The 124,072-nt window shown below is 46.2% G+C and overlaps 6 protein-coding genes and 2 long non-coding RNA genes across 11 annotated transcripts; 5 read left to right on the top strand and 3 right to left on the bottom strand.

The window, feature by feature from the left end:
- The first annotated feature begins 7,696 nt into the window (after positions 1–7,696).
- Positions 7,697–9,684, top strand: LOC117866574 (dolabradiene monooxygenase). Its single transcript, XM_034750815.2, has 2 exons — positions 7,697–8,660; positions 8,756–9,684. The coding sequence occupies exons 1-2, from the start codon at positions 7,755–7,757 to the stop codon at positions 9,377–9,379; spliced, it is 1,530 nt and encodes a 509-aa protein (XP_034606706.1). The 5' UTR covers positions 7,697–7,754; the 3' UTR covers positions 9,380–9,684.
- A 15,206-nt stretch (positions 9,685–24,890) lies between these two features.
- LOC140223661 (uncharacterized) lies at positions 24,891–25,538 on the bottom strand. Its single transcript, XR_011899033.1, has 2 exons — positions 25,365–25,538; positions 24,891–25,249 (listed from the first exon to the last, which is right to left on the bottom strand). It is a non-coding gene; the product is annotated as an uncharacterized lncRNA (long non-coding RNA).
- Positions 25,539–34,449: 8,911 nt separating this feature from the next.
- On the top strand, positions 34,450–36,141 carry LOC117866707 (zealexin A1 synthase). Its single transcript, XM_034750976.2, has 2 exons — positions 34,450–35,409; positions 35,499–36,141. The coding sequence occupies exons 1-2, from the start codon at positions 34,507–34,509 to the stop codon at positions 36,123–36,125; spliced, it is 1,530 nt and encodes a 509-aa protein (XP_034606867.1). The 5' UTR covers positions 34,450–34,506; the 3' UTR covers positions 36,126–36,141.
- A 5,145-nt stretch (positions 36,142–41,286) lies between these two features.
- On the top strand, positions 41,287–43,726 carry LOC117834246 (uncharacterized). The gene is made up of 5 exons (XM_034713865.2): positions 41,287–41,335; positions 41,456–41,857; positions 41,947–42,339; positions 42,415–42,485; positions 42,563–43,726. The coding sequence occupies exons 1-5, from the start codon at positions 41,287–41,289 to the stop codon at positions 42,689–42,691; spliced, it is 1,044 nt and encodes a 347-aa protein (XP_034569756.1). The 3' UTR covers positions 42,692–43,726.
- A 2,176-nt stretch (positions 43,727–45,902) lies between these two features.
- On the bottom strand, positions 45,903–47,801 carry LOC117833603 (dolabradiene monooxygenase). The gene is made up of 2 exons (XM_034713167.1): positions 46,836–47,801; positions 45,903–46,736 (listed from the first exon to the last, which is right to left on the bottom strand). Exons 1-2 carry the CDS (start codon positions 47,736–47,738, stop codon positions 46,113–46,115), a joined length of 1,527 nt encoding a protein of 508 aa, XP_034569058.1. The 5' UTR covers positions 47,739–47,801; the 3' UTR covers positions 45,903–46,112.
- A 26,733-nt stretch (positions 47,802–74,534) lies between these two features.
- LOC117866350 (uncharacterized) lies at positions 74,535–79,364 on the bottom strand. 4 transcript variants are annotated; one of them, XR_004642851.2, is made up of 4 exons: positions 78,186–79,364; positions 77,529–77,684; positions 77,270–77,444; positions 74,535–74,865 (listed from the first exon to the last, which is right to left on the bottom strand). It is a non-coding gene; the product is annotated as an uncharacterized lncRNA (long non-coding RNA). The 4 variants fall into 4 exon arrangements; XR_011899044.1 differs by having other exon boundaries at positions 78,875–79,363; XR_011899045.1 differs by having other exon boundaries at positions 75,183–77,444; positions 77,529–79,364.
- Positions 79,365–91,805: 12,441 nt separating this feature from the next.
- Positions 91,806–97,454, top strand: LOC117833361 (TOM1-like protein 3). The gene is made up of 10 exons (XM_034712822.2): positions 91,806–92,088; positions 92,200–92,353; positions 93,225–93,303; positions 93,613–93,711; positions 93,804–93,917; positions 94,090–94,259; positions 94,839–94,920; positions 95,651–95,736; positions 95,822–96,058; positions 96,359–97,454. Exons 2-10 carry the CDS (start codon positions 92,247–92,249, stop codon positions 97,134–97,136), a joined length of 1,752 nt encoding a protein of 583 aa, XP_034568713.1. The 5' UTR covers positions 91,806–92,088; positions 92,200–92,246; the 3' UTR covers positions 97,137–97,454.
- A 6,713-nt stretch (positions 97,455–104,167) lies between these two features.
- On the top strand, positions 104,168–107,876 carry LOC117833431 (protein disulfide-isomerase). The gene is made up of 10 exons (XM_034712907.2): positions 104,168–104,406; positions 105,060–105,090; positions 105,189–105,476; positions 105,558–105,746; positions 105,887–106,012; positions 106,426–106,563; positions 106,652–106,771; positions 106,862–106,979; positions 107,138–107,250; positions 107,352–107,876. The coding sequence occupies exons 1-10, from the start codon at positions 104,225–104,227 to the stop codon at positions 107,580–107,582; spliced, it is 1,536 nt and encodes a 511-aa protein (XP_034568798.1). The 5' UTR covers positions 104,168–104,224; the 3' UTR covers positions 107,583–107,876.
- Positions 107,877–124,072: the final 16,196 nt, after the last annotated feature.

Genomic DNA, 124,072 nt, shown 5'->3' with positions numbered 1-124,072 from the left:
ATAAATTTAACCTGATTGGTCAAGGCAAAGGTAAAGAAATCTAGGACATCCTTAATTTAACATAGAGAAGTGGTCAAGGACACAACTTGCCTTCTTGACCTTGCTTTTACTGTTCGTACTCCTCGAAAGCTTGCTCTTCGAATCTCTCGAACTGCTGACCGTCTACACGCGTAACACGAGCATATACAAGCAAACAAATACAATACATAAAAAACAGTACACCAATCATAATTAAATAGAGAAAATAAGTTTGAAAAGCTATTCTACGCATTAAAATGAACACACGGGTATAAAGAACGTTAAAAACGGAGCTATAAAGGAAAAGATATGCTTAAAACAAGATGCAGGGGCATAACTGTGAGAAACCTAAACTTTCAGGGTTTAAAATAGAAGAAAAAGGACCGAATTTAAATAATTTTGAACTGCAGGAAGCTGCGGGTTGACTAGCGAAAAGCGCAGGGGCTTTTTCGCAAAAGCGGCGCGACACGCAGCCGTTGACCGGCGCGATCGGATCTGGACCGTTCGATCTGGATTGAACGGCCGGCGGCAAAAGAGCGTGCTGCGCGGCGGTGGCCGACCGGTGAGGCGCTCCGGGGCTCGATTTTGTGCGCGCGAGGCACAGGAAACACGAGGAGAAAGCGGCGAGCGGGAACGAGCGGTCGTCGGCGGCTCAACACGTGATGGAGCGGTGCGTCACGCGCGGCGGTGACGGCGGCTCCTGCGAAGTCGTACGCGCCAGAGGAAACCGCGGAATCGAACGAGGACAAGGTTGACAGGATCCCCCACTCCTCGCTGGGCTCCGGGCGCAGCTTGAGGCGGCGGAGGCGCAGATCGATGGTGCACGAACGGCGGCGCAAGTGCGAGCTGTAGATACGAAAGGGCTTGTGGTTTTGGGGAGAAAGAGATAGCGGCGGCCTTTTATACGCCCTGGCAAGCGGGCCCAGGAGCTAGGCGGAGTCGGACGCACAGTTATTGGGACCGGACCGGACCGGCGGTCCGACCAGTAAAAGACCGAACTAGAGCCTCGGCCGGTTCGGTCCTTCTAAAAGATCAGATAAGCAACCGAACCGGGGAAAACCGGTTGAACCGGCAGTTTTTAGCAAGAAACCGGTATAAAACCGGACAAGAAACCGGTACAGACCGGAGAAAACCGAGCGCAAGGAGAAAAATCAGCGCGCGGGGAAGAAAATTGGAGGAAAAATGGCGTGGCTGGGGTTCGAACCGGTTTTCCATCAAGCTGCAGCTGTGTTTGTGATTTTAGCTGATAAGTTACCATATTTGAACCGTGTTGAACCGGTGGTTCAACCGGTTGAACCAATCAAACTGCGAACCGAGAGCTTGACCGGTTCATTGTCCGGTCCGGTCCTAATAACTATGGTCGGACGGGGCGCACGCAAGCGGCTCGAACTCGAGTCCGATCCGGTGCGAGCTGCGCGCGAGAGAGGAAAAAGGAGGCGCGGTGAGGAAGACGACTGCGGGCCCCAGGGGCCAGAGAGAAAAGCTGGGGTGAGGAAAAAGGAGGCCTGCTGCTTCGGAAGGAGTTGGGCTGCTAGGGGGGAGGGGGAAAGCTGCTGCGCTAGCTGGGCCACTGCGGTGCTTGCCAGCTGGGCCACTGCGGGGGAGAAAAGGAAACAGAGCTGGGCTCCCAGGAAGTTGCGATGGGCTGCAAAGAAAAAGAGCTGGCGCGAAGGAAACAAAACAAAAAAAAAACAGGCCGAAGCCCAGAATCTGCTGCTGCCAGGCGCTTGAACCAAAAGCAAGAATCGGCCCAGGAAAATGGTCTGCCGCTGGCTGCTGTCGCAAAACTGAAGACAGCCAAAAACAGAACGGCGAGCAACATAACTCTGAAACTCAGAAACTGAAAAACAGATTGCTATCTGACAGAAGAAAGAAAAATAGCCTCCAAAGCAAAACACAAACTCGAAACCAAGCAAACATGATGAAAACTATGCAACGGGCACAAATAAAATCCTATATTGCATTAATTAATTAGAAAAATACTTAAATGCCTAGAAAAATGCAAAAATGACCTTATATACCCTAAACAAGCAAAATTGGTTTCTAGGAATTTTAACAAAAAGCAAAGTTGGAGATTTTGAGTATTACAGATCCAAACTTTGCCAGCCCTACTCAACGCCTTGGGAGCAGCTGTGCTTCTACAGGGCTCCCCAATCCGCAGACGCCAAGATTACCCATGGACGAGCAACGGTTTGCTGTGGATGCCATCACACAACGCACCTCATTTGAGCTGCATACACCGGTCGGCAATCTCACCATTAAGGTATACTTATACATAATATTTATGCAATCTTCTCAATCGATCCACGCTTCGGGATTGGAGTTTAATAACTTCTTTATTTCTGCTATATGTACAGGTGGCGTACGAGAGTGCCTTACCAATCCTTGCAGGGCAGACAAGTCATGGCATAGAGATTCCACCTGGCTACGCCAGCGTCAGCCTAGAGCAGCTCGCTGATAGCCAATATGAAGGTCTAGAGCTTAACCTCCCGGGAGGCGACAGGGAAAGGACACTAGGAGATGCGCTTCACGGGATCATTCTACGGCACAAACGCTACATCATCATCCCCGGCACGGAGACATCTCCTCAGAGCTCAAGACTGCTCCCCGCAGATCCCCAGCAGCGAGCATCTCCTCAAAGCTCAAGATCGTCATCTCCAGCACAACCTGCTCCAGGACCGTCGCTTCTTGCTCGATCAAGGTCTCCATCTCCACCACATCCTGGTGGTAGGAGCGACGATGACGACAACAACACCTCTCCCCGATGACCGTCGTCAGGACTAAGAGCAACACCGAGCAAGGAACCTGCAGCACCACCTAAGAAGTCGCGACCACCGCCTCCCAAGCCAAGACAGAGAAAGAAGAAAATAAAAGAGCCTGAAGTGACTCATGAGGAACGCTGGGAGGCAATGACTCATGTGGAACGCTGGACCAAAATTCAAGCAGAGGCAAGAGAGTGATTCGAGAAATAGGCTGAAGAAAAAAAAAGCAAGAGAGATGGAACCACCGCCAGTAGGTCGAAGAGAATTAAATTTTTTTTATTAGGATGCAAGAAGGAGCCAAGAAGAGGATACCACTACCATCAAACTACGAACGAGCCTTAGTCAAGGCTGATGAGAGGAAAAAAAGGAAAGGAAAGTCATCTTCCAGTGGTGTTGTCCCCGACCTTGGGCATTTACCAGAAAAAGACGCTAAAAAGATAGTAGCAATGCCCTTGGATCAACAAGCACAAGTATTGCAATTCATGGAAGAAACAGATATGGGACTTGATGAATGTCTAGGGCAAGTTAAGCTGTCAGTTGACCGACATGGACCTTTGAGCTAGGCAAGTCTCTGATAAGGCCTGAGTTGAAACGGAAGCTATCAACAAAGATGTACGAATTCCATCAATGGTATATGAAGGTGTCCGCCGACTCGAGGGAGATGTTTGGCTTTAAGGTAAAACTGATAGATTTTTACAGTGAAGGCGAGAAAGTCTTGTGGCTAGAATTTAAGGATATATACGAAGTGTAACATCATGATGCTCTGGACGTCTCTCTAATCAGCGTCTGGCTTCTGTAAGTGTCCGTTTATCTACATGTAAATTTTGGCTGATATTATTATTTTTTGTGTGCGTGACCATACTAATTTTGTCTTCCATTTTATGTAGGATGCTAATTCAGACGTGTCGACGAGAAGCGTACCTCCATGTTGGCTTCATGGATCCATCCGTAGTTAATCAAAAACAGATACAGGATGCGCCAGACAAAACTTTGGTGGAAGTATACAAGTTCCTAGAAAAACAAAAATTCAAGGATTTCATACTACTTTCATACAACTTCAAGTAAGTGTGTGTATACCGTCTACTTTTATTTTCTTTTTCCTTACCTGATTAATGTTAGTTATCTCTAATATATATATGAACATTTACGTACGCAGCTTCCACTGGATTCTCATTATAATTGAGCATGAAAGAAGCCACGTCACTGTCTTCGATTCGTTGAGGAAGGATCCGATGGAGTACCAAGACATGCAAGACATGCTAGGCTTGTAATAATTCTGGACCTTTATCTCTATGCAAATGTTTGCTTCCTAAATTTTTACCTAACACTATATCATTTATTATTTTAATCCGCAGCGTATGGAGATAATTCATCAGGACACACAAAGGTCCATGCAAAGAAAAACTTACATGGAACACAGACTTCCCGGTACGTATGAAGTCTGCACATTTTGTACATTCTATAACACGAATATTTCATAACTTATTTTTCCCCCACTGAAGTGCTTAAGATAAGGACTCGGGAATAATCTATGTGGCTACTACGTTTGTGAGCACATGCACAGTTTTGTGGGACCCAAGGAAAAGACGCCGCCGCACAACTATAAAGTACGTAAAATAAAACTATAAATAGTTAATTATTTTCTACCTCCTTATATTTATTTATTCGTGTAAAATTCACATGTTTCCAAATTATAGACGTTAAATATTCAACATGGATTCTTGAAGAAGGAAAGAGCAGTGGCAATATGTGAAGGTCTTATTGGATTCCTGGTGGATGAGGTGGTAAGTCCACAAGGAGAATTTTATTACGATGGATGAAGTTTAGACGCTCCAAGCAACACCTCGACCGGAAGATTATAGATAGTTTGATTTGTATAATACGCTAAGATTTGTATAGTATGCTAAGAATTGTATATATATACTAAAAATTGTATATATAGTAATGGTATAAATACTAGTTTGATTCGTTTAAATACTAGTTTGATTTTATTATAAAAAAATCTTAACTACTAAAGGTTGTCTAAAAGGTTATGCATGAAATTACAGGCGCCATGCAAGCGCTTGCATGGCGCGCGCCTGAAATTTCAAGCAGGACTTTACTCCTTGTTGGAAAACCCGATCGGGACTAAAGAGGGTCCCCTTTAGTCCCGGTTGGTTTTACCGGGAGCAAAGGGTCCTGTCCCGCGCCTGGCCTGGCAGGCCCTTAAAACCAACCGGAACTAAAGGGGGACTTTACTCCCAATTGAAAGCCCTAGGACTAAAGACCCCTTGTCTCAATTAGTTTATCCCGGATAGATTTTCGGAAGATTTACTCCCTACCAACCGAGACTAAAACCTACTTTTCTACTGGTGGGCGAGCCCCACTGCTAAGGTGAGGGAGCTTCGCCTCCGCGTCAAGCCTCACCGGCGGAGGGTGTTTGCCAGCGCGGGCCATCGCCATCGATCTAGATCGGGAGAGAAGTAGAGAACGGAAGGAAAGAGAGAAAGCAGTGAAAAGAAAATGAACGGGGAGACAAGTGCGGCTGACGAGGGGGATAAGGTTCCTGGTGCCCACAATGTGCTGATTGTTGGCGAGTCGGAAAAGGAGCAGAGATCGACCGTAAGAATTGAAGCTTACGCTCAACCGTAAAATCGATCAGCATTGGGCCAGCACATGTCCAAATCCATAATTTCTTGCACGTGTCCAGATATTTTGTTTGACGGCTTTGTATAATTTTCTTCAGTGTAAAAAACTGTATTCTCTGAGTAAGAAACCTCTTCAAGATGTTCAAAGCTCTTCTTCAACGGGTATATAAATATAGTTCTAGTTGAATGGTTGCCACTTCACGCCGCACCCAAGTAGTACGTATTTACTTCTTCCGTCCTAAATTACTATTTATTTTAGCTTTTCTAGATACATACTCCCTCTATTCTAAATTGTAGATTGTTTTAAGTTTTTTATATTCATAGATATTATTATGCATCTAGATATAGTGTATGTCTAGGTGCATAATAATATCTATAAACGTATAAAAGCTAAAATGACCTACAATTTGCAACGGAGGGATTAGATTTTGTTACGCATGTAGATATATATTATGTCTAGATACGTAGCAAAAGCTATGTATATGTAGAAAAGCTAAAATGAATAGTAACACTGCTGGGGAATGCGCCTTCAGTACCGGGTCCAAACCCCCATTTAGTACCGGTTGTGCAACCGGTATTGCTATGTCAGTACTAAGGGGGACCTTTAGTACCGGGTCAAATAAAGGTACCCCTTTAGTACCGGTTGTATATTAAAAAAATAAATAGAAATCTGGCTATCGGAGCTCCGGCCGCACCCCGCCGTCGTCCGCCGAAGCACCAGAGGCACAGTACATGAGCCCTGCACCGAAGAGAGAGAAGAGAGAGGGAGAGAGGAGGGAGGGAGGAAGACGACGTACTTACGTTGCTCAGCCACCGTTGATGGTTGCCGCCGGTGCTACTCCTCCGCCCGCCGGTTGCCGCCGTTGCCGGATCTAAGCGAGAGGTGACCGCTACTCAAGGATCAACACGCTGCTGCAACTCTAAGATCCAGGCGCAGCTCCGCCATGCCCTACCGACGCTCCGCTGCCGCGCCCTCCCATCGAAGCTCCGCTGCTCCTTGCTCCGCCACGCCGCGCCCTCCCTTCTTGCCTTTGCCACTCCTTGCCCCGCCGCCGCTCCTCGCCACATGTAAGAGGTGAGGGGCGAGTGGAGTGGGGAGGAGAGGGGCGGTGATGGGATCTGTGGGGGAGAGGGAGGGGATTCAGCAAGGGAGATAGAGGGGATTCGGGGGGAGAAAAGAGAGGTGCGGATTAGAGGATGAGGGGACGAGCGGATAAGTGTGGGGATGAGGGTGAGCATGGGATGAGAGAGAGAAGGAGGCTGACGCGTGAGGGGAGGTTGCCATTTAGTACTAGGTGAAGCCTCCACCCGCTACAAAAGGCTCTCAGTCATATTAGTACCGGTTGGAGGCTCCAACCAGTACTAGTTGGTAACCTTTTAGTATCGGGTAAGCTACCATCCAGTACTAAAGGCCCTCATGGGAGGCTTTTAGGGGACTAGCCGTTAGGCCCGGTACAAATACTCATATTAGTATTGGGTCAAAACGCAATCGGTACCGAGCCTTAGGACTAATGCTGCATTTTCCAGTAGTGTAATTTGGGACGGAGCGAGGGAGTAGCTCATAATAACACCATTGACTCGGGAACAAGAGACACGCAAGCTGGTTCTTCAAATGCTTTGCATATAATTATAAAAGATCATTAACGATGGGGCATGTCATCCAAGAAGAAAGTTGGGTGCGTACGGGTTGCAAATTTCCTCCGATCCCATGCCGCCCCGGGCTGGATGAGCGCCGTGTGAACAACGTCGCCGTCGGACGCCCCCTCTTGTCGCTCGTTGATTAATTAGAAGAGAGGGAGGGCGCCCTTTTCTCTGCTACTGTTAAAGAGCTCAACACCGTCAACATGCTACAGGCATATGTAACTGTTTCCACACACATGGGCAGAAATGCGTGAACTAGCACGTGTCTTTAACTCAGTAACGGTCTGCGGCTGCTTCTGATCGACTGCGCAAGACTATCTCACATATATGAATATATGAATACGTGCACGCAAATCCTACCTCTATAAGAGCCTTCAAGAGACCGAAGCTGTCAGATCTTGAGATTCACGAAGTCAACGTAAACACGTCGGCCTATGCTCGTTTTCTCATCCACATCAAATTAGTCCTCATTACATTTATGGAAGACTAATTTAGCAAGATATACGAAGACCGAACGGTTGGTCAAGCCATGTTTTAACGAAAAGAAGTAAAAAACCAATATCTGATACAAAATGTCAAGCCACGATGCTTTGACATCTTTCTCTGCTTCCCGCCATCGATACTATAAAGTTGCCATGGACTCGACAAGTTAGTTATCTTATCTAGCAGTGAACTTGCCAAGTAAAGTAGTAGATATATAGCCACTATGGAGGACAAGGCGCTCCTCGCCGCCGTGTCCGTGTTCGCTCTTCTCGTCGTCCTGTCCAAGCTCAAGTCCCTGCTCGTCACGAAGCCAAAGCTTAACCTGCCACCGGGGCCATGGACGCTGCCGGTGATCGGCAGCCTGCACCACCTCGTCACCAGCCCAAACTTCTACCGCGCGATGCGCAGGCTGGCGCAGAAGCACGGGCCGGTCATGATGCTCCGGCTCGGCGAGATCCCGATGCTGGTGGCGTCGTCGCCGGAGGCCGCGATGGAGGTCATGAAGACGCACGACATCATATTCGCCGACAGGTACAGGAACCCCACCATCAACGCGCTCGCCTTCGACGGGGACGAGATCACGTTCGCGCCCTACGGCGAGCGGTGGCGCCAGCTCCGCAAGATCTGCACGCTGGAGCTTCTGAGCACCGCCCGGGTGCAATCGCTCGGGCACATCCGCGAGGACGAGGTGGCGCGATTCATGGAGAACATCGCCGCGTCTGCGGGCGCCGGCGCCGCCGTCGACGTGACCAAGATGATTTCAAGGTTCATTAACGACACCATCGTGAGGGAGTCGGTCGGCAGCCGGTCCAAGTACCAAGACGAGTTCATCGACGCCATGCACACGGCCTTGCACCAGACATCAGGACTGGCCGTCGCTGACCTCTTCCCGTCCTCGAGGCTCATGAGGTTTCTCGACACGGCGCCGCGTAAGGTCCTCGCGTGCCGGAAAAGGATGGAGCGCATCGTCGAGCAGGTCATAGAGGAGAAGAAGGAAGCCATGGACCGCGGCGACGACGGCCAGGCGGTGGCCGGGCACGACGGCTTCCTCAATGTCCTGCTAAGGCTCCAGAAGGAGCGCAGCACGCCCATCCCTGTCACCAACGACATCATCGTGAAGTTGGTCTTTGTAAGTCGTCCCAGTAGTCTACCTTCTCCATCTCCTGAGATCGTGAATTAAGAACATTGATATAAAATAAAAGGACTTCGTGATTGTTCCTCCAGGACATGGTTGGTGCCGGCACTGACACCTCGTCGACCATGCTGAACTGGTGCATGACGGAGCTTGTCCGGTCACCGGCGGTGATGGCGAAAGCGCAGGCCGAGGTTCGGAAGGTCTTCAAGGGGAAGAGTGCCATCACCGAGGACGACCTCAAAGGGCTCAGCTACCTCAAGCTGGTGATGAAGGAAGCCCTCCGGCTGCGCACCCCGGGTCCCCTTCTAGTTCCGAGGCTTTGCCGCGAGACATGCAAGGTCATGGGCTATGACATTCCCAAGGGCACGGTTGTATTCACCAATGTGTGGGCGATTTGCAGGGACCCCAAGTATTGGGACGATCCGGAGGAGTTCAAGCCGGAGCGTTTCGAAAATAGTCATTTGGACTATAAGGGAACGTGTTATGAGTTCCTTCCATTTGGAGCTGGCCGTCGGATTTGCCCGGGGATAAACCTCGGGGTGGCTAACGTTGAGCTCGCGCTTGCGAGCCTTATATACCACTTTGATTGGAAGCTGCCTGCTGGAATGAAGCCCGAGGACATAGATGTAATGGAAGTTCCAGGGTTAGTCGCGCGTAAGAAAACAAGCCTGATCTTGCACCCTGTTACTCGCATTCATCCAGTTAATGCGTAAATAAGCCGGTCATAATGTGGTGCATGAACAAGTATGGCACTGGTCATGACTGATAATTGCACTAGATCAGCAGATACATGGAAAAATAAGTGCTAGGCATGGATTATATGTGTATCCAACTCTTCCAGCCTCTATTTTGTAGCATCTGGTACATGACCTCTATTTGATGCAAAAGGCCAAAATATATAGGAACAGAGGAGTTACAATATACCATATTAATGATTTTTAGCAATAAAATAATAGGGTACAACTAGCTAAAGGGCACCGGGTGTTTCAGCCTCCCTCAGCACATGATTTTCTGATCATCTGATCGCTGTGTCTGTTCGCTATCTGTCTGATCCCTCCCAATTTGTCAATGGTTTTTATTTTGTTTTTGAGTGAATTTCATTGTAGTTTAGGCCCGTATATCCGAGGTCTCATTTAGATCCATGAACTTCTAAAGTGGTCATCTAGATTCACGATCTAATAAATAGCGATTGCGGAGGTCCACGAGCGTCCTAGCAGGCACCTTTTGCCAACGTGTGGTGATGACAGCATGGTAAACCAGTTGCAAAAAGATCCCATTCCATCTTTATTTCTTACTCTCTCTCGTCCTCATCCTCGCACCGTCCCTCTCGCGACGAAGAGCTCGCCGCCGGTCGGCTCTCAGCTCTATGACCGTGCTGCCTCCAGCTTCCTCTCTCTACCGTCTGCTCCTCGCCGCACCTGCCGACCCAACCTCCGTCCCTCCATCTCCTTGTCCCGCACCATCGCTGCCGCAGTGCCGCCACCGCCACGTCCAGCATCCTCCGTTTCTTCCCTCCGCCGCTTCTTCCCAGTCCCCTGAAATCCCAATCCAATCCTCCCAGGAACCGATCGGAATCAGCTGGCATTTTCTCTCACATTTTCTATCCTTCTTGATTTTTTGGCATTTTGTGCTGCATCTATAGGTTGGCCTAGATGCATACTCCCGGGCGACAGGAGCAGCGGCGAGCAGGCAGTGTTCGGCGCGCCAGCCGTACGTGTCCAGCGCCGCCGACGAGTGGTACATCTGCGGCGTCGCCGAAGGCGCCAGCACCACGAAGGCACGAACCACGCTCCGTCGTCTTGTCGAGCAACGGGAAGAAGGTGAGCGCTGCCGCCGTGCGGGAAGAACTCGAACACCACCACGGCATCTCTCATGGCGGGCCGCTTGCCGGGCGCCATGGCGCAGCAGGCGAAGGCGAGCCGGAAGCATGCGAGCAGCGCGTCCTCACTGCCGTCGGCCTCGCCGGGGAGCATGGGGTCGGCCATCCGGAGGCGACAAGCCCCACGTGCCACTGGCAGAACTCCACCTCTGAGTAGACCCGCCCGGAGAGGAGTTCCAGGAGCACCATGCTGAAGGCGTACATGCCGTTCTTCTCGTGGATGTACGCCAACCCGCACGCCACGCAGCGCGCGATCCGCAGGCGTGCCTGCAAGCTCAGGTGCAGCGGCGGCGAGAAGGTGGAGGGTGGAATCGAGGCGAGAAGGTGGAGGGTGGAATCGAGGGGTTGTTTTGCAATTTGTCGCCAGGCTGGCATCGCCCCGTAGGCGAAAAGTGCTTTCGTGGACATCCATGGATCTAAATGACCACACTTCAATAGATTATGGATCCATGTGATGAGTTTGAGAGTACATGGACCTCGGATAAGTTCATGGACCTACAGTGGAATTCACTCTTTATTTTGGGTTGTTTGGATATTAGGGGCTAGAGTTTAGTCCTGTCACATCGGATATTTGGATGTTAATTACGAGGACTAAATATGAGCTAATTATAAAACTAATTGCAGAATCCCTGACTAATCCACGAGACGAATCTATTAATCTTAATTAATCCATCATTAGCAAATATTTACTGTAGCACCACATTATCAAATTATGGACTAATTAAGCTTAATAGATTCGTCTCACGAATTAGTCTCCATCTGTGTAATTAGTTTTATAATTAAACTATATTTAATACTTCTAATTAGTATCTAAATATCTGATGTGACAGGGTTAAAGTTTAATCCCCTGAAACCAAACACGCCTTTATGGCTTGCAAACTATCCTCACATGTGAGCAGATCGATTGGTAAATCCGCTATGTTCCCGTGGGCGCTTTCATGACTTCCCACGTAGTGCTGTTTTGTCTTCTCGGAAAGTGTACCTTGCGCTTGAAAACAAGAATCATTCCTTGTGTTATCCAACTAGTCGCCATGGAGATCTGTCACGTGGGCTTGGAAACAGCCATGCTTTGCATAATAGCTCATTGGTCTAGCTCCATGGCTACGGTATGCATCTAGCACTTGGGAAGCTAATCCGTCTAGAGGGAGCATTCCTTTGGCAGAGTTCTAGCTTAGAGCAGGTCATCTGAACACATGACGAGCTTCTAATTGGGCAGCATATTCTGCCACCGCTTGTAGGTGATCTTCCTATCAAAAGCAGGCTAGCAGAATGGGAAACCTTGAATGGGCAAGCACATTATCTACTCTTCAGTGTTGGAAGAGGATGATGACCAGATATATATACTTTGTTGTCATGGAGAAGTACCATCGAGTTGTGTCTTCTACCCTCCTGCTTTTTTACATTGACGGCCATCGGGGAGGGAGAATGAGATCATCCAATTCATGGGACGTAGCAAGTGTAGTCATTGCAAGAAATCTTCCTACCTATGACGAACAAAAAGTGTCATAAACACATTTTTTGTGTCATAAACCGTGATTTATGACGCGGGAGTGACAAAAACCCATCATTATTAGTCGAGTGTCATAAACCGCGACCAGTGACGTTCCTTATTTTGGTGCATCACTAAGATAATGACGAATGAAAATCCGTCCCACATGTCGTCATAAAACTGTTTCGGAGGTTGCACCACGTTGGACAAGAATCCAATGTGGCTCCGATGTGGCAGGGGTGTTATGATGATTTCGGTTCGACGCAAATTGAAGCCCGGTCCATGTAAGAGCCTTTGTGAGCCCAATTTTGTCGGGTCATTTTTAGCCCATTTTAGGTTTTCGCTCTATTTTTTGGGCTGAAAAATGTTTGTTGCACGCTATATTGGGCCGTTTTTTTCGAGCCTTAGCCAATCTAATAAAGAGCCATTATTGCATTTTGTAGTACCATATTGGGCCGTTTTCTTTCTGGGGCCTAGCCCATTATTGCATTTCACGGTGCCATATATTCAATTTTGGCTACTGATCACCATCACAATCACATACATAAAAACAACTCATTTTCAACTTCTATATTGTTGACATCACTATCAATAAATAGTTCACCAGCAACAATAATGCAACATACAACAAGTTAAGCATCATCAATACAACATACAACAAAAGTTCATCAGCAATAAACAACAAGTTCACTAGCAACACAATTCAGTTGAGGGAAGGATTCACCTAGCTCTGACTGATGCTGAAGTTTATTAGGCTAGAAATAAGAGAATGCAACTGCTTTGTGTTGTTCTTCAAAGCTTTGAGCTCTTCTACTTGAGGCTTCAATGTTGTTTCTTGTGTTTCAACCCTCAATCTCAGTGCACCCATCTTAGACTCCTGTTCAGCAATCTTTTGCCGAAGTTGTGCCCCCCTTGTTTCTCACTCTCAAGATCAGCTTGTATTCTTCTACCTGCAGTGCAGTGACAACCCTAGTCTGTTTCTTCGAGGGTGGGTGAATGCTAACAACCTCCCAAAATATCCTAGATTGGATGACTTCAGCCACTGCTTCAGCAGCAGTCTTTTGTTGGTCGTCTCCAGGTTGGGTGATAATTTGTTCCATCCGAGCCTAATAAAAAAAAGAAAATGAAAGGTCTCACAAAAGTACTCACAAATGTTTCTAGTAGTGTTGTTGCAAAGAAGAATGCAAAGTAAATAAGTACTTACAATAGCTGCCTGTACTGGAGCGGTGTAGCTATTTTTGCTGCAATGGAAGTTCTTGAAAAGATCTATTGAAGTTGGGTCTCATTCAGCACGCTTCTTCCTATAATATGATGTGAAAACACACATAAATTGTTAGCTTGGAATAAGGAGCATGAACAGGTTCATGAAATGAAGTACACAGCAAAAATATGACTTGTTTAGTTGCTTACCACAACATGAGCCTGCGCAACATAACTTCTAGATCCTGTACGTTGAGGAAACCTGACCACCCCACGACTACCAGTGTTTGCAGTACACCTATCCTTTACAATAATGAACACTCATGTAAGATCCATGAATAAGAGGAACATATCAGTACATGCAAATGTGCTAGTGGCAAGTTGAAGTTCTATCATACTCTGTGAGGTTGACTGCACCACATCGTAACTAGATTGTTCCACTAGTCATCATTCAATGTGGTCATAGGAGATTTGGTTGGGACTTCATTTGCTGGAATATCATTGAGAACTTTTTCTTGAGCTAGTACCTCCCATGTCTCTGTTGCGACTTGAGCATGTCAATGCATGCCTCTATGACATGTTGACTGGTGGTGTAAATGTCAAATTGTCCCTATGTCAAGCACAACACAAGAGTAGTCAAAAAATGGATGAAAAGAAAGGATGCAAAGAACTATGGTATTAGATGAGTCGATATATACACACTGCTAGTTCGCCAATGTAGTTCTTGGGATATTTTTCATTATCGATCTTATAGTCCTTCTAGCGAGTAAGGATCGGTATATGCCCACGCAGTATGATCCCAACCTCTGATGCAAACTTCGCAGCTTGCATTGGTACCTCTAGCTATTTGAGCCCTTCTAGAACATGGATCGAAAGTTTGGTTGTAACCCTCTCCTTATCCTGTTTAGATCTCTGCCAACCTTCTTGAATCCCGTGGCACTTGTGCTCTTCTGGAAGGGCGTGCATCACCTAACAATTTTGTTACAGTCATACAAGTGGTGTGTGTTAATAATGATTTGGTTGCTAATTGCAACATTCCAATTTTTTGGCTTTGGAAAAAAGAGATCAAATGACTTTCCTTCGCCTGTCATCATGTCGATGATGTCCTCAGTGTGGGTGGCTGTTACTTGGCCTTCGGCTGGCAATTCTTGTGAATCAGGAGTCGTCCCATCCAAAACTCCTACCTGAGCTAAAGCAAATTCCTTTGCCTTGGTCCTAGTCGCTCTAGGAGGCATACTTGTAGAGGCATAAGGTGTTCAAATTCTCTTGGACAACCTTCTTCCCTCGCTGACAGGTATGCTATCACTGATCTGATTGGACAAATTGCATAAACAAAAATAATGAGAAGAAATCCTGCATAACTGATACAAGAAATTTGGTAGGAAACAACAACAAATACCTCATGTTGCCTGTCTCTTGGTCAGATTTAGGCCATTCCTGAGACGGGTCATACTCCAGATCTGGATTTTCACTTCTTCTTTCACTTCTTCTTTCATTGGTATCCCTTCTTTGTACTTTTCTAGCCTAGTTAAGGATTCTTGTGACTTTTCCAACGCTGAGGGAAGCCAATATGCCCTTGTTCCTTATGATACATGCAGCCCTCACCCGCTCGTATGGATGGAGCTCTGGTTCTTTATCTTAGGAAAAAAAAGAAACTTCTGTAAAGTTATCCAACCACTACAAACGAAATAAAGTATTGTACAAGAAACAAACTGCTGTAAAATCTAAAGGTAGAGCACACCAAAACAAGATCCAAGATAGGATGTTCCTAGCTAAAACAAGATCCAGGAAAGGATGTTCCTACCCAACCTTATACGAGCCGAAAGGGCAAACTACTGTAAAAGAAATAAATTAATGTAAAACCATAGAGGTACTGCCCCCTAAAACAAGATCCAAGATAGGACATTCCTACCCAAACTTGTACTAGCCCAAAGGACAAACTAGTAAAAGAAACAAACTAGTGTATACATAGAAACTACCAGATCTGTAAACAAACAACAAAGTAAAAGCAGTAACAAAACCAAACAAGGAAACACTCTACTTGCATCACCGGGGACGCTTAACTGGGGAGGAAAATATTGTACCTGGTTGTTGATGTTTCCTTCGTACGACCTTCCTGCCTGGTGCCATTGTGTCGCCACTAGTCCTACGGAGGGAGATGGGAAATGGGCGGCAGCTATGAGGGGAAGATAGTGGATGGTGGTGAGCAGGTGAAGATTTGGGATGGCGGCGAGGAGGAGGCATAGATTTGGGTTGAGGGCAAGGAGGAGGTGAAGATTTCGGATGGGGGTGAGGAGGTGAAGGCGAACTAATGGCAGAAAGTTTTTGGATGTGGAAGATTTGGGCGGTGGGAGGAAAGGGATGGGGTATTTGGCCAATTGGGTGGATGGCCCTATCACATTACCAATATACCCTTTTACTATGGTAGTGGATGAAACGGGGTACTGTTGGGAAGGGGGGAGGAAAATTGACATTTCACATCTGTCACACAACTTGGCCCGGGCGTTCAAATATTTGAATAACACGCCGGAAATATTTTAGGGCTGGTCAGCGCCAGGTAATGGTGACCAAAGGATGTTCCGCTTAGTAGAATATGCCCAACAAAAATTCGAATAGTGGAATGTCTAGTAGTCTATTCATGGACGTTTCTTATTCTTGGTATAATCAGTGTAACCTATACCAAAACTTTATTGCTAGAATCAAGAGAATTTAGGCCCAGATTCAACAAATTATCATTCGAAATCATTGGTATATCATGAGAACACCTTCAAAAAGCTGGATATTCCATTATTTAGTACCGCTCCATCCGTTTATGTGTTGCTCCGCTTATATTGAAGTACGTTGTTAGGTACTACTCCCTCCGTTTATAAGGTGTATGCACATAAGTGTAACAAGGGAGACAGTGTCATATCATATCACATCTTATAAACAAGAACAGAGGGAGTATTTAGGATGGAGAATTACTATATATATTGAGTTTTACATTGGGAAACCAAAGAAAGCTCCCGTCTATTCGGTGTGCTTACTACGATTGCAAATCCTTGTACCATCCCAGCAACATTGGAAATCCTTGTACCATGCCTTCCATAGGATGTATTTACTACTTAATCATGTGCACATTGGAAATCAAATAACCCTCCCTTTGGTTGCATGTGCTTACTTACATGTCAACATTGGAAACCAAAGAAATCTTCGTTCGATTGGGTGTGCTACTTATTCGTGTGCACATTGGCAATCAAACATCATTTTTCCCGATTGGATTTGTGAACTACTCAATCATGTGCACATCGGAGATCAAACATCCCTCCCTCCAATTAAATGGCTCTCTTGGATTAAGTAGCTCCGGACATAGTTTTGGGATAGTTTTGGGTTACATTGAAGATTACAAACAAAAATACTAAGAAGGTAGTTTTGGGTTCCTTGTATCGATAGCATCACTCATTACATGATGGTGAGGTCGGAAAAGTCTTCTTTTTGGGTGACCTTGCCACACTTGTATTCCCGCATGTATCCATAATCTTAATCCACTCCGTCAACTCAAACACTTGGAAATTCGAGTCTTCAATGCCCCTAGAGTAGTTAGATGATCTAGCTTCATCCGCAACTTGAAGATGACATGCCAGCCTATCCGCTTGGTCATTCTCCACCCCATTGGTGCCAGACCAGTTATAAGACTCGTCCGACTTTGGTACAAACTCCACCAGATCACCAATAGTTAAAACCGGAGCACAAAGCCCAAGAAAATATTATTACAAGGCTCAACAAAGTAGTTGGTTCATACATGACATTGAAAAATTTATTGTTCAAATTGAATACAACAATCAATGGCAACAAAAGAATTGTTTAACATTCTACCTCTTTGTCATTGGGGTTCGAAGAAGGTGCCGACGTAGCAGGTTTGGTTGACAGAAGAGGGTCATCCGGAGCTCGAGATACATGATTATTTGGAGGAGGAACAATAGCAGTAGCAGGTGTAGCAGAGCCTTTCGATGTAGTTGGAGCAGGAGCCGGTGCAACAGAGCCTTCTGATGTAGTTGGAGCAAAAGCAGGTGCAGTAGAGCTTTTCGACGTAGCAAGAACAGGAGCATGTGTAGGAGAGCCTTTCGATGTAGTGAGACCAAGAGTAGGTGCAGGAGAGCCTTCTAACGTAGCGAGACTAGGAGCAGGAGCCACGGCAGGATGTTCCTAAGCTTGCAAAGTAGTGAGACGAGGATCATCCTTAGCTTGTGAAGTAGTGAGACCAGGATCATCTAGAGTAGCAGCAATAGACACTTCACGATCATCTGGATCTGTAGCTATTTCCACCACAGTAGTGAGAAGAGCAACATATGCTTCTGCAATGGATCCTTCAGGCCTAGCCAAGTTTCTCATGGAACGCTTCAATGTGCATAGCCTTCTTTCGATGGGATACATCCATCCATATTGTACTAGGCTTCTTAAGATTGCTTCCTCAGGCAAATGGACATCCAAGTGCACCATAACATCAAAGAAGGCAGGAGGGAAAAAATTTTCAAGCTTGCACAAAATTATTGGGATATCTGTTTTTAGTTTCTTCAAAACATCCAACTTCAGAGTTTTGCAACATAGTTGCCAAAAGAAGTTTCCCAATTCTGAAACAGCTGAGTATGTCTCTTTATCAATTAAACCTCAAAGGGAAGCAGGAAAAATCCTTTGGAGTAGGATATGACAATCATGAGTTTTCAATCTTTGGAGTTTGCATCCATTAGCGGCAATACATTTTGATAAGTTAGAAGCATAAGTTATAACACCTTCTATTTCTTTTTACCCATTGTATATGGAGAATCTGACATTTTGCATGACTCTCCTTTCATAGTATTCAGCATGTGTAGATGTTGCCTAATGCCCATCTCTTCCAAATCAACCCTAGCATTGATCGTGTCCTTTGTCTTCCCAGCAATTTTAAGCAATGTTCCAATAAGGTTTTCACATATGTTTTTCTCAATGTGCATAACATTAAGATTATATGGCAGCTTTAGACTTGTCTAACACGGCAAGTCAAACAAACAAACCCTTCAGCTCCAACACTGTCCGGGTTCCCGCTTTATTTTTTGACCTTGAGGAGGCTTTTCTGGTTTAATATCTTTAACCTTCTGTAGTTGCTGCTGAAGCTTATCAGCAGTAAATTGCTCTAGCCTCTCTCGATTTTCAGTATTACCATCAAAATATATTTTCTTTCTTCTCCATGGATGGTCAGTTGGAAGGAAACAACGATGGCCAATATAACATATCTTGTTCTTCAATCTCCTTGAGCAAGGATCCTTGTCACAATGCACACAGGCATAATAACCTTTCGTGACTCACCCCATCAATGTGCTCAGTGCTGGATAATCATGTATGCACTAAATAACCGCAGCATGCAGTTTAAAGGATTGTTGACTACAAGTGCTGGATAATCATGTATGCACCAAGTAACTGCATCATGCAATTTAAAGGATTGTTGACTACAAGCATCGTATGCATCAACACCCTTCGAAAGGTCCAACAGCTCATCTACGAGGGGTTGCAAGAAGACATCAAAAATCCTTCGATGGAGAACTCGGCCCAAGGATCAATAATGCCATCATGAAGTTTGATTTTTCCATGCATATCCATGGTGGCATGTTATACGGCACAACAAATACTGGTCGATCTTTCCATGCCTCACCATTAGCTGGATGCTAAGCTCATTGTCCACCGTTTTTTGCTTCAATTCGTGCCATTGTGGATCCTTTGCGGTTTTTGATGAAAGAAACATCCTCTTCAGTGTTGAAACCAGCAAAAAATGCCTCAATACCTTCTGAGAATGCGTTTCTTGTTGTCTGCATCTTTCCATCTTGAATCCGCTTCACAACACACTGGGCACTCATCATGTTCGACTAGCATCTTGCGAAGCAATACGCAATTATTCTTGCAAATATGGATAGATGCATAGCCGAGTCCCATAGCAAGTATGTACTTAATTGCATCATCGTAAGATGTTAGAACACATGCTCCTGGGAAAGCAAGGGATAACACCTTCAAAAGCGCATTGAATGCAACATTGCTGATCTGATCGAATGACTTGATATGAAGTAACTTCACCACAAATGTAAAGTGTGTATATTTAGATCCTGGTGACACTTTACATTTTATGTGTTCCTTTATACATTCTAACATTTTCCCTTCAAGCTCTTTAGCGTGGCACATGTCGGCTATCATTTTAGAAAGTCCATCTTCAGTGTTCCTTTTTCTTAACCATTTTCTTATCACCATCTTCCTACGAGAACAACATTATCCACAACCCTCTCATCCTACATAATTGCAATTTCCTCAACCTCATCATCCCGCAGAATTGCATTTTCCTGAACCCCATTATCCTACGGATTTTCATTTTCCTAAACCCTATCCTTGAATGTTTCTCCATGATGAATCCACCTAGTTTAGGTGCTTGCCATCCCATTCATAAATAAGTGCAGGTTCACCACATCTACAGTACATCTAGACTGATTCAGGCATCCACAACACGGGCATATTATTTGTTCATCGTCAGAGTATCTACTCTTAACAAATTCCATGAAATCATTAACCCCTTTCTCATGCTCGGGGATAAATAGTTGAGAACCGTGTATCCAACGTCTATCCATCGGGAAATTTTGGCGAATTCAACTCAAAATTACTGACTAGATTGAAAGACCTCAATGCGAAATGAAATTTTGGTGAATTCAACTCAAAATTACTGACCAGATTGATGCGCACAGTAAGAAGCACTAGATTTGTGCTGCCGTAGCACTAAGCCGCTGCGGGGAGGTGCAGATCTCCGCCGGAGTACTCTGTCCTGGCCGCCTTCTCTCTGTTCTTCCTTTTTTCCCTATTACGGGAGCGCGGCAGCAGGTAAACTATTTTTTGGCTGCAACGCGGGCTTTTCTGCCGCCAATTACCACACTCACCTCAAACTTACCTTACATGTGGGATCCGGTCGAGGTAAAGATTTCCCATTCGATCAGTAATAGGTTCGATCCATGGAGGAGCATGTTTTCCATTTTATTTTACCGTCCTATTTATCAGCATGTGGGACCCTCGTTGGTTTATGACGTTTTCGTGGAGCTTATCGTCACAAAACCACCATGTCACAGTGCGTGACAATTTCTTTTTGGCTACAGTGGCAACTTTTATGACATTCTGTAACTTTGTTACTAAATTTGCTCGGATGTGAAACTTTATGATATTTTCAGCTAGAAACATCATAGATCCAGAACAAATGTGTTATGAAATTTTCATCATAGATGAACACATTTTTTGTAGTAAGTGTTTTACCACTCGAGCATGTCCATGCATGTCCTGGTCAATGATCTAAGGGATGATCACATATACTTCCGAAGTAGGGACTGGGAGGACGCATACAAACGATCGTACTGGGTTTATTACTAGGCATGAAGAAGCAGTGTGGCAGTTGAAAATGGTCTCATGATTCAAATTCCCCAGGTTCCCGTGAACTCAAATTTGAGAGACTACACTACTACATAATAGGTTTTTTATGCCACCTTATCACCGCCGGTAATAATTTATCACCACCTATTTCATAGTGGATCAGCTCAATGGCCGTTGGAGCTGGCGGCGAAAACTATTTTCACGGCCGGTTCAAGTTACAAACCGGCGGTGAAAATGTTGGATATATAAGCACTTTTAGTTTTAATTTAATCCAGAAATAAATCATGAATACGATGAACAAACAGCAGATTAAACTAGACATGTCTACGCAAGATCTAGACAAGTCTATCATTGCAAATAGAATCAGACATTCTACCATACTATCCAGTGCTATCAGACTGCAACAGATCATAATAGCTAGTATGGAAGACATAATGTGAGTTAAGAGATCGTACGTTTCTTTCTTGATGAAAACCGGCTCCTGGACGACTACCGGATATAGCAGGCGACGACGATCAGCAGCCTGACGTTGTTCGCGACGACGAGTGAGACCCAAGCGACGAAGAGGTAGATGAGCCGTGGTGAAGGAGTCGACGAAGAACTTGACGAATAGATCTATTTTTTGGTAGAGGCCGGTAGGTCGCATATATAGGAGAGCCCACGATTCTCACGTCGCGATCGTGATCTAAACCGGTTAGGATTCCATATATCTCGCTGACTTAACAACCAAGTAACCAAAAAATAAAACGGCAAAAGGAAGCCGCGCCCCCGCAAGGCGAGGGGCCGGATTTCGGCGGACCATTCACGCAGGTGCTGCGCGCCCGCGCCCTTCGCCCGGCCCGGCCCGGCCCGGCCCGGCGAGGCGAGGCGAGGCGTGGCGAGGCGAGCGAGCGCGCGCGTGTGGAGCTCTCCTTCCCTCCCCACACACATAGCTTAGAGGAGTGGAGACAACTTCCATATTTAAGTTGGTCATCCCTCCCCTCCACTAGCAATATGGGACTAAAGACTTGCACCACTCCACCTCTTGCCCACATGGGCCTTTGAGATTTATTTGAAATTCTGAAATTACTTATGGGCTAGGCCCATTATTTCAACAATCCCCCACCAGATCTCAAATGCCCATTAGAGATTTTGCCTGTTTCTCACTGCTGTTTATATACTAGTGTTTCGGCGAGGACTGTTAAGTTGAACTCTCACCTAGAGCTTCAAGCTACATTCATGCACAACTTGAACAATGGACAAAGCCTTGAATTGCAAGTTTTGTGCGGACAAGTTTCACTCAAAGTCGGGACTAGTACCTGGCTGCCTGTAGCCTACCCCGCGGGTGGGGCATATAGGTCGTACCCCCATGGTCTCTTCATGAGCTTAATAGAGATCACCCAAGTCTCACAGACTGCGACCTTACAACAGTCGGGCTCATATAGGTATATTTTTCCAAGATGTTCTGCAGGGCAACATCTTTGCTAATTAAAGCCAACAAAATATATTAAGGTAGTAGCCAGCCTGCCATGCAGTGGTTTGAGAGTGTTGCATCATTTCTCGAGTGGGTTAGTAGGATACTCTCATGCTATCCCATGGCTTGTTCTTCCCAGATCCTACTTCACGGGATCTCCGATCACATAGGTTGGGTTACTACCATGGTGTAGCTCATATGGGTCTCATACCCATCTCCTTTGATGCATTGTCTATCACATTACGTGACAGCCCCTTAGTGAACTGATCTGCCAAGTTCTTATCAGTTGAGATGTAATCTATTGATATTACTCCGGAGTTTCTCATTTTTCTGACAGATTTCAGACGTCTCTTAACGTGTCTTGATAACTTCATATTGTCCTTAGAATTGTTCACTTTGACAATCACCGTTTGATTGTCACAATTCATAAGTATTGCCGGCATAGGTTTCTCGACAATAGGCAAGTCCATCAAGAGTTCACGTAGCCAATCAGCCTCAACTGTGGCTGTATCTAATGCTGCAAGTTCTGCTTCCATGGTAGACCTCGTTAAGATAGTCTGTTTGGATGACCTCCATGAAGCAGCACCACCACCAAGAGTGAAGACGTATCCACTTGTGGCATACAGTTCATCAGCATCAGATATCCAATTTGAATCACTATACCCTTCCAGCACCGCAGGATACCCAGAGTAGTGAATTCCGTAATCCATAGTACCAACTAAATAGCGCATGACTCGCTCAAGCGCACGCCAATGATCATCTCCCGGATTAGAGGTAAACCGGCTCAGTTTGCAAACAGCATATGAGATGTCAGGCCTAGTAGCACTGGCTAAATACATAAGTGATCCAATAATCTGAGAGTATCTTAATTGGTCTCTACCAATTCTCTTATTTTTCCGAAGTATCAAGCTCGGATCATAAGGTGTGGGAGAAGGCTTACTGTCCTTAAAGCCAAACCGGCTCAAGACCTTTTCCACATAATGAGATTGCGTGAGAGTAATCCCATTCTCTCCTTTGATCAACTTGATATTCAGAATTACATCAGCCTCTCCCAGATCTTTCATGTCGAAATTTTGGCACAGAAATAACTTGACCTCTTTGATCACGTCAAGATTTGTACCAAAGATCAGTATGTCATCGACATACAAGCACAATATAACTCCCTCACCCCCACCATGGTGGTAGTACACACATCTATCAGCCTCATTGACAGAAAAGCCTGCTGATATGAGTGTAGTATCAAATTTCTCATGCCACTGCTTAGGTGCTTGTTTCAGGCCATACAAAGATTTCAGCAATTTACACACCTTGTTCTCTTGACCCTTTATTACAAATCCATCAGGCTGATTCATATAAATTTCCTCATCCAACTCTCCATTAAGGAAAGCTGTCTTAACATCCATCTGATGGACGAGAAGACCATGTGAGGCAGCAAGGGAAAGTAATACTCGAATACTGGTCAATCTCGCAACAGGTGAGTAAGTGTCGAAGAAATCTTCGCCTTCTTTCTGGGTATATCCCTTAGCCACAAGTCGAGCCTTGTACTTATCAATAGTACCATCAGGCCTAAGCTTCTTCTTGAACACCCACTTGCAACCCACAGGTTTACAACCATACGGTCGATCAACAACCTCCCAAGTTCCATTAGAAAGAATAGAGTCCATCTCACTATGGATAGCTTCTTTCCAATCATCTGCATCTGGAGATGCAAATGCCTCTGAAATGGTCTTAGGAGTATCATCTACGAGATAGACAGTGAAATCATCACCAAAGGACTTTGCGGTTCTTTGTCTCTTGCTCCTCTTAGGAGCTTCACTGTTAACCTCCTCATGAACTGGCTCAAGTGTTTGTTCAGCATGATCAGGAAGCACAATAGGTTCAAGAGTTGTCTCAGCAATCATATCAGAAGATAGTCTAGACATACTATGCAATTGTTTCATAGGAAATATATTCTCAAAGAAAGTAACATCACAAGACTCCATCAAGGTATTAACATGAATGTCAGGCACCTCTGATTTAACCACTAAAAATCTATAGGCTATGCTATGATGAGCATATCCCAAAAAGACACAATCCACAGTTTTAGGTCCCAACTTACGTTTCTTGTTGATTGGCACACTAACTTTGGCCAAGCAACCCCAAGTGCGTAAGTATGAAAGTGATGGTTTTCTTCCAATCCATTCTTCATAGGGAGTTTTCTCCTTATTCTTCATGGGTACTTTATTCAGGACATGACATGAAGTCAATACAGCCTCCCCCCACCATGCCTTAGATAATCCACTGGTGTCTAACATGGCGTTCACCAAGTCAGTCAAAGTGCGATTCTTTCTTTCGGCAACCCCGTTTGATTGGGGCGAATAGGGAGGCGTCCTCTCATGTACAATACCATGTTCTTCACAGAACAAGTCGAAATTATTAGAGAAATACTCGCCACCACGATCAGACCTAATTCTCTTGATCTTTTTCTCAAGCTGATTCTCAACTTCAGCCTTATAGATTTTAAAGTAGTTAAGAGCCTCATCTTTCGTTTTCAATAAATATACATAGCAATATCTAGACGCATCATCTATCAAAGTCATGAAATATCTTTTTCCACCTTTGGTCAACACACCATTCATCTCGCATATATCAGAATGAATGAGTTCAAGTGGTGCCAAGTGTCTCTCCTCGGCTACCTTGTGAGGTTTTCGAGGTTGTTTAGATTGCACACAACTATGGCACTTAGAACCTTTGACAATGGAAAAATTCGAAATTAAACACAGGCTGGAAAGTCGAGACATAGAACCAAAATTCAGATGACATAAACGTGAATGCCAAACACTAGCATCACTCTCATTAATACCATCACAAATATAGTTCACTGACTTATTGCAATAATCTGTAAGGGAAAAGCGGAACAAGCCTCCGCACTCATAGCCTTTACCAATAAATTGTCCACTCTTAGACACGACAATTTTATTAGACTCAAGCACTACCTTAAAGCCATCCCTACACAAAAGGGAGCCACTAACTAGATTCTTCCTGATAGAAGGGACATGCTGCACGTTCTTCAGTTGCACGATCTTTCCCGAAGTAAACTTCAGATCTACCGTACCAACACCATGAACAGAAGCATGTGACCCATTCCCCATTAGGACGGAGGAATCCCGAGCGACCTGGTAAGATGAAAACAAGGAGGCATCAGCACACACATGAACATTAGCACCAGTATCAAGCCACCAAGTATTGGTAGAATGAAACACTGAAAAAACAGAAGGTAAATTACCATACCCACTATTTCCATCTCCAGCGCTGGTCACCATGCTTACAGACTTCTGCTGTGGAGGTTTTCTTCCTTTGCGGTTTGGGCACTTCTTTGCCCAATGGTCAGTAGAACCGCACACGAAGCATCCCTCGTTCTCCTTGTTCTTCTTCTTCTTGAAGGTAGTGGACTGCTTAGGCTTATTGTTCTTGCCCTTGCCCTCACCACCATTGCCATTGTGATGTGATTGGTGCACCATATTGGCACTGGTCTGACCCTCAACAGCTTTAGATCGTCCATCTTTAGCTCGAGCTTTCTCCTCAACATCAAGAGACGCAATCAAGTCTGAAACAGAAATTTCTGTCCTCTTGTGTTTGAAAGAAGTGGCGAAATCCCTCCAGGATGGAGGTAACTTGGCAATAATGCCCCCAGCCACAAACTTGTCGGACACGACAATCTTTAGCAGATCGAGTTCCTTCACCATGCACTGTAATTCATGAGCCTGAGCGACTACAGATTTTCCGTCAACCATCTTGTAGTCATGATACTGCTCAATGATGTACAGTTCAGTGCCAGTATCTGAGCCACCGTAGTTGGCAGTCAGATCATCCCACAACTCCTTTGTGACCGTGTGATGAAGGTACACATCGTGCAGATGTTCTGCAAGTGCACCAATCACAGCGCCCAAGAAGTGTTGGCTTCCGAATATTCTTTCTCCTTTTCAGGAGAGAGAACCCCTTCCGGTTTGCCATTGGACACCCAGAACACCTTCATGGCAGTAAGCCACAGCGTGGCTTTCACCTGCCACCTCTTGAAGTGCACGCCAGCAAACGGTGCTGGCCTCAGTGCATCAAGAAATCCAGCCATAAAACTAAAGTGCCTACAATAAGGTTTTTGGATTGTTGGATATATAAGCACTTTTAGTTTTAATTTAATCCAGAAATAAATCATGAATACGATGAACAAACAGCAGATTAAACTAGACATGTCTATGCAAGATCTAGACAAGTCTATCATTGCAAATAGAATCAGACATTCTACCATACTATCCAGTGCTATCAGACTGCAACAGATCATAATAGCTAGTATGGAAGACATAATGTGAGTTAAGAGATCATACGTTTCTTTCTTGATGAAAACCTGCTCCTGGACGACTACCGGATACAGCAGGCGACGACGATCAGCAGCCTGACGTTGTTCGCGACGACGAGTGAGACCCAAGCGACGAAGAGGTAGACGAGCCGTGGTGAAGGAGTCGACGAAGAACTTGACGAAGCGGAGGAAGCGATCGAGCAGTCGCGCAGAGCGCTTCCCAAAAACCTTATTCGCCCTCTCCCGATGCAGGATCGCTGAAGACGACGGTTCCGGAGACCTGCTCTCCCAATCGCCGGTGCACGCCGACAATCGGGATGGAGTAGACTACGGTGGCGGCGCAGCAGCGAGAGGAGGCAAAAACCCTAGGAAGCCGCGCCCCCGCAAGGCGAGGGGCCGGATTTCGGCGGACCATTCACGCAGGTGCCGCGCGCCCGCGCCCTTCGCCCCGCCCCGCCCGGCCCGGCGAGGCGTGGCGAGCGCGCGTGTGGAGCTCTCCTTCCCTCCCCACACTCATAGCTTAGAGGAGTGGAGACAACTTCCATATTTAAGTTGGTCATCCCTCCCCTCCACTAGCAATATGGGACTAAAGACTTGCACCACTCCACCTCTTGCCCACATGGGCCTTTGAGATTTATTTGAAATTCTGAAATTACTTATGGGCTAGGCCCATTATTTCAACAGAAAATAGCCACAATTTAGATGTATAATATGCATGTAGATGTTAGTAGTGTGTGTATAGTGATCTCAAAGATGTATAAATATTTTTTTTCGAAACTAACTAACGATAATTGAGGACTTCAACCTTGCCGCAATTATGAGCACATCTCATGAATTAACAAATATCAGTTAGAACTGCCCATAGGTATGATATGGAAACTTATTTTATTTCACTTCAACATGTAGATTATTAAATGTGCATTGAGGATCCGTGAAGCTAAAATGAATATCTTCGATATTAAAGGGTACCTCTACAGATCTATTCATAAATTAACGATACTATATCTAGGCCTCACCATATGGTATCTATCTTTCCCAATTGTTCAGTCAAAGATTACTCAAGCATCACAAGCATTAATTAAGCTCGTGTATATACTAGCGCATGATTTCCATCCTATATATAGGGGTCTATGCTGGAGTTGAAGACATAACATTGGGTTTCACAAAGTTGGTCAGCAACTTCTAAATTAGCATTCAGATGTTACCTGGCAAAGTAGCCGCTCTCCTCCTTGTCTTGGCAATAATTTCTATCGAGCCTGTGAGTGGTGGATGTTGCTCTGGTCATATATGTACAAAGGAACAGAAGAACGACATCGTGAAAATGTGCAAGCCCTACTTCCTGAAATCGATTAGCCGTACCACCCCAACGAAAACAGGTGCCTGTTGTCAGGAGGTGAGAAAGTTCCAAGGCATCGACGGAGGGATGATGCAGTGTGTCTTTGACCGACTTACAGGTGCCGAGAAGAAGACATACAATGAAAAATCACTGACAAAATATCTTAAATCATATTGCACAACACAGGCTTCATCTCTTGCTCATCCTCGTCCTCGTGAGGTAAATATCATGAGTTGCTGATCCTTTTGATACAAGTCTTGAACAACATGCGATTGTCGGATAAACTAAGAAATCATTAATCATTTTGTCCTTCTTCCAGGTCATTGTTTAAATTCCATGTGAAGTGGAAGAGACGGTCTCCAGTTCATTAATAAGCTCGATCAAACCATGATCCATGTAACGTTCTGTATCTTTCATTGAAGAAAAGGGTGCCAAGAAGATTGCCAGTAGCTGCCAACCTTTCATCACTATGTTGACATCATTCTGCTTCAATCCTCCCGTCGCCGAATTTAACATTAACATCTTAAAATTAATTTGGTACCCACTGAAAATTGTATATTCTCTCCGTCCGAATAAGAATATAATCCATGAAATCTCATAAAGGTTAGTCTTCAAGCAAAATGACTTAGTTGCCCGTAAGGCCAATCCCAAAGCATAGTATCATATGCGTTCAATAAGTGACACATAAGTTCTTTCTTCAAATGTGGCACGAGATGTTAGGAGAGAAGAAAGTAGTATCATCCTAGAGACTTTGAAGATCATCCACATTTACAAATGGCTACATGGACGAGAAATAATCCAATGGAGAAATTTGGGATTCATTGCTCACTTAGCCATCTCCATTATGCGAATAGATCAAACGAGATGAGCTGACACTACGACAAAGAAGGTCTGTAGAACCAGGTAAAAGCACATTGGTAAGGGTGGACTCAAGACCCGCACGCTAGAAATAGCAGTTTGCAGAGGCAGTCCTCAAGCTGCCCCTTCAAATCAGTTTCCAGGGGCGGACGGTGTCACCCACGACTAGTAATAAATTTGCAAAAAATAAAAAATTCAGAAAAAAATTGAAAAAAGCAAAAAAAAAATCCCATCCAACCAGCCACCACAGCTAGTGCTACGGTGGTACAATTTTTGAATGAAATATGCACACTTGCATTAACCGGGGTTCAAACTGCTTACCTTAGACCTCATGCATACCATCCTCTCCACCACACAGTCACTTGTGACGCTAAAACGTGTGTCATTCTTTTGTATTAACTCTGAAAAGAATTTCTAGGAGCGGGTGACACCATCACCCGCCCCTACAATCATTTCTCCATTTATTTAATTTTTTTCTTTTAAAGCACAGTGATGTTTTATCAGTTGCATGTTTCTCAATTGCTGTGATTGGAATTTCTGCCTTCCAAACACCCCTTTCTATCTGTATCCTGTGTTTTTTCCTATTTTCTTTTTTCCTACTATTCTCTCATCTCATTCATGTGTTTTTTTTATTTCTTTTCATTCCTCTTTTATATTGCTTTGTCTCAAATATAGTACACTTGCCTTGGCCCCGCTACTAATCTTCATGCACCGACTAGTCCGGTGCAACATATGTAATGACCGATTTAGTTGGTGATCCAACTTCAGCAGTATTCACTTCATGTATTCGCAACTTTGCCTCGACCTTCGCTTCATGTATTCGCAACTTTGCCTCGACCTCTAAGCCATAAGCCATTATTTGGATGATTTAGAATAAAAATTCTCTAGACTTTTACTATCATTTGGATGGCTTTGGATTTCATTCTTAGGATCTATCACTACCGGGAACGGGAGCTTTGCCGTGTGCCCAGGGCATACGGCAAAGCCACTAAAACACTCGGCAAAGGGCACACGGCAAAAATTTTAACGGCAAACTAACTTTGCCGAGTGCCAAAAAACACTCAGTAAAAAATAAGAAAACAATGCAGGAGGTCCGGGCCTCCATCTTCCCCTCCACCAACAGGGCCGCAGCCATCGCCGGCGAGTTCATTGCCTCCGCGATGAACACCACCACGCGATGCACAAGATTGGCGAGTTCCTCGACGACCCCGATGATTTCAACCTCAAGGTCCTCAAGGAGTTCACCGAGACCTTCGACTTCACCGGCACCATCCTCGACACTGCCCTGCGCACCTATCTCGAGATCTTCCGGGTCCCCGGCGAGTCCCAGAAGATCCAGCGCATCCTCGAGGCCTTCTCGGAGCGCTTCTTCGAGAGTAGACGACCGGGGTCTTCACCACCAAGGACGCCGCCTTCATCCTCTGCTACTCGCTCATCATGCTCAACACTGACCTGCACAACCCGCAAGTGAAGAACAAGATGTCAGAGGAGGATTTCATCCAGAACAACCGCGCCATCAACGACAAGAAGGACATCCCCAGGGAGAGGGTGGGAGCTGGGAGAGGTGTGCGTGGGAGGGAGCGAGCTGGGAGTGGCGGCTGGATTTTTTTAGTGCGTGCGTGGGGCTTTGCCGAGATTCCCCTTGTCGCAGGCGTGGATTGGCCAAACTGCGGAGCTCAATTTGTCCCATTGGCATGGCGAGAGGCGAAGCGCGGGAGCCGATGAGCAGGGGCAGCGTGGCGTGTGCGTGCGGCGAGGAGCGTCGCGCGTATTGGGCGGCCAAGATGCGGAGCGGAGGGCGGATACGAGCTCGCATGGTCACTGGGCAGCTGCGGCGCTCGACTAGTCACATCGTGGCGGGGGTTGGGTGTGGAGCTACACGGGTGCAGCAGCGCCACGCGGCGAACGGCGTCGGGGGCAATGCGGTGATCGCGTACCGAGCATCGAGGTGGAACGCGGTGGTGCGCGAACGGGCTATGTTTGGCCACATTTTTCTCAAAAATTTCAAAAAGATTTGAAAATATCCCAATCTAGGAATTGTAGTCCTGTCTTCAAACTACAAAACCTAGAAAGATGATGTGTGCAATATTAATTTCATTCTCAAATTGAAGTTATACGAGTTCAAAATACTCGGGAACGCGGGTTTCAGAGACAGCAGGATTTGAAATGGAGCTGTTTTTAATATTTTAGCTGAACTTTAACTCAAGTTTTCAAATGGCTCAGATCCGATTTAGACCAGGGTCAAATGGGAAATATTGTAGTACACACTTCATACTAAAACTCTTGTAAAAGGTTTAGATCCAGTTTAGTTTTGAATTTTGTAGAAATTCACATGCCAAAAATGGAAGGCATTCACTGTTTTTGAAACTTAGAGCTGTGTGCTGCATTTAGGGCCTGTTTGGCGTGGCTCCACTCCACAACTCCAGCAACTCCAATAAAAAATTCAGCCAAACACCCTAACTCCAAAACTCCATGGAGTTGCCAACTCCATGGAGCTGTAGTGCAAATGGAGGTGGAGTTTTGGAGCACCTCTTTTGCTGCTCCAAAACTCTCTCTTTCGAACCTCCTCGTAGAGTTGGTGGGTAATTACCCACCAATGCCACTGGTTACAAAAAAACGGTTCGATTCTATTTCTCCTAAGCCTCCCACGCCGACAGCCCCATCCTCACCGCTCGTGCCCTGCCTCCCATCCCTCGCATGGTCTGCCGTCGTGGGCACCCTTGACGGAGGCGTCGCCGCGCGCGTTGTCACTACTCGTTGGGGGCGCCGCCGCACCGCAACTTGAGGGCCGCCGCCCGCGGGCTCCTTCGACGGGAAGCCCGCCGCCGCGCGCACCATCGCCGGGAGCGCCGCTGCGCCACTCCTAGGGACCGCCGCTCGCCGGGGGCGCCGCCGCCCGCGGGCTCCTTCGACGGGAAGCCCGCCGCCGCGCGCACCGTCGCCGGGGTCGCCGCTGCGCCACTCCTAGGGACCGCCGCTCGCCGGGGGCGCCGCCGCCCGCGGGCTCCTTCGACAGGAAGCCCGCCGCCGCGCGCACCGTCGCCGGGGGTGCCGCTGCGCCACTCCTAGGGACCGCCGCTCGCCGGGGGCGCCGCCGCGCCGCTCCTTGGGGCCGCCGCTCGCCGAGGACTGCCACTTGCCAGGGGAATCGCCGCGCCGCCGGGGCCTCCGCAGGCACCCTCGACGGGATCCCCGCCACCGCGCCGCTCCGTCACATGGGTCCCTCCTAGCGTACGGCGTGCGGAAGCTCGATGTGATAGAAAGGATGACAAGTGGGGCTTGAATTGGGGGGCAACAAGGGCAATCCACACTGAAATCGGTCTTTTTTGGAGCTGAGAGCACCCATCTAGCCCAACACCCCATTTTATTTCTGGAGTTTTAGAGTGGAGCTGGCTCCATCTGGAGTTCTGGAGTGGAGCAGCTCCACCCAGAGCTGGAGCCATGCCAAACAGGGCCTTAAGCTGGTGCTTACTTTGAGCTCGAATTTGAAAATGTTCCAGGGTGAATTGTCCCAAACTCAAATTAACAAAGTTGTGGTCTAAAGTTTACTCTACAACTCCTATAAAGGCTTCTGCTTCAAACCAGGTATATAAATAAAGCAGAAGTTTGAGTTATGTTATCTTTATTTATATTTGTTCCATATTTGATAACTATATATCTTTCATTTTAGTTGTAGTAGTTTTTGACATATTAACTTTATCTATTTCTTATAATTTCATAGATAATATATTGTATACAACTTATTTGGTGGAACCATGATGAACCAAGCCAAGTTGGAGATGAACGAAAACAGGATCAGACATTCAATATGTTGTCTAAAGTTTAGATCAACTATCAATGTATCTTAATGACTTTAAATAAAAAAACTCAAAACTACAAAGTTGTAGATCTCGTCGAGAGCTATTTTCATATAAAAATCATCTTCATCCAAGTTCGTATGAAAAAGTTATGATTTTTTTAAAGTCATGCCTTGTCACGCCACTCCGGGTGGCGTGACAAGAGTGTGTTGTCACGCCGGTAGGAGTGGCGTGACAAGCTTTCCACATGGATTATGCGCTGGCAGACCCCTTCCACGCTCTCCGACGTGGCACACCTTGTCACGTCATTGCATGTGGTGTGACAGAGTGTTCTTGTTGCGCCACGCGAACCGGCGCGACCAAAAGGGTCAGATCTGCAAATATGTGTTTGGGTGAGTTATTTTTAAAATATTAGTTAAAAAGGGTTAAAAATAAAAAAAATTCTCGTTTCCCATCACCCGCCCTTAAAAATTAAAAAATGTTTACAGGGTGGACCGTTAACCCACTCGTGGAAAAATAGGTATTTCTAGCTGTGAAAGCTTGGAGCGGTTATCGGTCCTTAGAAAATGGTGTTTCAACCGTTCCTGTTTACCTATTCTTGAAAAAACATATATTTCTAGCCGTGAAAGCTTGGAGCGCGTACCCGCCCCTTCAAACGGTGTTTCAACTGCTTCTGAAAATCATTTTTTATAGTATTTTAAAATATTGTTGGACAAAACTGAAAGGGTTGGACTCTAAAAAAATTCAACCATAACTACTTATTACGATGGATGGAGTATAAACTAAACCGTCGACTCACACAAGTTAATTATTCTAACAGTGAAATTGCTTGTTGTACTGTCCAAGCTCAAGGCTGGCGCAGAAGCACGGACTGCTCACACTAGTACCGGATCAAAACGCAACCGGTACCCAGTCTCGGGACCAACACTACGTTTTTCAGTAGTATAATTTGGATGGAGGGAGTAACTCGTAATAACACCATTGAATCGGGAACTTTCAAATGCTTTGCATATAATTATAAAAGATCATTAACGATGGGGCCTGGCACCCAAGAAGAAAATTGGGTGCAGACGGTTGCAAATTGCCTCCGATCCCATGCCGCTTTCCGGGCTGGATGAGCGCGGTGTGGACAACGTCGCCATCGGATCGACGCCCCCTCTTGTCGCTCGTTGATTAATTAGAAGAGAGGGAGGGTTTCTCGTTCCTTGACGTTACAGTTCCACTGAGTTATCGGTATCCTAGTACACGTATAGGTTTCTCGTTGGCCGGCGCCCTTTTGTCTGCTACTGTTAAAGAGCTCAACACCGTCAACATGCTACAGGCATCAAGTACACTCTCTGTAACTGTTTTCACACACATGGGCAGAAATGCGTGAACTAGCACGTGTAACGTCAGTACGTGCGTTTCTCCAGGCATTTTTTTCCGGGCTAGCCTCTACGTACAGGACACGAAGGTCAAGATGCATGCGCCGTGGATAGGGGTAGGGCGACGGCGACGGTTGCCCGGAGAACACCGCGAACGGAGGACCTTACGTACACGCTTTGTCGTGTCAGAAAATTCTCGAAAATATCCTGGTGACTGACGGTGACAATCGTCTTTAGCTCTGTAACGGTCTGCGGCTGCTGCTGATCGACTGCACAACATATTTATTTTTAATCGTAGTATAAACTATCTCACATATACGTGCGCACGCACGCAAATCCTAAAGATCGAACTGACGGATATTGAGATTCACGAAGTCAATATAAACACATCGTTGTCGACCGATTCGTCGCTTAGCTACCGCTAAAACGATACCTATGCTGCAGCAAGGCTTATGCTCGTTTTCTCATCCACATCAAATTAGTCTTCATTACATTTATCGAAGACTAATTTAGCAAGATATACGAAGACCGAACGGTTGGTCAAGCCATGTTTTAACGAAAAGAAGTAAAAAACCAATATCTGATACAAAATGTCAAGCCACGATGCTTTGACATCTTTCTCTGCTTCCCGCCATCGATACTATAAAGTTGCCATGGACTCGACAAGTTAGTTATCTTATCTAGCAGTGAACTTGCCAAGTAAAGTAGTAGATATATAGCCACTATGGAGGACAAGGCGCTTCTCGCCGCCGTGTCCGTGTTCGCTCTTCTCGTCGTCCTGTCCAAGCTCAAGTCCCTGCTCGTCATCACGAAGCCAAAGCATAACCTGCCACCGGGGCCATGGACGCTGCCGGTGATTGGCAGCCTCCACCACCTCGGCACCAGCCCCAGCATCCACCGCGCGATGCGCAGGCTGGCGCAGAAGCACGGACCGCTCATGACGCTCCGGCTGGGCGAGGTGCCAGCGTTGGTGGTGTCATCGCCGGAGGCCACAAAGGAGATCATGAAGACGCACGACATCATGTTCGGCGACCGGCACATGAACGCCACGATCGCCACGCTCACCTTCAACGGCAACGACATCGCGTTCGCGCCCTACGGCGAGCGGTGGCGCCACCTCCGCAAGATCTGCGTGCTGGAGATGCTCAGCGCCGCCCGGGTGCAGTCCTTCCGGCACATCCGCGAGGAGGAGGTGGCACGGATGATGCAGAACCTTGCCGCGTCCGCCGGCTCCGGCGCCGCCGTCAACCTGACCAAGATGATTGCTCGGTTCATCAACGACACCTTCGTGAGGGAGTCAGTCGGCAGCCGGAGCAAGTATCAAGACGAGTACCTCGACGCCCTGGATGCGGTCATGCGCCTGACGTCAGGACTCAACGTCTCTGACCTCTTCCCGTCTTCGAGGCTCATGCAGGTTCTTAGCACGGCACCGCGCAAGGCGCTCGCGTGCCGCAACAGGATCCAGCACATCCTCGAGCAGGTCATACAGGACACAAAGGAATCCATGGACCACGGCGACGAGGTGGCGACCGGGAGCGAGGGCTTCGTCGGCGTCCTGCTAAGGCTCCAGAAGGAAAGCAGCATGGCGATCCCACTCGACGACAACACCATCGTTGCAGTGATGCTTGTATATCTCTCAGTCTGGCCTTCTCCAACTTATCTTACTGCCCGTGCTGGTTGGACAAGCTAAAAAACTGCGTGCTTGTTTGTCTCCAGGACATGTTTTCAGCAGGCAGCGAGACCTCATCCACCACGCTGAACTGGTGCATGACAGAGCTGGTCCGGAACCCAGAGGCCATGGCGAAAGCGCAGGCCGAGGTAAGGGAGGCCTTCAAGGGGAACAGCACGATCGGTGAAGGCGACCTCAAGGAGCTCAGCTACCTAAATATGGTGATCAAGGAAGCCCTCAGGCTGCACATACCAGCTCCACTCCTGATTCCTCGGAAGTGCCGCGAGACATGCCAGGTCATGGGCTACGACGTTCCCAAGGGCATGGTCGTGTTCGTAAACATGTGGGCGATTTGCAGGAACCCCAAGTATTGGGACAATCCAGAGGAGTTCAAGCCAGAGCGGTTCGAAAACAGCAACCTGGACTACAAGGGAACAGACTATGAGTTTCTCCCATTTGGAGCTGGCCGTCGGATTTGCCCGGGAATCAATCTAGGGGTGGGAAACATTGAGCTTGCACTGGCGAGCTCTCTATACCACTTTGACTGGAAGCTGCCTGACGGAATAGAGCCCAAGGATGTTGATGTATGCGAGGCTGCAGGATTAGTCGGAAGTAAGAAAATAAGCCTCGTCTTGCACCCTGTTACTCGCATTCCTCCTGCTAATGTGGACTGATTATATTATTTTTTTACATGCACAAGTGGAAAACTGGGCTTTAGTCCCGGTTGGAGAGCTCGAAAATCCAACCGGAACTAATCATTCGGGACTAAAGGTCCTCCTCTTTAGCCACGGGTATTTCACCCGGGATAAAGACCTCCTTTAGTCCTGATTGGTAACACCAACCGGTCCTAAAAAAGTTCCAAAAAAATATAAAAAGTGGGCAACGCGGCCCCAACCGCTCATGCCCCCCACCGTCGCGCTCCTACCGCATGCCGCGCACCGCTCCATGGCCTTGGCCACGGCCACCGGCGCCCCGCCACCCCTAGCACGCCAGCCGCGGGAGGCGATCCTGGCCACTGCGTGCCCTGCCGGCCTGTGCGCTCCCACGTCAACAGCGCGGCCCTGGCCACTCGTGCCCCCCACCGTTGCGCTCCTGCTGCCGGTCACGCGTCGCAAGGAGCCGTGCCCCCACTGGCCGAATGGCATGCTTTGGGGAGCCATGCGCCGCTCCATGGCCTTGGCCACAGCCACCGGCGCCCCGCCACCCCTAGCAGGCCGGCCGCGGGAGGTGGTTTTGGCTGCCGCGTGCCCTGCCGACTCGTGCGCTCCCACGCCAGCTGTGCGGCCCCGGTCGCTCGTGCCCCCCTCCGCCGCCGGTTGGGCGCCGTGGGGAGCCGCGCCCCCGCTAGCCGAACAGCATGCGCGGGGAGCCGCACCCCTACTTGAGGCTAGGCTGCGCCGGCCGCCGTGCCCCCAAGCCGCGCGCCGCTCCATGGCCTTGGCCACGGCAGCCGATGCCCCATCGCCCCTAGCAGGCCGACCACGGGAGGCGGTCCCAGCCACCGCGTGCCCTACCGACCCGTGCACTCCCGTGCCCCAGCCGCTCGTGGCTCCCTCCGTGCGCTTCGCCTGGAGATAACGCCTGTGCCTGGAGATAAGGGAGAAAAGGAGAGGAGATAAGGGAGAAAGGGAGAGGAGGAGAGAAGATAATGTTGTTGGGGGGAGATATTAACGACCTCCTAATGCCCCTTAAGACAACAACCATGAAGGCCCAGGCCCACCTGCGGTAATGACAATCGCTGCTGACCCGATATAGGCAGGGAGCATCCCACTCCGTCTCGCCCGACCCAGGGCCTCGAGGTCGGACACTCCCGACCCCTTGATGGCAGAACTCCACCTCGCCCGACCCGTGGTCCCAGGGTCTGGAGCGCCCAACCCCTCGCCGCAAGACTCCACCTTGCCCGACCCCGAGCGTAGGGGGTCAGACTCATCCGGGCCCACAAGATAAGTATCCGCCTCGGGCGCATATCGGCGGACGAGGGCGCGGATGTCGTGGGCCCCCAACTGATCTCACTATAAATGCACCGCGGCTCTGGCGTGCAAAAAGGTGCCCGCGCCCCTCGACGTGACCCGCCACAAGTACCCGAGCGGAACACTGTAGCCACGACCGCACAGGCTACAGTGGCCGCGGCTCCCCCTGATTCATCGTAAGGCATGTTGGAGGTATGCCCTAGAGGCAATCATAGAGATGATGATATTCTATTTGTATCCATGATTTGTATATTGTGTTCATTGAATGTCCATTAAAGGCTACTTGAATTGATTTGCAATTATGTGAATTGTATGTGAAACTCTTTACTTGTATGGTTATTCTAAAGTTGTCCCTAGTCAGAGTTAATGTGAGGACACACATGAATATTAGACTAGCACATGTATCAGTTTGATGACTATGTTTCACAAGTCATGGACATGGATATGTTAAACTAATAATGTGGGCACATGTGGAGACATGTGCTAGGACTGACCCAACACGAGAAGTAGTTCTCTCTTTACATAACATGTACGCTTTGTCCTTAGACCTGAGATTGTCGCATGTACTCAAGATGTGGATCGACTTAATTAGGGGCTATCAAACGCTACACCGTGACAGGGTAGTTAAAAGGGTAGCTTTCGGGTTTGTCAAGAAGCATGCTGTGAGACATGGTCAGTCAAGATGGGATTTGCCCCTCTTTGATTGAGAGTGATATCTCTGGGCCCCTCGAGTGATCGGATCCGAAAATGCATGGCCATGCTACGTACGGTTAAGAGTTAACCTACAAAGGGATTCCGAATCACAGGATCGAGAAAGAGCGCTCGGCTTGGAGCTAGACCAAATATCGTGAGGCAAAAGGATTAGCATGTACATAATGTTGTGACGGTTCATCTGATATGATCTTCGTGTGCGTATAGGAGTTGGCACGTCTTGCTAGAGGCCACCACCGACTATTGGGCCGAGTAGGAGTACTAGGGCCATGTCTATACGTATCCGAACCCATAGGGTCACACACTTAAGGGGCTGGAAGCCCAATTCGGATGTGATCCGAGTTGGATTAGGTTTAGAAGTACTAATGGGCCTCGGACCCAGAGACCCGTCAGAAACCTCTATAAATAGAGGGGTGGGGGCGCCCTAGGGTTTACACCTTTTTGGCGAAACACATCTGCCGCGCCTCCCACGCCCTCGCCTCTTGCAACTTGCGGATCTAGCAGTCCGGCTTGCGACGCTTCCTCCCTGCACGTGTGGATACCTTGGAGGTGTTGCGCCTGCAGCACTTGGACGAGCCACCGACGAGCTACGACGAGCCGCCAACGAGTGGACGACGAGCCGCGGCACGAGGGCGATCTTGCTACACGTGGACGAGCTGCTAAGGAGCTGCTGGACGTTGACGTGATCGACTACGTGTTCGACTACGCTGATCGACTTCGCTGCATCGACGCGAAGCTACATCTTCCGCACCAGTGCGTCGAGTGGTAATCTAGTGATCCATACACAGCAGTTTTCCTAGTTTACGCGGTAAAAAAAATTTGATTTGCGCTAGCGTAGCCTACCTCGTATTCCAACAAGGCACTCATGGCAAGCACCGTCCGTTCTCGCGCCCCGCGTATCCGGCGATAGGGACGCGACGTCCGTGTCCCACGGGCCATAAGCAGGACAACAGGGTCAGCCGTCTCCCTCCAACGTGCACAGTTGCCACAACCAAACACCATCATCATGCTTGGTGGCAGCAGTCGCCAGGAAGATCGTCAACAGGATCCAAAGACAGCCACCCTCCTCCAGTGGACGCGCTGATAGGAGCCGAAGGCTGGAGCAGGAGGCGGTGACCCGGGGACTTGGTCCTTCTCCTTGTATTTTACTTTACTTAGCTTATCTCTTTTACTTCTCCTCACGCCTGGCTCATCTGTAACCCCGAGCTCTCCTTGCGCTATAAAAGGAGAACCGGGGGCCCTGAGACAGGAGGACTCTCAAGCCAACAGAACCCACACACTCACCTCTAGAGCATCAGTGCACACCCAAGAGACTTGGGACTGGCTCCCTCTCTCTCCCGTTTGTAACCCCTACTACAGACCCCGCGTGGGCAATACGAGCAGCTCCTGATACTGGACGTAGGGCCTTCCTTGCCCGAACTAGTCTAACCCCATGTCTTCCCACGCCACCATCCGAAGCCTTACGCGCATAAAAGAAATTTACTAGCCGTAGTCTTGATCCGCTAATCTTGACAATGACAAACGTGGAGAGAGAGGGGCCACCTGCGGTAAAATTATTTAGTCCCAGTTGATGGCTCCAACCGGGATTAAAATGGGTCTTTTAGTCTCGGTTGGAACCACCAGCTGGGACTAATGGGTTATGTGCTCATTTATCTAGGTTAGTGGCTCGAACCAGAACTAAAAGCTCCACTTTTGTCTCGGTTAGAACCACCAACCGTGATTAAAAGGGCTCCGAGAGACTATAAAATTTAGACTCGGGACTAAAACTCCTTTAGTCCCAGGTCAAAAATGATCGGGACTAAAAACGCTCGATGGAATGTCTATTCTCTACTAGTGATGGGGCGAAGTGGGATGCCCCCGTCCGCTCGTTTTGGTGGGATGGGGGCATCCCGCATCTGGAGGGTATATTCCCTCGTAGGGATGTCCCCGTCCCACCTGTCTCCAAACCAAACACAGGACGAAGTGGGATCATCCCGTCCCGTCCCACTTCGTCCCTCAAACCAAACGCACCCTAGAAGAACAAGCGAGGCAACGTGCAGACGCTTCTGAGGGTTCTCAACAGCAGGGTGTTTCTTCCAGTTCAGACAGGGAAGGAAAGGACTTGTCCAATGTCGAAGTTGATCCATCAGAGCTCATGGCTGGCAAGGAAACCTTTTAACCTACGCTTCGCTTTGGTCGTTCGCTTGTTTCTCAGAATACTATAGATTTCAGCAAGGGCTACTTCCCTAAGGATGTGGCGAGACCTCCAGGTGAGGAACTTGTGCTGAAACAATAACATGACGAGGCTGTTGTTTTCAGAGATTTTTTTCACAGCTAGATTGCGGTTTCCGTGTGATAGGATGCTGCCACAGATTCTGGACAGGTACGGGGCCAAGCTTCACCAACTTACACCTAATGCCTTCGTGCAACTTTCAATATTTTTTTGGGTTGAAGGCACCATTGGTGGGGTAGTTGATGTTGATGGCTTTGCGAGGTTTCACGAGCTTCATATTCATAAAAAAAAGTTCAATTTGATGATGGTGATGAGGTTTTTGGAACCCAATTTGGCTGTTGCACATTTACAACTCTAAGAAAGAATGAAAGTAAGAAGATTGCTAGAGTTGAGCTTTCTACGGCTCAAAAGAATAGATGGGATGATGAGTGGCTTGCTTATTGGTTTTACGTTAAGATTGATATGTGAGAAGCTTCTGGTGGTGAACCGTTTTACCCGTTCTACTGTTCGATGGCTCCACTGAACATTGTCACGGTTCCCACTTTTGGGAGAACAAAAAGTTTTAGGTCTTGCGAGGATGCTTTCGTCCTCGCGTGCTCAGCTATTGCTGGATGGGACTTGGTTGAGAAATTTCTCGCTGCGGAAGTCTAGCCTTTTTCTGATGGGTGGGCTCCAAAGGAGATAAAGATGGAGACTATTATATGGTACCACAAGCCGATTCCTTTCCCTTGCTTTGGCATTAGGTTACCAGAAGGGACGAGTGCTGGTCCTATTGTGGAAGAGGTTGAAAGGCGCACAGTTGACATTCTCGGACCGTTTCATGAGAATGAGTATTTGTCTGCGCAGAAGATTGTAACGCACGGTCGTCGTATTAACCATGTGTTTTTTTAGATGGGTGTAGAAATTGAGCCTCGGGCTAAGCCTTGCAAGCCTTCTAAGCGGATGAGCGAGCCCGGCGTGGCTGGCTCTGTGGAAATTGGTGGAAATAGCGGCAAAGGGAAAAAGAGGAAAACCATTGAAGATGTGACCGTTCTGCCAATTGTCGAGGTTGGAAAGAGATCCAAGACCCCAAGCTTCGAAGCTGTTAAAAGAAAGAGTCTTCTTGGGTAAGGTTCTTCTGGTGTTCAAAAATCGAGTCTTGCCGGTAAGAAGCTGAATACTGCCAAGGATTCTGAGTCTTCATCCCGGAGATCCGAGGCTAAAGCTATCAAAAAGTTGGAGCTCAAAGCTGCTGGTGCTTTGGCTGGTTTGAAACTAAAAAAGGCTGGTAAGAAATTTGCCGTGAGAATTGTGGATGCTCTATACGATGATGATGACGAGGTTGGTTTCTTGGATGATGGTTTGTCTTTGGTCTCGCCTTTGCGAGGCTTGCTCGAAAACAAGGATTGTGGTGCTTTTGCTGAGAAGGAAACAAGCCCCGAGGCTGCAGGAACCTCGGAAACAGTTGTTGCTGTCTTGCCTGTTGCACCCGACGCCAAGGATGCCACGGAGCAGCTGCTGCCTACTGAGACAGGTAACGTTGCCAATGAATTTCCAACTGAACCTATCTTCAGGGGGTTTAGCGTGTCTCAACTAAGTTTCTGATGGACTTGCAAAATACAGTTGGCACGACAGAAGAGCCTTATCGTGAACCCTCATTTCTCTTGAGGGTGGACCCTTTGCCCGAGGATTCTGATCTTCCCCAATACGTGCTAGATTATAATAAAGCCTTCAGTACCGATTTAAAGGAGAAGTTGTTGGCCATTCATGTGCCCGGGGCAGGTGAGGATGATGATCTTTTCAATCCTCCGCTGTTATGGAGTTCGCAAGACTCACTTCGGATTGTAGGTGAGGCAGCGGAGGCAGTTTTGGTGGACAAGTCTAAGGCTGATGCTCCCTCCGAGGTTCTTGAGGAGGGAAAACTTGCTAAAGAGAAAGAAATTGTTCCTAAAGAGACTCGGAGGATTAAGGTTCCGGCTTCAACTGAGACTCAGGATAGCTTCATTGATCCCGAGGGTTAGTCTCTTATCATTACAGTTGCATTCTTGGTTTTCTTACAATGCCTGCTTATACTTTTCCATAACTCTACAGAATATGAGTCATCTCTTCGTTGTTATGGCCCCGATCACTTGGCGAGGATCACTGCTACTCTAGGCTACAAGGTAAAGTTTTCATCTCTCTCTTTCCTCTTTCTTAAAGTTGTGAGGTTTCTTGCGAATTCTAAGAGATCTTTTCGCAGGCTGTTATAGCTGGGAAAGTTGCTGTTGACAAACTCCAGGATAAGGAAAAAGCCATGCTTGAACGAAGTACTAAAATCTTGAGCTCGAGACCGAGGTTGCTCTCTTATGGAAGGAAAACTCCACGCTGAATGGGCTAAACTCTCTGTTGTCGGAGGAAAATGCTGAATTGAAGAAGAACAAAAGTCTTTGGGTGACGGCGTGTAGCGATCTTGCCGCAAAGGTTGAGTACTTAGAGAAAAAATCTGGTGACAACCTCGGGGTTTTGGAAAAGCTTCGTGGCACAGTGGAAAAGGATTCTTTGACCATTAACTCTTTGAAGAAAAAGAATGAAGAACTCTCGAGGGCTTGTTCTGAAAAGATGCAATGATCCATACGCTAGGGAAAAAACTTGAGGATCAAAAAGGTTTTATAGATGGTGCAGAGCAAGTGCTGAAAGCCCGATTTTCACATATTTACGATGGACGTAGACTTGCTTTGGCTGAGTTTGGGATGGAGCCTCTTCCCTTTCCCGCTGATTAAGGTGCTAAAGAGATGTTTGACTTGATGGACAAAGAGTTCGAGTCCTTGCCCTTTGTTATAGTGGGTGCTAGCGACTATGCTGCCTCCTTATGTTGCGAGGGTGTTGATCAGGCGCAGGACGGGCGTCGACTTCCATAGGCGCGCCATCGGCGGGCCAGCGCGCACGTCCGAACGGCCTCGTCCGCCGGAAGGAAGGAGAGCACGTCGTGGAGAAGCGCGTCCGGGGGCGCGCTGATGCTGTCCTCGCCGGTGTAGCGGCTCTCCGCAGCGACCTCGTTGGCCATACCGTCCTGGCACTGCGGAAGCATTTCGTCGAGCAGGTGTCGTGCTCCGGTGGTGCTGCGGGCAGGGCGATGTAGAAGGCCTATGAAAATCAGCGAAAGAGAAGAGAGACGAGAAGTTCTCGATGCTTCACCTCACCACTCCCCGTTGGGAGCTTCACCCTTTACTCGCCTCGCCGGTGGCCGCCGCCGCCGAGGACAGCAATCAAGAAGAGCGCATGGTCGTTTGATCATACGTTCGCATCCAAGGAAGCGTTAAATGCTGAGTTAATTGGGCTAATGGGCTTGCAAACAATAAAAAGTTAAATGGGCCCTATTGATTGGAAGTTAGGCCCACGATGAAGAATAACTTAAAATGTACTGTATGGCAATATAGGGATTTAAATCTTCCTTCCTCCTTATAAAAAAATATTCCTTCCTCTGATTCCAAGTCATTGAGGTCATTCGCACAGTCACTTTTTGAACCGAGACCTTTTGAAAAAAAATTATTGCTTTCAACAGAGAAAGCTATACTATGAAGATATTTTTCACAAGGAATCTAGTAATATCAACCATGTATGGTTAATCCTTATGATTTTTTTATATATTGATGATCGAAGTCAAAGAAGTTTAACCAATCAGAATCCCAAAACGAACTATATTTGGAATCACGGAGATTATATAATATATCGTTGCTAACTTTAACAAAAAAGATTCAAAGTCAATCATAGGTACAAAGACAAGAAGGTTGTCAGGGTTAAGTTGGGCCCAACCACTACTACTGATTACAACATCACCGTCGGTCCCAAACTGTGCATCACCACTGGTTTTGGGGTCGGTAGTGAACGGTTAGCGCTGATGGAGAGGGGCATCACCGTCGGATGGGGAACCGGCGGTGATGCCCATTTTTGAAAAAAAATTGCCACCCCCCTGCCCCGCCGGACGCCCCCACGACGCAGCCAGCCGCGGTTTGCCAGGTGCCCTCGCGCTGCCACAGGCCGCCGTCGCAGTTGGCCTTGCGCCACTGCCGAGGGCGCCCTACCCCGCTGGCTGAGAGAGAAAGGGAGAGGGAGGTAGGGAGGGAGGGAGAGAGGGCTCACCGCTGCCGCCGCCGCTGGGCTCGCCACCACCACCGAATCTGCTCCCACCAGCCGTGCTCCGCCATGCGCTGCTCCCACCGCCACTCCCTCCATGCGCCGTTGGATCTGCTCCCGCCGGTTGCGCCCCGCATGCGCCGCCATGCGCTGCTCCCACCAGCCGCGCCCCTCCATGCATCGCCGCCAACCTCACCCAGCTACTGCTCCTCACATCACTAGTGAGGGGTGAGCGGAGGGGGGAGGGAAGCGGAGGACCTGGAGAGGGGAGCAAGAGTGGATGGGAGGTGAAGAGGCTGAAGGAGTGGAGAGGGAGAGGAGGGAGAGGGAGGGTCGAGCGGAGAGAGGGAGGGGAAAGGAGAGAGGGGCTGGCGGCGGAGGGACAGGTGGAGGGAGGGGCCGGCGGATGGACAGAGGGAGCGGAAGAGAGAGGTTGTTTGTGTCCGGACTCCAATAAGTGAGTTCAACTTCAGCTGATGAAAATTTTGGGTCCCCTCCCCCTCCCCGATGGGTTGTGGTTGGGACCGACTGTAAAACGTATCACCTCAGGTTCGTTGTTGAAACCAGCGGTGATATAAACTTTCACCACTGGTTTAGTATTCCTAGTGCCCTTCCCCTCAATAACCGGCGGTGAATATGTGTCACCGCTGGTTCTATTAAAACCGCAGTGATAGGCTGTCTAGGAAAGCCTCTTGTGTAGTAGTGAAAGATAGGCAAAGGGTGGAGAAGCACCTGTGTTATTTCATGAATTTTGATCTGTCTTATGGGTATTGATGACCACAACAACTAATAGTAGATAGGCATGCGTTCCTTGTCATCTTTAATTTTTCAACGTTTTGAGAACTCTGATGTTTGTTAATTTGACCAGGACAAAAACATCACGGTGCATCCTAATAGGGCACTATTGAAATTAAGGCAGCACACCATGGTGTCCGAGCACAAACGAATGCCCTACTGCTATCTTCTCTTCCAAAAGGGTCTCCCCATCACACTAAAATTAACCATTCCCGCCATGATCCCGACCTATTCTATATGTATATGCAACATATCCATTTTAACCATATATTCCTTTATCATATGTATTTTGAATATGTACGAACTTTAAATCGTTTAAGAAAAGCTTATAGAACATATGGCTACACTATGGATGTTAGTTTCCTTTATTGACCTTTGCATTACTGGGTAGAAAAAATGTAGATCCATGGAGCTGCATGATCGACAAATCACTAGCCAATGCACGAAGCAGTGAAACGTTTTACTGGATTCTTAGGCAAACATTATAGACAAAACTCACATATCCCATAGATTTGTTCAATTGGAACTCAAGGTGAATCAAGGCTGATCTCAATTCACAAAGTTATCATTTGCAGAACATTTTTATTAACAAAATTATAGAACAAATAATACCTGACTTTTATTAGAAGTTTACATGATAGAGAAACAATTATAGTAATCAAAGCAGTCAATGGCACATTGTGAAACTGTAATTTTTATTATAACCCACATACATACACTAATAAGATTTACTGCATAAGATAAATTTTACAACATAAGGACCTATAAAATGTCATATACAAAATCCAAAGCCTGACTTTTATTTCCCATCTAAGCACACAATCAATGATGGCTAGTGCCATACTGTTAGATCCACACGATACTACATAAGTCCACCTTATTTACACATTTGCTGGAGGAATGCGAGTAACAGGGTGCAAGATCAGGCTTGTTTTCTTACTTGCAACTAATCCTGCCGCCTCACTTACATCAACATCCTTTGGATCGATTCCGTCAGGCAGCTTCCAGTCAAAGTGGTATAGAAGGCTCGCCAATGCAAGTTCCATGTTTCCCACCCCTAGGTTGATCCCCGGGCAAATCCGACGGCCAGCTCCAAATGGAAGGAATTCAAAGTTTGTTCCCTTGTAGTCTAGGTTGCTGTTTTCAAACCGCTCCGGCTTGAATTCCTCCGGATCGTCCCAATACTTGGGGTCCCTGCAAATCGCCCACATGTTAACGAACACGACCGTGCCCTTGGGGACGTCGTAGCCCATGACCCTGCACGTCTCACGGCACTTCCGAGGGACCAGGAGTGGAACTGGTGTGTGCAGCCTGAGGGCCTCCTTGATCACCAGCTTGAGGTAGCTGAGCCCCTTGAGGTCGTCTTCGCCGACCGTGCTCTTCCCCTTGAAGGCCGCCCGCACCTCGGCCTGCGCTTTCGCCATGGCATCCGGGGTCCGGACTAGCTCCGTCATGCACCAGTTCAGCGTGGTCGACGAGGTCTCGCTACCGGCAGCAAACATGTCCTAGAAGGGGCAAAAAAAACATGCAGCCATTTTAGCTCGCAGACCGGACCAGCGGCGCTGCCGGTCGGATGAGTTGGAGAAGGCTGGTTTGAGACTTACAAAGAGCACCGCGACGATGGTGTCGTCGTCGAGCGGGATCGGCGTGCTGCGTTCCTTCTGGAGCCTTAGCAGGACGCCGACGAAGTCCTCTCTGCCGGTCCCGGCTGCCACCGCCTCGCCGCCGCGGTCCATGTCTTCCTTTGTGTCCTGTTTGATCTGCTCGAGGATGCGCTGCATCCTGTCCCGGCACGCGAGCACCTTACGCAGCGCCGTGTCAAGAACCTGCACGAGCCTCGAAGACGGGAAGAGGTCGGCGACGGCGAGCCCTGACGTCTGCAGCAACGCCGTGCCGAGTGCGTCGAGGTACTCGTCTTGGTACTTGCACCGGCTGCCCACCGACTCCCTCGCGAAGGTGTCGTTGATGAAGCTAGAGATCATCTTGGACAGGTTGACGGCGCCGGCGCCGGCGGACGCGGCGAGGTTCTCTATGAACCGCGCCGCCTCGTCCTCGCGGATCCGCCGGAACGACTGCACCCGGGCGGCGCTGAGCAGCTCCAGCACGCAGATCTTGCGGAGCTGGCGCCACCGCTCGCCGTAGGGCGCGAACGCGAGGTCCTTGCCGTCGAAGGAGAGCGCGCTGAGCGTGGCGTTCACGTGCCGGTCGGAGAACGTGACGTCGTGCGTCTTCATGACCTCCTCCGCGGCCTGTGGCGACGACACCACCAGTGCCGACACCTCGCCGAGCCGGAGCGTCATGAGCGGCCCGTGCTTCTGCGCCAGCCTGCGCATGGCGCGGTGGATGTTGGTGCCGGCGACGAGGTGGTGGAGGCTACCGATCACCGGAAGCGTCCACGGCCCTGGGGGCAGGTTATGCTTTGGTTTCGCGACGAGCCGGGACTTGAGCTTGGAGAGGACGACGAGAAGCACGAACACGGACAAGACGAGGAGCACTATGCCTTCCATAGTGGCTAGCTACTTTTTTGGCACGTTTGGTTGCTAGTAGATTAAATTGTGGGTGGCATGATATATGCCAGCCATTGCTATTTATAGTATGGATGGCGGGATGCAGCAACAAGAAGTAAAAAATCACGCCTTGACATTTCAACAAGAAGTTTGGAGAACAGTGCCCGTTTCTATTTGGTGTAACATGATCGAAAGCTGACTTGTTTTTTTTCAAAAAAATTATTTAGAAAAGTTAATTTTATATGGAAAACTGCAAAGCTTAGTTTCGTAGCTCTATGAGGACAGAAAGCTAAAAATATCACATGGGTCCCCACCGACAAGAATACTGGCCAGACCTAAGTGGGTTCGCCCCACTAGGGCGTGTGGGTCAAGGACATGAAGTTACTTGGAGTACACGCTAAGGAAGTCGGGCAATTTGAATCAGCCCGGATATTGCGGAACATGTGTTGTAGTCCGACTCAGATTATCTTCTATGTAACTACCAAGTAGATTAGATTCAAACCGACTTGTAACCCTAGATCGCCAGCCTATATAAGACGGCCAAGGGAGCCTGCCGAGGGCACGAAATCTCTCAAGCAATACAAGCCACCAAGTATACATGACGTAGGGTATTACTCTTCGGAGATCCAAACCTATCTAAAACCCTCGTGTCCCTTGTGTTCTCGCAATCACCTTCGAGTTCTTGGTCTCGCGATCGCCTCCACCTACAAATCAACCACTTGGATAATCCCCTGGTGGACTACCGGGCTTATAAATCCAACAGTTGGCACACCAAGTAGGGGTGATTGTGAGATCCTCCCTAGCGAGCTTGATGGTATCCCGCCCCGGTGTTGTCTTCCCCAAGAGCATGAAGGACTACCTCGCCAACCCGATTCAGCTTCATTTCGGGACCATGCGGGTGGATTCCAATCCCGCCACTTCTTTCATCGACTTGGCATCTTCCGCCCACTCGGCGTCCACTGCCAGCTCAACTTCCGTCGGATCTGCTCCAACGGGACAAGTTCTCCACCCAAGGATATAATCACACCACTTGCCCAGCAGGTCGGCGATATCTCTCTCTCTGAGAGGATTCCAAGCATCCTAGCTACTACCCACCCACCCAAGCCCTCCGACCTGATTGCGGGGCTAGACCTCATCAGCAACACTATTGCTGAGTGCATAGATCTCTCTAAGGTGGCACTACACTCAACCAGGTCGGCACAGGATCCTTCCCTCATCCCCTTTGGTTTGAGGAACTCGGTTGCTGCGTTCTCCACAAATCTCGCGCAGTCCTTCCAGATCCATTCTGAAAACCCACCCGAACCCGCCCAGTTTCAGGACTGTGATGAGTTCCAGGTCCCTCGCATCATCCTGACACCAAATTCCTACGGAAGCAACGATGAGAGCAACTCCTCCATGCCAGATCGTGAAGTTTTCGTGGTCTCCGCCGACGAGCCACCTAGGGATGGCGTAATCTCTTCTCAGGAAGCAAGCCGCAACGCCAGAAACCAGAACCGTGCGGCACGGTGCCAATGACCAGCAACAACCTAATGCCAATATGGAGGCAGCAGGCGATCAGCACCAACCACCGCACGACCACGGCGGCAACGTAGACCGGGACGGTGGCCGGGGCAGACGTAGGTGCCCTGCGCGCGCCTGCAATCTACTAGCCGACCTCGAGTAGGTCAGTCACAATGTCTTCACCACACCCCAAGCTAACCATGGGGCTGCCTTCGCTAACCTGGAAAACCTTCCAGACTCAGAGCCAATCCGGTGGATCCGGACACATCTTCAAGTCAACAAGAAGATGAGATGCGCCGAGTATGACCGCGACTACGACGCTCCTGGACTCAACCACGACGCAGAACGCGAGGACCGCCGGTGCCAAGAAGATGAGATGCGTCACCACGCCGACTACGACCGCATGTATGGCGCCCCCGAAGACGCTTACAACCCGCCCAGGCGCGACAACAGCAGACGCCCCAGGGCTCTACCCATCGAGTACAATCTCGACGATGGTGATGATACGGCGATCAATGGCTTCGCCGCCTTCACTCCACGCCTCAGGGCTGTCGATTGGCTGGCCACATTCAAGCCAGCCATCAACGAAAAGTACGATGGTCGCTCTGACCCCACCATCTGGCTCAAGCCGTACAGTACCGCGGTGAAAGCAGCTCACAGCACCTATGACCAGATGGCCGCCTACTTCCCGGTGGTAACGGTCCCCGCCCCGCTTCTATGGCTAGAGAACCTTCCACCGAACAGCATCAACAGTTGGGGTCAGCTCAGCTCTCTAGAGCTTTCACCCAGAATTACCAAGCGACCTATAACCGACCTAGTAACATGGAGAAACTTGGTCAAGTCCGCTAAAGGACGGGCGAAACTATTCGAGAATTCGCCAACCGTTTCTTCGAGAACCGCAATAGGATGACTGGCATCGAAGATATATGTACGTTGGTTCGTGTTACCAGCCGACTTGTCTTAGGCTCTACATACTACGGTACATATTTTTCGATAATGATGTGTGTTTTTAGTAGTGTATATCAAATCACGAACTTTGAGAAAACTCCAATGTTAATTATAGGAAAAGAAAAATATATGGTCCTAATATCTACTGGATGACAACCAAATTATAACGCCTTAGACAAAAAAAGAAAAGAAAAACACCACGGAGTGGCTGGTAGGGGCCACGGCTCCCCTGTGCTCAAACCTTTTCCACTATATTTCATTTGGTTTAGATCAAAATTTTATTTAAATTTGTTAATTTAGCCCTTATTTCTAATAAACTTGTATGATATAATTTGCATAGTCCCCCTCTTATTTCAGTCCTAGCTCCGTTCCTGAAAAACACAATATATGAGAGAGTTATAAAGAATACTAATAACATACTAATCTGAAGTGGTCCAATACATTATAGATCGGACTCTATTTCTCTACGTAATTAATTACTACTCTATATCTCGACGTAATGAATTCTCTGGCTTCCCTGCGTGCATGGCCGCACAATCCTGCACCTTTGTGTCGAGGAAATCATGCAGGCAAAGCAAGAGAGGCAAAATCTACCTACCGTTGGATCAAATTATAATGGTTGAGATTAATTAAGAAAGTAAAACTCCCACATGCAATAGAGTTGAGTGTTTCAACGTACAGTTGTTCACGGCTGAGATTCTAAGCGCAAAGTCAGACACGTACAGCGTTACGTCGACTGACTCCATTTCTTGACGTAATTAACATGTGACTCGAGCTAATAAACATAATCTGCACTACTAGATGAATGGTCTGGATTCCATGCATGCAGGCCTGGCCCCAATCTACGTTGGAAATCTAACGGTGGTACACGCACGTAAGCAATGCAAGATTTGTAAGATGCAAAGGGCAAAATGATGTACGGTACTGAAGAGTGTTTGTTCCGTGCCCTTTTTACATAGCAGGCGAGGTGCTGAGCTCGTCGTTATCTGGAGCTAGCTCTTGGCAGAGGCGTCGACACGATTAGAGGAAATCAGGAAAACAGATCGAGGAGTAAACAGAAGAGGAGGAAGACGAGTTCGTGCCCTCGCCGGGTGTCGTTTCCGTCGAAGCTTCTGTATTCAGAGTTTTCAGCAATTGACGGCGGGGCATCTGCCGTGCACGTCGCTGATGAGAGCCACAAACAGAACGCGTCTTTCTCTTTCTCCCTCCATCTTCTTCCTTCATCTCTGGCGAGCTTCCCCACTACAGTGCTTCGTCTCTGTCCTTCTCTTGATCTCCTCCTCCCACATTTGACGGCTCACGTACCTCTGCATCCCGCAACGGCTATCAGAACAAGGAAGGGATAGATGTGAGGGAACGAGGAACTTCATCAGTATCCCTTCCTTTCCTCCTGAAAGGGTTAGACCGACGATTAAGGTTGTTACTTCTCTAGATGCAATTGTACTCCCATTCTGACACAGATCGTGGAAATTAATCGAAATAGATGCCAAAACAAAAGATGGAGCATGAATCGATACAAGGGACGCCTAGACCCTGCAAATATATGTATCGCTTCAAGAGAATTGCACAAGTAGCTAGTGCACTAAGGCTACCAAGTCGGATCAGCATAGAACAGGATATATAAGCAACCAAGTTAAAGATCACGCGAAAGTTGTAGTCAGCGATACATCCAATAAGGTACGCAGAAACTGAGATGAGTTTGAGAGCTCTACACAGGCTCCTTACTCCCGATCGAGACATTAGAAGAAAGCAAATGCAATGCATTCAGCGAAGTGATGATCAGACCGAAAGCAATTGCCGCAAAGCTGTAGGTAAACTGGACCCAATTATGCCCTTCAACTCCTTATTATATTACTGTCTTTTGAACTTTCAGAAAAGGCAACCAGGAAACCTTATCCTCTAAAATCACAAACCTTATATGTATTCTTCACAAGGCACGTGTGAGGCTGTCTGTAGATCTCTATCCATCAAAGGCACAACTCTTTGCACCAATCAGCATGGAAACAAATGTCCCAGAAAGTAGATGTCGTCGTCGTTGTCATCTACGTAGCTGTTGGTTGGATAGACCAGGCTGGGCCTATCTTCTTCTTTGTCAATATAATTGTCTGCTCTCCAGCCTGTTTGTTTCAACCAAAAAAAAAATGTCTCAGTAAGTTGTCAGGTCTCCCAACTGAACGAAATGGATATTTTCAAGTGCTTGGCAATGCACATTCAGCATCATCTACAGAGCTTATCTCAAAGAAGGGCATGGTCAAGCTGTAGCAAACTTGGATATTGCAAGTGCTCACATCAAGATTAGAAATGTAAATGCAATAGAAACAGGGAACTATCCCGAAATGCAGCTCTAAGATGAAACATACTATTACTATCAGTCAACCCCTCCCCAGCCCAAAAACCAATTGGAAATACAGAAGATTGAGTGCCCTCAGCTGGACCTTCTTAGCCGCATCAAGGTAACAGGCAGCAACCTCAGAAAACAGAGCATACATGGAGTGGATTTGGTACTTTGGAGATCGGAACACAAGCTACTTTAATTATACAACAGTAACCTGTAGGAAGAGGAACATTCAAACAGCAACGGTTGAGAACGGAAAAAATCAACTTCACAGGCACAATGACAATGATTAAGTGAACACTTTGTTATCGGAGTGCATGAGCAATTACAAACAACAGTAACATGTTATAATATTTTCTTGCTTTTTCATAATGTTTTACAATCCTAAATTATATATTTACCTAATTACCTTCAGTCCTGTCACACTATGAGCTTTAGATTATTGTAGAGCGGGCAAACAAGAGCACCAACTCCTACCCAAAACGACAATGATGCATTTGGTGTGTTATATACATATTACAAAAGATTACCAAAGCCAGGCAACTTTAATATGCATTTGGTAAAAATTACTACTAAGACAGTGAATAAAAAGCTGAATGCAGTACCAAGAAACAGCAATAAAACAACTATAACCAGTCAGTTGTCACTAATGCAATTTAATTATGAGATGTGAATTATAAGGATGGCACAAGATATGTTTCTATAGAATGCATGTATCTTCCCCAGTTTTTACACTTCTCTTCTCGGCATTATAAAAGTGTATTAAATTTTTGGATCTCAGAAAACATATTAGATATTCATTCAAAGTATAATAAAAATTGAATTTGATAAACCCCACATAACTGGTGGATGATATATTTTTATTAGCTGTGCTTCATAAGATATCTGCGAATCTCTAAATAGAATAACAGAAAAAATATGTAGAACTTTTGTATGACATATAATAGCAGACCGTGCCAGTATCCAAGTCGATTTGTATTTGAGCTCGGTGGTAGTATATAAAAATTGGCAACATAGAATCAGATGTTACAAGTGCAGTACATATTCTTTTCTATTTTCTCTTGATGATATCAAAATCCGTCGCGTTACTTTCTCAATGACCATGGAAAATAATTGCAATAAGTGCCACAAGTCAAATAATGATAGTGACTTTGAAAAGTCTAAGTAATCAGTAAATGCCCATTGTATTAATGGTACATTGAAATTCAACACAACTATAACACATCTATGCAGCTATGGGCATGGAGGAGAGTCCTGCTCGTCGGACTCAAAATGATGAGCCCTTGCTGATAGGTAAATCGGTAGTTATCTCATATTTGCTTTCTAAAAAATTTGATTTTCCCATCATTTGATTTTTTCCATTGCTTATTTGATTTTTCTCGACCCTCTTTTGCATGCTGGAATCTTTCTAGCCAATTTCCCATTTTTATAAAAATTCTAAAATTGGGTCTGAGTTTAAAATTTCTTTGAAAATCCTTTGGGCATATTTTTGAGCACAACTTTGGTCGAGGCACTCAGGCATGACATCATATAGCCGTTGAGGAGCTATGGGCCAAAGATGGTATCGGATGGGAATGCGACATTGTAGTAATTCTTGATCAACCAACCTAAGTCTTAGCATTTGCTCGGGACGAGCAAAGGGCTAGCTTGGGGGGAGTTGTTGACAATTGTTAAGTTCCTAAAGTGACCATCAATATTCTCAAAAATAAAGGAGAATTGGCATTTTTTACACGCACAATTGGTTTTGAATTATGTAGTTCCAAATGTCCTTGGAGATTATTTGAGTGCATGTGAAATATTACAAAAGGAAGAAGAAAACACACTCCCATGACGAAGAAACACAACTCCGACCAATGAGAGGTCACCACGGGGGCAGCACACGGATCCATGGGCCTACAAACCGCCTTACCAAGGCAGGTAGCACCCACAACCGTCATTGGGACCCACCTGGAAGTCTACCAGATGAAGGTAGTTGCGAGTGGGGCCAAGAGAGAGTCGGCCGAACCGCCTCTGCCTCCTCTCGTCCCTAGCTAACTATGTCGGTTAGAGGAGATTCCCCCTAATATTCCTCCTGTAAACCGCCTCTATAGACTAATAAATAGAGGGGTGTGCTCTCCATTCCAACACACACCACAAGTTGAATCACTCTCTCCCTCATTAGTTCCAAGTTAGTGAAGTTAGTCTAGAGTAGCTCTACTCAAGGTTCCAAGTCCTCTTGGAGCTAAGGGTATGGCTCTTGTATCCTTAGTATCTAGGTTGACTTTATGCTATTCAAGTTATTTATCTTCTTCGTATAGTGTTATGCTTGGTTCTTATATGCATAAGTTAGTCTTATACCCTTGCTATGTTGATATGCTCGGCTTATATGCTTGTATGCTATTCATATACCCTTGCTATCGTAGTATAGGCTTATATGCTCTCATGTGTGCCTTTAGACCTTGCTACAGTATATTGTGCGTACATACCATGTATAGGCTAGTCGATCTATGCCACGGCATCGGTTCAATGGCCATGTCTTTGGTGGCTCCAGCTCTGGTCACAATAGCTCGGGATGGCTGGAGTGTTGTTAACAATGCAAGCATGGTGCTTGGGTTGCTTAGCTTTGTTGGATATGGGTTTGCCCCAGGATTGCTAGGGTAAGCGGCAGGTGGTGACAGCCCTGTCCATCCTTCGTAATCCCCCATGTTCGGGTATGTCTTAGGAGTTCATAAATCAGCAGTAACTACGCCAGCAGACCGGTAGGGTACTGTCTCCCCATAGTGGCTGGGTGCATAAAACTAAGTCATATACAATGTGTGTATATTTACGCTTGTATAATTTGTGCAGTATATAGGAAGTACATATGAACCTAGAGCTAAGTCCTAGACCTTTCTCCCTAGCTTAGTTACCTTGAGATAATTTTTCTGTGTATGTTACACTACCCTATCCATCATTATCCTTACCCCTGCCTTGTGTAATGTATCGACTCATCCTATGATATACTCATATACATAATAAACTCTTTTGACCTACCCGCCTTCCTTTGAAAAATATGATACCCTGAGATACTCCTGGGTGAAATGCTACAACGTTATATCCGTGCTCTTGCGGGTTATATTCGTGATCGTTAAATATAGCAACATCTAGTAATTTGGAGTAGTCCAATACATTATGGACACTATGTCTGTACGTGATTACTCTATTTCTCGACGTAATGAATTCTCTGCCTTCCATGCATGGCCGTAGCACAATCCTGCACGCAGTGTCCTATTTGTGTTGGGATTTTGAAGGTGTCCAGGAAATCATGCGGGCAAGCAGAAGAGGCAATATCTATCGACCGTGGGATCAAATTGTGACGGTTGAGATGAGGAAAGAAAACTCCCACACGCATGCGATAGAGTTAAGTGTTTCAGCGTACAGTTGCACACGGCTCAAACTCTAGGCTCCAAGTCCATCACAGAATTATGGACCACGATTTCTTCCGTGCATGCAATTCTGTGCGGTATCTACGTTGGAAATTTAACGGTGGTACAAGCACGTAAGCAAAGCATACACAGGTGAATTGAAGGGCGAAATGATGTACTGTACCGAAGATATCAGGTGAGATATGCAGAGGCATCGTTATCTGGAGCTAGGCAGAGGCGACAGTAGGGAATTAGGAAGCCGGAAAGAATAGTAAGAAGAGGGGGAGGAAGACGACTTCGTGCTCTCACCGGCCGGGTGTCGTTTCAATCCAAGCTTCTGTATCAGAGTTACCAGCAGTTGGCTGCACTCCAAATTAGACCAACCTTTGGTTTGCTATTCCTGGAGGATCGGATGCCGTGTCGTCGCGCTGGTGGCCGGCCTTCTGCCGCGCACGTCGCCGATGAGCCACGCTCTGACGTGTTTCGGTACGGTGTAGTTTTTGAATTGTCGATCTCCCAGGCTTCCGCTGATCCGCTCTGAAGAAGGCAGGTAAAGGAGGTACGGCGCCTGTATCCGCTCTCCGCATACAATCTCCTTGGTCTTCTTCATCCCTCGCCGGCCGCCGCCGAAAACAGAAATGAAGAAGAGCGCATGGTCGTCTGATCATCCAACGAAGCGTTAAATGCTAAGTTAATTGGGCTACTGGGCTTGCACACAAGGCAGTAGAGCACTGACTGCCAATGGTGCTCGCAAGCTGTGGGTATGGTTAGGAGATGTCATAGATCGTGTGATAGAGACGGATGATGATGTGGCTAGGAACTACTGTGTGCTGATATCTATGCTAGTCATGTCGTGCTAGACTTTGTTGGTTAACTAGTGTTTGGGACTTGATTGAATGTACGATCCTGATTTAAGTTTAAAGTCCCCGCCGGTTTTTATTTTATTTCCATTCGTATTATTCCGTTCCAGGATACTTAAATATCTCGGTACCGTTCCCAACCATTCTGTTTCCGGTGATAAAATTGGGACACAGAAATGGGTAAGGGATTTTCCCGTCCATTTCCTTCTGTTTTCATCCCTATTAGTAGCACTCGATGGAGACGGTGATGATGTGACTAGGAACTACTATGCTAATATCTATGCTAGTCATTGGTAGTTTAGGTGGCGGCTACATTAGAGGTGCTAGCAGGAAAATATCATAACTAAAAACAAAGGAAAACATTAAATACAAGTAGCGCTGAATCTAACTACATGTTACATAATACATCATTCACCGGTGGAAAACGCGGCATTAGTCCCGGTTGGTAGGGCTCAAAGATACTGAAAATCCATCCAGGATAAAATTTTTGAAACGAAAGGGGGTTCTTTAGTCCCGGTTGGTAGGTTACCCGGGACTAAAGAACCCCTTTCGTCTTGAAAATTTAGTCCTAGATGGATTTTCGGCATCTTTGAGCCCTACCAACCGGGACTAATACCGCGTTTTCCACCGGTGTATGATGTACCCGGGACTAAAGAACCCCCTTTCGTCTCGAAAATTTAATCCTGGATGGATTTTCGGTATCTTTGAGCCCTACCAACCGGGACTAATGCCACGTTTTTCACCGGTGTATGATGTATTAGTCCCGGTTGGTTTTACCAACAACCAGCACTAAAGGGGATGCGTGCATGCGCCCCTTTAGTCCTTAACATTTTTTAAAAAAAATTCTTGTCCATATTAATATTGTATGCAAGTTATATATATATTTCATGGAACTAATATATATATATATATTATATGTAATTCTTAGTATATTATACAAATCAAACTAGTATTTATACAATTACTATATATACAATAATTTGTCCACTTCATTATTAGGATCGTCCCGTCGTGGTGTTGCTCGGTGCGGCTATTGAACGTCCGTTGTAATAAAATTCTCCCGCTAGATTTATCACCTCGTCCACCAGGAATCCTATGAGACCTTCACATATTGCCAAAATTCTCTCCTCCAAGAGTCTTTCTTGAATCTTCCACATCTGTAATTTGGAAATATATGAATGTTTCACAAATAATTAAATATAAGGATCTAGAAAACAATTAACTATTAATAGTTTTATTTTACGTACATTTAGATCATGCGACGACAACACCTTGGGATGCACAAAATTGTGCATGTGCTCAAAGATGTAGTATCCACATAGATTATTGCCTTCAAGCACTTTAGTGGGAAAAATACAAGTTATGAAATATTCGTGTTATAGAATGTACAAAATATGCAAACTTCATACGTACCGAGAAGTCTGCTGAATGTAAGCTTTTCTTTGAAGTTACCATGGTGAGTCTTAAGGAATCATTTTCATGCGCTGCGGATCAAAATAATGAATGATACAATGTTATGTGGATCAAAATAATAAATGATACAATGTAAGGTGATAATTTAGGAAACCAACTTTTGCATAGAGATAAAGGTCCAGAATTAATATGAGTTAAGTATGTCTTGAATGTCTTGGTACTCCTTCGGTGGTTTCCTCAACGAATCGAACACAACGACGTGGCTTCTATCAATCATAATTATTAGGAGGATCCAGTGGTAATTGCGTACATAAATATTTATATTAGAGCTAACTAACATTAATTAGGTAAGGAAAAAGAAAACAAAAATAGACGGTACCCGCACTTACTTAAAGTTCTATGGCAGTAGTATATAACTTTTGTAATGTTGTTTGTCCAAGAAATTGCATACCACCTCCAATGTTTTCTTTAGCTAATCCTGCTTTTGGTTAACGATCGATGGATCCATGAAGCCAACATTGAAGTAAGATTCTCTGCGGCACCTTTGAATTAGCATCCTTCATAAAATGGAAGATAAAGTTAGTAAGGCGACGCACACACAAAAAATAATGATATGAGCCAAAATTTACATATTGATAAACAGACGCTTACAGAACCCAGGCACTGATGAGAGAGACGTCAAGAGCATCCTGATGGTACACTTCATATATATATCCTCGAATTCCATCCACAGGAGTTTCTCACCTACACCGAAAAAATCAATGGTTTAACCCGAAGAGCGAAGATGAGCCTCTCGTTGGCATATTGCTTCATGTACCATTCATGGAATTCGTACATCTTCATGGATAGCTTTTGTACCAATTCAGGCCTTACTAGAGGCTTGCCTACCTCAAAGGACCATTTAGGTACAATTGGCTCTAGAGCTGGCAGTTCAATTTGCCCTAGAACTTCAGCAAGAGACATAACTGTTTCTTGCATAAATCCAATGACTTTGATTTGTTGTTCTAAGGGCATTGCTCATATAGCTTCAGCGTCTTTATCTGTTATATCCGCGAGCTTGGGGACAGTACGACTTGAAGATGACTTTCCTCGCCATTTTTTCTTCTCATCAGACTTAACTAATGTCCGCTCGTAGTTCGATAGTAAATTCTCCTTATTTTCTTTTGACATGCTAATAAAAAATATTAATTTTGCTGGATCTACCGGCTTTGGCTCCATCTCCTTTGCTTTTCTTTCTTCAGCGCATGTTTTGAAGAACTCCTTGCAAGTTGCTTGGGATAGCTCCCGCAATTCCTCAGCAGTCATATGGGCCGGTAGCTTCTGAATGGGTTCAGACTTCTTTTGTTTTCTTTGGCTGCCTTGGCTTGGAAAGCGGTGGTCGTGACTTCTTCAGAGGTGCTGCAGGTTCCTTGCTCACTGTGGGTCTTAGTCCCGACGACGGTGATCGAGGGGTGTTGTTGTCATCGTCGCTCGCACCACAACGATTCGATGGAGATGGAGACGGTGATCGAGTAGTATGCGACGGTCAAGGTGGTGACGACGATCCTAGAGCAGGATGTGCTGGAGATGACAGTCTTGATTTTTGAGGAGATAGTTGCTGCAGGGAATCTATAGGGAGCATTGATGCCTCCTTGCTGGGGATGATGATGTAGCGCTTGCACCATAGAATGACCCCGTGAAGTGCATCTCCTAGTGTCCTTTCCCCGTCACCTCCCGGGAGGTTGAGCTCTAGGCCTTCATATTAACTATCAACAATCTACTATAGGCCGACGCTAGAGTAGCCTGGTGGAATCTCCATGCCATGGATTGTCTGCTCTGGTAGTATTGGTAAAGCACTCCCATACGCCACCTGTAGATATAGGAGAACTAAAAAATTTATTAAACTCCCGAGGCGTGGATCAATTGAGAAGATTGCATAAATTATTTATATATGTATACCTTAATAGTGATGTTGCCGAATGGTCTATGCAGCTCACATGGGGTGCGTTGAGTGATGTCATCCACTGGGTACCGTTGGTCGTCCATGGGTAATCTTAGCATCTGCTCATAGGGAACCCCTATGGAAGCACAGCTGCTTCGACATTGAGAAGGGCTGACGACGTTGGGATCCGGCAGTGCTCCAGTTTGGGCCATCTCGGTAACTACTAGGGCCACTCGACGATTAATTTCCTTCTCCATTCTTACTTCTTGTGAATGCACTTTGGCTTCTAACATGTGCCTCCAGCTCTCCTCTTGTTGTTCCTTTCTTCTCTTGCGGCTTCTGTACGAGTCAATGTCCCTACAGAAAGCAAACTTCCACGCAATGACCCCGTAGCCTCGGTAACGTCCTGGGTGCTCAGGATTCCCGAGCACCAATGTGAGCTCATCATTCTCTCTATCCACCTTCAACCTCCCAGCTTAAGCATCTTCAATATATTTGATCAGCCTTTGGGCCTCCTGACGTATTGTTTCATTGAAGATAAGTGTCACATCCTCTTGGCTAAGGTTGCCTCCATGAGCATAATACCGATTTTTCGATCGATCTGGCCATTCAATAGTTGCTGGTACGATACCTCAATCGATTAGGTCTTGTTCCATCTTGCGCCATTTGGGAATTGCAGTGATGTAACCACCTCGTCCTAGATGATGATGGTACTCCTTGCTAGCATTGGCAACGTTGACGTGAAACTTATTCGCACTGCCTTCGCTCATCTTGTATTCGACAAATGAGTTCCAATGGTCCCTTAACTTTAGCCACTCATCAAAATTTGGAGTTCGGCCCTTCTTGATAAAATTGGCATCTAAATTCTTCCTGAATGTCTGGAATTGTGTTGCCATCTTCTTCAGCGTCCACTCTTTCACATCTTTTTCTTCGACGCCTTTAGGAAGTGTAAAGTGTTTCTTGACATCTGCCCACAACATATCCTTTTGTGTCTGTGGGAGCATGTATGGATCAGTTTCTTTACCCTTCCATTCTCTGATCTTGATGGGCACGTTGTCCCTTACAATTGCCCCGATCTGACTCACGAACTTTCTAGCCACATGTTCCGCAGCAATCGGCTTACCCTCTTCTGTTACTTCCGTGATGTGAAGCCTTCCCTCAAATATCTTTGTACGACCTCGGGGCTTATTTCGCTTCATCGATCCAGAGGGCTAACAGTTCAAGATTTGTTAAGTAGTACATAGTAATAATGAATATAAAATTATAGATGTGGTAAAATAATGAAAATGATATATACCTCGCCGGAACCTTTCATCACGGCAAGGTTTTGTTCCACATTGTCATCAACGCAGTGCTCGGGCTAATCATTGCCATCACTAGACATGTTGAGGAACAAGTCCGCCTGGCTACCCTCATCCACGATGTACGTTATTGGAACGTTGGAGCCACTACCACCCGCAATAATCTGCTCCATTAAATACCTCACATCCTCTTCGTTTGCCATCTCAACTAATTTAAATACACATGAAATCATAGATACATTAAATTAAAAATTGTTTCAAGTAGTACAATTAATGTATAAACATGAAATCATAGAACAACCATGAAATATACACATGAAACCATACATTAAATTATATATACAACACCTCTAACAAAGTTATTATATGAAATTTACATGAAACTTACATGGAAACTTACATGCAATTAAACATTAAAAAATCGCCCAAATATATACAACACCTCTACTTGTATATTGTCACAAAAAATATCATTAAATTATATATACAACACCTCTACCAAATTTCTCATAAATTATACTAATTTTCTAAGCAATCATACTAAATTATACTAATGTACTGAAACTTATACTAAATGTATACTAAATTATACTAAGCATTTATACTAAATTATATGAAGTATTTATACTAAATTATACTAATGTATACTAAATTGTACTAATTTATACTATGCATTTACACTAAATTATATTGATGTATACTAAATTGTACTAATTTATATTAAATCATACTAAATTTCTAAAGATTATACTAATTTATACTAAATTCTACTAATTTTCTAAGTATTATACTAATTTTCCAAGCATTATACTAAGTTTTTCTAATTAAAAGAGTAAAAAAAGGGGCCCTTGCGTCAGCAAGCCTCGGCCTTGCGTCAACAAGGGCCCCGGCGTGGGAAAGGGGGGCGGAGGGGGAACGCGCCGGCCCGTACCGTCCAGCGGGGAATCGACGGCAGAGCAGGGCGGGGCGGTGGAGACGGGTGACGATAATGCGGGCGACAACGACGGGCGACGACGTGGCCGGAAAGAGGATGGCGGATCGACGGGCGATGGCGCGGGGCAGGCGACGACGCGGCTAGGCGAAGGACAGCGGGGCGGTGGAGACGGGGACGACGGTGGGACGGGCAACAATGGCGGGCGACAATGCGGGTGGAGGACGGTGGTGGGGGCGGGCGTGATGGCGGGCGATGGCGGGGTGACAACGAGACGGGCGACGGCGTGGGCGACAGGGCGGCGAACGAGCGGAGACGAAGGGGATGGCGGCGGATCTTGCTCTGCGTGGGAGACGAGGCAAGGGAGAAGTCTTGGGTGTTATAACCCCCCCCCCACCCTCCCCGAGTCCCGGGTTGACTTTGCAACCAGGACTAAAAGGCCTTTAGTCCCGGTTGCAAAGTCCACCCGTGAATAAAGCCCCCCCCCCTGCCCCTCCCTGTCCTGATTGCAATTTGCACCCGGACTAAAGGGTGCTTTACGCGCGGGAGCCGAAAATGCACCCTTTAGTCCTGGTTGCAAATTGCAATCGGAACTAGGGGGCCTTTAGTCCCGGATGAACTTTTCAACTGGAACTAAAGGCCCTTTTTGGGATTTTTCATTTCCCACCTGTTTTGCAAATACAATTTATTTATGTTTTTCAATGGTTTTGTTAAAGAAAAAATAAAAACTTTACATTTTTTCAACATGCAAAAATATATTAAATTAGCAAGTATATTTAAAATAAATTGGAATCATTCATTAATTTTTATTTGTTGTTTAAGTTTCTAAAATAATTATTTTAATGCATCAATATCATCAACAAACTATTCAATTAAATAATTTGAACGTGTAAAAAATGCAATTGATGTATGGCGTTAACATTGTTTATATTGATCAAATAAATCTTCACCTTAACTAATTTAAACACATATTAAATCATAGATATATTAAATTAAAAATTATATCAAGTAGTACAATTAATGTATAAACATGAAATCATAGAACATTACAATATAATTCACCATAGAGCATTACATAAAGGTGAACCATATTTAGTGCATTACAATGTAACGTTAAGAAACTTCTTCTTGACGAAAGTTCCTTGGTCATGATCGCGGTGTAAGTACGGAGCCTCTTCTTTGGCAAGCCTGATGCTTGAGCCAACTTCAACAGCAAATGGAGGCATGCCATCAAACTGATCATAATCATCTGACTAGTCTATTTTGTCCTCGACTCTCATGATTTTTCTTTTACCCGGAAAAACTATGTGGCGCTTCGGCTCCCATGGCTCTTCTGAATTTTTCTAGGGTTTGCTAGACATGTCCTTCACATAGAAAACCTGATGCACATCATTGGTAAGGACAAATGGTTCATCATTATATCCAGTCTTGGTCAGGTCCACTATTGTCATTCCATACTGATCTTTTGTTACGCCACCTCCATGTAGCTTCGCCCATTGGCAACGAAACAGAGGGATGTTCAGCGGTCCGTATTCGAGTTCCTAGATCTCTTTTATGAAACCATAATACAAGTCCTTGCTCCTATTGCTATCTATGGCATCTATGCGGACACCACTATTCTAGTTGCTGCTTTTTTGGTCTTAGGCTCTCGTGTAAAATGTATAACCATTTATCTCGTAACCTTCGAATTTCACGATTGTGCTAGAAGGTCCCCTGGCTAACCAAGCGAATTGTTCATGAATCGCGGAGTTACCCATAAGGTGTTGATGCAACCAAGAGGGAAAAGTATCCATGTGATGACGTATAATCTAGGCATCGAATTTCGTCGGGTATTGGGACAATAGAATCTACTTGTGTTAATCGATATACAGAGCCACAAAGGATGATTGTTGTAGAACAGTGAAGTGTGCTTTGTGGAACAAATCAGTATCATTGCTCAAACTTGATTTCCTTCCAACGGTGCCCGTTCCCCACAGCCTCCCCTCCTGGCATAAAGTTGGAACCCCAATCGAATTAATTGAGTCAATAAAATCAACGTAAAACTCAATGACCTCCTCTATTCCAGATCCCTTGGCGATGCTTCCTTCTGGATGGGTACGATTAAGAACATAGTTTTTTAGACTGGCATGAACCTCTCGAAAAGCCACATATTGTGCAGGAATACTAGACCAAGAATTGTAATCTCTTTGACTAGATGAACAAAGAGGTGCGTCATAATATTGAAGAAGGATGGTGGAAATAACAATTCAAAGCTGACAAGATATTGTACCGCATTGTTTTGTAGCTTTACTAGCTTGGTTGGATCGATTGCCTTCTGCAAAATCACATTGAGAAACGCACATAGCTTTACAAGCGCTAATCGTACATTCTCTGGTACAATACCCCTCAGTGCAACCGGAAGCAACTGGGTCATCAACATGTGGCAGTCATGGGCCTTGAGATTCGTGAACTTCTTTTCTTTCATATTTATTATTCCCTTTATATTCGAGGAGTACCCAAACAGAACCTTGATACTATTCATGCATTCAAACATGCTATCCTTCTCTTCCTTGCTGAGAGTGTAACTGGTAGAACAAAGTAGTGTTGTCCGTTATCTCTCTTTTCTAGATATAGGTCATCTCGTTGCTTCATACGTTTCAGGTCCTGTTGTGCTTCAAATGTATCTTTTGAGTTCTCATAACAACTGATGAAGCCTAGCACGTTCACGCAAAGATTCTTCGTCAGGTGCATCACATCTATTGCATTGCGGACCTCTAGGATTTCCCAATAAGGTAGCTCCTAAAATATTAACTTCTTCTTCCACATGGGTGCACATCCGTTATCATCATTCGGAACAGGTTCGCTACCAAAACTCTTTCCAAAGACTACCCTTACATCCTTTATCATCTCAAATACACGTTTTCCAATACGGTGTGCAGGTTTTTTACGATGGTCTGGCATCCCTTTAAAATGCATCCCTTTCTTTCTTAATGGGTGGATAGCAGGAAGAAATTGACGATGGCCCATATACACGACCTTCCTATAGTGTTTCAAATACATGCTGTCTGGTCGTCCAAACGGTGAGCGCAGGCTCGATATCCCTTGTTTGTCTATCCTGAAAGGTTACTCGGTGCAAGCCAATCATTGATGGTTACGAACAACAATGCTCGTAGGTCATAGCTCTCTTGTTTATCCTCATCCCACACATGTACACCTTTTTCCTTCCAGTGCAGTAAAAGTTCATCAACCAATGATCTTAGGTACACGTCAATGTCATTGCCGGGTTGTTTTGAGCCTTGGATATGCACTGGCATCATAATGAACTTCTGCTTCATGCACAGCCAAGGAGAAAGGTTGAACACACATAGGGTCACAGGACAAGTATTATGACCACTACTCAACTCACCAAAAATGGATTGAATCCATGAGTACTTCAACCAAACCTTATGTTCCTTGCATCACTTTCAAAGTCCGGAAATGCTCTATCAATTGATCTCCACTGGGCCCCATCCACGGGGTATCTCTGCATCTCATCTTTTTTACATTCTTCTTTGTGCCAACGCATCAACTTAGCATTCACTTTGTTTCTGAAGAAACGCTTTAAGCATGGTATTACAGGGAAATACCACATCACCTTCGTGGGAACTCTCTTCTTGGGAGGCTGTCCCTCGACATCACCTGGATCATCTTGTCTGATCTTATACCACAGCGCTCCGCACATAGGACAAGCATCCAATTTCTCATATTCATCACCAGGATAGAGGATACAGTCATTAGAGCATGCGTGTATCTTCTGAACCTCCAATTCCAAAGGGCAAACAATTTGTTTAGCTTCATATGTTGTGGACGGCAATTCATTATTCTTGGGAAGAATATTCTTTACAATTTTCAATATCCCCTGAAATCCCTTATTGAACACACCATTTTTTGCCTTCCATTGCAGAAATTCTAGTGTGGTACCCAATTTTTTATGCCCCTGCTTGCAATCTGGGTATAACAATTTTTGTAATCATCTATCATGCGCTACAACTTTTCTGATTCCTTCTCAGTTTTGCAATCTCTATGTGCATCCCGTAGCACCTGACCAAGATCATCAATAGGGCCGTCTTCTGCAAACTCATCTTCATCAGCCTCGCCCATTGTAGTATCTGCAAAAGCTTGGCCTGCAGCCCAGTTCGAATGTTGTTATCATCCTCCTCTTCTTCGCCGTCTTCCATTATAACCCCTCTTTCGCCGTGCTTGGTCCAAACCAAATAGTTAGGCATTAAACCGTATCTAAACAAATGTCTGTGAACAGTCACCAAGAAGAGTAGTCCTTTTTGTTACTGCATTGGAAGCACGGACAACATATGAACCTGTTCTCTGGCTTGTTCGCTTTGACCACGTTGAGAAAATAATGCAGGCCATCAACAAACTCCTTGGTCGGTCTGTCCATATTATACATCCATTGCCGGTCCATCTGCATCGTATTACGTGAAAAATGGACATAAGTCTTCGTATTAGATTAAAAAAAACTTGACCAATATTAGGTAGGAGAAAAAATAGAGTTAATGTAATTATAATATTTAGGCCTTGCAAAAAACATTAGATAAATAAATTATTACGTGAGAAATGGACATAGGTCTTCATATTAGATAAAGAACTTGATCAATATTCATAATTTACACTAATCAACCTTCATAAAGATAAAAATAATTCACATGAAAATTACACCTCCATTCAACATTCATAACAATCACTAAAGATACATATAAATATTACACTCATAATAAGACAATAAAGATACATAGCACAATGTTCGCCTTTTAAGCCATCTCTGTAGTTAGCTCAATATTCTTCGAAGTCTATTGAGAGTCACCTCCACATATCCAGCACCAGAAGATAATGGTACAACAGAAGAACTTCAAGTCCACATACTCGGGCTGAATATGATAAAGGAATCTTGAAATAATTATCCAAACATCTTTTGGAGCAAGTGCTACATTCTCATAATAGAAGTATGGTGGCACACACACAATAGCCCGTCCTAGCAAAAGATTTGTTCACTGATCATGGCCTATGGTGGCAAGCCAAAACCAACCAAAAGCCGCTAGGTCAAGGTCAGTGAACAGATCTTTGCCTGAAGAGGATATTGAGCCAGCATACTTCTATTATGAGAATTAGGCTCCAAAAGGCATTTGGAATACTATTTCAAGATTCTTTTATGATATTCAGCCTGAGTTTGTGGACTCGAAGCTCTTCTATTCTACCATTATTTTCTGGTATTGGGAGCAGCGGAGGTGACTCTCCATAGACTTCGAAGAAGATTGAGTTATGTGTAGAGAATAGCGTGAGCACATTTATGCCATGTGCAGATACTGTTTTCTAGGATTGGAGGAACGGAGGTGGTACATCCATTGCCGGTCCATCTGCATCGTATTACGTGGAAAATAAACATAGGGCTTCGTATTACATTAAGAACTTGATCAATATTAGGTAGGAAAAAAATAGATTAAGTGTGTTTACAATATTTAGTTCTTGCATTAAACATGAGATAAATAAATTATTGGTCAAAGAAATATAATTATTGTTAAATTAAAGTGACATGAAAAATTGTAGCAATGATCAAATTCTATTTTCTTACACCTACAATTTATTTACCTTAATTTTATTGCAATGACTAAATATTAAAAACACATTTACTCTATTTTTTTCTCATACCTAATATTGATCAAGTTCTTTTAACTAATACGAATCATATATAACAAGCAAGTATCCATCAAATTCTAGCTCAAAAACATGTAAAAATAAAATTCTCTCCATTCTCCCTCGTTCTAAAAAAATAATTTTTCTTCCTTTCTAAAGCATAAAACAAAGCATGATAATAATAAATGAAGGGAGGATGAAGTAGCTAACCTTCACAACACTTTGGATGAGTGAAATCCCCACGAAAATGAGGGAAAAAATTCAGGTAGCACCTCCCCTAAGGTTGCTTGCTCGCCATGGAGAGGAGGCCAAATGTCTCTTGTGGAGTGGAGTGGCTCGGGCTAAGGAGGAAGAAGAGCTCTCGGTCTGATGGTTTTATAGGGGAGGAGATTTTATCCTGGTTGGAACTAAAGCCGTCGGTGCGATATTTCTAGACATTACAACTAGGAGTAAAGGGGTCCGGTTGGTATTTACAACCAGGACTAAAGCTCCCCTCTCCCCTTCCCCCGCGGTGGCCTTTGATGGCATATTTTTGACCCAGGACTAAAGCCACTTTAGCCACAGGTTCAATGTTAACCGGGACTAAAGGGGTTGGATAGAAGGTCAGTTCTCTATACTAGTGATAATATCAAAAAATTAGAAATACAGGTGAAAAAAACACCAAGGATGCCTTATGAATTATGATAGTTCTTTGGGGGAACCGGAAAAGCCTGGAAAGATCAATTGGAGCAATTGTATGAAGTGAATGGAGAAGTTATTTTGGATGAGACCACAAGGAAGGAATTGTAAGAATCCTTCATAATTACCTTTATCACTGCTTATCACATCTCTTAATTTGTGGACCGAATAAAATAAACTTTGTGAATTGCATGGTAGCAACAACTCATAGAATTGTGAGTAAGTCTTAAATTTTAGCTTATAAGGCGGTTGTTTCACGATAACTTCATGAGATGACCTATGAGACCGCTTACATTTAGTAATGTACTTGCCCTTAGTATTGTAGTTTTATATTGCAATGCAAGGAAATTTCTCTATACCTTCCTTAGTATTGTAGTTTTATATCGCAATTCCAGGAAATTTCTCTATACCTTCCTTTACTATTAATATTACATAGAACAAAATAGCTGTCAATTTGAGTTGGGCAGCTATAGATGTAATAGAGGAAAGCACCGGAGGTACCGAAGGCTGTCTGTCGGCCAACTACCTTCTTAAACACCCTGGATCGTCCGAAACCTTTAGAATGAAGTGAGAGAAATCAGCAGACCTGAGCTTCATTCAGCTATTTTTGGTGATTGTTCTGATACATTACAGTTTATAGTGCTAATAATCCCCTAAATTGCTTTGAGATGTTTGCCATTTCTTTTGCATGTCTGGGCTTTGTTTGTCGCCAGATTACTTTCTCTGTTGAGAACCGAATTTTATTTTCCTGATTTTAGGTTCTTATTCTTCTCTGTCATCCTGGTAATCACAAGAGTCATCCTGCTGCTGGTGATCCTCGATCTGGTCTTCTAAAGGTTGGTATGACGTTACTCTACTCTTCCATTCTTTGCATTCTGCCACATTAATATACATGATGCCCCCACATAAAAACTACTCAGAGAACCAGGATCAACATCCAAATCCAATTTCCCCGTATCTGGTATAACCAAATAATTGTTCTCAAGATAAAGATATCAACAGCATTTGTCCGTTTAGTTTGAGTTCATGAATAATCTCCATACATCGCATTTTGATCCATGGTGCCAGTATATTGGTTCATTCATTCCTATGTTGGCAATAATTGTTGTTGGCTTTTTGCCCATGCTACACACACACGAATTAGTTAAATTTATTACTTGTAAAACTCAGTTTGTTTCTTTGTTCTCCAATTTCATACACAGGGTTTTGGCAAGAGAAAGTCTGTGAAATATGAGCGCAGTGCAAGCTGCTTCCATTGCTTTAGCAGCTGGATTGTTGAAGGTTGCAGCCAGCAAGATAGGTCCACCGATAACCAATGAGTTTGCCTGCATAAAGGGTGTGACCAAAGATCTTTCATTGCTCCGAGACATACATGGGGAAATTTCAAGTTGGCTGCAAAAAGTCCATGGCGGAGCAATAGATAGTGATCCATCACTTCGTTGGGTAATAAAACTTAAAAATATTGCTGATGATATTTGTGAATTACTACATGAAGTCCACCTAGAGGCTGAGAGAAACAAGACCGGAAGCGGTGGTGAAAAGTACTATGCCATAGCAGACTGCTTTACGGCAAAACCAAAGTTGTTTATGTATCGATGCAAGATCGCTCACAGGATAAAGGAAATCAAGCTGAGATATGCCTCAATTGTTAAGCAAAGAAGCGACACCAAAGCTATACTGACTAATTGTGAGGTTAGAAATATGAGAGCTGGGGAGCCGCCTTTGTTGACTAATGTTGAGGAGGCAGAAATATTGCAGAGTGATCAGAATGATGACATCATATGCGAACCTTTAGAATCTAACGAAGGAGATGATGGCTGGATCGTAGTCACCAAAAATCAGGATCAATCGGTGCCAGCCTCGCCAACGCTGGCAGGGGGGCATGGAGCATCGCTGGAAGAAGACTTCGTCGACATGTACCACGTGGAAAGCGACGCCGCTCAGGGAGGCACCACCACGACGGAGCTCACCGCGCCGGCTGTGACAACGAAGGAGAACGCAGCCCCTGTTGCCCAGCCGGGCAACCCATCGCTCAGCTCCCTCTTTGTCACCCCGGGGCCGGCGCTGCTGTAGGCCAAAGCACCAAGCTGCGCTCCTGATGCGGCGCACAACGGAGCGCCCAACATGACGCTGCCGATGCCAGCGCAACAAAATATATGTCGTAAGCTTGGCATTCAGAATGCCATCGAGGCTGCTCTGCAGGAATTCCTAGCTAGCGATGTTCCAGGGTCCACTGCCGCAGGACATCATCGCGGCGTTCACGGTCATCTTCAACCTGGAAGACATTGATGCTCTCGACGCATTGGCAGCCGTTGTAGGGGATGGTATCGCTGATTTGCAGGACGGCGCACTCAACCTGCAAGCTGAAGCACAGCAGGCGGAAACCTGAACTGAACCGTCTAACCCAGTTTGGCGTCCTTTTCAAATTCATCATGGTTAATTCAGTTCAAGAACTTTACTTTTTTTTTTCTAGAATATGCAGGAGAGCTGCGTATCTTTGTATTAAGAAGAGAACGTTTGAAATGTTACAGCACGGGCCAACCGGGCACACGCACACTGTTTGAACAACGGTGGCAACACATCCACCGAACCAGTACAACCATAGCGGCAAAGCATCCGCCCAAAGCAACCAACAACGGCGGCAAAACATCCGCCCGAAACAACTAACGACGGTGGTAAAGCATCCACCCGAAGCAACCAACAACGGTGGCAAAGCATCCGCCAGAGAAGAGGGGGGCGGCAAAGCATCCGCCAGACGACGACGACCCAAGCAACCTGGGTGAGGTGGACGAATCGAAGCGAAGGCAGACACCCGGCCGGAGATGACTGGGGCCGGCGTTCAGCAACGATCCCTGCAATGACGGCAGCAAGAACCCGCTGAGCTTCCAAGACGACGCCTCAAGGGAGGGGGCGACGCCACAGGTGCCGTCGTCATCCGACCAACACGGTCAAGGCTTTCACCCGGAAACTCACCGTAGGGAAGGGAACAAGGGGGAATGAATGACGCCTTCAAGAAGGGAAGTGGCGCCCGGGGTCATCGCCGTTATTGACCCGCAAGCAGGCACAAGGCTTTCGCCTACACCCCGTTCCTTCCCTAGAAATCACCGCCGCCACCAGGAGCACGGGGACCACCGAGTGCCAAGGAGCCGAAGAATGCCGCCACATAGCCAGTTGTCCGGTCCCCCGCTGGCGGAAGCTAGCGCAGCCACCAGAGAGGGGGGCGGCCACCCGGCCTGCAGCTCCCCGCCATCACTGCCCTCGTTGCTCGCCTCTGCCGAGCAGCACCACGTTTGGATCCTCGGCTCCCGCCGGCTGCGGCCTCCTCCTCGACAGTGCCAGGAAGGCCTCCATGGCCGCAACCGCCGCCGCCGCCTGCTCCCCTTCCGCCGCTGCCTGCTCTCACCATCTTGCCGCCGCATGCCGCGCCACTCGCCCGCAGCCCCCTTCTCCCCGCAGATCAGGCATCTGGATGGCCGGATCCGGCCACCAGGGCACCGGATCCGCCGCCGTCACCCCGCCGGCGAAGTTGCTCCGCACAGTCCCCGCCCAGAAGTACTGGCGCGCGCAGCCCGAGCGAGGAAGATGCCCCACCACCAGCGTCATAGGGGCCCGCGCGGGCTTCTGGCAGCCCCTCTGGTGGCGGCAGGGGAGGGGAGGAGAGGGAGGGGGCGGCGGAGGCCGAGGTTGCAGGTGCCGCCCGTGTCGCCCGAGCGGGGACGACGCGGGGGCCTCCTCACCTCGCTTAGAGCTTTAGAGCCAGCAAATGAATCGGAGCAGCATGGCAATGCTCTAGAACTTAGCTCAATAGCTTTAGAGCTTAGCCCAAGAACTTTACATCAGAGCAGCATGGCAACTGCTCCAGATTTCATTTCCATTTCGTAAAAAACTTCAATCGGGTTGTAACCCTAAAGGCAGAACTCCCATGGCCACACCTAAGAACATTTGTGCATGTTGTTTTATCTACTGCTTCATTTTCTACCACTTCGCGACTTAGGGGGTGTTTGGATCTTTAGTCCGGATTAAAATTCATGTCACATCGAATATTCGGAGGTTAATTAGGACTAAATATGAGCTAATTATAAAACTAATTACACAGAAGGAGGCTAATTCACGCGATGAATCTATTAAGCCTAATTAATCCATCATTAGCACATATTTACTGTAGCATCACATTGTCAAATCATGGACTAATTAGGTTTAATAAATTCATCTCGCAAATTAGTCTGCATCTGTGCAATTGGTTTTATAATTAATCTATGTTTAATACTCTTAATTAGTATCTAAATATTTGATGTGATAGGAATTTTAGAAGGGACTAAAGAAACAAACACCCCCTTACGCTGTCGACGGGAGGAGGATAGTGCACGGAGTCCGGCCGACGCTGATCTTGATGCATAATATATCACATATTTAAAAAACTAATCATCATTAATATAATTATATACATTGTTTTTATCCGTAGCAACGTATCGGTCGGTATAGATAAAAGAAGAAAAACACAATATATGATAGAGTTATAAAAAATAATCTAGTAGTGTCAAGTAGCCCAATACATTATGGACACTATTTCTCTACGTAATTACTACTCTATATCTCTCGACGTAATGAGTTCCCTGGCTTCCATGCATACTTGGCCGCACAATCCTGCACGTTTGTGTCGAGGCTATCATGCAGGCAAGCAGGCCGGAGAGGCAAAATCTACCTACCGTGGGATTAGGTTACGACGGTTGAGATTAATTAATGAAGAAAAATCCCCACATGCCACAGAGTTAAACTGTTTCAACGTACAGCTGCACACGGCTGAGATTCTTCTAACCGCAAAGTCAAACACGTAGAGCTGTTACGGACTCCGATCCATTTCTTGACGTAATTAACATGTGGCTCTAGCTAAACACGATCTGCACTACTAGATGAATTGTCTGCCTTCCATGCATGCAGGCTGGCCTTGCCCCCAATCTACGTCGTGGGAAATCTAACGGTGGTAGCTAGACGCCAGTAAGCAGCATATAAGAGGCAAAGGGCAAAATGATTTCTCGATACATGCTGAAGAGGATCGGAAATAAGGAATCAGATCGAGTAAATGGAAGAGGAGGAAGAGGACGAGTTCGTGGAGTGTCGTTTCCGTCCAAGCTTCTGTATTGGAGTTATCAGCAATTGACGGCCGGCCATCTGCCGTGCACGTCGCTAGCTGATGTTGAGCCACAAACAGCACACGTACGTCTTTCTCATGCTCCCGGCCTCCATCTTCTTCCTCCACTACAGTGTCTCGTCTCTGTCCTGCTCTTGAATCTTGATCTCCTCCTCCCACATTTGGCGGCTCACACTTCTGCATCCGCAACCGCTATCACAACAAGGCAGGAATACATGTGTGGGAACGAGAAACACGCAAATCAAAAATAGAACTTCATCGGTATCATCACTTCGTTTCCTCCTGAAAGGGTGAAACCGAGACGATTAAGGTTTCTTCTCTAGATGCAATTGTACTCCCATTCTGACAAAGATCGTGGAAATCGGAACCGATGCCAAAACAAAAGATGGTGCATGAATCGATACGAGGGACGCCTAGGGTCGTTAAGACTTAAGAACCTGCATGTATTCCTTCAAGAGAATTGCACAAGTAGCTAGTACACTAAGGCTACCAAGTCGGATCAACATAGAACAGGATAATATAAGCAACAAAGCAAAAATCACATAAAAAGTTGCAGTCAGCGATACATCCAAGGTATGCACAAACTGAGATGAGTTAATTTGAGAGCGCTACACAGGCTCCTTACTCCCGATCGAGACATTAGAAGAAAGCAAATGCAATGCATTCAGCGACGTGATGATCAGCCAAGACCGAAAGCAATTGCCGCAAAGCTGTAGGTAAACTGGACCCAATTAGGCCCTTCAACTCCTTATTATATTACTGTCTTTTGAACTTTCAGAAAAGGCAACCAGAGGAAACCTTATCCTCTAAAATCACAAACCTTATCCTCTAAAATCACAAACCTTATATGTATTCTTCACAAGGCACGTGTGAGGCTGTCAGTAGATCTATCCATCAAAGGCTCAACTCTTTGCACCAATCACCATGGAAACAAATGTCCCAGAAAGTAGATGTCGTCGTCGTTTTCATCTACGTAGTTGTTGGTTGGATAGACCAGGCTGGGCCTATCTTCTTCTTTGTCAATATAATTGTCTGCTCTCCAGCCTGTTTGTTTCAACCAAAAAAAATGTCTCAGTAAGCTGTCAGGTCTCCCAACTGAACGAAATGGATATTTTCAAGTGCTTGGCAATGCACATTCAGCATTATCTACAGAGCTTATCTCAAAGAAGGGCATGATCCAGCTGTAGCAAACTGGGATATTGCAAGTGCTCACATCAAGATTAGAAATGTAAATGCAATAGAAACAGGGAACTATCCCGAAATGCAGCTCTAAGATGGAACATACTATTACTATCAGTCAACCCCTCCCCAGCCCAAAAACCAAATTGGAACTACAGAAGATTGAGTGCCCTCAGCTGGACCTTCTTAGCCGCATCAAGGTAACAGGCAGCAACCTCGGAAAACAGAGCATAAATGGAGTGGATTTGGTACTTTGGAGATCAGAACACAAGCTACTTTATACAACAGTAACCTGTAGGAAGAGGAACATTCAAACAGCAACGGTTGAGAATGGAAGAAATCAACTTCACACGCACAATGACAATGATTAAGTGAACACTTTGTTATCGGAGTGCATGAGCAATTACAAACAGTAACATGTTATAATATTCTTGCTTTTTCATAATGTTTTACAAGATGAAATTATATATTTAGCTAATTACCTCCAGTCCTGTCACACTGTGAGCTTTAGATTATTGTAGAGCAGGCAAACAAGAGCACAAACTCCTACCCAAAACGACAATAAATCTTGAAATTATATGGATTTGTTTTGATAATGACATATGTATTTCGCAAAAGAATACATATGATGTACTGATTCAAAAGCAACAACAGAGTGCATATATGAAATTAAACACATGAAAGCACAGCTTTATCATTCAAGAATTAGTCTTCACCTTTGAGACAAGATCCTAAAACAACTTGAGATCATGCCAGGAGTCCACAACAAGTAGCATTTCACTTAAACATCAAGATATAGATCAAATATTAACTAATTACGATGGTCATTTCTGCTGCAGTCAAAGGCAAAAAAGCTGTGCTTTAAGGTATTAGCTTGTTAAATTTCATTAGGTACAGGATGCATGCAAAACAACCTGTCGAGAAATAGTGTGAAGAAGTAAAACAAAAGACAACCACAATGAAATGGATAGCACCATACAAGAATGAGCTAATACTTCAACAGTAACCACTACAGAAATTTAGTTTTCGCTGTTTCTCCAACTCCTAAATGGATAGCAAGAATTCAGAACTCCTAACCATCAACATGTAATTCCTATGTTTGGTTATGCATGGAGCTTTGGCTCCCTGCTTCTTCTCCATGGTTTTGTGAAAAACTCTTGTGTTCTTTTCTACATAAGCAAGAGCTTATTGACTAGTTAGGAGAAAGTTAGTATTTGCCTTACACCAGATTTGGAAGCTACTGCGGTACTGCCATACTGGGTACAGCCAACCTATTGTTCGTGGTCTTAAAATTAAGATGCATTTGGTGTAATTATATACATATTACAAAGGATTACAAAAGCCAGGCAACTTTAATATGCATTTGGTAAAAGTTACTACTAAGACAATGAATAAAGCTAAATGCAGTACCAAGAAACAGCACTAAAGTAGTTCTAACCAGTCAGTTGTCACTAATGCGATTTAATTCTGAGATGTGAATTATAAGGATGGAACAAGATATGTTTCTGTAGAATGCATGTATCTCCCCCAGTTTTTACACTTCTCTTCTTGGCATTATAAAAGTATACTAAATTTTTGGTTCTCAAAAAACATATAAGATATTCATTCAAAGTATCAATAAAATTGAATTAGATAAACCCACATAACTGGTGGATGATATATTTTTATTAGCTGTGCTTCATAAGACATCTGCGAATCTAAGCCATCGCAGGTCAAGTTCATTTTTTTAACCATCTCTAAATAGAATAACAGAAAAAATATGTAGAACTTTTGTCTGATATATAATAGCAGACCATGCCAGTTTGTACTTGAGCTCGGTGGTAGTATATAAAAATTGTTAACATAGAATCAGATGTTACAAGTGCAGTACATATTCTTTTCTATTTTCTCTTGATGATGTCAAAACCCCTATCGTTACTTTCTCATGACCATGGAAAAAATTTGCAATAAGTGCCACAAGTCAAATAATGATAGTGACTTGGAAAAGTCTAAGTAATCAGTGCATGCCTATTGTATTAGTGGTACACTGCAATTCAACACAACTAAGACACATCTATGCAGCTATGCGGATTGTGGAATGTGGATGCTAGATAATGGTTGAGTCCAACGTTAATGCATAAAATTGGTTTTAGGGTTTTTACATGCGAGGAATTCCTACCTTTTGTGTTCAACAAACATGAAAGTTCCTAAATTTTATTCACCTTTGGGCAGATATATGCAAGCTGAAGTAATATAAATAAAGTTGAGTGGCTGTCAATAGCCAACTTACAAGAAGAGTAAGATGAACCATTTGGTTCCTGGATTTTAATCAGATCAACAGGTATGCCATAGTGTGACTTCAAAAAATTCTGAGCACTTTCTTCAACCTCTCGACGTTCACCTTCAACTATTTTAAGGTGTGCGAACGCATAGTGGTGCTCTGGATTTTGGCTTCCTTCAGGAACCTAAAGAAATTTATAAAAGATCAAATATGTACACACAGTTACTTTAGTGGACATCCAGTTATCAAGTATAAAGAAAATATATACCTTATAAAGTTGAAGAGTGAGCTTCTCGAGAACTGGTGAGTGCTGGAGAAGGAAAACTACAGAAGAGGGGTCAACAGCCACAGACCATCCAAAAAGTAACAATGTCTTCAACTTGCTAAATGTAGGGCAGAATATCAAATCCCTTTTGAAAATAAACTGGACAAGAGAAGAGGAGCAGATCAAACTCTGGTTAGTTAATAGAACGATGCTATTAAAAAAAGTATATGTAAGTTTAATAGATATTTGCAGTTTGAAAGTAGCTATGGAAGGGTATGAGAGCATATTTAATCCATGTTGTATTTTGAAGTATATCTACATCTAGTCAGGACAATACAGTGAATGCAAGCTCCAACTATTGCAGAAATCAGCACGAACTAATCATATTCGGTCTTACATTTTTCATCCACATGATGCCTAATGCTCTAGATACATAAGCCACATTACATGAATAATACAACTATAATTGTCAAAAGATCATTAAGTAGGGCATACTGGCCGAAATATCCAAGGAAACAAATGGTGATAAGAGGTGTAAGCTGTTAAGTGTGAAAGACCATAAGGAACCAAATGGTTTATTCATGTATAACGAGGTATATAAATTCTAGAGGTAAAAATGTGGACAGCAAAGATAGGAGTTAAGAAGAAGCACAAACGTACCACATTTAGGGGGTGTTTGGAAGACAGGGGCTAAATTTTAGCCCCTGTCACATCGGATGTTTGGACACTAATTAGGAGTAGTAAACATAGACTAATTATAAAACTAATTGCACAACCCCTAGGCTAAATCGCGAGACGAATCTATTAAGTCTAATTAGTTCATGATTTGACAATGTGGTGCTACAGTAACCATTCGCTAATGATGGATTAATTAGGCTTAATAGATTTGCCTCGTGATTTAGCCTAGGGGTTCTGCTATTAGTTTTGTAATTAGCTCATGTTTAGTCCTCCTAATTAGCATCCGAACATCTGATGTGACAGGGCTAAAGTTTAGCCCGTGTCTCCCAAACACCCCCTTAGTTCAGCTATCAACTTCAAATCGGTGGCATTAGATAGCCCTCTGAGAAGGACACACCTCTCGGGGCCATCAGGACAGTCATGACAACCCTTACCAGTATCCTTGCCACAATTTCCCGAGCTGCTATTGTCACAACGGTCATCGCATTCCGCGCCAAGTGCTACATGTGCTGTTTCCAGCAATGGCATACTTTCAAGTACTGGAGTCCGGCCCGCAAAACCCTTTAGATGCAGTGAGACTAGACTTGGGATAGAAATCCGTATGCGCAGGCCAGGACCAAAGACGTTATCATTAACGATAAGGTGGCGTAGGGATTGAGATGAGATCTTACGGGCCACAATGATGCACTCTGTGATCTTCAGATCCTTCAACGCAGGATATCTTGATAAATCCAGGGCACGATCATCCAATTGTACACCGCTGAGCTCCAGGACTGTCAGGTGCTGCGAGATGAGAGGAGCGCTGTCAAGCTCGAAGTGCTTATTTTCCTTGTGGATGATGACACGGAGCACCCGAGCTTTGTGCCTCAAGGCATATCGGATCCACGTACTTAGGCCCTGTTTTCTTCCACTGACTTATTTTTAGCACCCGTCACATCGAATGTTTAGATACTAATTAGGAGTATTAAACGTAGATTACAAAACCCATTACATAAGACGAATCTATTAAGCCTAATTAGTTCATGATTTGACAATGTGTTGCTACCGTAAACATTTGCTAATGATGGATTAATTAGGCTTAATAGATTCGTCTCGCCGTTTAGATTCGTCTTATGTAATGGGTTTTGTAAATAGTCTACGTTTAATACTCCTAATTAGTATCTAAACATTCGATGTGACACGTGCTAAAAATAAGTCAATGGAAGAAAATGCCCCCTTAAACGGCCTCTTTTTGCCAAGGACACCCCACCCGAGGTACCTAGAGTAGTTGATCTCGCATATGTCCATAGGCTCGCTGTCGCGGAGGAGCAGCAGATGGTTGACGAATTCGTGCATATCCCGGTAGTCCCAAAACCTGTTCTCGGCGTCCGAGATGCGCAGGGCAGGCGTGGACTTCCAGAGGTCGCGCCAGCGGCGCGCGAGCAGGCACGTCGGCACGATTTCGTCGGAGGGAAGGAAGGAGAGCACGTGCTGGAGGATCTCGTCAGGGAGCGCGCCCAGGAGGTCCTGGTCCTCCCCGCTCGTCTCAGCCGCCGTCTCGAACCGGTGAGGCATTCCGTCGAACAGGTGGCGTGTATCGGCGCTGCGGAGACGAAACCAAAACGTGATCAGAGACTGAGGGCATAGGGCCGTGAGCGGGAGACGGAAGACAGATAAGTAAGCGCCGGCTCACCTCGCTTGTCGGAATCTCAACTCCGCGGCTGCCGCAGCAGCAGCAGCCGGCGACGGGGACGGAAGGCGACGGCTCAGCGGCCGGAGAGGATTAGCGGTTAGCGCGCCGCCCTGGAGTCGACGGAACTCGGAAGAGAATCCTTGTACTTCCCGTGTTCACCGAAGTTAAACCTAGCGCAAGGAGTGGGCCTTTGTTCGTTCTCTGGTGGGCTAGCAATTCAACCCATCCAAAACAGAACCGGACGAGTGGGCCTAAGTAGATTGCAGAAGCGGGCCGAAGAAGAGTGGCTTTTTTGACGTTAGGCCTGGTTTAGTTTCCCAACTCCGGGGTGTCAAAATTACTGTAGCAATACTGTAGCGTTTCGTTTGTATTTGTGAATTATTGTTCAAATATTGACTAATTAGGCTCAAAAGATTCGTCTTGCAAAGTACAACAAAACTGTGCAATTAGTTTTTTATTTCGTCTACATTCAGTACTCCTTGCATGTACCGCAAGTTTGATGTGATGGGGAATCTTCTATTTGCATAGTGTCAAAGTTGGGATTTTGGAGTGAACTAAACATGGCCTTAGTCACATCTGCTATTCCTAGGGTAATTCCGTGTGTACCGTTATAAGTTCTCAATTCCATGCATATCATTAAAAAAGTTTGTGATCCCGCTCGACCATCAACCCAATTTTCTCTTGACCGAACCAAAATCAATGGGGTGAATTTCCATTTTACCCTCTCTACATCAGTGCGTAGGCCTCCTCTTGACCTTGACTGGCTCCAATACCCCACCCGTCTCCTTCTCTCCTCTCTCAACCTCTCTCTCTCGCTCTCTCATAGGTGGCGAAAACCTAGGAAGTCGGCGGCGGCGAAGGGTTGCAGATCTAGTCCCAAGAATTTGACCACATGAAGAAGAGGGAGATGGGGTAGCGAGGAAGGTGCATCTGCTGGATTTGGGGCCGTGCGCACTGGCGGAAGGAGGATTTGCTCACGGATTGACAATGGCGGAGCCAAAGGAGCAACCTAGATGGCTTTCAGAAGGGTGAGTGCCCATTCCCTTTGTCCATTCTCAAGCATTTCATGTGGGAGGTCTAGATGCTAGGGTGATGCTTAAAATTGGTGGGTGTTCATCTGTAGGATGGACCCGAAAACGAGCTACAACTTAGAAATCCGTCTTATTACCAACAATACCCGAAGCAGATGGTATAGCTGTAACAAGGTTGTCGATGCTGACATTACCAATTTCAAAGAACTACCGGAGGAAATTGAGGACAAGTACCTTGGCTGCTATGGTGATGTAGTCAAATTCTTCTATTATTGTGCTGACATCATGTCAAACATCGAAGTGAAATCTAACAAAAACTAGTTGAAATGTTTGCCAAACATGTCAGTACCAAGACTGATACATTTCCATTGCTCGTCATCATCCTAGTTGTGAGGCACCAGCCCTACCATTGTGGCATGAGTGTGTTCAAGTCCCATGCACCCCTTCAATGCCAGATCCTAAGCATCTGGAGACTAGCAAGTTTACATAGACACAAGGTTGCACTGAAACACCCATTTTCACTGAGACACAGCTAGAAGATAGGTACCTAGATAACCCAGGACCAGAAAATGAGCATGTGGGTGTTGATGAGGAAGTAATGTACATGGATATAGGGCCATAGATTGACCCAACTGCAGGCAATGATGAAGATGTTGTTCTCTCTGACTCTAAAGGTGACTCTGACTCTGATTCTGGCTATGAGGATAAGGCAGATAAGGTAGTAAAAGATAAAGAGCCACCTGTAAACCCTGAAGTAGTGTGACAAAGCTGACCCTCCCATGGAAGTAGGAAGCATTTATCCAAACATGTCTGATTTTAAGTTGGCATTAGTAACCCATGCAATCAGAAAAGAGTTTGAGTTTAACACTGAGAAGAGTGAACCAAGGAGGTACAGGGCCTATTGCAATGGGAGAATTGATGGCTGTAGGTGGAGAATTCATGCTTAAACTATGGGGGACAACTTGACAGTCAAGGTAACTTGTCCAAATTTACTGCTTTGTTTAGTTTTATTAATATTATACTGCTTTTAATTGGTAACATTAACCTCTCCAAATGAAGAAGAATCCTAATGAACATGACTATCATAGCACTAGAAGAAGTGGAAAGGTGAAGTGTGCAACAAAGTACTGGGTATGTGAGAAAGTAAAAGACTGGGTCTAGGAGAACCCAAAGGTGGTAGCCAAGGACCTACAGAAGAGGCTAAAGGATGAGTACAAGGTGGTTGTGCACTACAAGAGAGTTTATCATGGTAAGGAGTTGGCACTTACTTAGTTGTTTGGAGATTGGAAGGAAAGTTTTGACAACTTGTACAAATTCAAACTACAAATTGAACAGTCTTGTCCTAGGAGCTTTGTAGTAATAGATCATCACACCATCAATAATAAGATCAGGTTTAACAGACTGTTCTTTGCAATGAAACCTTGCATAGATGGGTTTCTTCAGGGTTGTAGGCCATATTTGGCAGTAGATAGTACATTCCTCACTAGCAAGTTCAGAGGCCAGTTGTGTGTTGCTTGTGCAATAGATGGACACAATCGGATGTATCCAGTTGTTGTAGGAGTTATAAATTCAAAAACAAATATTAACTGGATATGGTTCATGAAGAGGCTAAAGGAGGCCATTGGAACTCCAACTAGGCTGACATTCTGCACTGATTGTGGTCAAAACGTAATGGCTGGTGTAACAGAAATATTTCCAAATGCTGAGCATAGAGAGTGTATGTGGCATCTTGTGTAGAATTTCAAGAAAAGGTATTCAGGTAAAGTTTTTGATGATCATTTGTGGGCATCATCATATAGCTGGAACTCTTACCTCTTTGAGAAGCACTGGTCAGCAATGGCTACAGCCAAGCCTGAAGCTATGCAGTACCTGAAATAGAACCATAGCAAGATTTGGACAAGAAGTCAAGGAGGCAGTTCTCCACACTCCATAAGGTTGATTATATGACTAATGATCTAGCTGAAAGTTTTAACAACTAGATCAAGAATGATAAGAGCAAGCATTTGGATGACCTGATGGATACAATCAGGTAGAAGCTTCTGATCAAGTGGAACCACAGAAGGAAGATTGCAAGGAATATGGATGGAAAAATCCTTGAGCATATTGTTAAGAAGCTGAAGGAACAGAGTAGGAACTTAAACATAAATATCATAACAAGTTCTGATGCAGTTGCATAGGTGTGTTCAACAGGAGGCTCAGCTTACAGATTTGTTGTCAATCTAGATGAAAGGACTTGTTCATGTAGGGCTTGGCAAATTTCAGGACTACCTTGCAAACGTGCTCTTGCATTCATTATAAGTATCAATAGGGAGAAAATTAAAGATCATGTGGATCACTTCTACTCGGTGGAGAAGTTTAGAGCTGCATATGAGGGTATCATCCTTACTATACCGGATAAGTCCATGTGTCCGAAGTCAAACCATGGTTTCTTCATGCATCCACTTCTACTCAAGTTTACAGCAGGTAGAAGAAGGGAGAATAGGTTCAAATCCAGCGCACAGGGTGGCACCAGCACCAAAGGTAAGCATGAATGCTCAATTTGTCATGATTATGGCCATCACTGGTACACTTGCAAGGAAGGAGATCCTGCAGATATAGCAGAAATGCTTGCTGAAAGGTGATCACAACCACTTGTTTGTATTTTATTTTTTTCTCTATAACTAATACTAACACAATCTGCTATAGGGGCCTACCAAAGAGGTGGAAGAAGAAAACAATACATATCTCGATAGAAACAAGCATTGTGCCTGTCTCCGTCCAGGTTCCAGCAAGGATGATTTTCCATAACTTGCCAAATATAACAAGTGCATCCACATCTGGTGGGAAGAAAAAGAAGAGCATAAGTGCATCAACATCTAGTGGGGAGAAAAGTAAGAGCACCATTACATCTTCAATTGCAGAGAAAGAAGAGCATTATTGTTGACGCCATTTTTTGACACGTGTTAGGGTCGGCGTCAAGAAGAGAATAGTAGCCGATGCGGATAAGCAAGAAGCTGTTGCCAGGGGAATCGACCGATAGAGCTACAGTGTTTCGGCCGATTTGCTGAAGGAGTTGATGAAGGCTGGCCGATTAGGAGCCATAGCAGTTTGATCGATGTGGGCCTAAAATGGGCCAAGGCGGTGACCAGATGAAAGTGAAGATTGGCCCATAGGAAAATAGTAACCGACTCCGACGCGGGTTGTATCCATGTGTAAATATTTGTTATTTTTAAATTAGAGATAAAATCATAGTCGGTTAGGAAATCAGTTGTAATAGGGTATAAATAAGTGCCTCGTGAGGCTTGTAAAACAACACAACAATCAATCAATACAGATCTACTTTTCCACGTACTTTACTTTCAAGTCGGCGACTTTGCCAAATACGTTTTCCTTTCGCGAGTTCGTACGAGTTGGCAGGACTGCATCGACACGATCTCCGGCCAATTTGTAAGTTTCGCGTATCGAGTAATATCTAAGCTTTAACTTCGGGCGCATCGCTGTCGTTTCGTTTAGATTTATTCACCAGTTTCGATATTTACTACAACTATAGGTTTTACCTGTTGTTTTAGTTATCACCAGTTATCCAGCTTGAAACACGAACTATCGGCTTTATCAATATTTTTATTTATCATCATATAGCCGATTAGATCTGTTCCAAGTGTTGTTTCTGTAGCATTGTTTAGATTACTCCAGTAGTTTCTTTTACAATTGCTACGTGATCATCGGCTGTTTCATAGCCGGTCATCTCTACACTAATTCGGCCGATTCGCTGATACGTCCTTTGAAATAGATCGGAACTTTAGCCAATCGAAACCTTAGAATTTAATACTTTTCTTTCCTTGTCAATCAACAGGTCAGATTGACTGGCACGCCGCGCGAACCGCACCAGGGTGATAACCCGAACAGGAGCTAAGCAGATTCTCCCAGGTCGTGTGTCCGACGCTGAGAGTCGTCTTCGTCCGATTTTTAGTGTCAACAACTACAACATCATCATCAACTGCTTCAGTTAGGTAAGATGCCCTTGTCTACATGATCATCATCAAACAAGTAAACATTTTTTTAACTATGTTCCCCTCTCTGTCTTGTCTAGAAGATTTGGAGTAGGCTCTAACTAGCCAGAGCCTGTGCCTTTGAGCATTGAAGGCCCACCTAAACCAATACAACAGGTCCAACCAGTTCTGTTGAAAAGGTTACCAAACCACCTGTCAAGAAGAAAGGAGCAAAGGTTGGGCTGGAACAAGCAGTCCTTGAGTCTCCTGCTATGAGCACAAGAAGCAAGGCTCCCACTTCTCGTGACAGCCCTGCAAAGGGAACTAGGAGCAAGAGGAAGCTCAATATCTGTTAAACTTGTTGTCTCAGGGACTAGTTATTTTGTGTAGCACCTTTTGGTACTTGTAAGATCATTCTGGATAACCAAAACTGTTGAACTCTATACTGGATTTGGTCTGACTATTATTTGGATCATCAAAACTATTATGTTATCAACTAGTTGTGGGATGTTTTCAAATATGGGATGTTATTACCTACTAGTTGTTTCTTACTTCCGCCAAGAACAACATCATATATAGGAGAATTCCAACTTCCATTCCTGATTTCATTCATACAACCAAAAGCACTCATCCATCAGTCCATCCATGTCATTCATACAACCAAAAGCATTCATGCTACTATATCTACAATCATTTCATCAGGATTACATACAAGACAAGGAGAATGCAAACACAAACTAGCTTCTCGATCCATTTTAGTTGTTGCAGGATACTTCCTTCAACCATCCCTCTGCCATCTACTTGTTGTATAGCACCTCTTGGCGCCACTACTGCATCTTGCACAAGAACCACAGACAGAACAGGTGCAGATGGAGGCACAACATGTGCAGCTGGATCTCCTTCATGCACCGATGACTACCCCATCATGTCCTCCCACCGAAAGAACTACCATCGCCTGGGCTAAAGCACAAGAATGAATAAAAGAAAGAAAATTGTTCATAAGACCAATCAACCCATCAAATGTAAATATAGCACAAACTAATTGTAGAATCTCACCGCAAAGAATTGACACTTATAGAAAATGCGGCCGAAGTTCTCTAGAGTTGTTGCCCTGTTCCAGTTCACTAGGACTTCGCAGTTCGGGCAAAATACCCTCCTAATCCTCCTTCCATTGCTTGAGACTTGCGCAGCAGCACAAGATAGAGGTGGAAGAAGGCAAAGGGATGAAGGCAAGGAGGAGGAAGAGGAGGAGTGCTGGTCACTATATAGAGGGTCCATAGCATTCTGGAGCCAAGAGGTCCTTTTGGCGGCAACTTTGCCGCCAAAATGAGCAGCTCACAGTGGCACCTAAGTCATTTGCAAAAATTTACGCCTCCTGCTGAACTGAAGGGTGAAAGAGTCATTTCCCCTACCCACCCATTTGCTCCCGTTACGCATAATACAGACGGCAATGGCACAGGAGTCCTGAGAAAATTGGGTCGATGGCCGAGTGGGATCACAAAATTTTTTAGTCTTATAATGGTATAAAGGGAATTGCCTATAGGACTCGAAATTTTGGTCTTGGAATTTGATTGTGGATGCGTGCTTGTGCATACAGATACTCTATGCTATGCTATGCTATGGCTGTTGACTGTCGGGGTAGCTCAGAGCTGATTTGTTTGTTCTCGTGGGCTTGTTTTCAGATTCCGCCTACATTTTGTGTGCTTTTTTCCTTGCGCTACTTTGAGCCGATGAATTTTAAGGAGTTTATGAGTGCACTGGTGCTTTCTTTTGGGGATCAGGAAATGGGGACAAAAATTAGAGTTCAGCTCGCTACGTGGAGGCATTTTGCTTCCAGTGATTAGAGATTCTAATATAGTATTAGCAATATAGCCGCGTATTTTATAGTTATAGGCATGAGCGTGTTAGCTCAAAGTTGACGGTGTGCATGGCTGTATGCCTGTCTGCACAAGGGAAGGGTTTAATGGAAGATTCATGCCTGCAATGCTAAATTAAGTTTAGTCGATTTTCTAAAAAAAGTAAAAGTCCAAATTACTATCTTAGGTATATCTAAAGTCCGAATAACCTACTAATATATTTTTTATTCATTTTACCCCTAAACTATATTATTGGGTTAAATTTAAACCTGAATATAATTTGTTTTTTTATTTTCACATGCAGAATTGAAATCTTAAGTTAAATTTTGCAAGGTGATAATAGGCATTATAACACACGTTATAAACATCATAACTTTTTAATCACTACTTTAATGGGTAGGATATTTAATAGTAAATTAAGCCTTATGATACAACATTATAAGAAAATAATGATGAAAAATTTATAATATTTTTTCACATATACTGTAATATCCACTACTACCCTAAAAAATGTTAAATTAAAATTCAACTTGTGTATGGATTAAGAAAAATGACAAATTGTATTAGGAGGTAAAGTGAACCAAATGACATAGTTTAGGCGGATAAACCGAACTAAAAATAGTTTAGGGAGTTATTTAAATTTTTTCTATACTTGTGGGAGTAATTTGAACTTTTTCTAAATAAATTATTGAGTTTTTGCTTTGGGCCGAAATGAGCTATGTTATGCAGTATGCCCTTTTCTCACTAGTTCAAAATAAAATTCAACTGCATTGCTAAAAGATTTAGCCGAATGTTAACCTTTTTACTTACTTTTCCTGCCTTCTAGTTTTCCCAACTAGTTTTATAGTTTTGAAAAAGGTCTCTTGTGATGTGGCATATTGTTCTTAGACAAAGAATTCGATCTGTAATAACTTAGATGATTAGCTGATTATACTGCATCGACGTCTATTGGTAACTTAGACAAATGCGCCGATGTCTACAACATCAAATTAGCTTAATCAAATTCACCATGAAATATTTTAATTATTTGGTATGTAGAAATTAATACTCTATATATCTCTATAAATTGGATCCAAACTAGATAAATTTGACTAATAAAACTAAAACATCCTACATTCAGAACCGATATAACAGTCACATAATTTTATCTCTTTTTTTTTCAACACAAAAGGTAGATGACCACGCTGCTCCGTTGAACTTGGACCTGTGTAAAGGATTGCAACATTTTTCAAGGAAAAGACGGCCAATAGATGTAGCGATGGCGAGTGATCGTAGCACCTAAATTACTGAATAGCGTAGCCATGGTTGTCAGCAAATCCGGCTTGGCGCGGCCATGAGATGTGCACGAGTTTTGCTTGTGTCTGCATCAACCGTGGGCCCACGCAGCTCATCGTCATCAAATGCATAGCTTTCTGCTGAACGAAGCCGGCTGAACGTCAGAAGGTGGCGGAGACATCTCTGGTCCAACCACGAACTCGTCCAACGGAACCAAACCAGATGGAACCATGATTCGTTCCTGCAGAGTTTACCCTCTCTGTTTTTTTTTTTGCCTTCTATTGTTTTGGCATGATTAGTCGGCGTAGCGTAGCATGCCCTACTCATCAAAGCCTACTAGAACCGATAGCGATGTTCTTGTGATATGCATTTCTGAACATGAGTTCTACTGTAGCTGACTCTCCTCCTTCAAAGATTATTTTTTATCTTAAATGAAGATAGCAATTTGGCCAAGATCGGATTTGCAAAGTAACCTTTCATATTTAGACAGTAGTATAATATTTCTGTATTTGAGATTGAACATGTATGAACTATTGTAGATTTATATAAAAGTTACTTCCAAATTAATCAAAAAGGTTGTATCTTGCAATAAAAAAATGATAAATTCGCTATGCACCATCCTTCAATGCATACATTGACATGGACTACCTACTTGTCTTGTAAAATTTTCTCTCTAATACTCTCTCCGTTCTATCTACTCTCTCCGTTCTAATAATCGTTGGTTCTTTACTTTTACCTAAGTCAAACATCTCTAACTTTGACCAAATTTATTAAAAAATTATTAATTTTCACAACGACAAATATACCGTCAACACATATTTTATGGCGGATGTAATGCAACTAATTTAATGGTGTAGATGTTGAGATTTCTTTCTATAAATTTATTCAAAATTAGACGAGTTTGACTTAGAACAAGACTAAAGCAACTATTAATTTGGAATGGAGGAATTAACAAAGATGAGATACTCTTTTCAATACTTTTGCAAAATCATTCTTCGTCATGTCCTAAGTCTTCTTGTGCAGTTCAGGTATTATAAATTATGCGAAGAACAACTTGAACCCAAAGGTTGAAATTTCCTTGCAAGCTAAGCAACCATGTCAATCACATTATCACCATCTTATGTTTCACTTGAAAATGACCTCATGCAACAACGTTTTATGTCAACTGCAGGGCACCAACATTTGGCTTCAAATCACAAATTAGCCAAAACCAAAACTGGATCCAAATAGTGGAATCAAACACATAAACAAGACACATTATTAGATGTTGGCCAAACCCTCTTAGAACTAGAACCAAGCTGTCGAGCAGTTGTTTCTTCCAACCGTCGTGGGCAAAAAAATCCCTCAACTTTTTCATAATCAACCCACGGTCCTTGAAATAGGACTTGTCATTTTTGCTAAAAAGTCCCTGTGCCATCCACCCGTCCGTGTCCCATCCTTCCGTGACCTCCGGCCCAAATAAACATGCCCTCGCAGGCCGCCCACTCACTCCCCCTTCCCTAGGACTCTCGCAGATCCACAGAGCAGCTAATCCCCATCGGCCATCGCACTGGCCGACGAGGCACCACACGATGACCCGGCCTTCGCCGTTCGCCGCGCACGGGCACAGTCCTACGGAGATGCCGCCCAAGTCGAAGGCGGCGGCGGCCGCAGCCGCGGAGCTTGTCTCCGTCGAGGACCTCTTCACCTCGCTCCACAGCCACATCTAGGCCGCGAGTTCACCCAGGCCGTCAATATTGCCGACCAAGGTCAACCACCCCTCCCCCGGCGCGTCTTGGAGCCTCGTGCCCCCGTTCGAATCTGACCCCCGACTGGTTCCGCAGTTCTCAAGGCGGCGCCGGGGGACGAGGACGCTGTGCGATGCAAGGTGGTGGCGCACATCATGGCAGACGAGATCGACAAGGCGCTCATCGCGATGCGCTTCGCCGAGCGCCTCCCCATCAACCTCAGATACTACAAGGTGATGCCAGTTGTGTTTCCCTTTTACTATTGGTCGCCCGATGGATCTATCCGCTGGCTTGTTTCATCCTGCTCGGCTCACTAGGCTCTGGTTAGGATATAGGAGTGGTCAGATCTTTGTTGATTTGTGTAATTGAAATGGAAGTGTTTGCTTGATGAGCTTCTCCAAATTTAGTTTAGGTTTGATTATATTGCAAACTGCTGATGCTGGCCACTTTGCATAATGAATTTTACTATTGAGGTCGTGCGATTCAGAGTAATTGTTGATCGCATGCTAGGATCCATGCTCTGGCAAAACTTATTATTCATATGTTGGGAGAACTATGTCAAGGGGTGGGAAGAAAGGCAAGAGGGGTGGGAAGGAAGGCAAAATCATATGCTCAGTTACTGATGAAGAAGAAACTTATGTTTTATGTTGTAATGCTTTGATTTAAGTATCAAGTAATTCAAATAGTTATGCAGGTCAAAACAATAGATCGTATTTGGTATTTTTTCAGTAAATTCCCCAGTATGATTGTTGTTCATATAAGATCAACCACGGGGCCGTATGCCGCGCCGGCCGCCGCGGGGGCCGTGCGCTGCGTCTGGCTACGCCGGCCCACGCTCCTGTGCGCAGCGTCGGCCGCCACGAACCCCGTGCACAGCCATGTGGGCCCATGCCACTCCGACCGCCGTGCCACCACGGCCACGCCGGCCGTGGGCCCCTGGGCACCGGCCACCAAGTGGCGTGGCTGGTGCCGCCGTGGTAGGGCTGACGCCACAGTAAAGAGAAAAGCTCCCGTTTTCGTGCACCTCGCCCCACCCCACCTCCATCGCTCGCACCGTTGCCCAATGGATCCGCCATTGTCAACCCTTCAGAGCTACCCTCCCATGAGGTGACCACTCCACTACCGACGGGAAGCGCCACTCCACTGGACGGGAGGCACCACTTCCTCCTGCATTGTCGGTGACCTCAGCACCTCGACCACCATTTGGTGGGACGAATTTGGTCAATCCAATCACTGTCATGCCAACCCGCAATGGAGGTCGTCTCCCGGGGGGGGGCAGCGGCAGTCGGCGCAAACAGGGGCGGAGGCCGGGACCTCACACCCCCCTCAATGACATCCATCCCCTCCAGATCCGGAACTAAGGCCTCCACATCTAGCAATTGGGGGCTCGATTTTGCACTTGATTGGAATAATTTGGAGTGGATTATAGAAGGGGGTGGATGGAAACGAGAAGAAGAGGAGAACACACTCCTGCTCATGGTGCCCAGAGGCGCTGTGGCCTAACGCTCAAAGTGGGAATGAGGCTAGGCACGGGGAGGACGAGCGCTTGCCTAGGCGACAGGGAGGATGGTAAGATGCGCAGAGCCTGGGCGACGGCGAGGATGGGGCAAGATGCGGGTGGCACCGATGGATGAAGAGGAAGCGACTGGCTGGATGATGATGAGTACGGAGGAATCGAACGAATGGATAGAGCAGAGGTTAAGCGGTGAATTTTTTTTATTTTCATGTATGGGTCCCACGTAATAAATAGAGGGCATGAAACGACCCACAAATACCTTCTTCTTATACTTGCAAAGAGAGGAATACTAGGGACAACGCACCGATATATTGTGAAGCGAAGCCAACATACTAAGAATAAGCGAATAATAACGTGAGAGTAAGGATGTGCTAGTAAAAATTAAATGAATATACAACTGCAAAAGTTGCCAAAGCCTGATCAATCCCAAAAATCAAAAGAATAACCACAATTTAGATGAAAGATGATGTCCAAATTGCCAAAATTTCTCCAAACCGACATAAAAATAAGGTGCTACCGCAGTCCTATTCACACTGAGAGAGAGGAAAAGAAAAAAAAAGAGGAAAAGTCGTCCGCGTTTTCCTTCCTTTCTCCCGTTCCTGCCGCCGGCCGGGTCTACTCGTCTCGTCCTGCAGCTGCAGCTACCTTTCTTCGCCCCCTCAAAATCCTCCAACCAATCCCACCAGCTTCTCAGCTCGAATCCGCCCCGAAACCTCCCACCCTCCGCACCGCCCGCCCGGTTCTTGCGCGATCAGCGGCTGCCCGGCGCTCCCGGATCGGGAAAGGAGGCCGCTTTGGTGGCTCCGGCGGGCGAATCTCGCGGCGATTCGCTCAGATTTGGTAAGGATTCGGGCTCTTGCGGGGTCAAAGATGGGTTCTCCGGGTGGATTCCGTCGCGGGATATTGGAAAGGTGGGATCTTGGGGGCTGATTCGTGGGGTTCTTGCCGCAGGATTTAGGGTTTTGGAGGTGGTAGTGGGTTTTGTGCCGCCGGGAGAGATGTCGGCGGCTGTGGCGTGCGCGGAGAGGGCGACGAACGACATGCTGATCGGCCCGGACTGGGCCGTCAACATCGAGCTCTGCGACATCATCAACATGGATCCCGGGTCTGACCAAACGCTCTTATCTCTTTCTACCTTGTCTATGATTTGTTTGGTTTTTTTTATATGTCTGGATCGGCCTTGCTGTCAAACATTGTGAACATGTGTTGCTAATTTGCCACGGTATTTTCTAACCCATTGATTTGTTGCTGGTGATTTAGTCGTGATTTTGTTCAGTTATCTGTTGCATCGTGTTGAACTTCCATTGTCTTAGAGCAATTATGTAGACTCAAGTTACCGAGCGGCGACACAGTGCTGCTTGATTGCTTCTATTGTCCTTTGAATCTGTTCCATTTATGATTTGTTCTAACTTCTCAGTACTGATTGCTGCAAATGAGTACTTATCTTGTTTTGCTTTCTTGTATTCTTTACTTGCTCTTGATTAGGAATCTTTGATTTATGGTTGTTAGCATGGAGGGTGAGATATTCTTTTAATGATGAAATAGTTTGTGGCTGGTTAGTTGAGTCATAATACCATGGCGGGCCACTTATTTTGGTGGCATTTGTTGAGGTGCAGGTTTGATGTGACATCATGTTTGGTCATGGAGGATGAACAATGGAATTTTGTATTTCTTTCTGGATGTCTTGAATTACCTTGGCTCCGAAGTTGGTTGTTCCTCTGAGGATTGTTTTTGTGGCAACTTAAGAAAATATATTAGTAACATTTTAGGTATGGAATGTGACTTACTGAATATCCTTGATGTGTACTATTGGTTTGTATCGTTTCACGGTTGAGTGATGCTTGTCGCAAAGTTAGTTGTATTGGATTGTTGATGAATGCTAATGTTGCACAATTACCAGTAGGCACGTTATATATCTTTTGGTTTATCATTTTTTATGCTTAATAACATGCTGATAGGAATCTGTTGAAGTGCAGACAAGCAAAAGATACAATCAAGCTTTTAAAGAAACGTCTTGGAAGCAAGAATTCAAAAGTGCAAATTCTGACACTTTATGTGAGTTCTGCTAGACCTTTTCTTTTTTACTGTTTGATTATTGTAAATTAGAACTATGACATCTTCTGGATTCTTTAAGCAATGCTTGGGTAGCACAATGTTAGCAACATCCAGTTGCTAATATCACGAAGAAAAGTTTTAGAATCGGTTCCCACGTTGTCACTTAGCTTTCATAAACGAAGTGTTAGTTGTTTAGGATTTACATTAGCACCTGCATCTTTCACTTTTGGAAAATTATGAACATCATACATTGTTTTGCTGGTGTTCATATTTATTTTCTTGAGATGATATTCTGGCTATCTTATTCAGGTGCTGGAGACACTAAGCAAAAATTGTGGGGATGTTGTTCACCAACTGATCGTTGAACGTGACATATTAAGTGAAATGGTTAAGATAGTAAAGAAAAAGGTGATGATAATACCCATTCAATGGCTGAGTAGTGAGTATTGTTTGTCTGCATTCATGTGCTTCTATATTTGATTTTTATTTCATCTTTGCAGCCAGACTTAAATGTCCGGGAGAAGATATTGAGTTTGATTGACACATGGCAAGTGGCTTTTGGAGGTCCTTCTGGAAGATATCCGCAGTATCATGCAGCTTACCAAGAACTCAGGGTACCATCAGCATTTGTTTTCTAATTCTTTTTCATGTTCTTATTTATTTGCAAGCAATCATGGAATCTCAGTGTTCTAGTTACACTGTTTCCCATTTTCAAAATCTTTTCTATGAACTCTTAGACTGCAGAATTTTATGAGTTAGCCGAACCATAAGCTGCCATTTTTGCAGGCTGCAGGTGTTGATTTTCCACCTCGTGAGGAAAATTCAGTCCCATTGTTTACACCTCCTCAAACTCAGCCATTGAGACAACCACATCTATATCCACCCCCAGGTCAAAGCTATGAAGATGCTGCCATTGAAGCTTCTCTTCAATCTGCCCCTTCTGTACCTGCCCTGAGGTATTCTTTTATTTGTTTGCCAATTTGTTTTCTGATCTCTGACCTTTCTGATTAGGTTCCTTTCGTATTCTTTGAGTTCTTATTTATACTAATATACTAGTGTTGTTCATCTTTCTTTAATGGTATCTGTGTTCCTATATAAGTTGCACCTTTTTTTGTTATATTCTCCTTGTTGTGCAGACAATGCTTAATAATGTCTGTAAAATCATATTCTGAATACTTGCTTACGTTTTCCATACTTCTGTTAGATACAAGGTTACATCAGATAACACAAAAGCAAACAATCATGTCTTGGGTTTGCAAAACTTACAGTCCCACAAAACGACAAACTCATGGCATCCATAAAATATGCCTCAGTAGAACCAATTTTATAGGGCTAGACGTTTTTGAACAAGCGATCACAAACTCATGGACCTCAATAGAACATTAATTTACAAGAGCAATTTTTTCAGTCATGTCAAACAGTTCTAAGATTCTGGAGAACATTTCGCTGTTCATAGTTGCTTTTTTATTCAGTATCTTCACGGGGCAATTTTTGTTACATTTAACTTTATTTTTCTTGTCCGTTGTTATGTGCAGTCTAAGTGAGATTCAAAGTGCTCGAGGAATTGTGGATGTGCTAGATGAGATGTTAAATGCTCTTGACCACAGACATCCTGAGGTGACTCTCTTGAAGATTACATTTTTAAACTGTTGTCGTACAATTTTTTGGGTCACCTGTAGTTTTATTATTGTTGTTCGGTACAAATTATGATTTAGTGATATCAGCTCTGCTAAACACTCGCCTCTTTGCTCATGGAAAAATGGCTGTAAACCATTTGGTTTGTCTAAGATCTTAGTGCTATACTATGGAAATTATAATGTAACATCTATTTGCTTGACATGTTGATAGCTTGTATTATTGCATTCATTTCATACAGGGGGTTAGTATTGTTACTGTGCCATTACTAATCAAGTTTATACTGGATGGCAGTAAATTTTATCTGATTTCCAAATTTCATTATATATTTGCCAATAATACCACTACTGAGTCTTTGAGCTCATCCAGCTTGTTCAACTTTTAAGTTTTAATGCAGTTAGCACTCCCGATTGTATGATTGCTACCATGATTGCCTATTTCCTGAGAATATGGTACTTATTTATATTTCCATTGCGGCGCCGATGAATCATGGTGCAGGAATAACTAGTAGAGATTTTAGCTCCTTTTGGAAATTTTGAAATGCTTTCAATTATTTATGACAAAAATGAGAATCTTACTATTATGTATGCATTTAATTTTTTTTCCCACAAGATAGTTGGATTCCATATGATAATTCTTTACTTCTTTACAAGTAGTATATGCCAATGCTCTTTGCTGTGGATTGATCTGATTGTGCTTTATTATACTGTAGGGTGTGAGGGAGGAGGTCATCATTGACCTTGTTGGGCAGTGCCGATCATATCAATCTCGTGTCATGGATCTTGTTAACAGTACTGGGTGAGTTTTTCTTCAAATGTTATATTTCCCATTGTATTTTACAACTGTGATGACAATGACATAATGTCTTGTGTTCTCTCTGCAGTGATGAGAGCCTTTTATTTCAGGCTCTAGGACTAAATGATGAATTACAGCGTGTTGTTCAGCGTCATGATGACATAGCAAAGGGAATTCCTCCCGGTACAGGAGCAACTGCCCCTGCTTCTGCAAATACAAACCAAGGGACTGCCCCTCCTAGGTCCACTGCGGTTTCATTTTCTCCACTTCTAAATGTCCACGAGGACGATGAGCCAGAAGATGAGTTCTCTGTGCTTTCCCGCAGGCAAGCTATTTTAGCCTCTCAATTTAATACAAGTTGTTTTCATACATGCTACTGTTATTCCAAGTTTGGTGGATTGCTGCAAATTGCAATATTGTCGTCTTTTTCATTATGATTTGTTTGATTGCCCCTAAGAAAATGTGTTTTTCTTTTCTTCTTTAATACAAAGATATGCAGCTCTCATGCGTGTTCGAGAAAAAAATGTGTTCTTTTGGCTTCATTTGATGTTCTGTTACTAAAGCATATCAGAGAAGAATCTTGAGTTCTATATTCATGAGCTGATGTACAGTAAATGCTTCTTAGGTCTGCAAGGGATGGCACAGTGGCACAGAGCAACCAGCCTTCTGCTCCGAGGAATGAAAGGCCATACCCAAGCCCGCTCCTTCCTCCACCTCCAGCATCTAAGAGGCCTGTTTACACAGAGGCAAGCAATATTGACTACCTTAGTGGGGACTCCTACAAGTCAGAAAAAGTATCAGATGATTTCATCAACCCAACTGCCCCTGCCAATATATCTACATCATCCCATTTGAAGACGGAAGCGTATCCGCCTCCAAGTTACGGTAGCAGGTCAGAAAGTGTGCCTGATGACTTTGTAAACCCAACAGCACCCAGCTTCTCTGCGCCTTCTGGTCCTACAAGTGAGGAGCCAACCCGTACATCTGTGAAGCAGCAGGAGAGTCTGCCTGACGATGACTTCATAAACCCAACTGCTCTTCCCAGTTTCTCATCATCTTCAGCTACGAAAGGTTATGAAGATTCCAGGGAAGATATTCCGAAGGCTCCATGGGAACCACAGGCTGCCGCAGGTTCCCTACCCCCACCTCCGGCAAGGTACGGCCAGAGACAGCAGTACTTTGAGCAGAACGTGTACTCTGGTGGGAGCAACGGAGGCGGCTACGATGGGCTGGTGACACAGACAGAAAACCTCTCCCTCAACCAGAATGAGAAGAGCACATCACGGCCGACAGCGTCCCGCCAGGCTAAACCTGAGGACTCCCTTTTCAAGGACCTTGTCGACTTTGCGAAAACCAAGCCATCATCACCATCGAAACCAGCCAACAGCCGCAGGACTCGCTGAGCAACTTGTGTGATACTTTCACAGGTTAGCAGCTTTAGATGATTACCGTGAAATAAGAGCATTTGAAGACTGGATTCCTTTGCGTCGCGAATTATTTTCGGTTGTGTTTTTGAGGATTTAGAATCACAGATGTCGGATACCATACTTGGCCATAATCCTGGGTGTGTTATGTGTAGTTAGCTGCTCTTAAACTTCCTTTGTTGTCGGCTTTACTTCCTTTTTTTTTTCACTTAGCTGTGTATATATATGCTACTCAGATTCGACAGTGATATTCATAGTTGAGTTTGCAATTTGAGGGCAAATACTTTGGCTTGTCCATTTTCAGTGTCTGTAAATTAGGCGCATTTGGTTGAATTTTTCGCTTGTTTTCTCATCTCAGTGGAGCAGAAAAGGTCCGTGCTCTCTGTGGTTAGATTGTCAACGAGAAGGGCAAGTGCGTTGCGATTTTGTGGCTTGTATTTGAAGAGCGTCTCAGTCCTTGAGACTTCCATGGAAGATATGGATAGGTGTGGATAAATTAGGCGGTTTTTGGTTAGTGCTTCACTCGTTTCTCTCAGCAAGACGGAGAACTTGTGTAGAATTCCAGGTCTCTGGAGAAGTGCTGATGCAATCCAATCGCCTGGGCTTTCTGCATTACAGCCGTGCGGCTTGGGTTGTAGGTGTATCTTCAGAGCGTCTGTGAATAGTCAAGTGGCAGCCAGGACACTGTCTGCGCCGCCGGTTCCGTCGCGTGTTCCGGCCGCTACCTGACAAGGTTTATGCAGATTTTTACCTATTTGACTGACGTTCCAATTTGTGTTTGAATTTGAATTTGAATTTGAATTGGGAGCGAGCGAGACTGGACCGAGGCTGGCGGCAGGCAGCCATGCGCTCGCATGCGCTGCGCCGGCGCGCGTACGTAGGACTGTAGGAGTACGTGGCGACGGCGGCCGGGCACGCGGCAGCGCAGCCTAGGAGCCACGCGTCGAAGGCGCACGTGCATGCGGCGGCGCGGCGGGCGCCAGCTGCAGACGGCAAAGCCGCGAAGGATGGGATTGGGCTACGGCCTACGGTCTAGGGCTCCTATAGGTCCGGTCGGATCCGGGATAGTTGCGACCAAAATGCCCTCCACCGTGGCACCCCACCTGCTCACCACTCCCTCGATGACTTGGGGCCTGATTGGTTTTCGGACCAGCGTGGCCTGGCTCGCACACCCATCCAGGCTTCTTCCGGTCAGACTTGCTAGATGCATCTTCTTTTTTTATTGGTTGATGTTTGCACGTAGGAACTTGTTTAAGCCTGGTTTCCTTTTCCTAACTTTGTCACTATGCAAAAAGAAGATTCGCCATCATCAAACTTGCGGTACATGTATGGAGTACTAAATGTAGATGAAATCAAAAATTAATTTCACAGTTTTGTTGTACTTTGCGAGATGAATCTTTTAAGCCTAATTAGTCAATGTTTGGACAATAATTCACAAATACAAACGAAATACTACAGTTGCGCATTTATGGCAAAATGCAAACTTTGCCACTCCCAATTTAGAGACCTTCGCTGCCTGCTCCGTTGCGTTTTTTCCTGCACGCTCACACCATACGTCCGCCGCTGCATCCGGGAGCCTGACTTTAGAGAAACAAAAAATTTGACCGCACCCCGCGAGCTAGGCTCCAGGCGTCAAACCCAGCGAGTCAAACCCAGCGAGCAGCTCAGGAACCAGTCACACGGAGGTCGCACGCGGGGAACCCAGATGCGGGTGGTGCAGGAACCAATCGCACCCTCGGGCTATCTGGCTCGCTCCCATCAGCTCGATCGCGCCACGTCACGGCCGCACGCCGCCCGCATGCGCGCTAAAACAGCGCGGCAGCCACGTCAGGACCTCGATCTGCTTTGCTTTGCTCCCTCCTCCATCGGAACTCGGAAAAGTGATCGCGCATGACGCCGCACGCCCAGCTTTGCTTCGAGATTCCTCCCTCTCTCCCCTTTTTTTTCTCTTTGCGAGAGGCCATGAGACTCCGTGCTCTCCCATTCTGTTTTTTCCCGTTCAAAGAAAAACTACAAAAAAAAAAGAAAACCAACTCATAAATCGTTTGAAATTCGAGGTCTCCCTTTTCCTGTGCCCACCGTGCGAGGAAGTGCCCACGCCGCTATTTGATTTTGTTGCGGAACTACTCCGGTGGTGCGTATACTTAATCGATTTGGTCTGTTTTCATTAATTCGGAGCCATAAAAAAAAATGCAGCCTTATATCGAAGTTAGATATTTACACAAGTGGAATCTTGATACACTTTGGAAATTCTAAGAAAATTACTGATTAGAACTTAAAGTTGATGCACACATCTAGTAATTCAAGCACCTGAACAAGCTTGATTTGGCTGGCTTAGCCTTTTGTGGCTCTGCAATATCAAAAGCAGACTGAATGACGAAAATCGATTAAATATGTGCACAATAAGACGTCCTTTTAAAATAAAAATCAAGTAAGACGGTAAGAATAAATAATATTTTGTAGTATGATGAACTCGTACCGAAAACTAAAACTCTAACGTACATATGTGTGCCTATATATATAGGCAGCCTCGAGCGCCCGCGCACCAGGCCAACGTCCCTCCCCGCGCGCGAGACCGCGACCTCCATCCCCCGGTGTTTTTTAGGCTGATTGCTGATTTGCATGCTCACCTTTAAAATGAGTCAGAATATCCTTTACTTTTCACAGGAAGAAATCGAGGAACTTTTAACTGAAAGTTATCTGGCTGTAAATAATGCCATGTGCGAACACAAAATCTTCATTCTATCCATTGTAGCATTGAGTTAGCTAGTTTCGTAGTCACAGATAAGGGCATGTGTGAATGGAAAAGGCTCTTTGCCTTGCAAAGACAACATATTGATCATATTATTGTGAACTAGGAAATCATTATAGAACTATAATAGCAACTCATGTAGCCTGATGAAAAATAATGGCATGCGACCGTAAAGGATTCAATTTTATACTGTCAGGCATCGAGTTATTTTCTTGGTAAAAAAATAATGACATTTGTCATTGCAAGAACATTGCAAACTCAAACTTCATGTTGACCTTGTCAGAATGAGTTGAAATGAGTACATACCACACTATCCTGCAAATTAGAAAAGATCATAACCTCTACACCTAGAAAGTCGAATGTGTGCACTCATAATTACAACAAAATCAGAAATTCGAGTGCAGGGATGCACTCCTCACACCGCCTATGCACTTAAATGACTACTAGGTACTTCAGCACTGTAGTGACACTATGGTGTGCTTCTCCAGCTGTCGCTGTACTGCAGTGTTGACAATCTGAACGGGCTGCTGGACTATTATCAGCCCTAAGAACAAAACCAAACTGGTTGCTCCCTGCTGTCACTAAATCTTGGACTGCTAACTACTTGAGGAAAACACCAGCAAGTTTTCCCACTTCTTGGTTTAATTCATCAACCTCTATCCATTGTCATAGTGACGTGTCACAAACACACCATTGTACGTACTGCATAAAGAATAACAGGCTGTAGTTAGATGTTCTCACAAACAGAGCTTGAAATCAAAAGGATACAGACATTGACATGGGTAATGAATAACACAAATCCTAGGTATAAGTACAAGAATCAATTTTCTTCGCTACTAGGACTATCTAAATTCAATATAACTTGAATGAAGTCTGTGCTCATGTTCTAAGAGCACCCCCAGCAAGCTATCAAATTAGAGTGGCCAAAACAAGGTACTAATTGGTAAATAGCAGGGCAACTGATACATGAAAAACGGTCACAACTGAAAAAGCTTAAATAGGCATTATCATAAAGATACGAAAGTGCGACATGACCGGAATTAAAACATATTGCAAATAGGCTAAACACCAAACTCTAGTGGCTTGACATTAATTCTTAATTCACGCCAATTTAAAAATGTCTGATTTAGTCACTTGGCTTTAGGCTCTTTCATGCACCTATTCTACTTCTGAAAGGCCACCAACTCTGATCGGCTAAGTTGGGCAGCCTTTCATGTTCTATGAGCTGAACTACGCTATGTTTAACTTGCATTCTGACGGAAACGCACAACTTACGATCATCTAGGGTCTTCAATTCTTTTATCAAGCATTCTCCCTATCTCCTTAACTGTTCTAATTTTTTTAATCAGCACTATGTGGCTCGTTATCTTCTTATCTATTCTTTTTTTTTAAAGAACATTCTCATAGTCACGAGTTTCCATCTTACCCAAATGAGCTTTACATTTGATAATGATTAACCTTAATCCATCCCCAACCAAACTGTACAACACAAATCTATTAAAAAAGCTCGACCTTTTTGCATGCAAATCCATCATTACGAAGATAGAAACAAGATGGTTTCGGATTGGTACCTTGCCGAGGGTTGCAGGGAGCTAGCCATGGGAGGAGTTGATGCTGGCCGTGGCAAGTCGATGGGGCGTAGGGGAAGAACTGAAGATGAAGGCACAGTTAGCAGCCAAGCCTTGCGTGACGTAGCCCTAGGATCTTGCGTGGTGCCTTCACCTGCGGAGGCGGAGAGGCCGGCAGGATGAGGTACCGCAGTAACCATGTGGTGCTACATGCTTACTATTAAGCCTAATTAGTTCATGATTTGACAATGTGGTGCTACAGTAACCATTTGCTAATGATGGATTAATTAGCCTTAATAGATTCGTCTTGAGAATTAGACTCCATCTATGCAATTAGTTTTATAATTAGTTCACGTTTAGTCCTCCTAATTAGCATCTGAACATCCGATGTGATCTTACTAAAGTTTAGCATCTCGTATCCAAACACCTTTCAGAACAATTTCTACGTGCTAGTTCAATGGGTTGTCCAGGTTTGAATTGAACCACGTGCATAGCTAATTTTTGCCATATTCAATAAATTTAACTATTTGGTTGGAGATCAAATTTTTTGGCATGTCCAAGTCCAACCACCTCCTCGCGGAACAGGGACCATTTTTTTTTTGAAGCTAGAACAGGGACCATTTTGGGGCGCCGTGAGCAGTCCAACCCCTCCTGCCCCGACGGCCATGGCGCGCCGTCGTGCGCTGCGCCACTCCACGTCCACGTCAACGTCCGCACGTGAACCCCATGCGCGTCGCGGCAGCCACGTCACTGGTATCTGTTTGTTCCCTGGGAATAGTGGTGGTCACCCACGATGCTGCACGTCACGGCTCCAGATTTTGCCTTCATTCTTTATTTTTTTCCCTGGAGAAGAAGAACAAGGACATGGGGCCATACGTATGTCACGTCCTTTTTGCTTTTGGGGGTGGTCATAGATCTGCCTACAGCCGAGCATTTTCGGAAAAAAAATATTTTCTTGTTTTAAAGAAATCTTTACCATTGTACTTCTTTTGTCTTCCATCCCTACCGCATCACCATCACAATCTAAAATTTGTACTCTGTCCTCTCTAAAGCTAAGCTAGGAAGCCAACAAGAATGCACGTACGACGACAGTTGCCCTTCGTTTGTGCATTTTGTTCTTAGCTAAACGGGAGCTTCATTACTCTTATCTGCAGGACAATGTTACATGGATCTCAAAGTCTGAATTTGTACTTGACGGGCTTTTATTCGCTGTAGAGAAATTCTACGTGACAGAGGCGACCGCGGCCAAACGGCTCCGATCAGCTCTTTCTTTTGAGTCGGTTACAGGGACTAATTAGAAGTATTAAGTATAGGTTAATTATAAAATTAATTGCATAAATGAAAACTAATTCGCAAGACGAATTTATTAAGCCTAATTAGTCTATGATTTGACCTACAGTAAATATGTGCTAATTAATTCATAATTAATTAGATTTAATAGATTCGTCTCACGAATTAGCCACGGCTTATACAATTAGTTTTATAATTAATTCACGTTTAGCCCCTCTAATTAGTATCAAATATTCCAGGTGACTTAAACTAAAATTAGTCCATGGATCAAAGATTCCTGTAAACCTCACTTTGAATGACCATCATTTCTTGTTCTCTCCATATTACTGTCTCATTCAATTTCTAAAAAAAAAAGAAATAAGATTTCCGTGCTGAGATCTCACGTTTTATATTTACTGTCATGTATCGCGCGTTTCCTTTCTTTATCGGCGTCGGTGGATCATGAATATCAGGTCTAACCATCCCAAACATCATGAGCATAACCAAGATTTCCTCGATCCCCATACGAACCACTTGCTCACGAGCTGAGAGGGTGGGCCCTAACACGCGCAGAGTCTAACTGTCAAAATCCTTGAAAGGATAAGGTAACTAATCCTGAAATTTTACTATTCCAGAAGTTGGCTTGCCGAAGCCATCACAGTATTTTGATCTTTGTAAATACAATTACAGAGGCAGTATCCTCCGAAAGGATGAGAGTCAACATGCCCTGAATTTTTACTATCCCAGAAGTAATCTTACCGAAGCCATTACAGTATTTTGGTCTTGTAAATACATAACTACAGAGGCAGTATACGGTTGCAAACTTGCAATACGGTATCCGGTCCAGCGCGGTTTCCCTGTCCGTAGTCTCTACGCCCAGATCCCGTCCGTATACGCTTTGGACCTCACCTAGGTCGCGCGGCTAATCAGAGGCCGTGGACATGTCACATCGGTGAGGTGGCGCGCCCTCATTGGGCGACGCCCGGCCAGGAACGTGGCGGCCTGCCACCGTGTCCCCGGCGGCGCGTGTCCCGCGTGGCCTGCCAAAATCTCATCGCATTTAAGGCAGCATACTTTTTAAGACCGCCCACTTTTAAGCCCCCCCTTAATTATTACTAATTACTCCCTAAAACTCTATGACACCGGGTCTTATCCAAGTAATTCCCTATCTCATTATCCCTAGCACCCCTTAATTACGCGAAGATTTCAGGTTATTTGCAGTAACCACACGGGCTTATCTGCAAACGTGGGCTGCAAATATCTCGTGACCCCCGCAGGCCGCGCCCGGTTCCAAGAGAGCCCGCCGGCGGTGGGTCCCGGGTGGCAGGGACTCGTATCCCGATGTGGACCCGGCCCCGGTGTGGACTCTCCTCCTCGCGTGCTCCGCCCCCTTTTAAACCCCCCCGAGCCCGAGCCTGCCTACGCCGTGTCCCGTCTCCGGAGAAAATCTACCACACCACACTCCCCCTGCTCAAGCCATGGCGACCCGGGCCTGGATCTCGCTGCTGCTCGCGCTCGCCGTCGCGCTGTCCGCGCCGGCTGCGGCGAGGGCGGAGGAGGCCGCCGCGGAGGGGGAGGCCGTGCTCACCCTCGACGTCGACTCCTTCGACGAGGCCGTCGCCAAGCACCCCTTCATGGTCATCGAGTTCTACGCCCCGTGGTGAGTGCTCGCTCGTGCGCTCTCCGAACCGATTCACCTAGGGTTAAAGGGTAGATCTCGCGCTGGGGTCGCGAGGGTCCAGCGGGCCTGGATCGGGGGATTCCACTGCGGTTGGAGTACAGAGACATGTTCGGGTTTTCAGATGCGCGGCTTAGGGAGGCTTGTGGCGCGTTCGGGGATCTGTTTTTGGTCCCGATGCGTCGTTTGGGGTCACGGCTAGCGCCGATTTAGTCGCTGGCCTTCGCGTGGATTTGTTTTGTCTTCGGTGCTCCCGTGCGGGAGCACGGAGTTCCAGGTCCACACTCGGATGAGTAGTGAGAAGTAATTTTCGTGTATTTAGAAAAGTTGATTCGTGTCATCGACGGTTTAGGAGAAATGAACGGGGTTTTTGTTGGGTTTTTCTGCGGTTGGTGGGGTTGATTTGACGTTTTGGGAGGCTTTTTCCATGATGGATTTAGGAGTTTAGGTGCTCACTTGCAAGTTGCAACATTACTGATGTGTTATTACTAACGTGTGATTGCTGCTGGGGCTCACTTGCAAGTTGCAACCTCATCGAGGTGTTAATTTTTGTGTGATTGCTGCTGCTGGGCCTACATGATGTCTGCTGATTTGTTCTAGTTGCTGTAACTAATGTAGTCAAATTGAATTCGCAGGTGTGGACACTGCAAGGCACTCGCTCCAGAGGTAATGCTTCTGCAACCTGTTGTTGCTCACTCTACAGGAGAGTTCTGTGTTGACTGGTTTAATCTCATATGCTAGACGCATTTTCTGCGATGTTTCAGTATGAGAGGGCCGCACAGGCGCTTAGCAAGCACGACCCACCTATTGTTCTCGCTAAGGTTGATGCCAACGAGGACAAGAACAGGCCGCTTGCTACCAAGTACGAGATCCAAGGGTTCCCGACCCTCAAGATCTTCAGGAACCAGGGCAAGAACATTCAGGAGTACAAGGGACCTAGGGAGGCTGAGGGCATTGTTGAGTACCTGAAGAAGCAGGTTGGCCCTGCTTCCAAGGAGATCAAGTCACCGGAAGATGCAGCATCCCTTATTGATGACAAGAAGATCTACATTGTAAGCTCCTAATTCAGTATCATGACTTTTTTTTTGTTCAATTGATGTTCTTGAGGTGATTACTGACTATGCGCTCTATAGGTTGGTGTCTTCACAGAATTCAGTGGCACTGAGTTCACAAACTTCATGGAGGTTGCTGAGAAGCTGAGGGCTGACTACGACTTCGGTCACACCCTGCATGCCAACCATCTCCCACGTGGTGATGCTGCGGTTGAGAGGCCTTTGGTTAGGCTGTTGAAGCCGTTTGATGAGCTTGTTGTTGACAGCAAGGTTTTTCTCTCATTCTCTGTTTTACTTTGCACTAATCTTTGCTGGCACTCATGTATCCTATGCAGATGATTAAGCATACTAGCTATGCTACTATCATGTGTGAAGTGTCACTAAAGTCACATTGCTTCCACATTGTGCAGGATTTTGATGTCGCTGCTCTGGAGAAGTTTATTGATGCTAGCAGCACCCCCCGGGTTGTTACTTTTGACAAGAACCCCGACAACCACCCATACCTCTTGAAGTTCTTCCAAAGCTCAGCCACCAAGGTAAGAACAAGAAACTTGTTCTTGAAATATCTTGAGTACTACTTCTATCGGTATATTGTTGGTTAAATTGATCAAGAGTTTTGGTAATGGTTAGTTACTACTGGATATGTGCTTAGTCATGCCCAAGCTACCTTTTCTGCATCCAACTAGCCTAAGTTTGCCATTTTACTGTATTGAATGCAATGCTGGGCATATTTGAAGCCTGCGTTGCTCTTGTTAGATATGAAGTATATATTTTGGTGCCATCAATGAACTTTTCAAAAATATTCAACTGCTTGTTTGATTTATATTTTATTTTATTAGTTGTGACTTGAAAAAGCTTTGTGATTAGAAAAGGCTGTTTACAGCTTTGTGATTTATATTTTATTTGTCGAATACTGACTATTTTCACTGTTCTGTGACACGATTGGCAGGCTATGCTATTTTTGAACTTCTCCACTGGACCTTTTGACTCCTTCAAGAATGTTTATTCTGCTGCCGCAGAGGAGTTCAAGGACAAGGAAATCAAGTTCCTCATTGGTGATATTGACGCTTCCCAGGGTGCCTTCCAGGTTTGGCTCTCACTTCCCCACCTTACACTGATGCTCTTAATATATACTGGAAACCTTCACGCTAACATTCAATTTGTTGGAATGGCAGTACTTTGGTCTGAAAGCGGAGCAGGCACCCCTTATCCTCATCCAGGATAGTGAATCCAAGAAGTTCTTGAAGGATAACATTGAGGCTGACCAGATTGTCTCATGGTTGAAGGAGTACTTTGTAAGTATTGATTTGAATTTTAATGCATTGTTGTGATGTTTTGTTCCATTTCATATGATTTTAGATCTCATTGATCCTCTTTATTCGTAGGATGGCAAATTGTCACCGTTCAAGAAGTCTGAGCCTATTCCTGAGGTCAACAACGAGCCTGTTAAGGTGGTTGTGGCTGACAGCATCCACGATGTGGTCTTCAAGTCTGGGAAAAATGGTATGCATCCTCTGATTAATCTGTTTTCATTAATTAGGAATTGTTTCTGGTTGGATACTTGAGTACACTTGGCATGTAGTTCTTATCTTCATCCCTATAATGGAAGTCTGTATAAGTAAGCTTGAAATCCCCTTGATATATCTATATTCCTGGTGCAGTTCTTATTGAATTCTATGCCCCGTGGTGTGGACACTGCAAGAAGCTGGCACCTATTTTGGAGGAGGCTGCCACCACACTTCAGAGTGATGAAGAAGTTGTGATTGCTAAGATGGTACGTTTCCTCCCAACGATGTGTCTTGAGCACTATTCTTCATGAATCCCTGTGGCAGAATCCAATTTCTGCAAACACCATCTCACAATATTTGTTCCCAGGATGCAACCGAGAACGACGTGCCCAGCGAGTTTGAGGTCCAGGGCTACCCGACCATGTACTTCGTGACCCCCAGCGGGAAGGTCACCTCCTACGACGCCGGCAGGACGGCTGATGAGATCGTCGACTTCATCAAGAAGAACAAGGAGACATCTGGCACCGGCCAGGCAACGACGACTGAGAAGGCGGCGGACCCAGCCACCACCGCAGAGTCCGTGAAGGACGAGCTGTAAAACCCTATGCCTCTGGACGCTTGTGGCTGTGAGCATGGGAGAGGGGAGAGGGAAAACCTGGCGCCGCTAACATGTTTGACAGCTCCAACGCCAGATTTTGCGAGGGAGAGAGAGGCAAGGAGAGAGAAGGGGAACCGCAGGCATGTCTGGATCCCATTGAGAATGATTCTGTACAATCACAGTACCTTTTAGTTGATTCTGAGAAGTGACAGTAGAAAGATATGGATTGTGGTCGGGCTGAATGAATAAAGGGGCTGTTCCGCCTCGTTGCATGTACTTGCATGCATCATGGTATGTTTCTGTCTGGGCAGGATCGCAAATTGGGAGAGATCACAGGGGTCTATTTGGTTTGTTTTCAAATGTTTACTACGCTTTCTTTTACGACTGCGGTACTGCGGCGGAGAGAATTTGCAAAAGCTACAGGGCTCTTTCTGTTACGACTGCGTTACTGCGGCGGACAGCGACATAATAGTATTTTTCTCTCACAATAAATTATCAACTACTACATAATAGTATTTTTTCTTATAACAAATCAGCCACTACATAATAGTATTTTTTCTCATAACAAATCAGCTGTTTCAGCTTTTCAACCGCTATTTAATGCAGAAATTTCGATATGTGGCCGGAAAACCTGACGCGTGATTCAGTATCGCCGTATCAGTAAGGGGTAAAAGCTTGGTGGTCTGAGGTCTTTGTGCACGTATCCACAGTACTTTTAGCTTGCCGGGATGGGGCAAGCTTAGCAACGGTAATTGAGTGAACCTTTTCTGCGCCTCTCTTACGAGCCAGTAGAAGGGAACCCATGTGTTCTCCAGGTTACCTTACCATCCAGCGTATTGTGATTGTAGGTCCTCAGTAACTCTTAAAATTCTTATCACATCAAATATTTAGATACTAATTAGGAGTACTAAACATAAACTAATTACAAAACCAATTGCACAGATAAGGCTAATTTGCGAGACGAATCTATTAAATCTAATTAGTTCATGATTTGACAATGTGGTGTTACAGTAAACATGGGCTAATGATGGATTAATTAGGCTTAATAGATTCGTCTTGGAAATTAGCCTCCATCTGTGTAATTAGTTTATAATTAGCTCATGTTTAGTCCTCCTAAGTAGCTTCCGAATATTCGATGTGACATGAATTTTAATCTGGACTAAATTAAACACCCCCGCATTCTGTTGCAACACACAAAATAAAAAGGTCAGCTAAAATGCAGCAGTCGCCAACGTTCCTTATGTCTATATGTGCTCTGTTCCAAGGTACTTTGTCAGGGTGGGAGGAAGAGGGTCGAATTAAAATGGACGACAGATATTTGTATTAGCTCAAGGTCTATGTGATGGGAACAATTTTATGCTACAAACACAGAATTATCGATTAAAAATAGTAATATGGAGAAGGAAAAAAAATGTTTGAAGCATGTAGAGCCGGAAGCACCCCTTGTTTCAAAGAAAGGAGAACGGATTATTCACATCTAGTTTAATGGTCAGAGGCAAAATAAAATCTAAGCAGAGCCATGGTAACTTGGTAAGTCAGACCTTGGGTGAAAATAGGGATGTCTATCGATATGTCCAAATTCGTTTCTCGGATAAGAATATGGATATATCCAAGTCTCTGCACAGACATGGATATACATAATATGCGCATATGAATATGTAGAGATATATAGTTATAAATGTGAATAAGATGAAGTTTATTCTTTTCTCTTGTTCCATCACTTAATTCTATCAATCCTACCTGTTATTTTACTATTTGGTACTATAGCACATACATATATTGTGTGATAAATGTGGCATTTCATCTCCAATCCAACGGTCCAAAATCATCTGAAGTCGTAAAACCGTAGGAAAACTGGCTCTCTGGCTAAAGGTAGAGGATCAACCTATTAAATGGGTTTCTCTATGTCGAAGTTCCATCATGCTCATGTAAGATAAAATTGTTATTTTACAATACGACGAATAGATTCAGGTTCAGATAGTACACGATCGTGAGGGTGAAAGAAAAAATGGCAAAAAGCTACAATTTCATACACAGAAATTTTGAAGTGTGGCTCACCTGACTTGCAGTTCAGTAGTTGCTATCTGTCAGAAGTTTTAGCTGATGATTTGGGTCTTGGTGCACGCGTGCACAGTAGAGAATTATTGCGGAACCACTCAAATTAACTCGGCTAAAGCACACTTAAGTCACCTGACACGCGATCATGTACTTTAATCAAGTCAACTTGCCTGACACACGATCATGTACTTTAATCAAGTCAACTTGGTCGTCCGTCGGATTGCATCTGATAAACCACTTAACGCAAGATCGAGAAAGCAAAGCTCACTCGAAGGTGAGTGGTTACAGAGATAACAACAGTCCATCCAAAATTAAACATAATGCAACGATTTATTACAACACAAGGTTCGAAATTCAAACATAGTTTACAGAGTTTTCAAGCAGCGGAAATAAAATAAGCGGAAGCTAGACGTCGTTGCATGATATATCATGAAGAAGCCGATCATGATATCACTGGTCCCTGTCATCACCGTTCGAGGAGGGATTCCACTCGACCGTACAATCTAGAGGGAGATGGATAGGCCAAGTAACACTTGTAGCGAACTCATCAATATCAAGACCTAAAAAGATGTGCCACAAGTAAGGCTGAGAAACTATGCTCAACAAGACTTAACCGACCGGTGATACTATTCCACCAACACGTAGACATGCAAGCTTTTTGGCTGAGGGGATTTATTTTTGCCAAAAGCAATTAGTGTAGGTCCTTACTTTCAAAATTTTAGCCACGGGTTCTATGTTCGTTTACCAGTCTAAGTTAGCAACTATACTAAACAAGCATAGTTTCCAAGCAATGTATGACAAGCATCAATATTAACATCATCATCATATTCCATTCTTACTCAGTGTAGCATAGCGATCAAGCAGTCCCAAACTGCGAGAGGTAGACGAATCGATTCAAATTTATTAACCATGCATGGCGAACCTAATCCCACGACATTCGCGCATCATGGATGGCCGCTTCACTTGTCAGCTGTCCCCGTCAATTTCCAAGCACGTGTCAGGGCCAAACTGACTTTGGCATGCAATGCTCCACAATCCCAGTCTCTGCCGTACTGTGACTGCACTTGCACCCACATGATGCACCATGGGAACTTCGTTCCAAGGACAGCAGGAGTATAAGCCACGTCCCAATTCAATCAAGTACTAGGCTTTCCCATCCCATACTAGGTATGGGATTAGTATTTTCAAACACTTGATCACGAACACTATCACATCTCGATCTTAGTCCAATTTCATGTAGACGGACGGGGCATACCACCGAGTACCAAATATAAGTCCGGCCCCGTCTATCATCCTTATAGTTGTAACATAAGTACAACAATCAACTCCTATAACTCACAATCAACTCCTATAACTCACGAGTGACAGGAAATCACTCGACTTTTACCGAGTCCTATTAAGCATTGCAACTTCTCGACTTAACATACTAGTGTTCAGATCAAGGGTACTAAATTCATGCATCTATGGTTTCAAACAACTCCTGGAACGTAAATGCCGAATCAAAGCAATCAATTGTATTGCAAGTATTTAAAAATAGGAAAAATATGCTCCGGGGCTTGCCTTCAAACTCAGAGTTAGCTAGCTGGTCTTTGGCTTGCTCTTGCTCTTGCACGGGCTCGACTCCGACGTGATTTAGATCCGCTATGGCCTCCTCTTCCTGCGTCGGGTGAAGCTCGTAGGTGCCGTCGGCGAGGTTCACTTCTACACGAGATGCAAATGCAACGAGGTGATGACTTTATTTCAAGGATCTGAATGGCATTTCACATATTATTATAAAGTAAACATGATTGCAAGACACTTCTCTTCGACCGGCACACACACACACACCGACTTTGCGTAGATAAAGCATCTTCATGATTTCGGCTTTCTTGATGGTGATTGTGTACACATATATATTACTTGCTTAGTTACTTAAGATCGAAAAGTTATCCTATTTCTAATGTTTTTTTACCTCTTCCAATATACCCTTTTTATCCTTATTCTCATTTAATGAATTCTTTATCGCATTTAAACCGGTTCATCTTCCAAATTTTATTTCATGAATCCAAATAGCAAGCTATGAAGCAGCAAATTTACCAGCAATTTAACTTTGTCATTAATAAGCTACTTCATAAATTTGAGATCCATTGGAGGTGCACAAAAATGATTAAAATTGTTTTAACACCCTAACATAGCATGTAATTAACTATTTTTAAAACACAAACCATAATGAATCTGGGTATGAAATTTTAACAATAGTTTTATGGGTGAATTAGAGACTTTGGTGAATTTTTCATATTTTTTAGTGAAGGACATATAATTTCCATATATTACTCTTATTTATTTTTCTCTAAAAAGGAAAGTAGGTTTTATTAACTTTCAGACAAGGTTTCATATTTTTCTTTGAACTACTTCATCACTGATTTACTCCGTGTGGTTTCACATTTTTCTCATTTCTCTGGATTAAATATTATGCAAAAGATAATGTTTATCCTTAGGTTGCAATTATAAAACAAAAATAGAGGCTTAAACATAAGTGCTAGGCTCCAACTCATTTTTTGAAGCTTCTATTCTCTGAGACAAGCACTTGAGAGTTGGATTCATCATTTTAGTATTTTTCCTTGATTTTTTATGATTTAAATTGCCTAAACAAGGATTAAATCATATAACATTACTTCTAAAAGTGACATGTGCTAAATTTATTTTTATAAGACACTAAACATCACATTGAGTCTAGAAAAATTGATTTGGCATTTTTCCTATTTTTCAATGATTTTTGGGGCATTATCAAAGTTAAACTATTAATCTGCCAACAAAAACAATTAATCGAAACAGCTTTGCAAACATGCCCTCCTAAGTTTTCAACAATCACAACCAAGCCCTCGCGATTTACAAACAGGTCCTCGCACAGGTTTCCAAGGCAAACTTACAGGCGGGCTGTGGCGGATCCACTTCGGATTAGCTTGATTGGACAGGGTTAAGCCGCCTAACATGCGACACCCATGCCTAAGCCAAGTTAACACGAAGTGCCGTCGGATTTCATCCGATTAACCACTTGAACAGGATCGAGTTTAGCAAACTCACACGAAGGCGAGTGGTTCCAGAGAATACAACGAGTCCACTGAGTTAATCGACTTACCCCTTTAGTTCGACCACAAAAAAACAACATCAGAGTTTTTACAAGGTTCAAAGGAAAACAACAAAAGGTAAAACCACTAGCGGAAGCAATCGTCGGGGTCGGACGTCCCTGGTGAGGCCAACCGGGACATCACTGATTCCTCTCCTCGCCGTCCGAGGAAGGATCCCACTCGACCGTCCAGCCCGGCGGAAGCTGGGGTGGCCAAGCGCCAGCAAAAGAGGGGTCAGGAGCAGCAACTTCACCTGAAAAACAAGAGCCACAACCAGGCTGAGCTACTAAGCTCAACAAGACTTAACCGATAGGAGTAAGCTACTCCACACTTCTAGACATGCAGGGCTTTTTGGCTGAGGGGGTTTGTTTGCCAAAAGCACTAAGCAAAACCCTATTTTCAAGTTTTTAGCTCCGGTTCTAGGTTCATTCACCAATCTAGGTTTTGCAACCTATTCTAAGCAATCATAGAACCAAACAAGATGTATAGATATATCAACAAACATGTCATCATCAGATTCCTCATTTACTTAGGGTGACATAGCGATCAAGCAATCTCAAACTGTGAGAGGCAGACGAATCGATTCGAGTTCTTTAACCATGCATGGTGAACCTAGCCTCACGACATCCGCGCACCCGGAGGTCGCTTCTTGTATCGGCCTTCCCCATCAATCCCCTATCCCGTGTCGGGCCCATTTCCTTTGGTGCAAGGTTCCACAGACCTGGCCTCTGTCGTTCTGTGACCACGCTTGCCACCACGTGCGACATCCAGCAGGGGAAACTCCGTTCCAAGAACAATGGGGCGACCGCTCACGTCTAGGTTCAATCCGGTACTAGGCTTCCTCATCCCATACTAAGTATAAGGCTAGTACTTTCAAACACTTGATCACGAACACCACCACTGTCGGTCCTTAGCAAGTTTTCATAGACAGACGGGGCGACCATCCGTCCACCAAAGAGTTACCAAAACCCTGCCCCGTCCATCGTCCTTATAGTTGTAACAGAAAGGTAGACATCCAACTCCTACAACTCGCGAGTGATAGGAGATCACTCGACTTTTACCGTCTCCTAGTTAAGCAAGGCAACTACTTGGTCCAACAGCTAGTGCTCAGATCATGGGGATAACTAAGTCATGCATCTAGGGTTTCAAACAACTCCTATACGTAAATGCACAAGCATGTTACAGAAGGCATGCGCAAGTCTGGTAAAACACACAGGGTTTTCATGCAACCGGGGCTTGCCTTCGAGCAAAGAGGAAGGAAACTGCTCGACTTCGGGGACGACTTCGGCTTCAGCGGGCAGGAGCTCAGCTACAGCTTCGTCTTCTGGCGCCGGGTGTAGCTCGTAGAAGCCGTCGGCGAGGTGCAGCTCTACACGAATGCAATGCAAGAGTTAGCATAGACGGTTATTTCAACAGCAACACTGGCTCGCCTGAGCCCAGAAACTTGCGACAAGGAGCAGGAGGGTAGGGAGGTTCAAGAGAGCTGGTGAAGATCAAAAGGCAAGGGTAGGAAAGGAACTTATGATCTGATCCTTGAACTAGAGGATGTGGTATACTCGGGATCCTCAGACGCAAGCGCTGAAGGGTTCCTAAATTTTACACATACACCCTCGGGTTGAAGAAAAAGATCACAGCCGAACCCTCGGGCGAGGCGGATAAGGGTCGGCGGAACAGATAGGGTCGGGCGAGACGGAACCGGGTTCGGGCGGATAGGAAGGGTCGGGCGAAGCGGACTGGGGTCGGCAGCTTACCTTCTTCCTAAAAGGAAAGCTTGGGGTCGGGAAGAAGCAGACTTGGGCGGAGGGACCAAAGCTTTGAACAGCGGCTAAGACCGGCAATGCTACGGCGGCGGCGGTGCTTCTTGCAGATCACAAGAGAGCTTTTACGCAGCACAGAGGAGCAAGCGGCTGGGTGACTTGGAGAAAACTGAGGGAGAATCTGAGAGCAGAGCTCCTCAGGAACTTGGCGTGTGGCGCTAGGAGCTTGAGCAGGGAGCGAGAGAAAGGCTGAAGGCAACAATGGCGGAGGGAACTCCGGCGGCTGGTGCATTCCTTTTATAGCTGCTGGAACGGAGGAAGGAAGCGGCGCGGGAGAGAGAGAAGGGGAGCGGCGCGAAGGCCGGGGAGAAGCAATGGAGTGCTCTGCCGGGGCGGCGATTCAGCGAAGAGGGCGGTGGTGCAGGACTCCGGGGGTGACGCCAGCGGTCATTGGGTTCTGGCGTCAGGGCGGCGTAGGAGCGAGTAGGCCGGTGGTTGAGATTTGGCGGAGGCGGGCGTCGCCGTGCGGAAGATTTGATAGAAGCGACCGGTTTAACGGTGCTAGAATCGAGGGTGCACAGGTGAGAAGACAGGCAGCCGCGGGCATGCGGGCGAGCGCGGAGCAACAGATTGTCGGGCGGCTTCTAACAGGGCGGGGAAAGGAGCTGTCGCTGCCGCGGTCGGGGTTGGCGATGGAGGAATCGTCGTGTAGCGGAGACCAGGTGGCGCGACTGTGGTTGAAGTGACGGAAAAGACGGGCGACACCGGGCTCTGGGGCTGGGATCTGGCGGCGTGATGATGGGCGCGGGAGGCGAGGCTCTGCAGAAAGGTTGCAGAGGGCTTCCGCTGCCATTGGGGAAGGGGCGCGAGAATCCACTCGGTCGCTAGCCAGAGACAAAACTGAGCGGCGGCGTCGGAGAAGACGAGCCACGCGGCGGGGAGACTCTGAAGCGGGCATGCAACTCGAGTGCGCCTGTCGCGGAGGATCTGGGGAAAAGATCTCGCGGGTCCACCGGGCGGATAGAACGGACGTTTGAGGAAGATTTAGAAGGATCCGACGGTGGGCTGAGCTTGCCGGGGTCGGGAGAGGAGCGAAACGGGGAGGGGTCGGGTCTCCGGGGTCGGAACCGGGCGGAAGGCTGAGCACTCAGGCGCGGTAAAACAAGACAGATGACTATGATCAAGGGCTCCGATTAAGATTAACTCGGAAGGTTAGGGGTCGGTCGTCACACGGACCCTCATTCTTTCAACTAATCACGAAAAGATCCTGTTAGCTTTACATCGAGACCCCTGAAGTTCTAAAACTTCACAGATGTGCCCTCGCTACTTACATCTAGGCCCTCGCAAAAGTTTCCAGTTCACAATAAGCCCTCAGGCGCGCGCGACGGTGTTGTAGCCGCAATTCCGACGATGCGCCGCCTAACTTAGGGCAATAAGCGGGTGGGGAGACACGCGTGCTCACCTTGAGGGGGTTTGGTGCAGGTTGAGGGCGAGGAGGCGGCTCGTTGGAGCGGAACACGGATGGGGAAAGCTCCGGTGGGCAACAGACGAGCGCTGGAGCTTTGTGAGGTGGTGGCGGAGCGAGCGGCAGGGACGGCAAGGTGCGGGGCTGGGTGGAGCAGGGGGCTCCACGGCGGGGTGGCTCGGCGGTGGGTGCGAAATAGAGCAGGGGAGCGGGGGCAATGGCGCGAGGGGGAAAGGGGGCACAGGCGGCAGGCTTGCCCCTTTTATAGGGCCAGGGCGATACGGGCAAGCGAGGTGGAGGGGTAGCGCTGGCGGACGGGAACGGAGGGGTGCGGGACGGGCGATCCATGGCGGCGCCGCCATTGGTGCAGAGGGGCGCGACAGGCGAGGCTTGCGGCCATGGGCCGGGAGCAATGCGTGCGCGGCAGGGGCGGCTTTGTCGGGGTGCACGATTGGCAGAGCTGACACTCGAGACGTCGCATCCCGCGGCGCCGGTTAGTGAAGGCGGCAGCGGCGTGCAGGGCACGTCGCGGGGGGGGGGGGAGGAGTAGAGGACCGGTCGCGATTGGGCGAGACGGGGCGGGGCAGAGGGGTTGCAGGGGTGCAGGCGACCAGGGCGCGTCGACCCATCCTGTTGCGGCCGGGGACGGGCTCCACAGGGCGGGCGCAAGTGGAGCACGGCGGCACGCGCGCTGGCGCGAGCTCTGGCACGCGGGATCTGCAGGATAGGATGCAGGGCCGGTCTTTGGGACCAATTTACTCCAGATTTTTGAACTGCCCGGCACTTTCTCCCTTTACAAACTTGTAGTTCAAAGGTTTAAGTTCAAACTTTATAAAAGGTTTTTGTTCAAATTCCAAACGTATTTGGTGATAAAATGCTCCAAAGTTTGCTAGAACGCGACGTTTCAGACTTAAAGAAAATTCAGCCGATTTGACAGTGTTGATCAATCTAGCTGTGTTTGACTTCATTTTTGAAAAGCTTTTGTGTAGTTTTGTCCTAACTCCAATAATCAAAGTTTTTAAGGGCTCGTAGCACTAAAAGTTTCTTATAAGGTTTGACTTGAGCTTACATTTGAAAATGTGAGATAAAGGGCTCCAAGGTTGGGACTTTTCCTGTCTTTCTTAATTTGTCGCAGATTTGAATTTTTGAGTTTTTGAATGTCTTCTGCTCAAATTTAAAGAAAACGATAAAGACAAAAGTTGTTAGTGAAGACGAGTTCTACAACTCTTAGTTGATAAATGTTTAAGTTCTTATATAAAAATTTGAATTACTGCCATAACACTCTTTAAGCTCTTGAGGGGCAAAAGTGACCTTTTACTCATGTACTTAGCTGCTAATTGCTCTCTTAGGCTCTAATGGCTTCACTTAGGCTTAAACACGGTTTAATTAACGCAGGTTTGTTACAAGAATTTCCACTCCTTTTAGCTTAACGGGATGGGGCAAGCTCAGCAGCCGTATTGGACTTTTGAACTCCTGTTGCTCTGAACTTCTTGTTCGCCTCTCCTACCAGCGGGTAGCAGGGAAGCCATTTGTTCTACTCACAATCCTGCTAATATTCGTGGTACTTTTGTTAGGGTGAGGTTGGGAATATTGGTTGAATTAAATTGATAGCAGATATCCGCATGACCGCATTAGCCGATGTTCGTATTTAGTCAAAGATAAATGTAGTATAAGGAATTCGTATTGCAGTTGACAAACAGATGCGAATAGCGATATATAAAAAATATTTCTCAGATTGTGGATATATCAAATTCTTATGTACAAGCACTTATAAATATGAGTAGATGAAGTTTATTCCTTTTATCTTGTTCTCTAACTTGTTTGTTTAGTTCACTTAATCCTTACTATTTGGCACTGTACCTCACTTAATCCTTCCAATCCTACCTGTTATTTTACTATTTGGCACTGTACAAGAGACGTATACTATAGGGATAGATGTGGCCTTTTCATCTCCCATCAGACGGTCCAAAAATTATCTAAGGTCAACGGTTGCCCTCTGGCTTAGGTAGAGGATCACTCCATTAAAAATGGTCATCCCTATGTTGGAGTTCCATCATGCTCATGACAGCTACAATTGTTATTTTACAATATATCAATAAAGCTATGGGATATTTTCGGACAACTGAATCTAGTAAATATCCGAGTGTGCGCTCTGCTGGATAAGTCTTGGCTTCCTTGTGGGGTTGCTGGACAGTAGGTACTGCTGTCCTCCTTGTTGACTGGAGGAGGACAGTGGGGTACTGCTGGTCCTTTGTTGACTGAAGGAGGACAGTGGGGCTGCAGCATATACTTGCTGCACCACCACTTTTGTTGACTACTTTTAGGGTAGGACAGTCCTAGGCATCTTAGACTAGATAGGACAGCATCAAAAGGCATCTTAGACTAGCATATGCCTTGATGCTTGGCTGGTTGGCTGCTTGGCCAGCTATAAATATGTATCCCCAACCCTTGGTCGGACATGGTATTGTAGAAAGAAACCCAGAAAATTGCCCCAACTCTTCCTAGTGCCATCCTCTCGATGAGAGTTACAGTTCAGATCCTAACAACTGGTATCAGAGCCGTACTATCCTGTAGCTTGAACATCTCCTGCTCACAACCCTCCCCAGCCACCTTTCGTCCCCAGTCGGTAGCAGAAGCACCGTCTGTCCCTGCTCACTCCTCTCCCTCTACGCAGACGAGCAGCAACTCGTCGGAAGCAGCCTCTTCCCCACGAAGCCCCCCGGTGGCGCGCTATGTCCGCAGGACAGTCTCAGCACTCGGTCGCCTCGAGCGCACGACGTCGGCAGGAGGCCGAGCTCGCTGCGGCAGAGGAGCGTACCATTTTACAATATATCAATAAAGCTATGGGATATTTTCGGACAACTGAATCTAGTAAATATCCGAGTGTGCGCTCTGCTGGATAAGTCTTGGCTTCCTTGTGGGGTTGCTGGACAGTAGGTACTGCTGTCCTCCTTGTTGACTGGAGGAGGACAGTGGGGTACTGCTGGTCCTTTGTTGACTGAAGGAGGACAGTGGGGCTGCAGCATATGCTTGCTGCACCACCACTTTTGTTGACTACTTTTAGGGTAGGACAGTCCTAGGCATCTTAGACTAGATAGGACAGCATCAAAAGGCATCTTAGACTAGCATATGCCTTGATGCTTGGCTGGTTGGCTGCTTGGCCAGCTATAAATATGTATCCCCAACCCTTGGTTGGACATGGTATTGTAGAAAGAAAACCCAGAAAATTGCCCCAACTCTTCCTAGTGCCATCCTCTCGATGAGAGTTACAGTTCAGATCCTAACAACTGGTATCAGAGCCATACTATCCTGTAGCTTGAACATCTCCTGCTCACAACCCTCCCCAGCCACCTTTCGTCCCCAGTCGGTAGCAGAAGCACCGTCTATCCCTGCTCACTCCTCTCCCTCTACGCAGACGAGCAGCAACTCGTCGGAAGCAGCCTCTTCCCCACGCAGCCCCCCGGTGGCGCGCTATGTCCGCAGGACAGTCTCAGCACTTGGTCGCCTCGAGCGCACGACGTCGGCAGGAGGCCGAGCTCGCTGCGGCAGAGGAGCGTACCCGAGTGGCGGCAGAGACCGCTGCGGCGGCGGCAAGGGCGTCGAGGCTGGCGGCGGCGGAGTGGGCTGCAGCAAGGGCGGAAGCGGCGGCGGCGGCAGATGCCGCACGTGCGGCGGCAGCGGAGCTCGAGACTCTACGTGGCGGTAGCATCAGCAGCGCTACCTCTGCCGATGGCGGTACCGATGTAGAGATCGTGCAAGCAAGGGAGGCGGCGCAGGAGCGGGCGGCGCAGTGGGCAGCCGAGCACCCCCGCGGGCGCGGCGGCGGTAGCCCCGACGGGCGTGCACGCGCCGGCGGCGCTTCAGGCGGGGGCGCGCGCGACGACCGTGTTCCTGGCAGACATGGTGACCGCGACTTCCAGGGCGACCCGCACATCAACGTCGCACTGGGGGTCCAACGATTGCGGGAGAGGGCTGCCCAGCTGGAGGCGGAGATGGAGTTCGATCGGCGGCACGGCGGCCGGGTTGACGGAGAGCGTGGCCCTTACAGGCAGCGTGGCTCTCCCTCCCCGGACCGCCGTCATGGCCGCCACGGGGCCCATGCTGTTGTCAGGGAAGTTGGCCTCGGTGGTGGGTGGCCTACCCTCACCAAGACCAACTACGTCGAGTGGGCCGCGGTGATGAGGGTGAGGCTCCAGGTGCGGCACATGTGGAAGGCAGTCCGGTACGGTGACGTCGACTACGATGAGGATCGACGGGCGTTGGACGCCCTCATCGCTGCAGTCCCGCCTGAGATGCAGTTCTCGCTTTCCCAGAAGCGGACTGCCAAGGAGGCTTGGGACGCCGTCGCTGCGGCACGCATCGGCAGCGATCGCGCCCGCAAGTCCACACTGCAAGCACTTCGCAAGGAGTGGGAGAACCTGGCCTTCAAGCCAGGTGAGGACGTTGATGACTTTGCTCTCCGTCTCAACACTCTGTTGCAGAAGATGGTGCAGTACGGCGACGACACCTACGGCGAGGAGAGAGCTGTCGAGAAGCTCCTCCGCTGCGTACCCGAGAAGTACAAGCAGATCGCTCGCTCGATCGAGTCTCTACTGGACCTCTCCAGGATGTCGATCGAGGAGGCGATAGGTCGCCTCAAGGTCGTCGACAGCGACGAGTCACAGCCTCCGTCAGGGCCTGTCATCATTGGCGGGAAGCTCCATTTCACTCAGGAGCAGTGGGAGGCCCGCCAGGGTGATCGGAAGAAGGGGGGCCTTCTTCCTCGACAGGCGGCCGCAGGCGCGGCAAGCCACGCAAGGCGCCCAAGGCTCGACGAGGTGCCGAGGGCGGTGCGCGAGGAGGCACCCAGGGTGGTGCTGGCGGTGCGTGAGGAGGCGCCCAGGGTGGTGTCGCCGGCGAGCATAGGCCGCCACGAGATGACACGTGCCGCAACTGTGGCAGGCTTGGCCATTGGGCCAAGGACTGTCGACAGCCAAGACGCGGCCAGGCTCACGTCGCACTAGCGGAGGAGGAGGAGCCGGCTCTGCTCCTAGCACATGCAAGCATCGAGCTAACTCCAGCGGCATCGGCCGCAGCGGTTCTCCTCCACCTTAACGAGCCGAGGGCACACGCCTTCCTCGGCGACGGCTCCAGCAACGATAGGACTGAGGGGTGGTGCCTCGACACCGGTGCTACCCAGCACATGACCGGTCGGCAAGAGTTCTTCACCGAGCTTGACTCTAGCGTCCGAGGCACCGTCAAGTTTGGGGATGCCTCCGGCGTAGAGATCAAGGGCGTCGGCTCCGTTATCTTCACCGTCGAGTCTGGAGAGCACAGGCTGCTCACCGGAGCGTACTACATCCCCGCGCTGAGGAACTCTATCATCAGCCTGGGACAGCTCAAAGAGAACGGTTCGCGCATGGTGATCGACGACGGAGTCATGAGGATTTGGGACCGCCGTCATCGCCTCCTTGCCAAGGTAACCAGAGGCGCAAATCGCCTCTACATCCTTAATGTGCAGGTGGCACAACCCTTCTGCCTCGCTGCTCATCGGGATGACAAGGCGTGGCAGTGGCACGAGCGCTTCGGGCACCTTCATTTCGAGGCCCTGAAGCGGCTCAGTGCCAAGGAGATGGTGCGAGGCCTACCATGTCTTGATCACGTGGAGCAGTTCTGCGATGTCTGTGTATTGACAAAGCAGAGGCGGCTCCCCTTTCCCAGCAGGCGAGCTTCCGAGCCAAGGAGCGGCTCGAGCTCGTGCACGGGGACTTGGTGGCCCGGTGACACCGGCCACACCCGGAGGACGACGCTACGTCTTGCTGCTCGTCGACGACCTCTCCCACTACATGTGGGTGATGGTCCTCGGCAGCAAGGGGGAGGCTGCGAACGCCATCAGGCGCACGCAGGCTGCTGCGGAGGCGGAGTGTGGCCGCAAGCTGCGCGTGCTGCGCACCGACAACGGCGGCGAATTCACGGCAGCTGAGTTCGTGTCGTACTGCGCTGATGAGGGCATTCAGCGCCACTACTCCGCGCCGTACAGCCCGCAGCAGAACGGCGTCGTTGAGCGGCGCAACCAGACGGTTGTGGGGATGACTCGGGCCCTCCTCAAGCAGAGGGGGATGCCGGCTGTTCTCTGGGGAGAGGCGGTGGTGACGGCTGTCTATATCCTCAACCGCTCGCCCACCAAGGCGCTTGACGGCAGGACGTCATACGAGGCTTGGCATGGGCGGAAGCCGGCGGTGTCCCACTTGCGGGTCTTCGGCTGCCTCGCGTTTGCCAAGGAGCTTGGCCACATCGGCAAGCTTGATAACAGGAGCACTCTAGGAGTGTTCATCGGCTACGCGGAGGGCTCGAAGGCCTACCGCATTCTCGACCCGGAGACACAGCGTGTGCGCACAGCGCGCGATGTTGTGTTCGACGAAGGGTGAGGATGGGCGTGGGACAAGGCGGTGGATGACGGTTCGACTCCGACGTACGACGACTTCGCTGTCGAGTACGTCCACTTCGAGGGAGCTGGGGGAGTAGGCAGCTCTTCTTCGTCGAGCGTGCCTACCCCGGTCCCCGAACCTCCACCGACTCCGACGCCTGCTACTCCGGCAGTGCCACGCTCTCCAGCCGCGACTTCGGCTGCGACGAGCTTCTCGCCGGCACCACCACAGCCGGCGACGCCACGTACTCCAGCACCGATGGCCACTCCTCCGGGCACGTCTACTCCGACACCAGCTCATGTTGAGCACAGCCTAGTGGAGTTCGCTACTCCGCTCTCTCACGATGAGGAGCGCATCGACGCGTACCACGACGGCGAGCAGTTGCGGTACCGTACGATGGAAGACCTCCTCGGCGACCAGCCGGTGCCGGGACTGGTGCCTCGCGACCTGGAGGCACAGTTGCACCTTGCATGCGACGACGGCGAACCTCGGTCTTTCGCGGAGGCCGAGAGACACGCGGCATGGCGCGCTGCGATGCAGTCAGAGATGGACGCGGTTGAGAAGAACTGCACCTGGGAGCTTGCTGACCTCCCTCACGGTCACCGCGCGATCACCCTTAAGTGGGTGTTCAAGCTGAAGAGGGATGAAGCCGGTGCCATCGTCAAGCACAAGGCTCGCTTGGTGGCACACGGGTTCGTGCAGCAAGAGGGGATCGACTTCGACGATGCTTTCACCCCCGTGGCACGGATGGAGTCCGTGCGACTCCTCCTTGCGCTGGCCGCCCAGGAAGGCTGGCGTGTTCATCACATGGACGTCAAGTCGGCGTTTCTTAACGGCGATTTGAAGGAGGAGGTCTACGTACACCAGCTGCCGGGTTTTGCGATCCCCGGCAAGGAGGGAAAGGTGTTGCGCTTGCGCAAGGCCCTCTATGGCTTGCGGCAGGCTTCGAGGGCGTGGAATGCCAAGTTGGATTCGACGCTCAAAGGGATGGGCTTCGAGCAAAGCCCACACGAGGCGGCCATCTACCGGCGGGGCAATGGAGAAAATGCCCTGCTGGTGGGTGTCTACATCGACGACTTGGTGATCACCGGCACTAAGGACGCGGAGGTGGCGGCGTTCAAGGAAGAAATGAAGGCCACCTTCCAGATGAGTGACCTGGGGCCTCTCTCCTTCTACCTGGGGATCGAGGTGCACCAGGATGACTCCGGGATCACGCTTCGACAGACCGCCTACGCCAAGCGCGTCGTGGAGCTAGCCGGGCTCACCGACTGCAACCCAGCTCTCACTCCGATGGAGGAGAGGCTGAAGCTGAGCCGCGACAGCATGACGGAGGAGGTAGACGCTACGCAGTACCGGCGTCTTGTGGGGAGCCTTCGCTACCTCGCCCACACACGACCGGACTTGGCTTTCTCCGTCGGCTATGCCAGTCGGTTCATGCAGCGACCGACGATGGAGCACCAGCAGGCCGTGAAGAGGATCGTCCGCTATGTTGTAGGGACTCTCGACCACGGTCTCTTCTACCCGAGGTGTCCCGGGGCGGCCCACTTCGTCGGGTACAGCGACAGCGACCACGCCGGCGACATCGACACCAGCAAGAGCACGAGCGGGATTCTCTTCTTCCTCGGCAAGTGCCTCGTTAGCTGGCAGTCGGTCAAGCAGCAGGTGGTGGCGCTGTCCAGTTGCGAGGCCGAGTACA

Source organism: Setaria viridis, chromosome 8 (assembly GCF_005286985.2).
Source record: "Setaria viridis chromosome 8, Setaria_viridis_v4.0, whole genome shotgun sequence".
Lineage (NCBI taxonomy): Eukaryota > Viridiplantae > Streptophyta > Magnoliopsida > Poales > Poaceae > Setaria > Setaria viridis.
This window is presented reverse-complemented; position numbering and strand designations above follow the sequence as displayed.

Excerpts from the sequence above, each read along its gene's own strand:
- LOC117866574 (XM_034750815.2), top strand. The coding sequence starts at position 7,755 with ATGGAGGACAAGGCGCTCCTCGCCGCCGTGTCCGTGTTCGCTCTTCTC. Across the intron at positions 8,661-8,755 it reads TCATCGTGAAGTTGGTCTTT|GACATGGTTGGTGCCGGCAC; the intron begins GTAAGTCGTCCC and ends TTGTTCCTCCAG.
- LOC117866707 (XM_034750976.2), top strand. The coding sequence starts at position 34,507 with ATGGAGGACAAGGCGCTTCTCGCCGCCGTGTCCGTGTTCGCTCTTCTC. Across the intron at positions 35,410-35,498 it reads CCATCGTTGCAGTGATGCTT|GACATGTTTTCAGCAGGCAG; the intron begins GTATATCTCTCA and ends GTTTGTCTCCAG.
- LOC117834246 (XM_034713865.2), top strand. The coding sequence starts at position 41,287 with ATGAGCGAGCCCGGCGTGGCTGGCTCTGTGGAAATTGGTGGAAATAGC. Across the intron at positions 41,858-41,946 it reads GCTGCTGCCTACTGAGACAG|TTGGCACGACAGAAGAGCCT; the intron begins GTAACGTTGCCA and ends TGCAAAATACAG. Across the intron at positions 42,486-42,562 it reads CTGCTACTCTAGGCTACAAG|GCTGTTATAGCTGGGAAAGT; the intron begins GTAAAGTTTTCA and ends ATCTTTTCGCAG.
- LOC117833603 (XM_034713167.1), bottom strand. The coding sequence starts at position 47,738 with ATGGAAGGCATAGTGCTCCTCGTCTTGTCCGTGTTCGTGCTTCTCGTC. Across the intron at positions 46,737-46,835 it reads CCATCGTCGCGGTGCTCTTT|GACATGTTTGCTGCCGGTAG; the intron begins GTAAGTCTCAAA and ends TGCCCCTTCTAG.
- LOC117833361 (XM_034712822.2), top strand. The coding sequence starts at position 92,247 with ATGTCGGCGGCTGTGGCGTGCGCGGAGAGGGCGACGAACGACATGCTG. Across the intron at positions 92,354-93,224 it reads ATCATCAACATGGATCCCGG|ACAAGCAAAAGATACAATCA; the intron begins GTCTGACCAAAC and ends GTTGAAGTGCAG. Across the intron at positions 94,260-94,838 it reads CCTTCTGTACCTGCCCTGAG|TCTAAGTGAGATTCAAAGTG; the intron begins GTATTCTTTTAT and ends TGTTATGTGCAG.
- LOC117833431 (XM_034712907.2), top strand. The coding sequence starts at position 104,225 with ATGGCGACCCGGGCCTGGATCTCGCTGCTGCTCGCGCTCGCCGTCGCG. Across the intron at positions 105,477-105,557 it reads ATGACAAGAAGATCTACATT|GTTGGTGTCTTCACAGAATT; the intron begins GTAAGCTCCTAA and ends TGCGCTCTATAG. Across the intron at positions 107,251-107,351 it reads AAGTTGTGATTGCTAAGATG|GATGCAACCGAGAACGACGT; the intron begins GTACGTTTCCTC and ends ATTTGTTCCCAG.